This window comes from Nelumbo nucifera, chromosome 7 (genome assembly GCF_055504915.1).
Source record: "Nelumbo nucifera cultivar China Antique chromosome 7, China Antique-T2T, whole genome shotgun sequence".
NCBI lineage: Eukaryota > Viridiplantae > Streptophyta > Magnoliopsida > Proteales > Nelumbonaceae > Nelumbo > Nelumbo nucifera.
Window position 1 is genome coordinate 28,260,269 of NC_142655.1, and position 118,046 is coordinate 28,378,314.

At 39.4% G+C, this 118,046-nt stretch overlaps 3 protein-coding genes, 1 long non-coding RNA gene and 2 pseudogenes across 14 annotated transcripts; 4 read left to right on the plus strand and 2 right to left on the minus strand.

Annotated features, from left to right (window-relative positions):
• Nucleotides 1-8,018: 8,018 nt before the first annotated feature.
• Nucleotides 8,019-9,107, plus strand: LOC104593370 (uncharacterized). Its single transcript, XR_016078657.1, has 2 exons — nt 8,019-8,211; nt 8,489-9,107. It is a non-coding gene; the product is annotated as an uncharacterized LOC104593370 (long non-coding RNA).
• Nucleotides 9,108-12,875: 3,768 nt separating this feature from the next.
• LOC104593368 (HhH-GPD base excision DNA repair family protein) lies at nt 12,876-42,663 on the minus strand. 5 transcript variants are annotated; one of them, XM_088891738.1, is made up of 8 exons: nt 42,016-42,663; nt 41,698-41,865; nt 41,586-41,615; nt 15,276-15,392; nt 15,046-15,143; nt 14,224-14,765; nt 14,028-14,134; nt 12,876-13,204 (listed from the first exon to the last, which is right to left on the minus strand). In XM_088891738.1, exons 1-8 carry the CDS (start codon nt 42,256-42,258, stop codon nt 13,127-13,129), a joined length of 1,383 nt encoding a protein of 460 aa, XP_088747864.1. In that variant the 5' UTR covers nt 42,259-42,663; the 3' UTR covers nt 12,876-13,126. The 5 variants fall into 5 exon arrangements, with proteins under 5 accessions (XP_088747864.1, XP_088747865.1, XP_088747862.1 ...); XM_088891739.1 differs by having other exon boundaries at nt 41,734-41,865; nt 42,016-42,662; XM_088891736.1 differs by lacking the exons at nt 41,586-41,615; nt 41,698-41,865; nt 42,016-42,663 and adding exons at nt 15,615-15,674; nt 15,806-17,309; nt 17,481-20,821.
• Nucleotides 22,806-43,037, plus strand: ATG10 (autophagocytosis-associated family protein). Of its 6 annotated transcripts, none has more exons than XM_019197073.2 (8): nt 22,809-23,151; nt 23,369-23,614; nt 37,335-37,508; nt 37,614-37,664; nt 39,575-39,652; nt 39,867-39,966; nt 40,635-40,732; nt 42,731-43,037. In XM_019197073.2, the coding sequence occupies exons 3-8, from the start codon at nt 37,353-37,355 to the stop codon at nt 42,992-42,994; spliced, it is 747 nt and encodes a 248-aa protein (XP_019052618.1). In that variant the 5' UTR covers nt 22,809-23,151; nt 23,369-23,614; nt 37,335-37,352; the 3' UTR covers nt 42,995-43,037. The 6 variants fall into 6 exon arrangements, with proteins under 6 accessions (XP_019052621.1, XP_019052620.1, XP_019052618.1 ...); XM_019197072.2 differs by having other exon boundaries at nt 22,809-23,143; XM_019197076.2 differs by lacking the exon at nt 23,369-23,614 and having other exon boundaries at nt 22,806-23,143; nt 39,873-39,966.
• Nucleotides 43,038-44,968: 1,931 nt separating this feature from the next.
• Nucleotides 44,969-83,635, minus strand: LOC104593366 (uncharacterized; annotated as a pseudogene). Its single transcript, XR_016078950.1, has 10 exons — nt 83,434-83,635; nt 82,840-82,991; nt 82,577-82,658; nt 64,782-64,857; nt 49,287-49,389; nt 49,002-49,158; nt 48,399-48,527; nt 47,427-47,513; nt 46,267-46,311; nt 44,969-45,654 (listed from the first exon to the last, which is right to left on the minus strand). The product of XR_016078950.1 is annotated as an uncharacterized LOC104593366 (transcript).
• A 6,534-nt stretch (nt 83,636-90,169) lies between these two features.
• LOC109114433 (putative cysteine protease RD19D pseudogene) lies at nt 90,170-90,623 on the plus strand (annotated as a pseudogene).
• A 14,026-nt stretch (nt 90,624-104,649) lies between these two features.
• LOC104593365 (MADS-box protein AGL71-like) lies at nt 104,650-105,246 on the plus strand. Its single transcript, XM_010253131.3, has one exon. It carries the CDS (start codon nt 104,650-104,652, stop codon nt 105,244-105,246), a length of 597 nt encoding a protein of 198 aa, XP_010251433.1.
• The last annotated feature ends 12,800 nt before the right edge of the window (nt 105,247-118,046 follow it).

Genomic DNA, 118,046 nt, shown 5'->3' on the forward strand with positions numbered 1-118,046 from the left:
TGTATTTGTATTCATTCCAAACTAAGCCTTATACTCAAATTTCACTATTTGCTATCAAATATGAGTGTCCAACTGTCCATGTCCAAAATGAACTTAAACAAAATTTAGATAAATGGGGATTCATCACCATACATTAATGTTTGCACAAGAGAGCTCATAAATGAACGGTTTCTTTGGAGTCACGAGTACACCTAAAATTAAGAAAAGGCTAATAATAAGGTTTTTAAAATTGAACCAGACAATGAACCGGTTAGCGGTCCAGTTCTTAGGTTGAATGGTTCGATTGTTTGAATTGAATGGATGGCCCGTTTTAACAAAAAGATTAAAAATAAAAAATGGTCAAAACCGTTGAACGGTTCGACTGTCCGGATCAATGATTTGTTAATCAAATCAACGCTTTTGAGCAAATTAATAGTTTTGGGGTAAAACGAAACCGATCACCTGAACAATTCTTAGTTTTCCAGTCCAACCGTCTGGGTTTGAAAACCATGGCTAATAATATCGTAAGGAGAAATGGTCAAGCCATACACATTTGCACAACATAGCTTGACTAGAACGATGGAATTTTTCTTAGGCAAACTTTGGTGGTGGTTTGCTAGGCAAGGCTGGGCCAAGCATTGCTTATAGCATAGCCAACTCGAGGAGGGGGTCAGAGGAGCTGAAACTTTGGTTGAACTGCTTTGGAGAAGCCACTAAAAGAAGCTTTAAAAGAAACACAACAAACCCTTCGGATAAAAGTCAACAAATTGGGCCCATTTGGAAGGGCTTCAGCTTTGCTTGAGCTGTGCTGATTAAGCCATTTCAAAAACTAAATAGCTTCACCAGAAAGTCAATTCCTGAGCTTATAATCGTGTATTATTGGCTTTCCTAGTTTTTCACCAAACATTGCTTGAAAGGACTGGCTTTCTTTGTGGAGCTTACCATGTAATGTTAGAAACCACTGCAAGAAAGCCCTCCCAAATGGGCACTTGGGCTTTCCAGAATTTTCACTAGACATTGTTGTTGAGAATATGTATTGTGAGTAGGGGCTTTCTTGGGCTTTTAATTCTTTTGCATTTGGGCATAGGGGCACTTATGTAATTTTACGAGATAATGTAAAGTGATTTTTTTTGTGTGAATAGTAATGTAACTCACCAACATAGGGGCTTTCTTTTTTGTGTCAAATGGACCGATTTTTGAAAAAAAAAATGATGATGTTCTTTTTTTTTGCCATTTTTTGAAAAAACGGCTAATCAAAAAATATATATTGATGCATTTTTTGTTACTTTTGCCTCCAAAGTATCAATACTCCCTAATATTAAGACCTAAGAACCTGATGGGTAGCTATTGGCCCAGTATGAAATTTTCACTGCCTAAATTAAGACCTAGGAGCCTGATGGGTAGCTATTGGCCCAGTATGAAGCCAACCTCCAAAGTATCAACACTCCCTAATATGTCAAATCAGGCACCATTTTTTTTTTCAAAAATTGACAAGTTTGTAGGATTCTTTAGATTAAGTGTTTGATCACACTTTTTAGCTTTTTTTTTTCTTTTGGGGGCATTCTTTTTTGAGATTTTGAGAGGGGGAAGTTGGTCAATGCGAAATGGGATTCTGGTTCCCATTAACCAAGAACCCTCATGTTCTTTTTTTTTTCAGATTTATATGGGGACCAAGGAAAGTTTATTTTCCTGGGTACCACCTAGAGGGAAAATTGTCAATACTTGAATGGAATAAAATTACCCCTTTTAATAATGAATTTTAATGGCTAAAATGGTCAATGCATTATTTACTTGGGAAATAAAAGAACATGGGTAAATGCACTTACCCGGGTAAATAACTTACCGAAAAGTGAACGAGGCCTTCGAGTAAATTACAAAGACCCACGTACTATTAGGGTCAGTGACAATTGCCTCCCCCCCTCCCCCTCCTTAAACTTTCATTTGCAACAAAGGCCCCCTAGCCATTAAGTTAGACGATGGAATGCATTTAAATTATCAAAATACCCACCTGAACTTCCTTATTATTTTTTTCCTCACCATTTTCTCTTAAACCTAATTAACCCACCATTTTCTCCAAATGAAACCAATTAAAAAAATAAGATTCATTTCATTGACATGGAAAATAAAGTGTTTTAAATTCTTGTTTCATTTAACTAACATGAGTGTCTCTCTTCATCTTAAAGCTAAAAATTATCCACTCCTTTCTTCAATAAACCAAGAAAAACCAAATGAAACCTTAAATTATAACTATCAAAAGAATCCTCTACCATTTCATCTAAATATTGAATCCAACTAGTTACAAATTCTTGTTTTTATTCTTTGGAGTTATGGGAACTGCTTTCATATTTTTCTAAACCTTAGTTAATTTTTGGGAGAATTTTTTCTCCACATATATTGTCGCCAGTTTTAGTTTTGGCTTCATGTTTGCTTCCAACTATGCTTTGACCTGTGTTAGTGGGTCTACTGAATGCTGGTTGTATATTAGAGTACTATAGGGTTATTGTGTAGCTTGATCAAGACAGATGGGATCATTTAAGGAAGTACAAACTATTTATGTAATTCTCCCAAGTAATGCAAATACTTCTAGTAGTATGATAACCAGTGTAAAATTTGATGGAACCAACTTTCTAAAGTGGTCCTAATTTACCAAACTTACCATTGGAGGAAGAGGTAAGCTTGGATTTATTATAGGCAAGGAAGTGAAGCCGAAACCTAATGATCCTAAGTTTGCCAAGTGGGAACAAAATAATTCTCTAGTTATATCATGGTTGGTTTGTTCAGTGTAGCCACATATTTCCTATAATTATATGTTTCTCCGCACCACCAAGGACAATCGTAGCCTTCTTACTGTTATGTATTCCCAAGCAAGTAATGCCCGGGTCTACCGACTCTAAAAGGAAACTTGCAATATGCGTTAAGGAGAGAGGATAATGGATATGTATTTCTCTTCCTTGCAATCTCTCTAGGAAGAAATGGATCATCTAGTGGCCTTGGAATGGAAGAACTCTAAGGATGGTGAACAATATAGAAAATATATTAAGAAGAACAAAGTTTTTAACTTCTTGGTAAGTTTGAATGCAAAGTATGATTTTACCCAGCAACATATCTTGACTATAGATATTATTTCTCTTGCCACAACATACTCCTTGGTGTAGGGAGAGGAGGGTAGGAGGGTTGCCATGATGCAAACTGTAATTGGTGATCATTCTCCTTACATGTCTACTAAAAGGAATCTTCATTTTGTAGAGAAAGTATGTTCTTAACCTTCTTCATGAGGTAAGCAAGGTGGGGTGCAAGCTAGTTGAAACCCCCATTGATTCTAATCATAAACTGAGTGTTGATGATTTAGACATTTTTTTCCGGCAAAAGTGTTTATCAAAGATTTGTTGGTAGGATTCTATTCTTGTATTTGACTAGGCCCGATATATCCTATATTGTAAGTGTGGTGAGTTAGTATTTGCATAGACACACAACTTCACATATGCAGGTAGTCAACAAAATTCTTGCCTACTTAAAGGGCAAAGGAATGTTATACTCCAACTAGGGGTGAGCATGGGTTGGTTCGGTTTAGTTCCATGGTAGAACCTAGAAGCTACCTTTTAGGGGTTGGTTCTAGGTTTTTGGAACCAAAACCTACCATATGAAGGTCGGTTTCTGGCCTTGGTGGTTCTGGGGGTTGGTTCTAGGACCTACCCATGAAACTTGTTCTTTCTTCACTCCCCCTTCAAAAAAAATAATAAAAAAAATAAAACTTGATTTTCAATAAATATAATATATAATTTAGAACATATATTATCTTTATTGATTAAATTGAGTAACTTAATATGTAGATTACCATCATATGGTTCAAAACTTATAATTTAAGTTTAAATTTTGTAAATATTACCTTTTACATTAATTATTGTACACATTCAAATATTAAAATGAAAAAAAAAGATCAAATAAGTATGTAGATGTTTAAGTAAGACCATGGCCTTTGTAACCATGAGTGCTTGGATTTAAATCTTCACATTCCTAAAAGTATTTTAGGGTTTATTTCAATGCATATTCACCAAGGTCAGTTCATCGGGTTGGTTTGGGTAGGGTAAACCCCTAGGCCCTAGAACCGGCATGGGTGGGTTCATTTCCAAGAATTTGGAACTAGACCCTACCCTGTAGCAAATTGGGTAGGGTCAGTTCAAGGCCAATTCATGGTCGGTTCCATTTGGTTCCAGGTAGGGCCTACCCATTTTCTCACCCCCTAACTCCAACCATGGACATCTTAAGGTTGAGGCTTATACTGATGCAAATTGGGTTGGCTCTGTGAATGATTAGACATCACCTCTAATTATTGTGTGTTAGTGGGAGGCAATGTTATATCATAGAGAAGTAAAAAACAATTAATTGTTACCCGATGTTGCATAGAAACAGAATATAGAGCTATGACTCATGGTGTATCATAGTTACTTTGACTTAAGACTTTGTTATTTGAGGTCCAATGAAACTGTATTGTGATAACCAAACTGCCATAAACATTACCCATAACCCAGTCCAACATGATCAAATAAAGCATATGAAAGTTGACAAACACTCACTTCATTAGAGAAAGAATAGCTAATGGAGAAATATATAGGGTATGTCTTTTGTCAAAGCCAAAATTTGATAGAAACCTTATCAAGATAGACATAATAAATATCTATGCTTAATTTGAGGGGGAGTGCCAAGAATATGTATTTTGAGCATAGGCTCTTTTGGTTTTCTTTTGTATTTCGGTGCTCTCTTAGGGGCACTTATGTAATTTTCTTGAATAGTATAAAGTGATTTTTTTGTGTGAACAATAACCCAATTCTTTCAAAGACACCTTCTTATCTTCTCTTTCTCTTTCTATTTCTCTTCCTCCCTATTACTTGACAACTATTGCTTATATGTTGTTTGAATGGGGCCCAATCAACAAAGCTAAAACGCTGTCATAGGAAAGTCCTTCCAAATATGCACTACGAGCACAAGTCAAGAAACGGCCTAACATGCTTTTTGGGCCATAATTTTTACCCTTCTTACTGCAATAAGTGCTTAATAATATCCTTTCCCAAATAGATGGAGTCTACAAAGTAATAGCCAAAAAGAAAAGTTGGAGGGTGGGTGTTGTTACAGGTCCTTGTGATTTGTGAATGAAATCTTTCATGGAGGTACAAGATTAAAATATGTGAACAATGATATCTTTAAATATTTCTTTGTTTTCTTTGGGAAGTTTTATTTTCCTATTTAAATATGCAAAATTCTAGAGAGAAAATGGAGAGGTGCCAAGTCCTAACCTTTGCAATTTTTTCTGCTTTTTTACAAAATTCTGGAAAGAACAAAACAAAAAATGAATATTACACCACACTTGCTCAATCAAACTTAAATTACTGCTGACAAGCATGGTCAAACTCAATGCATGTGCACACAAAGGTGGTGTTTGGTTTTATTGCATTTTTTAAAAGGCAATGCAATGGTGTGTCATTTTCTTAAAAAGCAGGAATGCATGGCACTGTTTGGTTCTATTATTGTTTTCCGAGCAAATAGTCTCAAAGAATTATTTAACCTAAAAGCGTAAGTTGTTAGGTGAGGTCCTTGAATAGGTTGACATTCTTTAACACACCCCTTACACGGAAGCCCATTAGACTTGAAGTGTGAACAAGCACAGACCCACCCATACCTTGTGTTAAAACTTAATTAATTATAATGGGGGTAATGAGAATGGAACACTAAACCATTTGGTCAAAGTGGCTCTAATACTATCTCAAAGAATCATTCAACCTAAAAGCTTAAACTATTAGGTGAGGTCATTGAATAGGTTGATATTCTCTAATAAATAGTACCACATCAGAGTTAGCCACGTCAACCACCATACCAAAAGACATTTTGATAAAAAAACGCCAAAATGGCATTTTGTCAAATGGACCAATTTTTGAAAAAAAATGATGATGTTCTTTTTTCTTTGCCATTTTTTTTAGAAAACATTTAACCAAAAAGTATATTGATGCATTTTTTTGTTATTTTCTCAAAAATCTGATGTGCCTATTCCATTTTCTAAGAAAATGACAATAAAACCAAACACCAACAAAGTAAGCTATAGATTCACCTTTTTGAAGTTTTTACTATCTAAATCAAGACCTAAGAGCTTAGTGGGTAGTTATTGGCCCAATATGAAGCCAACCTTCAAACATCAATTTTTTTTTTCAAAAATTAACAAGTTTGTAGGATTTTTTAGATCGAGTATTTTGATCACACACTTTTTAGCTTTTTTTTCTTTAGGTAAAGACCCGCTGGCCGTTAAGTTAGATGATGGAATGCATTAAATTATCAAAATACTCATCTGGACTTTCCTTATTATTTTTTCCTCACCCTTTTCTCTTAAACCCTAATTAACCCAAAAATACCTCCATTTGCTCCAAATGAAACCACTTAAGATAACAAGAACCATTTCATTGACATGGAAAAACAAGTTTCTTTAAATTCTTGTTTCATTTTAGTAACATGAAGGTCTCTCTTTATCTTAAAATTAAAAATTATCCACTCCTTTCTTCAATAAACCAAGAAATACCAAATGAAATCTTAAATTCTAACTATCAAAAGAAGCTTCTATCATTTCATCTAAATATTGAATCCAACCAAAAATCTAAAAGGATTTATCGGAGCAACCAAGAGGACTTCACTATTATATTTAGATAACTAATTGAATCATAAATGGTTCAAATAACTAAGAAAATGGTAGTTTGGGAATTTAAAAAAATTAAACAACTGAATGAAAACCATTTTAAAAGTTAACTGCTAGAATTCTAAAAGAGGGGGCATTTGTTGCAAAGTAAAAGTTTAGGGGGGTCTTTTTTGCTAGGCTATACATAGATCGGTTATGTTTGGTTTTATATAATTTTATCAACCGAACCAAAAATATCAGGTTCATTTTTATGTAAACCAAAACCGACCAAGTGGCATTAAAAACCAAGGTTTTAAAAACTGACCCGAAAACGGAACCGTTATGGCCACTGGTTTTTGGTTCAGCAGTTCGACCATCCGAATCAAACGGTTCGAACGGTTTGAGCATTTTACCCATTAGATTGGAATATTAGGGCAAGATGCATTAATGCATACTATATAAGAGGAAATAAGGGTTGAAACTTGAAACTTGAAAGCTGTCGGCTGAACTGAAAGAAGAAGAAGAAGAAGAAGAGGAGGAGGAGGACTTGCAGGCTTGCAGCGGCGATGAGGACGGCGACGGTGATGATAAACTACAGCGGCAATAGTGGCGGCGTTCTCAGTCTCAGATCTCACTCTCTCTCACCTTCTCGCACGAAAAAGACAAATCTGAGATTTCTTAGTTTCCGATATGAAATTTTTAGAATTTTCAAATCTAAGATCTGGACAGTTCTCCGGAGCAGACGATTTACCGATCAAATTATCCAGGTCAACAGTCTGTTGAATAATTCAACAATTTTTAATCAAATGGCAGATTTGAGGTAAAACAGAATCGATCGCCTAAACGATTTCCGATCCAAACAGTGCAACCGTCCAGGTCATTGACGGTTCGAAAACATTGTTAAAAACTCTTGGTTTACATAAATGTTGGTCGGTTTAATCGGTTCTAATTCAACCGACATAAATTTCAAAGCAAAGACACATATACAAAGATCGGTTCTAATTCAACCGACATAAATTTCAAAGCAAAGACACATATATGAAGAAGGTTATTAAACCATGTGGGTCCCATTACGTATCTTTTTATCAGTATTCGGTGGGTTCCGCCCCCCAAAAACGTACCACGCGCTGTGAGTGCGTCGCGTGTCCTCCCACACGCGAATTAGAGGGACTCGTGCGGAGCTAATCGTGTGTCTTCTCATTTCAGAACACTTCAACCCTTTGAGCTTCGCCGGTCGATGCGCTCACTTCAACCTTCCACCTTCTGCTCTCAGAACTGAAATCCGCCGGAGACTGCACCCCTTTGAATTCCGTCGGTCGACGCAGACGAACATTCCGAAAGCGAAGCATTTTTAACAGCGAGAAGCGAAATGAGAAGGATTATATCATCTGAAACAGAGGACGAAAAGTTGGGGATTATATCCTCTGAAACAGAGGAATATTCAACAAAATTGGATGTTGCTGTTAGAATCGTCCAAATGGCTTGCTTTCTCTGTCAGAGGGTGCAGGAGAGCTTGATTTCCAAGGGCAATAATCAGGTTAAATCCAAAGATGATAATTCTCTGGTCACGGTTGCAGGTAACTGCATCGACTGTCTACAAAATGGTTTCTTTTTGGTGATTCTGTATGCTTTGTTGTGTGCTACTTATTTTTCATCCATCACAGTTGCATTAAATGGAACCCTTGCTTTTATCCTTTTATTTATTATATTTTTCTGGCGAGTGTTCTTTCAGTTTTTCCCCCTTTGTTATTATCTTTTTTTTTTTCTTTCTGAAGGAAATGATTCTGCTGCTAAACATGAAAATTTGTTATTTCTCTGAGGGACTTAGGGTATGGGTTCTGTTTCGTTTTGTAGTAGCCACATCTTGAATTTGTTGGTTGGTTTTGGCTTGGTTTACAACTGAAGCCTGGGAGATTTTACCAACATAGGTAAATTTTTGGTTTTGGTCAATGGAAGAGACAGAATTGCAGATGTTGCAGCGGTTCTGACTTGTTGGCGTCGACCGCGGAACTGGAAGGAGGCTCTCACTCCGAAAAAAATGAGAAAAAAAAAACAAAAAACATAAAAAATGAGAAAAACTTACCTCCGGTAAATAAATCTATCGGAGTGGTCGTCGGCAACGATCGGTTTCAATTCTGAGAATAAGAAGATCGAGGGTTGAAGTGATCTAAAATGAGAAGGATGACCTTTTAGGCAAGAGGATACACGGTTCTCTCCGCACGAGTCCTTCAAATCCGCGTGTGGAAGACACACGGCGCAGGGCGCACTCACAGCACGTGAGGCGTTTTTGGGGCAAAGTTGTGGGGGCGGATGCAAACCCGTATTCGGTGCCATGCACCATTAATAATTTCATTTAGTTTTTCTTACTGAATGTTAGAAAAGAGGTGTTCAATTGTATATTGTACCCAAATAAGTTGTATACTTCATAACTTACAATTAAATCATCACCACACATCCTCCCTTGGTTGTCCAAGTATAGCATCGGCCCCTCTGTTTATGGCTTATATGAAGCCTGTCATTACATTTGCATTATCGTTTTTATTTTATTTTTAGCTTTTTACATTTTAGTTATTGACTTTTTATGAGAGGCAGCCTGACCTAACAGCTTGACACAATGAAGGCTAGAGAATAGGAAAGCAGGTTAGGAGCTGATAACTTAACAAAATAACAAATATGAAGGAGGTTAGGGCTTTTGCATACATACATAAGCTCGGGTTGGTCTTATTTCGGGTTACATAGACATATGACGCAACCAAACTGAGCCTTCGGATTCTAAGTTTTCTAAATCAAAGTTGACCAAGTTTCTTTTAGAACCAACCATCTCGGATCAAAGTTGATCCGGTTTGGTCAGTTTGGTTGATTCTATTTGTTGCAAATGAAAGTTTCGGGGGTTAATTGTCACTAACCCCCTTAGTAAGGGGGAGTCTTTGTAATTGTCTAATTGGTCTTCGGGTCAATCTAAGGCCTGTTAAATCACAGATATAGTGTATCACTACCAATGGGTCGGGTCGGGTCCAAGTCAGGGCAAACATGGTCCCGAATTGATATAGATGTGCAGAACCAGTTCCAAGCCAGACCATAGTGACCCAGAACCGACCCAATTACTAATTGGGTCTGACCCAGATTGTGACCTGCTAACCTGTACTTTGATAATAAACCAACTTATTTTTCAAGTTGATATTTTTTTAGGGAAAATTTCACCTTGTACTTTGGGCCTAGTGTCACTTTGGTCCCTGAACTTTAAACTGTGACAATTCAGTACTCAAACTTTCAAAACGTACCAATCTAGTACCTATCATCAACCAATCGTTGAAGTGACATTTAAAAAGACACAAATGCCCTTCAAGTGTCATCTAATTTTCTTTATCAATTATCCAAATGTTGAAAAAAAAATGAATAAGTGACCCCAACTTTCTTGAATAGAAGAGGCAAGGATTTAGGACTGTTAATTTTTTATCAACGTTTGGATGGTTGATAAAAAAAAATTAGATAACACTTTAATAGGCTAGTTAATGACAAGTACTAGATTGACATGTTTTGAAAGTTTGGGCATTGAATTATCGCATTTTAAAGTTAGGGGGCTAAAGTGGCACTAGACCTAAAGTACAAGTACTAATTGAGAATTTTCCCTTTTTTTATTCTACTGATGACAAAAAAAAGGACTACAGACCTACAAGGACGCATATGGAACAGTAAAAGAAATCCTCCCAGAGAAAAGACGGGAGGAAACTTGGAGGATTATCAAAAAGCTGTAATCTATCTTGTTAGTCATACGCACGATTAGCAAGCATATCAACACATCTATAGCAATGAGACAAACCACGTTTTGGAGCTGGTCCAATATGTAGGGAATTTTAGACTGCACTCCACTGTAAGGCACTCTGCCTTCCAACTATCATTTTGACGAACTTCTAGGGCTGATATTGTTGACAAGGAATCAGATTCGATCACAAGGTTGGAAAAACCCCACTGTAAGGCTTGCTTAGTTCCTTGATGATTGCCCATTGACAATCCTATTTTTGAGTACTCTTAAATGAAAAAGAAAGAAAAATAAAAAAGTTATTTAGTTTATTTACAGTATATGGCATCATTTATCAAAGGATGTATAAAAGGAGAATGGGTTGTTTTTTTTTAAGGAAACAAAGTGATGAGAATAAAAATTATCATATTTTTATCTTTAATATTCAGTTATTTACACTTATTTAGTACCTAATTGGACTCACTATTCTTGTATTTCGATTTAGGGCACGAAAGAAGGCGTTGGGTGAAAAATAAGACCAATCGGATAATTTTGCACAGTTTCGGCGCCGTGCAGTAATCTGGCATAACTCTGAGATGATTCAAGATGCATTGCAAAGATAAGGAAAAACTCTACAACTTTCATGTTTTGAGTTTTGATATATTCGGACTGCATTGAGGTCAAAAACAAGCCCAAACTCTAAGCCAATTCGTAGAGAAGCCTTGCAACAGCCCAATTCGTTGAAGAGGCCCAATACGAATGCAAGAATAAGAAACATCAAAGAGTCCTATCAAATTCAATTTTCTATTGTATTTCTAGAATGTTAAAAGAGATTAAGATTACCAGTTAAGAAATAGGAGTAGATTAGATCTAATCTAGGCATTATCTATTAGAGAACTAAACTCCCAATGAAGAAAGAACTCCTTAGAGGAGCAGGAGACAACTCCCTCCTAAGTCTATATAAAGGGGGCGGACTAGCACCCAAGGCACCACTCAACCTTAGAGATAGGAAATCAGCAAGCAAGGGAGAAAGAAGCAAATTGGGAGCAATCGAACCTCTCTTCTCTTCGCCCCTCTTCTTCATTCTCTAATTTTCTTTGGAGTTTTCACCATGACCATGCGTGGCTATACTCTTGTACTTGGTCGAAGGAAGCAGAAGCCTCAGAATCCACCAAACTGTGAGATCTAATTTTGTTTGTATTGTTTAATTCATGCTTTGGATATCGAATGTTCTTCTATATTTATATCTATGATTGTTTCATTTGATTGCTAGGAAGGCCTACTAGTTTATTATTCGTTACAATCTATTGCTAGATTAAATATCAAATCCGTAATTCTTAGATCCCTCTAATCTGCGAAGCAATTAAGGTTTAATGATTTGCTGCGTCAGAAATTGTTAGATCCTAGGAAGAACAGTCGATTAAATTAAATGCAACCGCTTGTGCTTGTATTGTTTAGCTTGATCGATCTCTAATGCTTAATGCTATTGATAGATTAAATCTTTAACGCTTATTTAGGAATTGTTCAGTAGTAAGGGTTAAGATGATCGCTTGCGATTAACTGATAGTAGGAAGATGCAGGAAATTAATTCCTATAATGAATATTCAAAGTCTGAATTGATTTATCTTTGCATCGATGAGCAATAGTGTAACTCTGATGGCGGATGTTATCCTGGACCAAGATTTGTTCCTTGATTAATTTCAGCACTCGAAGTTACCTAAATTCTCCTTTAAATTGCGTTTTTTATTCATTCTAATTTTCGTTACATACACCCCCCTCCATCTTTGATTCACGTAACACATAATTTGGGTTAGATACTCTCTATGGGAACGATCCCTACTCGCACTGTTACATTCCATCTTTACGAGTAGAAGTTTATTTTTTGGTGCCTCACAAAGCAAGACTGGGGCCTTGTCCTTTTTCTGTTCATTCTTCAAGTTGTACTTCTGGAAGGATACAAGTGCTTTAATTTCTTTTTCACTTCTAGTTCTACTTCTGGAATTGGATGTGCTTAAATTAAATATAAATTTCCTTCACCAAATTCACTATTATAGTACTAAAAGACAGATGGCAGTAATTTTGTCTAGTAGAATTTGAGTTTTTTCCTCATGCTTTTGAACATTTTTTTATAAAGGTTTCTGATTTTGTCAATTCAAAAACCCTGTTTGTAATGCAAAAATTGTTCAATATCTATATGTTCAGTATGCTATTTATCTTCATCCATTTGAACCTTAAATTGTTACTGATGTTTCTTTATCTGAGTTTTCCTAGTATCATGTGCAATTTAATTTTCCTGGTATTGACCATTTTATTTACACCATCCATTGAATACCCTAGTTCTGTCAGACTAAATGCATTCCAAGTAAATTTTTCCCCTATCTGGTATGATTGAAGAATCCTTTTACAAGAAACATTACAAGAATAATCAGCAAGTACTTAATGCAATACAAACATATGCACATACCAATAAGAGAATTTTTTAACTGTCCACGACAGGCCATGTAAAAAGATGCCCAGAGTGAACACTCCTGATGATCAATCTCCAATATAACCTCTATGATTAATGGTATCATAAATTATGCAAGTTTCAGACAGATGAAAAGATATACAAGTTCAGCAAAGGCAATGGGAGGAAACAAAACATTCTACAGATTCTGCTTATATATGTGATTAAGCAGAAGTATAGTTGTACATAACACGAACAGCAATTTACACGCCAGCCCATTGATTCCCAGTTCATTAAATCTAGCCTTTCAGATTCTTTTTCCTTTGTGGTTTGTAGGATTCTTGGACAGTCTACTCTTCTTAAATTTCTGAATCATATTGTAGACCTGCATCATAGGAAAATTAATAAAAAAATGTATAGAGATTGGTTCCAAGAGAAACTAATATGTTTTGGTTATGAATACAATTCTGCTCCAAAGAATTATAATCTGAAGAATGAATTCTGAGTGAAAGGCGATTCTTTTTTGAAGCTAAATTTTTTAGATTCAAAGAATACAGTTTTCATAAATTCAAACTTAAAAGCAATTCTTTAGAATCATAAATTAATTCTCTCAAAGCATGCCAAACACCAAGCTTCTTTAAGTAATTAGTTCTATATGTTCAAGTAAAACGTGCAGTTTCTTTGTGCTAGTTTCCAGAAAGGCCAATACAGGACAAAAGCTTATGAAATCATTCAAAATATACATGTATATCTTATATAACCTTTCCTCATAATGGATTTTCCTTTCAGGAAAGACTTTAAGGGAATGGTTTTATAGTCAGGTAACTTCCCAAAACAACGTAGGAATCTTCTGTGCAGCAACTCAGTTTGGAGCAAATGGGGTCTCCATATTCCCCTGCTCACCCCTTATTCAGGGAAAAACTTTTGGCCCGAAAGACCTTACCACATGTTCAAGTTAGACCCTCTTTCATAGACAACCTTTATATTAAAAACGTTAGTATATACAGTTTAGTTGAGTGGACAAGAACTTCCAGGAAAATAAAAGGTCATGATCAAATGGAACAATTTCCTACATTTTATTTCAAATCTTAGTCAAATATTGGCTTCTCATTTCATGTAGTTTCCATCTTAGAAGCAATCATGTAGAGAACTACCTATGGAGCATCAAATCAGATTATTAGGACTTGGGTTGTAATTTATGTCTGTACCTTTCTTACACCAGATGTCAATCCCATGCTTTGAATGGACTTTCCATCTACCAATTTCCATGTCACTGTCTCTTTGTCCATCTTTGGAAAAATGATGTTTTCCCCGCCTAATGGCAAGAAAAAACTTAGAATGGCATATATATACAAAGTGAATCATGAATTATAAGGTCAAGTATACAGGAGTGCACCCACAAACCTTTTAGATGTAAAACCATCAATTCCACGTACATTCTAAGTTGAATGTGGGAGAAAATATGCACATATTCTCCAACAACTTCCCTCAAGGCTATGCTACAGTTTCTTTTGGCATCAAGATTGAAAGATTTCTTCAAGTACTGATCCATTACTTTTCTCCTTGTAATTAAATTTACTTCTCCACCCAGCAGCACAGATGGGAACTCCCAGAGGCCAGCAAGCAATCCTTCTTCCGGCCTCTTGACAAGAAGAAACCCTTTGCTCTTATGATCTCCCTCTTGAATATCTGGGCCTTCAGATATTTCAACAACACAAACAGCTGCAAAATCGCATCTTTTTTCAGCCTTTACAATCTTTGTGGGATAATCTGTAACCTGTATTGATTGACAATTTCTAGAGACTGAAAGTGCATGACATTGCTCTGAGATGGGGCATGTGGAGCAGCTCGGGCTCGATGGATTGCATATGGTTGCTCCAAGTTCCATTAGAGCTTGGTTGAAATCTCCAGGCCTAAGGGGATCAACTAATTGCCCTGCCAGTTTCCTATGCCAAAGGAAAAGACCAAAAGATAAAACCTCATACCGTACCCAAGCTCAGCATAATCATGGCAGTCATACTATATCAAGGTTAATAATAGAAGTGCAGAAGGACCAAAGTAAAATAGACAATACTAGAAAGAAGATGAGTTGAGTGGGAAGCTCCACATACAAAAGGAAGCAGAGCTAGTAGGAAGAACTTTCCTCCCCTCTCCCAAAACCAGAAATTGAATTAAAATATGAAACTCCAAAACCTCTAATAAATCCAGGGATATGCAAAAGCTTACCAGAAACTCTTGATGGTTTTCCCCTCCTTTGGATTGGCAGAAATAGCTTTCAGTCTAGCAATCACCCTAACTACATTTCCGTCAACCACAGGGACTGTCTGAACAACAAAGCTTGAACTGTTAATGGGGTGATAGATTTTTATTTTTCCTTCCTCTTTTCTTAGGAAGGTAGGACTCTAAATTTTGTTAATTGTATAATATGCAACAGAAGAACAGCACAACCTACGCACCTCCTTGAAAGCTATGGAAGCGATTGCTCCAGCGGTGTAATCTCCTATTCCTGGAATCTCCCGAAGAGCAGAGACAGTTTTAGGGAACTCACCTCTTTCAACAATCAGCTTTGCTCCCTAACCAATCAAACCGTATGCAGTTAGAAGGAAATGAAGCCATGTTCAAATGCGAGGAAATGGGGCTCCCCAGCAAGCTGGAGAGTGGTATTTGGTAAACACTTCAGATGACAAATATGAAGTTTAAGCAATAAAGCAAGAAAAGAAAGGGGCACCAGTTGAGTCTATTTCAGCAATTTAATTGGAAATATTTCAAAGCTTCTGCATTCTGGCTGAACTGACCTCCAACAGATAGCGAGCCCGTCTGTAGTATCCCAAACCAGCCCACATTTCATTGACTTCCTGCCCACATCAGGAAGAACGTCAGTCGTGAAAAGGTACATCTCAGTCGTCTTGATTCAGCCAAAATAAAAGCTGGCTTCTGTTACTTCTTGGATTAAAACCCGTCCAGAAACTTGAAATGCAAAGAATACCTCTTGAGAAGCCTGAGCGAGATGATAGACAGTGGGCCATTTCTCCATCCAACGGTTGTAGTAGTCAATCACAGAAGCAACCCTAGTTTGCTGGAGCATCACTTCGGAAACCCAGACGGCATAAGCTCGAGTATCACTTACACCTTGTGCATTATTATCTTCATCGTCTTGATTCTTTCTCCAGGGCAGGACCCTCTGGTTCTCGTAGTACCACTGTAGCAGAGAAGACCTCATCTTTAGGGTTTCCTCTCTGGAGAAATCTTCAATGTCGACCTCTGTGTCGACGTCTCTACCACTTCGTGCTCTCTTCTTGGTGATCTTCTCCTTCTCCCCCAGCGCCATGGAGGATTTGACCGTTGTGTGGTGGAGTGGCGAGACAAAGATCACCGAGAAAGAGTCCCGAAATTCAAATTGTAAGTCTGGCCAACCTTTCGCCGCCAAGTATTGGAGATGTAGCATGGAACGGAGTTTGCACGAGTCCCACGAGTCCCAAATTTATGGAGATTTCTGCCTTCGGCCTTCTGCCTTGGGTTGTAGCATGGAACGGAGTTTGCACGAGTATTGGAGATGTAGCATGGAACGGAGTTTGCACGAGTCCCAAATGGGCTTCTGCCTTCGGCCTAAATTTATGGAGATTTCTTCCCACGAGTCCCAACTGCCAAGCTAGGCTGCATTGGGTTGCGGTTCAAATTTGCACCTGCTTCAGTTTTGCATCCTTTTGCTCGGAACTCTGAGTTGCGCCTTATGTAAAATTTGTAATTTTTGTCTCATTTGCACTCATTAGCAATATAAATTTTACTCCTCAAAACTGATGCAAAAATTTGCACCACTTATCTCCTACCTCAATTCTCTCTCTCATGTAAAGTAGGAAGTGGGAATCACACCATCTTGGTAGAGTTCCCTCTTCTTTAATTTCCCTTTGATTCTCCCAATCTCTCTCACTCTTCCCAATACTGCGGCTTCTGCTTCTCTACTCCTCGCCCCGGCTGTAACAACCATACCGGTGCCCTAATTGCTGGCGGCGAGCTTGCAGTAGGCGTGATAGCCCTTCCCTTTGCATATCGATTAGAGCCTAGCCCAATTGCTGCCGCCCATCACTTCCTCTTCTCGTTTGCCCCAATTTCCCTCTTGACTCGTCTAGGGGGCGGTGTCAAGGGAATGATGGGCTTCAGTCGCAACCGAATTGGGTTACCGTCGTAGCTTGCAACATCGTTTAATTTCGATTGGAAGTTCGCTATCTGTTTGCCATCGTCAACCTCATCGGACGGAGTTGTTTTCTTTGACAATGGGCCTTATACAGTGGTTCCAAGCATCGACCTATCGGAGACACTTCAGTTGGAGAAGAATCTTGTACAGTTGGATGTGGGTGCTTCGAGACTGGGGTTCAATTCTTCACTCTTGACCCGATAAATGACGTACTCTGACTTCAACCTCCATCCGATTCGCAGAGGCTCCTCAATTTTTCTCTCTCTAATTTATTAGGATTTGTATTAACAATCCTGCACTGATTTTTTGGACTAACTACGTGAATTTTAATTTATAGACGTGTGAATGAAATTTTACTTTTTCCATCAAAGGAGATGGATGAGTTCGATAATTCAGAGGCACATTCCCAAATAACAGTATTACACCAAAAAATCTAGGAAACTACGAGAAAGGTAATTGGAAAACTCACTCTGTTCTACTTGCAATAGTTGACATCCGTCTAGCAATCCTCCCCTTTGACGACATCAGCAAGCTAGTACCGACTTGGTATGGTCAATGGTGGCGAAGATCGATGATGTTACCGCCACCCGTTTCACCCCATACTCCTTCATCACTTTCAACACATTAATCGTCCCTTTGACCACCAGATCCAAAAGCTCTCTCAATTAATTAAGTAAAACTAATTTTCATTTGTTTTGCCTCAAAGCCTCCGAGAAGGACCTCAAGGTCTGCGACTTTATCCCCAATGCAGGGGAAGCAAGGTGGATTACGCTGACGGTTCCATTAATCGTGGCCACAAGAGAATCGTAGTCGAGGAGATCGATCTAGAAGTGGTGGAGAGACGGGAACTCTTCTCCTTGTATAATCGATGTGCCATTATCTTCTGAACTCAATAGCAGTCAGCCAGGTAGAACCAAATTGGTCGAGCAGGACAGTGTTCGAGCAATGTCATGAGGAAGAAGATGAACATTGTTCGGGCAGATTATGGAGTTGATGAGACGGTTATTTTAATTCATAAAAGGGTAAAATATGTATTTTGAAAAAAATGATCTATCTTTTTAACGTTTTTCGTCTTGGTCATTGATGAAAGGGAGGTATTTGTTAAAATTTTCAAAAATAGAGGGGGGGTTTTTGCTAAAATAAAACTATAGGAAAGGTTTTTTTATTGTCATAAACTTTAAAGGAGGTTTTTGTATTTTATCCTAAAATTTAAAGTGAATAATTGGAACTTTTACATCATTAAATCGATTGATTATCGATGCAAAAGTCATTCGATGGGGAGGTTTTCGATGTAAACCTTACATGGAAAACAAACATGATAAAATACGGGAGTGGAGTTTTATATTAGTTCGTATTTACATTGAAAACAAAACCGGGTGTCAGCAATCGATTTTTGCTCCATCTTCCATCCGAACCTCCAACTCACATTCGATCAAACCGTTCCAATCTCTTCAAGACTCAAAGGAACTCAAATCCTAGGCCCCGAATCCTCAAAATTCACCATTGGACCCATCAGATACCCTTGAAGTCTGAAGATACCCTTCAAAATAATCCCCAAAATACCCTTCACGCTAAATTATAAAAATACCCTTCAAAACAATCCTCAAATACCTTTCATCCCCCAAATTCCCTCACACAAATTACTAAAATACCCCTCGCTCAATCTGCTAACAAAAATATCCTTCCTGAAAAATTACCAAACTACCCTCACACTGATCATCAAAATATCCCTCGTCACATCAAAGGCCTGAAGCCATAGTTCCCCCATCTTGAATTGTCGAAATTCCCCCCACCTCTAAACCCTGAACAATCCAACGTACTTAAACCCTCCAAAGAATCGCTGATATGATATTTTCCCCGCAAACTCTAAGAGTTCCTAAAAATACCCCCTCTAAAAAACCAATCCTCACACCTGAACCCCTTTTAAATCCTCTCAAAACCCCAAATCAATCTAGACCACCCCTGAATACTGTCTTCAAATCTCACCCCTCAGATGGGCACCTTCATAGATTTTCTTGCTCCCCCTCACCATTATAAAGGGAGGGAGCGTTGTTCCAAAGGCAAGGGCTTTCTCAAATGAAAGAGGGGTTTCTCTCGAACAGAAGAGAGACACTTCGGTAAAGAAAAAAGAGAGACGAGATAGGGTTTTTTCTCTACTTAGACTAATGATTAGGGTAAATCCCTAATCATCTTTTCCACTTCGGTAAAGAAAAAAGAGAGACGAAAAAAGAAAAAAGACACTTCGGTAAATCCCTTACCTCATCTTTTCTACTTCATCTGAAACCCCAATTCTTACTTAGGTTAATGATTAGGGTTTTCTCTTTAGATTTTGTTTGCATCTTACAACTACGTTCTTTGTTTTTTTATCTGTTTATCTGTGCCTGTTTTTTGAGTTCCGGTATTCCCTGGCATCTGGGGGTTGTTACCTTGTTCTTTCAGCTCTTTAGACCAATTGACTAAGTCTGAAGGTGGGGACTGATCCCTTTCCTCTCTCCCTTTCTCTCTCTCGACTTATTCAGACCAGTCTCATCCAGGCTAGAAAAGCATGAAGTCACCAAAATTCAGCTAATTTTGAAAAAATTAAACTCCGTGAGGCCCATCACTCCTCATTACACATTTGACAATGGCGACTCCATCATCTTGTCCATGAAAGTGAACTATCGGTTTTTTCAACATTCGCAGTGGATAAATGCAAACCAATGGTGGCATTTTAGGTCAACTCGCATTTACAGCAAAAACAAATGCAGCCTTAAGTACGGCAATAAGTAGAGTATCCATGAAAATTGCCCTTCCTATTCCTTGACCTGTCCAAGCACCATTGATCCCAAACTTCTTTAATTTTTCCTCCTAATTTCCTTAAGGTCATCCTATTCCAAACTACGGGTACAACTTGGGTGGGCCTAACCCATGCCAAGATTGACCTAGTTTGCAATTTTACACGGTCTAGGCTTGGGATTTGGTCCTCAGGCGAGGCCTCAACCCAAAAGTTCAAGCTTTTTAGTGGGTGTTTGGCACCGAAGCATTTCTTTTGTGCTAATGTGTCATGCACACCACATCATCAATTAAACGGAATTGGCAAGAAAATCGCATTTGCCAATCCTAGTTTTGAAAAAAAAAACGATTTTTGTAATGATTAGTTTTGGAATTCAGGAAAGGAGGGGTTTCTTGAAACATCAAATTGATGTTTCTATAAATATATTATAATATTAAGCTAAATCACTTTAAATGCACAATCAGCCTACAACTTGGTTTTCTCATGTTTTTCAAAAAAAATAAAATAAAAAAAAGATAGGTGAAATGAAACACTATGAATCGGGGCCCACTTGTGAAATGCTCCAATGCCAAACACCACTCGATTATATATATGTATATATGCACTAGTATATGTATAATGTGCTTTGCACGTGAGGAATGTGATGATGATGATAGTATATAACTTCAAAAGTTGACACATTTGACTCGAAATGTTGAATTTATCTACCATCAAACAGAAAAAAAAAATCACTTTTGGGTTAGTTTTGAATTTTGTATTTTATTTATATCAATAATAAGAAGTTAAAAATAATTCCTGTTTATTGTGTCTATTTTTTAATATGATTAATATAAGGTATTAAAGATGTGCCAAAATGTTTTTCTAGAGTTTCTACCTTTTCCATTTTTTTTTGTATTTTTATCTTTTTAAAGTTTTATTATTTAATTATAATGGTTGGCACATATGATCCAAAAGGTTGAACTGTTGATGCACTACCATCAAAATAATTTCATTTTTGGGTTGGTTTTAAATTTTATATTTTATTTTCAATATCAATAAAGTTACTATTATTTCACGCTTATTTTTCTTTAATATGATTAATATATATATATATATATATATATAATGTGTGTGTGTGTGTGAAAGTTCCTACTTGCTCCTTTATAGATAAAAACTATCACCAAGTAGTTCTCTCTCTCTCTCTTAATTCCTGACAGAGTCTAATGAATATATGCCCTTTGGATCTAAGGGCATACATTGTCAGCATTCTAACAGACAATCTCTCATCATTTTAATATAGTCTTGAAATGTTAGACAATGTATGCCCTTAGTTTCAACCAAATTGATGTATACAAATATTTATGAATAATATAAGTACATTATTGTTTCATGGTCATATTTGGTATGTTTTTGTAAATTATTCCTTAAACTAAACATTTATGGGACTCGTATTAGTTTATAATGTTTATAGCCATTGGATAGACTTGGAGAGTTTATCCTGACAAGGCTGACACTAGTGTGATGTCGAATTGGTGGAGCAGCTTGTCTCAGCTATTATGGTTAGATCACAAGCATAACTGGTGGGTGTTTGAAAGAAACATTGAACTCAGATTAATTTGTAGTTATGCCTTGGACCTTGGAGATAGATGGATAAAATTGGAAAGTTGCACTTAACCCCAGACTTGATTATGATACTATAATAGGTTTTGGACTAAAATATCTTTGTTGTGCCAACTAGTAAAATCCATCAAGAGTCAAATAAATGTGGGTGATTATAGTGATAGGATCAGCCCCTTTGTCTAACAAAGTGAATATCAGGGTTTATACTCAATTTAATGAAAATCTAAAATACTACCATTGGATTTCAACTCTATTTGAAATATAATATGCAAAATATATTTATATGTTATATTACTATTTTATGAAAAATGTTTTAATCCTGTGATCCATCCAAGCAAAGAGTGTTACATTGTATTTTACAATCAGGGAAGAAGTCATTCCTTATAAATAGTGTTTTGATGATTATGACCCGAGAAGTAGGTGTAAGAGACTAGGGCCGATTTACTGATGGGATTCATCTTACATAAGCCATGAAGCCCATTGTCCTTGGGTATTCATAAGGTGGCTGAATCCGGGGAACAATTATATGTAAATGTTGAGAGCCCAATTAAGCCCAAACTGATTAGCTAGGGGTCTTAGCCCTTGGGTAGTAAATTTGGCCTAATCTCTTTTAGAAGTGGGCCTGAACCCTTATGGACTTGTGTTGGACTTTTGTAGGTTTCATGCCATACAATGTTCAGGCCTATATGACCTTGCAATGCATTGGAAAGTGAACCATTAAAGAAAATGGGCCTAAGGCCCATTACTAATTTGATTAGTTAGGTAAGCACATGACAACTTGACATGGGGCAAATTTGGGTTATGGATATGGGTATGTACCCATTTCTCTGCATTTCCCTTCCTTTTCTTATTTTTTCCTTCAAACCAAACATAGCCCAACTGATATACATCTCTTCCCTCTTCTGTCTTACTTCTATCTCTACTATCCACATACTAATTAGTGCTTGTAAAATGGATCTACATGCTTTGTCTATACTTTGGACTGTTAATTCATCACGAAAAATGAATTCTAAAATTGGCCTGGGTAGAATAGTCTCGGTCTCTAGGTGATCCCTGAATGAAACCATACTAACACTACATTAACGTGGTGTTTGGCGTGTTGCGGGAAAGTTCAAAAGACCAAAACAACTAGTCTTTTTTCTATTTAGTATCACATGGATCCAAACACAAAAGACTGAAAATCACGAAGTTTTAAATAAAGCTTTTGATTTTTTCACACCGAAAATCAATATTAAATACAAAATATAATTATTAAAATTATTAAATCTTTTTAATTAATTAATAATAAATTTTAATTATTAATTTAATATTAATTAATAGTAAATAAAATTATTAAATCTTTCAGATTTTCCCTTTATGTTATCATATAGATCCCCGCTATATATATATATATATATATATTACTTCTACATCTTCAGAATCAAATTTTCAGTTCGTTGCAGTACTTTTTGCCATATCCAATTCTCCTCACTCTCAGAACACAAGGGTTAGGTTTTTTTTTTTGACGCCTAACACAAGAGTTAGTTAAATAAGTTTTTTGTAAAATTTAGGGGTAGTAGTATTTTACTATTTTACCCTGTTTAAAACATCGCTGTCTTAGTAGGAGGTTAGGACTCCGACCAATCGAGGAATTGTCAGGCGTCCCGAACTCGTTTCTGCCCTTCTGGCTCTTCTGCCGCCCTTTTTCCTGGTTCAGTCGATCTCTGCTTTGTTCAAAATTCTGATAGGCGCCAGTGTTGTCGAGAAGGCGAAGGAGACAAGTAAGTTGGTAACAATCATCTCCCAGTCTTCGGTATTTTCGTAAGCGATATTTCTTGTTCCGTTGATCTAGTTGGTAATAACCATTGCGGATCTCTTATTTATTTATTTATTTATTTTTTGAGTAAGTAATCTTTCTTGTTCCAATTAACTTCTGATTGAATTAGTTAGTAATAATCAGCTCTCAGTCTCTGTTTTGTTTTCACACGCAATATTTCTTTTGCAAGTACATGAAAAGAAAACTACCACCACACCAGACCGATTACAAATCTGACCGAACATCTGCCTGAGATGTCCTCCTCTAAGATGGCCTGCAATGAATCCGGGGGATCTCCGATCCTTATAGCCATGTCTAAATATTGGTGACTAAGGGCTGCCATATGATCTGCTCTGTTAGCATCCCTGAAAACGTGCCTTATTCTAGTATCTTCAAATTGTTAATTGCACTCGCTGAGTTCTTGCCATCAGTCTAGGTATCATCCTCACTTTTTTAATGGTATTTTCAATCCTTTTATTGGTATAGTATAGTATTGTCTCCTTTAATATCTACTCTCGTTGAGCATCGTTGGCAGGCCAAACTTAAACCCAAGAACCTGTTTTCTGAGTCCCTGAATACTATTCTACTCTCTGCATTATCCCCATTCTGTCTTATTGATCCATCAAAATTCATTTGTATCTACTCTGTTTCCGGTCCCTTGTATTTGATCTGTTGTGGCTTCTTGAATTGCTGCTTCACCTGCACATTAAGTTTAGATTGACATCTGGTAGCTAGTTTGAATTCTTCCCCTATTAAACATGCTTTTCCAAGATTCTCTTGTGGATGTGCCATCTCATTGTTAAAAGTCTTCGGTTTCTAGCTTTCCAAAGTTCCCACATCACAAAAAGAATTTAAGTGTTTGGTATAACTCCCTTCAAATACCAAGCTTGAATCTCTTGTAATCTCTGAGATGCTTCCTCACGTTGGTGCCTGTCTCCATGTCCCATTAGTCTCCATACTCCCTGTGTGAAATTGCACTCTAGAAGAAAGTGTTCTCTTGTTTCAAGCTGCCCAAACCAATTACGACCTACTTCAATGTTCATGCCCTGGTTGTTTAAAATATTCTTAACCTGCAGTTTGTTTAAGCAGATTAATTGCAGAAAAATATGCACTTTTGGAGGGCAATCAATTTTCCACACTTGGAATTCCTGATGATTAGAATGATTATCAGCGCATCTAATATCAAACATGAATTCTGATGCTGATTTGATAGAGAATTCTCCATTCTTGCTTGAATATACAATTACAATATTGGTCCTTAAAATTTCTGTGACATATTGCTGGTTTTCTTCTCAACTTAATGTAAATTTATCCTTTCCTTGTCAATAAGACCCTTTTTATAGAAGCATGTTAAGAGGGTCTTAGTTGATTCCAGCCTTTTCAAGTGAAAGCTTATCTCTTTATAGTTTCAGCTAATCACTTTTCATTTGTAGGTCCATTTGGTTAGGAGATAGGTTTTCCCCCTTTCTAAGACAGTTAAGGTCTTTTTTTTTTTTTTGAGAAAAGTTAATCAATATTCATTGGTAAAAAAAGAAACGAGATACATGAGGAGGTGTACAAAGCAGGGGGAGAACCCCTACAATTTACAAAAGGAGGAAGTTTGTCGCTATATAGATGCTCTAAGAGCGCACCACATTTAGCTAAGCCATCTGCTGTATGGTTGTATTCCCTAGGAATCCAAACTAACTTTACATTTAGGCATTCCAAAGAGTCCCTGGCCTCTTCTAAATAGTGACTTAATCTCCATGGTCCCCCTTCCTTTTCTCTTAACCATTTTATTGTATTTGCTGAATCACCTGCAATGGTTATATTTTGAAATCCCAAACTTTTTATTATTCTGATTCCTGTGAGGGCAGCCATAACTTCAGCCTTTGAGGAATCTGCCATGCCTATAGGACCGCTGAAAGTCCAAACGACGTTGCCCCTTTCATCTCTTAATGTTCCTCCAATACCAGCTAATCCAGGATTCCCTAAGGCACTTCCATCAAAGTTTAAGATCATCACACCTTCACTGATGGGTCTAGGAATTCTCAAGGGTGGTTGATGGAGGTGAGGGAGAAATAAGAAAAGGTGAACATCTCTGTTGAGGTCATTGACTGAGACTCCTCTGAAGAGATCAGAATTCACCTCCCAGAGGTTGCACAGATAAGAGATGTCTGAAATTAACTCCTCCAAGGGCCTTGATTTGTTGTCAAAGAGCCTTTTGTTTCTTTCATCCCATACACCCCACAATGCTGCGTGTAACACTGATTGCCAGTAAATTTTACCCCTCTTACTTAAGCCTGTTCCTTGCCACTGATGTAGAAAGTCCTTGACATGCTTTGGTATAACCCAACTGAAACCTGCCATTTTCAAAAAATGGAACCAAATCTTTTGGGTGAATTTGCAGTGAAGGAAAATGTGATCTGTTGATTCTCCCACACTGAGGCATAAGGTTGAAGCAACCAACTTGAGTGGCATCTACTCTGCCTTATCTTTTTTATCTAGATTTCTTTGTAGAATTCTTTATGTAGGTCAGAAGCATTCCTTGTATCACCTCACCCAAGTAGGGATTTTTTTTAGTAGCAGGTCCTTTTTTTGACTTGGAAAACAGTTGGAAATAAAGAGTTTGGGGAGAATCGAGATCGAGTGAATTCACACCTAGAAAATTTTCGTTTAACTTGTAATCTGAAGTGCTATACTCGAAGTAGCAAGGAAGAAAAGAGAATGACAGAAAAGAAGAGAATGTCGAACTGTACTAGCCAGTCGACCAGTTCTTTATTTATAGATGAATATAGTACAAGGTACAAGAAATTACTGGGATGCCCCTGATTAGTGATGGGACACCCAGATGACTTAAACATTAAACAGGATTAGGCCCATTAACACAAGCCCAGTTACAAGATAAGTTAAACATAAGAATGGGCTAATAAGAACTCTTATCAGCCGAACATAACTCTAATATTCTAACACTCCCCCTCAAGCTAAGCATAGATATCAATCATGTTTAGCTTGCCAAGTATGTCCCTGAACTTCGTTGATGCCAGCCCTTTAGTTAATACATCTGCAATCTGCATCTCTGATGGAGTATAAGGCACACAGAGTTCTCCTGAAATAATTCTCTCTCTGACAAAGTGTCGATCAATTTCAATGTGTTTTGTCCTGTCATGCTGCACAGGATTGTTGGCAATGTTGATAGCAGCTTTATTATCACAATACAGCTTGAGAGGACCCTCTGTCTTGATACCAAGCTCATTAAGGAGAGTCCTGAGCCATAAGAGTTCAGCAACCCCGTGTGCCATAGCTCGGTATTCTGCTTTTGCACTTGATCTAGCCACAACATTCTGCTTCTTACTACGCCATGTGACTAGGTTTCCTCCCAAGAATGTACAGTAACCTGAGGTTGATTTTCTGTCTCCAACAGACCCAGCCCAATCAGCATCAGTGTAAGGCTTCAATTTCAAGTCTGCTGTTTTTTCTGAATAAAATTCCTTTCCCTGGGCAAGTCTTCAAGTATCTGAGGATTCTTTCCACTGCTCTCATATGAGGGGTCTTTGGTGAGTGCATGAATTGACTGACAACATGCACTGCATAGGCAATGTCTGGCTGAGTAAGGGATAAGTATATCAGTTTTCCTACCAACTTTTGGTACCTTTCCTTATCACAGTATTCCTCACCCATTGATTCTTGTAATCCATGGCTTGGTTCTATTGGAGTGTCTGCTGGCCTGCACCCCATCATGCCTGTTTCCTCTAGGAGATCTAGCACATACTTTCTTTGACATATGTAGATTCCTTCTCTTGATCTAGCAATTTCAATTCCAAGAAAGTATCTCAGATTTCCCAGGTCTTTGATCTCAAATTCTGAAGCTAAGAACTCCTTCAGCCTCTTCATCTCTCTCACATCATTTCCAGTAATCACCATATCATCCACATACACAATGAGTACTGTAAGTTTGTCGTCCTGTCTCCTTGTAAACAATGTATGATCTGCACTGCTCTGAGTGTACCCTACTTTCTTCATGGCCAAACAAAGTCTCTCAAACCATGCCCGGGGAGATTGCTTCAAACCATATAATGCTTTCCTTAGTTTACATACCTTCTTTCCAACATCATATCCAGGTGGGGGTTCCATGAATATCTCTTCATGAAGATCACCATTTAGGAAGGCATTCTTCACATCCAGCTGATGAAGTTCCCAAGAGAATTTTGCTGCTAGTGACAGTAGAACCCTGATTGTGTTGAGCTTTGCTACCGGGGCAAAGGTTTCTTTGTAGTCAATTCCTTCGTTTTGTGTAAACCCCTTTGCCACGAGTCTGGCCTTGTACCTCTCAACTGACCCATCTTCCCTGTGCTTTACTGTGAATACCCACTTGCACCCAACAGTGCCTTTCCCTTCTGGCAGGTCTACCAATTCCCATGTCCTTGCTTTCATTAGGGCTTTCATCTCCTCATTCATGGCTTCTTTCCACCTTGGATCAGATGTTGCCTCTGAATACCTGGAAGGGACACATACAGAGGAAAGAGCAGACACAAAGGAATGATAGGCAGGGGATAAGTGTGAGTCAAAAACATAATCGGCTATGGGATGCCGAGTGGTACAAGAACGAACAGGCTTACGGAGAGCAATAAGAAGATCCAAATCTGAATTGAGTGAATCAGAATTACCTTGGATTGCAGAGACAGATTGATCTGAGTTCAACTGGTTGCAATCATGAGGTTGAGGGGCCTTCTTCCTTCTACTGTATGTAAGTATCTCTTTCTCTTGTTTACTGGAACCTTCAGAAGTATCAGCCGAATCTGGAGAAGCAACTGGCACAGTGGAAGTCTCACTAGGTTGACCCGGAATGTTATAGCTAGTAGTAGTGGAAGGTGCTGAAATGGGAACAAAAAAGAAGGGAGAATGAGAATCCTCTTCCAACCCACTACTCTCCCCCTGAAGAGGATTCTGAGAAGACTCGAAATAGGGTTGAAACTCAAAAAAGACTACATCCCTGGTGACATATTTTTTCTTGGAGACAGGATCATAACACTTATACCCCTTCTGCGTAGGAGAGTACCCCAAAAATATTCCCTTTGTAGCCTTAGGATCCAGCTTGGTCTTCTTTGGATCTTTCACATGTATGAAGCATGTACAACCAAAAACCCGCGGGGGAAGAGGAAATTCTGGAAGAGTGGGACACAAAACAGAGAAAGGGGTCTTCATACCCAGTACCTTAGATGGCATCCGATTTATCAGGTATGATGCAGTGAGAACAGCTTGAGACCAATATTGCTTGGGCACATTGTGCTGGAAAAGAAGGGCTCGAGCTGTCTCCAATAGATGTCTGTTCTTGCACTCAGCGACCCCATTTTGCTGAGGGGTGTAAGCACACGATGATTGATGTAACATGCCTGCATCTTCCATGAATGAGTTCAGGGATCTTTCAAAGTATTCAACTGCATTGTCTGAACGAAATTGCTTGATCTTTTTATCAAATTGTGTTTCAACCATCTTGCAAAACATCATAGTTATCCGGGGAACTTCTTCACGTCCTTTCAACAGATAAATCCAAGTGCACCGAGAATAATGGTCGGAAGCCATTAATGGAAACAATGGGTGAAGGACCCCAAACATCAGAATGAACCAAGTCAAAAGGGGCTTGAATTTCATTACTAGAAATTGGATACATTGATCTACATTGTTTTGACATTTGACACACATCACAAATTAAACTCTGACTCGAAATGCCCTTACATAATTCGGGAAACAACATTGCTAAGGAAGAAAAGGACAAATGACCTAGCCTAGCATGCCACAAGTGCAGCCTAGCTATTGACTCCACACTCTCCGGACTAGTAGTAGAAGCTTGCATGGCTGAGCTGACATTTTCATCAAAGTAGTAGAGGCCCCCATACTCATGACCACTCCCAATCGTTCTCCTCGTCAATCTGTCCTGGAAGACACAATGAGAATGAAAGAAAGTTATACTGCAGTTCAAGTTTTTTGTAAGCTTTGAAACAGACAACAGATTTGAGGTAAGACTAGGAACATGTAAGACTGATTTAAGAGAGAGATCCTTGCTTAGGTCAACCACCCCCTTTCCAGAGATGGTGGAGAGGGACCCATCAGCTACTCTCATCTTATCCTGGCCAGACAACAAATGATATGTGGAGAATAAGGAGGACATATGTGTCATATGGTTAGTGGCTCCAGAATCAATCACCCAAGAGGTAGAATTAATGGAACTAGATGCACTAAATGCAGAGGCTGTACCTGATTTGGCAAGAGAGGTGGAAGCTAAAGAATTGTTCTTCAGACGGGCTAATGCCCGACTGAGAACCTCTACCTCACTAGCTGTGAAGCCCAAAGTACTTGGTCCAGAGGAGTCGACAGCCTGCCTTGCGGTGGAAGATGACACTATCTGAATACTCTGTGAGTTGTCACTACTGTTGTTGGTGGCAAGATTCCCACTTGCTGTGTGGCCCTTCTGTTGCCTTTTGTCCTTTCTCAGAGCAGCTGGCTTCAGATGAGGGTACAGGACTCAACATTTCTCCTTTGTGTGTTTCTCACCACCACAATGTGTACACTTGAGGGACTTCTTGTCTGAAAATCTATTCCCCTTAGTGGAGACTAAGGCTGAATGTTCTCCAGGTTGTTCTGTTGACTGTGTCTGGGAGTCAACTTGCATCTCCTTTCTCCTTACTTCTTCATTCCTCACCAGGTAGTAGACATGGTGAAGTTCAGGTAATTCATCTCTCCCTAGAATCTGTGACCTTATACCTTCATATACAGGGTCAAGACCCGCCAGAAACTTGAAGGCTCTGCCCTCCTCAATCTGCTTATCATGCCTCCCCTTATCATTAGCATTTTCCCAATCCAAAATCAAATGGTGGTCAAGCTCTTCCCAGAGGCCTTCCAGTGTTGCAAAGTAGGTTGCCACGGACATGTCTCCTTGCCTTAGGGCTGCAATGTCTTGGTTCAGCCTGTAAATTCTAGCATTGTTCTTTTTCTGGCCATATGTCTTAGATACTTTCTCCCAAATTTTAGCAGCTGTGGGGAAGTGATGAACAGTTCTGGCCACCCTAGGAGTCATAGAGGCCAGCAACCAAGACATGACTGTGGCATTTTCCTTATGCCACACGGTGTATTCAGGACTGCCAATTTCTGGTTGTTTCTTGTCTCCATCCAAATAGCCTGTGCGGTCACGAGAGGTAATGAACAGCATTGCTGAGACAGACCACTCTCTGAAGTTATACTCATCTAGCAGCACACTTGTAATCTGCAAGCTGTGCAGATTAGGGTTTTCCAGGTTTGAGGACCTTGTAACAAGTCTGTTATCTCTAGAGGAAACTTCACCAGATAGTGAGGACATCTTGACTTCAGTCCAAGAGTTGTTCACAGTGCTGTAGGTGATTCTGTTTAGGACTGGCTGAAGTGGTCACAGTGTTCACTGTGCTGGTAGAAGTGTTCACAGTTCGGTTACTGTGCAGTGCTGTTTAGGACTGGCCGAAGTAGCAAGTACAGGGCTGTAACTGAACCAGTTCACAGTGCTAGTAACTGAAGTTACTTCAGTTAGGGCTTGTTGTGCAACTTGAAGTAACTGTGCAGTGCAGTAACTGAAGTTCACAAAGTAGGACTGATAACCGACCTGAAGAGAATCTGTAACTGAAGTTACCACAGTTCTGCCCAAGTCTTGCTGGGGCACGAAGCTGCAACTGTAGAGAAGGCTAAGTCTTTACCACTTGTTCTGCGCAAGTCTTGCTGGAGCACGAAGCTGCAACTGTAGAGGAAGCTCTCCCTCTTTCGGCTAGTGCTAGGACTGCTGAAAACAGTCCTCAACTAGGTCTGTCCTATACAGACCTCTCTTAGTAGCCCAATAGCTACTATTTGCTGGAGATAATCTAGTAGGACATCTACTTCTGGGTCTTACTTCTCTTGAGTCCTACAACCAAGAGAAACCCTAGGTTCGAACTTGCTTTACTCTCTTACACTCCTAGGTCTTCACTGCAGTAACCCAGAAAAGGAAAAGAGAAGATGAAAAGACAGCAAGAGAAGAGAGTGCGCCTGCTGAAACCAGGAAGGAGCTAATGCTCTGATACCATGTAATCTGAAGTGCTATACTCGAAGTAGCAAGGAAGAAAAGAGTATGACAGAAAAGAAGAGAATGTCGAACTGTACTAGCCAGTCGACCAGTTCTTTATTTATAGATGAATATAGTACAAGGTACAAGAAATTGCTGGGATGCCCCTGATTAGTGATGGGACACCCAGATGACTTAAACATTAAACAGGATTAGGCCCATTAACACAAGCCCAGTTACAAGATAAGTTAAACATAAGAATGGGCTAATAAGAACTCTTATCAGCTGAACATAACTCTAATATTCTAACATAACTTAATGTTGAAAATTGCATACATGCCCCTAAATGGGTGATAAAATACAAATAAAATGGAAGGACAAATAAATTTGCATACATGCCCCTAAGTGCCCTTTCTCACAATACATAATCTCAACACTCCCCCTCAAAGTTGAGCATAGATATCTATCATGCCTAGCATGCCTGGGTTTCTATCAACCTTCGACTTGTGGAGGCCTTTGGTAAGACAATCAACAAGTTGATCTTTTGACTTAACAAAAGGCACACAAAATTCCTTGAGATGCCCATGGTTGGAGTACAAAATTCCTTTGCCTAGGCACCCCTTTGAGTAGGCAAGAATCTTGTTGGTTTCTTGCATATGTGAAGTTTTGGGATTATACATATACTAGCTCACCACACTTATGACATAGGATAAATCAGGCCTGGTTAAGGACAAGTAGAGTGACCAACTAGTCTCTGGTAGACACCTTTGTCTGGAAGAATGTCTCCATCAACACTTAGTTTATGATTGGGGTCAATGGGAGTTTCAACTAGCTTGCACCCCAACTTGCTAACCTAATGAAGGAGGTCAAGCACATACTTTCTTTGTGAAATGAAGATCCCTTCCTTTAACCTTGCCACTTTAGTTCTGAAAAAGTATTTGAGCTTCTCAAGATATTCTATCTCAAATTTGGAAGCAAGAAATGACTTTACTTGGACTATTCTAGAGCTATCATCTCCAGTGACAACAATGGTAGCAACATACACTATTAGTAGAGTCACTAGGCCATTAACCCTTCTTATGAATAGAGTATGATTTGCATGTGATTGAGTGAACCCAATTTTAAAAACAACCTTTTTGAATATGTTAAACCAAACTCTAGGAAATTGCTTGAGCCCATAAAGGGATTTCTTCAGATAGCAATCCTTCCCTTCATTGTTAGGGAAGGTTAGTCCTAGGGAAAGATCCATGTAGACCTCCTCTTGAAGATCTCAATTGAGGAAGGCATTCCTTTTTTCTTTTTTTTTCAATGAATATTGAGGAAGGCATTCTTCACATCTATCTAGTACAAAGGGCATGATTGGTGTGCAGCAAGAAACATTATCACTTGGATAGAGTTCATTTTGGCTACATGTGCAAAGGTCTCCTGATAGTTAATCCCTATGTTTGGGTGTACCCTTTTGTCACCAGCTTAGTTTTGTATCTTTCAATTGAGCCATCAACCCAGTGTTTAATTATATACACCCATTTGTAACCCATTGGGACTTTACCCTCAGGAAGTGGAACAATCTCCCAAGTTTGGTTCTTTATGAGAGCTTCCATCTCTTGGTTCATAGCATCCTTCCATCAAGGGGACTACACTACATCTATAACATTATGAAGAAGAGGAACATAGGAAATGACAAAAATATAAGCATAGTAGGAAAGTGAAAGGGCATAAGAAACATAGTTAGTGATGGGATAGGTAGTACATTTCCCATTTCTTTTTCGAACTGTAATGGGAAGGTCATCATCAAGATAATAAGGAGTACTTCGAAAAGATCTATGATTCTTCTTTGAAGAAAAAGGAGCAATTCATCAAAGCACATGCTCCCATACTCCACAACAAAATGGTGTAGCAGAGAGAAAAACACAAACATGTGATTGAAGTTGCTCGAGGGTATTCTTCCAGATGCATGTGCCCACTTGTTTTCGGAGAGATGCAATTAAAGCAATGGTGTATCCCATTAACAAGCTTCCTTCACAAACTTTTCACCTTCAATCTCCTCATCAACTTCTTTTCCCTAATGATCCCGTTTTTTTTGTCTTCTTCTCAAATTCTTTGGTTGTAATTGCTTTATTCATGGCTTGAGTCCTTGCCTCAAACTCAATCCCAAGTAGTGTTTTAAAAGGCGTGGGAGGCATATGCTTAGAGGTGCGCCTCCAAGCAAGGCGCCCCCAGAACGCCTTGAGGTGTAGGCTAGAGGCGTTGACACCTTTAAGGCATATGCCTCATACGCTTTTTTTCATGAGGCCTCATGCACACCTCATATAAAAAGACAAGAAAAAAGAAAAAAGAAAGAAAGGAAAGAAAAGGAAAAGGAAAAGAAAAAGAAAGAAAAGAAGAAAAAAAGTAGTAATTTCATGGGCAACAAATAGTAGCCACACCCCATGGGCGTTTAAACATGTGATTAGGGAAGTGGAGAAGATTGCAAAGGAGGTTGAGGCGGAATTTAAATGGGTACCAAGAAGTGCAAATGGGCTAGTTGATGGATTAGCAAAACAAGGGGCATTGAGACAACAATTATTTTGGGCTACACTGTAATGAGGGGTGAATAGAGGGATTAAAGGGGATCAACAGTCCCATCATCAAGTTGTATAAACTGCTTACAATCTGAATTTTAATAAAATACATATTTACTGATAAAAAAAAAGAGAAGAAATAAAAGAGAAAGCTACTTGTGAGGTAGCCTTCCTTTTTGTATCCCATGTTTCAATAAAATTTTGGGGGGATGTTGTTCTTACTGCCACATATCTCATAAACCGTATGCCTTCTCGAGTTTTGGGTTTCAAATCACTAATCAGTCTCCTGTTTCCTAATGAGGATCTTTTGCCTCTTCCTCTTTGGGTCTTTGGGTGTACTTGTTATGTTCACATTTCTAGCCATCAAAAGCAAAAGTTTGAACCTAAGGCCCGTAAATGTATTTTCTTGGGTTATGCCTCCACACAGAAAGGATATTGCTATTATGATCCAAGCAGTGGCAACCACCTTGTCTTTTTGGATGCCACTTTTTGCAAAGTCCATTCCTTTCTACAACCTTCCTTCCAAGGGAGAGCATTCCATTAAGTTGTTTGATCCTCTTATTCTTAATGAGTTTACTATTCCTCTTCCTATCCGTTAAATTTTTTGTTGAGTTTCTTCAGTTGCTCCTTTTGTTCTCCTTCACATATCCCTACTCCCCCTCCTCCTCCTCTTACCACTTTTGTCTCTCATCCCATTGTTTAGAAGTGGTATCAACAACAAAGGCTCAAACACGAGAAAGTTGTTCCCACACATCCAATTAAACCTCTTGCATCTCCCATCATTGAAGAGGTAACATGTCAGACTTCTTTTTCCTCCACTACATTTCCAGACTTGGACTTACCTGTTGCTATTAGAAAAGGTAAACGAAAGTGTATAACTCACTATATATCCAAACACCTTTCTTACAATCTACTTTCCCTTATCTACTACTCTTTCTTAGGCTCTGTTTCTTTGCAAGCCATCCTTAAATCTTTATAAGAAGCCTTGTCTACATTAGAATGGAGGGATGCTTTGAGGATTGAGATAGATGCTTTGTATAAGAACAATACTTATACATTGTGGATTTGCTTGAGGGGAAGGAACCAGTTGGTTGTATGTGGGTATACACTATCAAGTACCACACTAATGGTACTATTGAGAGGTTTAAGGCTCATTTAGTAGACAAAGGGTACACTCAGATGTATGGTATTGACTACTCGTAGATCTTTTCTCGTAGGGCAAAAAAGACCTTAGTTTTGGTTTTTTTGTCCCTAGCAGTTAGTTTTGACTGGGTCCCATATAAATTTGATGTCAAGAATGCTTTCTTGAATGAAGATTTGCATGACAAAGTTTATATGTCTCTGCATCCAGGCTTGTATGGGAAAGAGATGCAAGGGAAGGTGTGTAAATTAAAGAAATCCCTTTATGGACTCTAACAGTCCCCTAGAGCTTGGTTTAAAAGGTTCAGGGCTGCCCTTGTCATGTTTGGAAACATACAGACTCACTTTGACCATACCCTCTTCATCAACAAAAGGGACTCTTTGATGACCTTTCTTATTGTTTATGTTGGTGATATTGTGGTTATTGGTAATGATGTATAGGAAGTTCACAACCTCAAGAAGTTTCTCAACACTAAGTTTGAAATTAAAGATCTGAGGGAGTTAAGGTATTTTCTGGAGATAGAAATTGCTTGGTCTAAAGAAGGTATATTCATTTCTCAATGAAAGTATATCCTTGACCTTCTTATTGAGATTGGAAAATTTGAAGCCAAACTTACCTCTACGCCTATAGATTTAAATCACAAACTCACAACTACTAATGGTGAATTATTGACTGATAGGGGAGTGTTCTAGAGACTACTTTGGGAAGTTATTGTAACTTTGCATGACTTGACTAGATATTTCCTATGTAGTAAGTGTAATTAGTCAGTTCATGAATTCTCCCAGAGATACCCATATGATGGCTTCTGAAAGGGTATTGTATTAGTTGAAGGGAACTCCAAGGAAAGGTATTCTCTTTGCCAAACGTGGACATATGAAGTTGGTGGTGTATACAGATGCAGATTAGGCCGGTTGTGTTGATGACAAGAGATCCACCTCACGTTATTGTGCTATGGTGGCATGAAACATTATTTTATGGAGTGAAAAGCAATATGTGGTGGCTAGTTTTTTTACGGAGGCAGAGTATAGGGCAATGGCCCATGGAGTGTCCGAGTTACTGTGGCTTAGATCCCTTTTGCAAGAATTGGGCATTGATTATGAGAAGTCGATGATGTTATACTGTCATAATCAAGCGGCCATCAACATTGCTCATAACCCTGTTCAGTATGACAAAACTAAGCATATTAAGGTGGATAGACATTTCATACGGGACAGAGTTTCTTCAAGGGAAGTTTGCTTGCCATTTGTTGCTTTTAAGAACAATTACCTGATGTCCTAACCAAGGGAGTTCCAAAAGGAAAGTTACTACATTATATAAGCAAGTTAGGCATGATTGACATCTATCCTCAGCTTGAGAGGGAGTGTAGAGAGATTGGGCCGAATGGACCCTAGTGTCTTTTTATTTCCTATCTTTTTTATTTGTTATGTTTGTGTTAATGGGCCTGTTAATAGTTTATTCATTCTTCTATGTTATGTTATGAGCTGGCCACCCCATTAAGGGCATCTTTGTAATTATTCCCTTGAGATTAGATTAATAAAAGTGATTAGGAGAAAAGGGAACTGATCGAACTTTCTTCTCCTTCTTTTCTCACCATCTTCTTCCTCTTCTGATTTCTTCTATCTTTTTTTTCACTTTTCTTCCACTGTTCAGATTGAAATACCTTTTTTTCTTTTGAGCTGATTTACATCTTACTATTAATTTCTCCTTCTTAGCAGCTACCACCATCAGAGGTGACTGCAGTACTCTAAGAATACTGATATATGATATGCATATGTCTACAGAACTATATCTACATACATATAAACAACTGCTAATTCTGGGGCTCCTTGCAACCACCTTAATGATAGATTTATATTTCTTAGGCTAGGGATCAACAAGTGATATCAAAAGTAAGTTTTATGGGGCTTGTATAGGATACATGATGAGCTCTGACTTAGGTTTTAGGTTTGGAAGTGGTCTGGGGTTTTTATATAGTCTTCTGCCTAAACTTGGGCTGGGTTTTAATATAAACCTGATTTTGGGTTTGTGGCTGATTAAGGGCATTCACTAGACTGTGGAATCATTATCCAATGAATCTCTAAACAATGGCATATTTTGAATCTGTTGTATGATTCTAGACTCTCCGTTTTCTTGTAATAGAGCTCCTGGAATTCACATACATCAGAAGAACTTTTGTATGGATTGTTTTTCTTCTTAATCAATGATGCATTATTAGCCTTATACAAAGAAAGTGGAACTTCTTTGTAGATTCCTTTTCTAATCTTGGACTGTTGTATGATTTTGTCATATAAATCCAACTTAAGTAGCATGGGTAGTCTGAAACTTTCAGAAAATCCACCCACCTATTTCTAATCTTGGAAGTATATTCCTTTTCTTGCTCATAACAAACATATTGCCATGTCCAATGTAACAGTTTCAAATCAAGCAAACAATGGATAGTGCTTCATCATGGGATGGAACTCTCAGATTGAGCGAATTTTATTTTGCTGCAAGGGCTCTATCTCAGAAATGGAAACATATGAACCATGTACTCCCTCCATGGACATGGTTCCCTTGTCCAAGACCATCCTGGGCTGCTTCTCATGAAGTCAGTTGTTGATGCTTTTTTATGACAATATTTTGCACTATTTATTTAAACCAATAGATTGATATTCTCGTTCTTTTACTTCCTTGTCTCCTTTTCCATTTGCAGGTAGAGGGGTACCTTTCCTTGGAAAATGTATGCTATCTGAGATCTAATGGGGTTGGTTCCTAAGGATCCCTATATTTTTTTGGGCAAATTTCTTAAACTACCCCTAAGGTTTAGGAAATTGACTAACTATACCCCTACTGTTTTAGTATTGTCTTAAAGTACCCCTACTGTTTCTGACAATTGACTAGCTCTACCCTTACCGTTATCATCCGTCAAGTTCCGTACACACGTGACAGCCCGTGGCATATATTTTTTTAAAACCCAATTTTACCCTTCACTCTCTTTCTCTTTCTCCTTCTCCTTCCCCTTCGTTTTCTCCCCTGTTTCATCACCACCACTGCAAAGTGGACCCCCCCCCCACCTCTGGCCTCTCTCTCTGCAACTCGTTTCATCACCGCAGCCGCTGCCTGCCTTGATCGTCTCTTCTGAGCATCACCTCGTTCCCGAAAGCTGCTTCCCAGTGGCTTACAAGGATGTAATCGAAGCTGCACTGGGTTAGGAAACACACATCATAGAGATGGAGAGAAGGGGACGGAGAGAGATGAAGAAGCCGGAGTCCATGCCATTGCATTTTCCTGGGCAACGATGGAGGAAGAATAGAGGGTCCCGGATGAGGATGGAGGAGGAATAGAGGGTTTACCTCTGCACCAGAGACCTTACCATTCAGGCGCTAGGCACTAGTTTGGGTTTCAGATGGCATAGTGTTATTGGTGGTGGTCCGTTTTCTTCCGGTCAGTAAGGGTGTGGAAACACCAGAGACCTTACCATTCAGGCACAACCTCCTCTTCTTGTTATTCTATGCAGCCTGCAACACAGAGAAGAAGTCTTCTTTTTCTTCACACAGCCACAGACTACAGAGGCTTTCGTGTACTTGGAGACCTTCATTGGAGTTTAGAAGAAGCTCTCTTTGAAAGACGGGGTGTTTGAATACCCAATAACTGAATCCGTATAATGAAACCTGGTAGGTAGGTTTTGGTTGGTTTCCCATCTTTGACTTCATATTCATGAGCTTCTCCAGTCTATTAGTTGCAATTTCTTTTTGCAGTCTGCAAAACATAACAGGGGACTCTAAAATGGAATTCGGAGGAGATAACAGATGCTCTACTCTTGAAATTCCAGACGTTCTTTGAGTTGCTCAGTAAAGCGGGTTGGAGTTCTGATAGGAGATGTTTAAATTTTGGAAAGAGCTTGCTTCAAATACCCAACTGCTCCCAAGACCCGGTCTCCATTTTGAATGTTGTAGTCACACCCAAGGGATCAGTCAAGTTATGCTACATCTTAGTCGTTGCTATGATACCTTACGCTCTACAATTTGTAAAACAGCGGTGGTTTTTAAGGGTGACCCCAACAAGGACTGAGAAAAAGAGGAATGATGGGCAAAATAGTCTTTTTAATGCTTCCGTTAACGGACACTGACGGTAAAGAAGATTTAGGGCCTGTTCGTTTCCTCTTAATTCTTATCTCTTAAGAGGAATCTTTTAACTTTTAAGAGAAAAATGGTTGTTCGTTTCCTCATATCTCTTATCTCTGAAAGTGCAATCATACAATTTTTTGTTTTCCAATGATACCCCCAAAAAGACAAACAAAAAGTCTAATATATGGGGTCAAAATAGATATTTGATAATTTTCAGAATTCAGAATTCAGAGTTGAGAACAACATTCTTTGCATTCAGAGTTCAGAGGAAAGAAAAGTTCACCAATACCAATATACCTCTTAGTGTAACTATTGCACTTTCAGATGTCAGACTATAGAGCAAACGAACAGGCCCTTAGTGAATTGTCAGAAACAGTAGGGGTACTTTAAGATAATACTGAAACAGTAGGGGTATAGTTAGTCAATTTCCTAAACCTTAAGAGGTAGTTTAAGAGATTTGCCTTTTTTTTTTTTATTTCAGATGAGGTTGGTTTCCCTATATATAACCACAAAATTGATGTTGTCTTCTAACAACTGCACTTTATAGGAAGATCCTGATAGAAGTTGCACTTCAAAAGAAGAACCCAGTTACTACAAGGAGGAATTGACTGATGATGCCACACTGGTACGGTTCATGTTAATTTCTCCCTTCTCCCTGCCCCCCCTCCCTGGGTTGCTCTCTGTTACAGATATAGATAACATTATTGACAAATGTATAACTTTTTTCATCAAAGAAAAAAATAAGATAATGTTATCCTTGATTAAATATAATACTATCATGATTCTTTTCTCTATCTGTTTTCTTGATGAATAATGAAGTTCTTGGTTTTGTCTACAAGGTTCAGAGCTGTGACGAAGAAGTGCATTTCTATGATTTCCACATATTGTACAGTGGTTCCTACAAGGTCCCAGTGCTATATTTTCGTGCATATTACTCTGGTATGTAAACATTTTCAAATTAAATCAAATACAAAATATACTGTCTAAAGATCTCCCATAAAAAATATATACAATACCAATGTTATAGATTTCATGACGTGCAGTTTCTTATTTGGGTAAACGAGTAACCATTCTTTTCACATAAGTAATGGCAAAGGAGTTGTGTATGAAATAGAAAAAGGAGCCCCTATTCTTGAAAGAGTTCAGAGTAGTGTGCAACTAACATATTCTGACCCAGAGAAGTCAGAAAAATTCTTCTACACATAAAACCCTCTGGATTGTATATGGATAGTGTTCCTTCCACATCAGTCCTGTATGTGGTATTCTGCCATGATCAATTATTAGGATTCTCAATCTTGTGGAATTCTTTTGGTTTGCAATCAGATACAAAGTACAAGAAATTCCACTCGTCCAAATTGCTTTATTCCAGCGGGGAAAATTTTATCTTGTCACCTGGCCTGTGCTATAGTGCTGAAACTTGCTAGATTAGTAAATTGTGATGTGCAGACCTGTGGAAATCTTTTGATTTGCCACTTCAACTGCCAAGGAAACCTACTTAATGAAAATACTCCACTAAAATGGCTTTGTAGAAAACAGTTTCCCTCACCTTGAACACACTAATCCATACATACATACTTACACTGTATATAACACAATTGTTTGTGTAGATGGACAACCTTTGGCATTAGACGACATTGAAAAGGATCTCCCACCAAACTCTTTGAAGATATTGAGGGAGTCAAAATGGACATTCATAACTCAAGAGGTACACTTTTCTCAAAAAAAACTGATATTTTCTTCTTTTTTCTCTTTAATTATAGTATCCTTGTGTAGTATTAGATTTCCTGTTTTGAGTTGCCCAGATACATTAAAGAATCAAAATGGAGCTCAAACTGAAATCTTTGAGGATTTAGTATGGTTTATCAGAAAATTACCAAGAAAATGAAAAATTTGGGAAAGTTTTTAAGGTTTCTTATGAAATTTATTAACTTTCTCATAATTTTCCTTCTCACAACAAACACAACCTAATGGTCCGTTTGGTTGCCGAGAAAGGATGGGAAGGGATTTTTTTTTCTCAATCCTGTCACTTGTGTTTGGTTGTTGAGACCAGTTATCCTACCAAACCTGTTTCCCAATGTTTGATTGCTGAGAAAATTTTACAGGATTGTTGGATCCATCCTAGTTTAACAAATCCATGCATTCTCCAAGCCCACATCACAAGACTTGTTTTGGAGACGACGTGGCACAATAGTATTTGATTAATGAAATATGATTTTTTTCTTATCATTCAGATCAGTTATTCACTTTTTTTTTTCATGAGAAGGTGCATGTTGGCAGTTAGAAGTATATATGCTCAAAAGCAAAACTTCAAACATAGCATTCCGATGTTATTCAAAGGATCTCATATAGATGTGTTTCACTCACTATGTAATCAAAAGGCAAATATCAAATCCTATAAAAACTGTTTTGAGTACAATCACATATAGAAAGCATACACAAAAAAAAAAAGAGATTACCAATGGAGCATTAACAGAGTAAGTTGCACAGTTTACCGATGGAGCATTAACAGAGTAAGAATCAAGAAAAAATAAAAATAAAACTGTTGTAACAGAGATTACCTGAGATCCCTTTGGCTTGCCTGAGATTACCTGAAACAAAACAATAATAAAGCCATCACAAATTTCAAGCCAAAGCAATAAAAAAATGGTATAAAAGTGAACGACAGTTCACTTTGAATGGCGGAAGCCAGATCTGGACGAGGCAAACCCCGGATTTGGACGAGGTAAACGTCGGAAGCCAGATCTGGATGAAGCAAATGCTGGAAGCCAAATCTAGATGAGGCAAACACCGAAAGCCAGATCTGGAGCTCCAACGTTCAAATGAACACCTTGAATGGCACTTCAAGTATTTTATGGCAATGGAGGTTGGTTTGGACGAACAGAGAGGTAGAGGATGATCAGATTCGAATGGGAACTCATTCAATGAAATGAGACAAAAATGGTATAAAAGTGAACTGAAATCGTAAGAGGATTGCAAATCTGAACTTACCAGCGAAAGAAGTCGCCGGCCAATGAGAAGACTGGTGAACGGCATGTGAAAGGAAGATGATGCTCGGAATGGTGCTCTTGACAAAATTCTCACTTGCTTCCTTTCTGGTGGGGTCGCACCATTTTGGTGTGACCTCACATAGACTTTTGGGAACTCGCGTCTCAAAACTTTCTCATTCCATCCTAGTTTTTTCTTCAAAACAAACACATCACAAAAAGAATATTCCTTAAAGATGCTTTCCATCCCATCTCTTTCTCAGCAACCAAATGGGCTGTAGGGGAAACAAAATGGCCACTTTCACGGGTACATTTTCCTATAACAAGCAAACCATTTCTGTTTCCTAGTAGTTGTAGAGTGGATGTCATCTTTTACTCCATCCCATGGCAACACAACAGTGTTCTGATGCTTCCTGTGCTATTTTATCTTCTTGTCCATACATGAATTTTATCCACCTATTCTCTACAGAGAGATGAATTTTAAACATGCAAAAAAAAGTAGAAAAAAATGCTACTTTTTCTATTTACCTGAAATTGTAGGTGTCTATATTTACCAAATCTTTTCTGCCTCTTTTTATAGGTAAAAACATTTTCAACTTTATAGATGTTCCATCTTCTTGGCATTTTTGTTTGTCAATGTTAAAATTGTTGATCTGGAGGTACTCGGTGATTAGATTTTTTATATAACAAAATCTGAACATCTTTCTGACTAATTGCAGGAGCATCCATACTTGAACAGGCCATGGTACACATTGCATCCATGTGGAACTAGTGAGTGGGTGAAGTTACTTTTTTCTGGTGACAGTTGTAACAACGAGTATGTCATAGAAAAATACTTAATTTCATGGTTATCGGTAGTTGGTCAGGTTGTTGGTCTAAAAATCCCCCTTGAAATGCTTAAAAAGGCTCAGTTATACCCTGTTTCATCTTCATCTTCTGTTAATGATGGATTATCTCGATGGAACCCTCAAGAGGATTGTTAATAAGGCATATATTTATCGCAATTTTATCACGTTGGATTTCTTATTTGATTCCAAATGGGCTGTATCCAGTTGAGATAATTGTTCAAACTGGAATATCTTCTGTTCTGTCGTTACGATGTAAAATTTAACAAAAAGCCTGGCTCAAATGCCAAATCTTATATACCCTACGCCCCTGTTCCAACTTCCAACCAAGAGAGTGGTGCCCAATGTGAATTGTTATTTTTGTTCCAAGTTCAAAAAACGAAACAAAACTAGTTGGTTTGAGAACAAATTGGTTCTTAAAACCATGGTTTTTAAAATCGGACTGGACTGGACGGTCGGACTGGAAAAATTGGGACCTAGTCAGGTGACTGGTTCTGTTTTCCCCAAAATTGGATTTTCTTCAAAAACCTTGGTCAACAAACCACTGACCCGGGCGGCAACCGTTCAATCAGTGGTCAACAAACCACTCAACTGTCTTACACACTTTGTCAACAAACCAAAGAACGTGAAACTGAATTGGAGTGGAGAACAAATTCATCTTGATTTTGCATTTGCTTTCCTACCAAATGCTGCCTAAATTTTTGGATTAAAGAACATGTTTTCATATAGTAATTTAATATCATGTGTAATAAATCATATGCCTTCCACACCAAAACGTTTTGTTTCTTTTAAAGGCCATTATTTTGATGGTTTCTAAAGTGATCGGATCGCCCCCAGAGCACGCCCCCTGCCCATCCCCTCCGTGCACTGGGAACATCTGTGCTTGTGATGGGGAGATATTCCCAATGCACGGAGGCATCGGCGGAGGGGGGCACTACAGCTGATCCCATCTCCTTTCTAAAGCATTGTTTTGTTTATACAAAATTTGTCGTGTCATTATTTTTCGAAAAAAGTGTTTTTTTTTGGTAATGTTGCAATTTCAAAAAGTAAATAAAAACAAAAACATTTATGTTGTGCTTGTGCATATCACACCCTAAAATTGTTTCCGTAAGGTATTTAAAACTGGACCAAACAAGGAATTATTCTAGAGTCCAGTTCCTAGGTCGAACGGTCTAACCTGCTCTAACAGAAAAATAAAAAATAAAAACAAAACAAAAAATGGCTAAAAACCGTCGTTCAGATCGATGGTTCAACCGCCCGGATCAGCAATTCACTGATCAAATCAATGGTTTTAGCTAAAAACAGTTTTGGGGTGAAATGAAATCAATCGATCCTGGTTTTTCCGATCTGACCATCCGGTCCGATCTGGTTTTAAATGTAATAACATAGGTAATAGCCGCGCTTTAGCTGTGGCATTTTTCATCCAATTCCGAACTTGCTACTAAAGAGTCATCAAAGGAGGAAGCTTTTTCTTTGTGCCCAAGAACTAAAACAAAAGTCACCTTGTATCTTAATGAAAAGATTCAACACCAACTTGTATAGTCAAATAAGATGGAAATCTTGGAAATTGTAAATGTTAGATTTATAACTCTGCCGTTATGTAGTAACGTCCTCTTATAGATCTCCTGCCAATAAAAGACTGGGACCCACCATAAGAGTGAGACCTTGCCATATACAAGATGTGTGGTGCCTGATCATGTTGATAAGCTATTGGAATGTGTTTTGTTGGCAGAAGGTCCGGACTCATTCCCTGCAAAATGCTTTGTCCAAATTTGAACTCGATTTCATCAAAGTGATCCGAATTCAATCCGTTTATAATTGGATCAAATGCCAATCCACCCATCTCCCATCCAATAAAATCCATTCTGTTTTAAAAATATATGCTCGTATATAGTTAAAATTTACATTGTATCCAATTATTCATTAATGAGGTTAGTTTGTAGTGTTTAATACTGCCATAGGTTCGAAGTTCTACAAAATTATTTTCAATTCATTTTGTTCATGAAATACAACATCACAGTTTTTTATAGTTCATTATATAATATTTTAATTTATTTATACTATTGGTCCGTAGTTGATTCAAATCCAATGGATATAAACGAATCAAATACATCTTGCAATTCCAACTTTGGTATAACTGACTTCCGTTGACAATTCCGATTTACATATTCGCCTATTAAAATTCTGACACTTTCAGGTGGCAAAATGAAGAAATGTCATTTTATCAAGGAAGGCTTTATACAATTATTTCTTAAAAAAACTAGGGAAAGGCATTGAACCATATAATTGAATAAAGAAGGCTATCTTCAATTATTTTTGTAAATAAAAATATTCTTCTCACATGAAGAGTATTGGTTATATCATTTGGTTACCCTTTAAAAACTGTTGCTTGTAGTCTTGTACCATCAGAAGGGTTTCAAAAATGAACAGGAATGCACCTCCGGCCTTTTGGCATTTCATTGTATTGTTGGAGGCAGTAGGCATCATCTACTTTTGCATTCAAGATCCAGACGGTAATGCAAGCACGCTTTCATTTCTAGAGAAGCAAGGATTCTCCATGTTCTTTGAAGACAAAAATGATCTTCATCTCTAAGTCAAAATTTTGCAATTTCTAGAAATTGACAAGTTGAAAATTGGAATATTCTCTGTACAAGAAACTAGCATGTGGTTCTCTCAGCTGTTCGATGAAAGCAAACTAGGAACTCTTTATTACCCTCAGCACCCTTTATTGGAGATTCAATCCACCCACTGCTGGAGAATCCAAAGTTTTCAACACCCTTTATGATCCTTTCAAGAACCTAAATAATACAACCAAATCAATGAAATTTCACATTTGCATACCTAAAAAACCAATGAAGTTAACCAACAATTATGCTTCACTGTTTTAGGACAAGTGTAAGAGTGTCTGCGTGTGCAAGTAAATTTGTGGTGGGCACTACCCAGGACAAAAAAGAAAATTGGTGGACAGACCACAGGGTAAGGTACTGAGATGATGTATCTTGATGCAAGAATAAGGAATTTTTATTTTTAAGGTTGAATGGTCCATATAGACGTATGCATACACATATAAACACGTGCTCAAACACAACTACAACCACACCCACACCCACAGGAAAAAGCTCCAATAACTAAAAACAATTCATGATAAAGCCAAAATGGAGTGACATGAAGGCTCATCCTACAACTGTAGTCTCATAGGCTTCATGTTAGCTAATAATTTCAGAATTCAACTGACCAAACAGCTTTACTGGCACCAAGAGCTAAACACAATCTCTGAATTGGTAGTGTGAGCTGAACTTTGTAAGTGGTAAAGTTGCCAAGTAGATTCTATACTTTTAAAAATTGGGTTTCTGAGGCTTCTATATTACAATAAATCAATCAAATAACAAGTTCGGGGGATGTATACATACTTCTTGATGGACTAGGGGATCTCTTACAATTCCACCTCCTCCCACCTGCGAAGGAAACAAAATCCAGAATATAAATGAGTAGATAAATATCTTTTCTTGGCAGCGACTCATTGTAAATTAGGAAATTCATACCCATTAAACAGAAAATGATGAGAACTAGATCACAAGAAAATTTAAGGAAAAAAATAACAAATAGTTTCTAGGTTCTAGCTGAGAAGGAAATTGAAGCTTATAAAACCCATCATCCAGATATGCATACTACATACTCAACTCAACTCAAACCTAATCCCAACTATTTGGGGTTAGCTAGATGAATCATCCCACTATTGTACTCTATCAAGAGCCATGCCAAAATGATTCATGATTCATATTCATATTGGATTGGTTAAATGTTTTTATGCTGGCTGTCAACCAGAAGAAGAACTCCTCTTGAAGAGGCTTATGCTTCCTTGCGCCCAGGAGGCTTACACCTCTTTCATTCTAAACTATGCCTCACACATCCGGGTAGTGGAATGCCTTGTGTCATGCCTCCGTATTTCAAAAATTTGCCCTCGAATATGTCCTGTTCTAGTAACACTTGTCTCAGCATGCACTTCTTGTTAGTGTTACCACCCAAGCATCAAAGAGATTTGCATTTCAACAGTATAATGATATGCAAATGCAATGAACTAAAAAGGAAAATGATGAGGGTGTTTGCATGTGAAAAGGTGATAAAATCTTAGCTAAGTCATTCATCTGTTGAGGTAGGGCACAATAGCATGTAAGCTGGGGATTGGGGAAAATCCCAAGCTCGAACCGCCAAGGGACTGCAGTCAGTGTAGATCATCAAAGATCAGTTAGCGGGTCTCAAGATTTGCAAGTTAAATAAAAGGACATAATCTTAATGAGTACAACTGGATTGTGCCCAGGCTTTACCAAGGTACACCAGAAAATAGTTTTGGTTCAGTTAGCAGTCATTTATGACAGACTAGTTTTGATGTGTATTCTGTGCTTTGGATTAACCTTTCCTCAAATCATCCTAAATCGTTGAAGCTACATTACAAAACCCACTGGAGGACTTAAAAGGGGGGTGGGGGGAGGAGATATAAGGAAAATACATCTATGACCTTGGATAAAATTTTGAAAAGAAAAAGAGAAGCAAGTACAACAGAATTACAAACCTGTGATCTGCGGGCCTCAAACTGAGGTTTAACAAGTGTAACTAATGTTGCCTCGTCCTTCATGACATTGATGACAGCAGGCATTACCTGCATTAAAAAAAATTAAGGTGCATATGAATGGTCTACAAATTAACAGAAAAAACATTTGTTATAGATAAGTCAGAACAGTGGGATGCTGCTGCTGTACAGTAAGCCTAAAACATAACACTGTCTCTACCTTAAAATTTTAAAACAAAGCCTCATTATGGAAAGAAGCTACATCATCTGTGAACTAAGTTCCAGTCTCCAACTAGGAGTCCTAAAACCGAATTCAGATCACTTAAATAAACCTAATAATAAAACACATAAATTTTGTTTCTCAAAAGTTGCCCATACTGCCTTTGACAATCCAAGGGAAGAAAATTATCATAAAAATGGATAGATCTAGCATAATTTATTATGGGGTAGCATCATCAGATCAAGGCATATTGGGAGTTAGATTAGATGATATTTCTTATCAGACCACCAAATGGAGAATCCAGAAAATTGAAGGGCTAGATGATCTCTCAAATTGAACTATCAGGTGTGCAGAGACAAGATAAATGAGCAAATCTCTGGCAAATACCCAAACAATGACTAGGTATTTTTCTATTGGGATTCTTTTCTTTTTGATAGGTATACCCATGAAAAGATTAATTAACCACTAGTATCTCTCTACCATAGAGAAAATGTTCAAAAGATTAATTACATGGCCTATTCCAAGATAATTCCAATGTGTTTTTACTCCCAATGGTTATAATTCCAATTTGTTTTTAATCCCCAATGGTTATAAGTCCCGATTTCTACATCATCACCTTTCAAATAAACACAATCTTAAAGATATTAGAAGCATTTTTTTCAGATAAGAAACCAGAAACAATTAGGGGTCACCTCATGATTTAAAAAATATGAGAATGTACTAAGCTTCCGTATTTCTAATGTGTTGCAGCATACCAGGAGTATAGAGATAAAGGAAAGGTCAAGGGTCACCAAATCAACTTTTTGTGGGAGTTCAGAAAGGTAACTTAAATTTGTCCTTTCTATAACACAGACACGTTCATCTCGACGTATCTTATCAGCCACCTGATGAAGAATTTAAGATCTGTTACAAAGAAATGAAGGAAAAGAAAAAACAAAGGACAACTACAAGTAAAACCCAAGGAGATAGAAACAGCACTAGGAAATCATACTTGTTAAGACACTATAAGTCTGAAACTTCAAGTAGAAAAAAAAAGAAAGAAAAATGAGATGCATGCTTTTATATATGAAGTTTAGGAAGCTTTACAGGTTTTCATTGAAAAAGGTTATCATTAACACATCTACACTGCTTAATAACACAAAAAGAAAGTAACAGGCAAATAGAAGTTGTGGAAAAAATGTGCTGGGATGATGTAGAGTAAGAAGACTATTCACACATATTTTAGAATTTCCAAGCAACATCATTAGCAGTAGAAAGCAAAGATAGAAGAAATGAGTATTGGGGAAAACCAGACCAGATACTTCGTTAGCTTTCTCAAAATAATTCATCCAATTGAATTTTTATGAAGTAAGGCATACCTGTCCATATCCCACATCAACTCCATAAACAAGTGAAGCACCATTCTGACGTAAGCAATCAGTAAATCCCCCAGTGGATAACCCTGAATCAAGAACTACTTTTTCAGCAACATCTACACCTAGCTGTTCAATGGCAGCATCCAACTTGTATCCCGCTCTGGATTAAAACACAATAAGATATAAATAATTTTTTTTATTCGAAGAAAAACTTGAAAAATTTAAATGGCTATATGTGAAAACACAATCCAATTTATTAGGCAGGGGTTGTTTATAGAGAATAATCACCTACATACATATTTTGGAACTACAGCCTTTATCTCTACAATAGCTTTATCAGATACAGGTGTTCCTGCTTTGTTTACCACTTTACCATCCACAAGCACTTTGCCTGAAACAGGGAACTGGATTAAGGAACCAAAAGAACCATATACAAGGAATATTGTTAAGGAACCAAAAAAGATAGTAACACTGAAAATCTTCAAAAAAAAAATCAAAACAAAAAATAAAACTGGCTTGGAGGAACATTTTAACACTATGGGACATATAAATAGATGCAATACATAATACATATTCAATATGAATAAATAAATATTAGGCAAAAAATCTCAAAATAGCAGTCAAGAAGACATACAATTTTACAAATATATCCACATCAAGGTGATAAATGAAAAAATCTATTAAGAAATTGTAGTTTAAGGAAACCATACATTATTTTACTTTTATCAATGACTAGAGTAGATGACTGATAGATGAAGAATGCTGAGACAACATCACATTGTGGATAAAATTGTCTGTCAATTATTCACTTTTGTTTATTTAATTATTTATTTTTAGAGAGATAAAGTATAATCCTTTACTAAAAAGATTAGCAACATAAATAGAAAGGAGGTATTCCTGTTTTCCAAATACAGAGAAAGACTGTGAAAGACTGTAGAATGCAAGATTGTCCAGAAAGAAAAAGAGATAACAGATTAACAGTCTTTCCCAAGAAAGCATCTCTATAAATGTCCTGAAAGGGTATATCCTTGAACAAGTCTTCAAATCACTCCGCCCTCAAAATCTTGGCATTTCTTTCCATCCATATTGACCAAATGATAGCTGCCAAAATGGAGTTCTAGGCAGTTTTATTTTTTTCCTACTCAGACCTTGGATGTACCACCTTTCTAGGACCTCCTTTACTGACTTGGGAAGGCACCAACTCACATTAAGGGATGCAAAAAAAAAAAAGATGTCAAACCTTTGTGCTTCTTGGGAAAGGAATAACAAAGTGATCTTCTGTGTCTCCAGATCAAGATTGCTGAATATATGGCCCAAGTAAGGAACTTCCAGTCAACATCAAAGTGGCATATTGGGTTAAGTCTTTGGAACCTTTTGATGATATCCCAATGGATAACCTTTTTAGAAGCTGGAAGGAAATAGCTGGTTCAGCCCCTGTTAAGGATGTTGTAACTCCTATTTGGTCTCCCCCAAACAGTGGTTTTATCAAGCTGAACTTTGATGGAAGTAGTGTGGGAAAGCCAGGGACTTCAGGAATCGGAAGTGTTTCTAGGAATGGGGACTCACTTTTTTCCAGGACCAATCTGAGTTGTTGGCAGTAATGGGAGAAGTACAGAGAGGAGTATGAGCATTAGAAAGTTGATTATTGAAGGAGACTCCAAGTCGGTGATGGGTTAGCTTTAGGAGGAGAAGAATGGACTACGGATCTCTAGCAATGAAAGGAAGAAGTTGAAGTGGCTAACACAGGACATTGAAGTAAAATTGCATTGGGTTAAAAGAAGTGAAAATTCCTTTGCTGATGTATTAGCAAAACAAGGGGTAGATAGAGAATCTTTGTTTTGAGATCAATTGTAACTGCTTTGAGAATTCACTGGGAGAGCTAAGAGAGCTTATCTCTCCCTTGTCATTGTTCATTGTACTATGTTTTGAATTTCTAATAAAGTGATACAGTTATTGATAAAAAAACGCAAGGAACTTCCAAACCTCTTTTAATCAGTTTGTCTTTGGTAAGGCATTCTTTGGGAACACCAGATTTTGGAATTTGGGTTTTCAGTAACAGATCAGCCGCCTCGCCCATCTTCTGGTCCTGGAGATCTCTATGGAATTAAGGGGCTTAAACCACCTTGTTCTTCACCATTTAATAATACTCAGAAACTAGCCATTCCTTCTTGTCAGCCACTTTGAAAAGATTTAGGAATAGAGATGTCAGGGGGTTGAGGTCCTACCACGTGTCCATCCAAAACCTTACATTTGATCCATCACATACCCTATAAGAGATCCCAATTATGAAAGAATTAAATGACATGTCCATGCCTTTCAAAACCGAGCAGCCATAAGATGAGTATGCAAGGCCAGAATCCCATCCCCAATTCCTTGATCTAAACTTAGCCTCCACTAGTTGCCTCCACCAACTTACAGATTCAATGCCATAGTGCCAATGCCTAATTTCTACAAGTACAAAGCTCACCACTTTTAATCTTCTAATCCTCAACCCTCCTGCGGCCTTCTAGAACAAATCAATACCCAGTCCACAAAGTGAATCTTCTTTTCATCCTTCCATCCTTTCTAAAGGAAGACATTGTGCAATTTCTCAAGTTCATTTGCCATCTTTGCTAGGATGGGGGAACAAGGAAAGAGACAATAAGAAGGAATATTTGCCAAGATACTTTTGATTGAAGTCACTTTGCCACCTTTGGATAAATAACTTTCCAAGGAAAGTCTTCTATCAAATCTCTCAATCACTAGACCCTAGATGGTGCTAGAATTGCACTTGACACCTGAAAGGCCCAAATATTTGGTAGGAAGTTTTGCAACCTTACATCCCATCACCAATTCTAAACCTTCACTTCCACAATCCGTCTGACCAGGATAATGGAACTTTTTCTAAGATTAGTATTAACACTGAAACCACCTCAAACAAACACAGGATCCCCTATCATTGATTAAAAAATAAATTAAGAAAACACTAGCTAAATTTTCTCTTTTGTTCAATAAGTTATGTTGTTTGAACCTTACACCATGAGGTTTAAAATGAGTAAGTTACTCATAGTTCAGAATAGATGCCATCTTACAAAACTAAAATGTGCTTTGCCTTATAATGGCCCTGAAAATTAAGATTTGGTGACGAAATCATCTATAAATTTGAAAGATAGGGAGGGCAAGAAGCTTACGGATGAGCTTTTATCAATCATTGCATGAATGAACTGATTAATTTCGCGATTGAACATGATTAAGGTTTTAACATTCAAATATATCAAGTTTGTTCTTTCACAAATTGCTGTTAAGAAAGGAATCTCTGTGTTAATAGGCAATTTCTTTGGGAAATTAGAGCTCTCATGCAAGAATTGGGCACAAAGGTTGCACGGGTTTAGATCAGCAAACAACCTAGCTGATGGCTTGGAAAAACAAGGGGTTCAAAGAGATCAATTGTATTGGGGTCTGGTACCCTAAAAGGAGATTTGTATCTAAGGAATCTCTAAGGTGGATAGCTGAGGCTAGCTACTTCACTAGTAAGGCAAATCTAGATGATGATAATGATAGTAATAATGTATCCAAAATTTTCTATAAACTTTATGCATTTTTTATTTTATTTTATTTTTTTATTATTAATCAGATGCAAATTGCAAAATCTAAATCTGATTACATAAACAGCTTAGCCAAATATGTGATAATCATATCAACTTTTGAAGTTTTAATATCATTGACAGGCCTACCTGCTTGGCTAGATTCTTCTTTTTGTAATGTTTTATCTTTTTGGTGAATCTTTTTTTGTTCATTTATCAAAATATGTAAGATTTAAATAGAGTGAATTGAATGAGGCTAAAAGTAGTAGTTCAATTTACAGTTTAAGCCTCACAATTAAGTAGGGATTAAGTTCAAAAATGAGTATTTTAGTCAAAAGAAAGTTCCACAGTCTTATTCATATTTTTAATAGTAGTGCAAATATAGAATTATAGATGTGTTCAATTTTTTCTATAATGTTTTTTGTATTTCTGTGTAAAAAATAATTCTGATATGTCACAATTACTTTTTGTTTAAATATGACAAATATATGATACTATACATGTGCTTGAATGTTTTTTTTGCAAAATTTATGTATTTTTTTCATTTTTGTATTTTTATATTTTATTAATTTTACTATTTATTTATGATATTAAAGGTTAACACGTTTGACCCAAAAGTTGAACTATTGATCTGTGCCAAACGGTAAAATAATTTAATTTTTTATCAATTCTAAATTATGTATTTCATTTTCATTATCAATAAAAATAATTCGTGTTTATTACAATTATTTTTTTAATTTGATTGACAAAAATATCATAAATGTGTTTAATTTTTTCTACATTTTTGTAATTTTCTATATTTATTTCTACTTTAAAAATTTTATTACCTAACTATGACTTCATAGGTTGATCAATTTTATTCAAATAGTTGAATTGCTTAACCACCACTTGGATAAATAATGGTTTTGTTTTTGAGTCAGTTTTAAAATATATGGATCTATATTGTTAAAATTAAAAATTAGTAACATTTATTGGTGAAAAATAACTTAAATATAGGATTTAATAAGAAAAAATGGGAGTTAATACCTTAAATATAAGACTTAATGAGTAGGGATTAAATGACGTAGAAAGTAATAATTGAAATTACATTTTCAACCCTTATTATTAAAGATGGACTAAATACACAAATGTGGGCGTTTTAGTAGCCATTAAAGCTGACATTGAAGTTGTAATAAAATGACTTTTATACCCTTTCTCAAACAAAAAAAAATAGAGGGCAATTTTAGTTCAAAAAAACTTTCACTCTGCATCTGCACTTTTATATATAGTATAGATTTGTAATCATAACCCTTTTTTCAAGCAATAAATTTCTAATAGTTACCGATCAAAAAAAATGTGGTCAGGTCATCTCTTCTCCAACTGGCTAACTGATAAAGTGTTTGCTGTACTCCTACATGCCTAGTGCAAGACCATGCCTATATTGACTAGTCAAGCCCTTGGTGGCTTCAATTCATAGACCCAAAGGCTCAGGGTTAGGATCAAATTGATTCTTGATTTCCCCAAGAGATGACAATTCTTCCTCTCAACTACTCCATTCTTTCAAGGAGTTCCAACCCAAGTTTTGTTTGGTGTTCTATTTCATGCTTAGAAAAAAAAATTTGAAGCTTTGAGTACATGTACTCTCCCTCATTGTCAAAACAAAGAAACTTCATAGGTCTTTCAAATTGTGCACCCACCATTGTGTGGAAATTTTGAACAAGTAATTCCTAGATTTCATCAAATAAATCCAAGTACACCAAGTATAATCATCAAGAAAAGTAACAAAACTGTAATCATCCTTAAAGGGGAGGTAGCATCTTGAGCCACTTCTTAGGCTGACTATACTCTTTCTTCCTCATCATTAATGAAAATATCATTCAACTATTAAATAAAAAGAACAAAAGTAACAAAACAATGGTGTCCAACATTGAAATAGTAAAGATAAGACTCCACAAATCAGAGTGAACAATTGCAAATGGAATAAAACTTTCATATTATTCAAAGGATATGAAACTCTACAATGTTTTCTTGAAGTCATAGACTATATAATAATGTTCCAACTTCCAAGAGACAAGAATCAAACACACAAAGGAAGCCCCAGTTTCAGATGAGAAAAAGAATGACTACCAAGTCTCCAATGCCAATGCATTGTTTTGTCTTTAATTACTAGTAGTACTACTATATCCTTTAGACAGGTAAGATGTAGAGGTAGTTGCAGTGTTCCACAATCTATGAGATAAATCATAGAAGCTAACAGTCTCACTACCACTGTTAAATTCTTTCTTTGAACCAAAGCCTTGTATTGTGGTGGTTTGAGTGGGGGAGTGCCATGCTTCCTCACGGACATCAGTTGCTGTTCATTTTGGTGAGGTGTTGGGTGGTGCACCTACATCTTGGTTTCATGACAGATGAGCCATTGTTCCGTAGCTTTTTCTGAGGCACTACTAAGGCAGGGACGACAGTCCGAAATTGGTTGGTGTCGACGGTTGGTCAAGGAATATCACTGAAGTGGCAGTTTTGCATCATGGGTCCTTGGTTGAAGCCGCAATATTGGAATAATAGGAATGTGGGTACACTGGCTGTTGGAGCATGGCGGTCCTGAAGAATACAATAATGAGGAAAAAAGTGAAGCTAGAATTCAATAACTTTCTTAATCCTACTAGGGCAGCCCAGTGCACGAGGCTCCTGCCAATGCGGAATACAGAAGCAGGCAGTTGACTGCCTCTAAGATAAAACAGTCTAAGGGGGGAAACAAGCTTGGCAGTAAAATAGGAAGAGAAAATTTTCCCAAAAATCAATATTGCTCCAAATCAAATCAGTAGAAGATCAAGGCTGCAATCAGTCTTGAACCCTAATAGATTTTAGATTAAGAAAAGTAGAAGAAAAGTGAGAGGAAGGAGAAAAGAGAGGAGAGGAACAGAAGAACACAAAGGTTTGAAAGAAGGGACAGATGCTAACACATCTGCCGCCGCCACTCTCTTTAGTATTTATAGGTTATGTTTAGTACATAGAGAAAATGATAGATCTGCCCTTAGTACTTACATGACAAATAAAGCAAATAAAAACTGAAATAACAGACTGACCACCAACTGACACTACCATGACTGAAACAAATAATTACACATACTGTCCTACGAACATAGTGGGGCCCACATCAGTGTTCTCTACACTCCCCCTCAAGTTGGGAGTAGATATTTATCATTCCCAACTTGGATAGGTCTGCCTCTAATTTCTTCCTTGGTACAACCTTGGTGAGGATATCCGCGAGCTACATGTTAGATGTGATATACGGGAGACACACTTCTTGTGATGAGACCCTCTCTCGCACAAAATGTCGATCAACTTCAATATGTTTAGTTCTGTCATGCTGCACTGGATTGTGGGCTATATTAATAGCTGCCTGATTATCACAATACAGCATCAAGGGTTTCTCATAGTCAATACCCAACTCTTCAAGATCTCAGTCAGAGGATTTCAGCCACTCCGTTAGCCATTGACTTGTATTCCGCTTCAGCACTAGAGCGGGAAACAACACTCTGCTTCTTACTCCTCCAAGAGACAAGGTTACCTCCCACAAGGGCACAATATCCAGAGGTAGACCTCCTGTTATCAGCACTCCCAGTCCAATCGGCATCTGTATAGACCTCCACCTTCATGTGATTATTGTTTTTGAGCAATATACCTCTATTCGGGCATCTCTTCAAGTATGCTAATATTCTCTCTGCCGCAAGGAGATGAGTAGTTCTAGGGGAATGCATGTACTGGCTGACAACACTAACTGCACAACTGATATCTGGCCGAGTGAGGCAGAGATATAGGAGCTTTCCAACCAACCGTTGGAACATAACTTTGTCTTCAAGAGGCTCCCCGCCCTCTGCACTAATCTTGTGATTTTGTACAATGGGTGTATCAGCAGGCTTAACACCTAACTTTCTAGTTTCCGCCAACAGATCTAGAACATATTTTCTTTGAGAGATAAAGATCCCCTATTTAGATCTAGCAACCTCAATACCCAAAAAATACCATAGTGTACCAAGATCTTTCACCTCAAACTCTTGATGAAGGAGCTGTTTGAGGGACTCAATCTCACCACTATCATTTCCTGTCACTACAATATCATCCACATATACAGCAAGCAGGGTCAGAGAGGAATCCACCCTCTTAATGAACAGTGTATGATTTGACTGGGCCTGTACATAACCGAACTTTCCAAGGGCTAATCTGAATTTATCAAACCAGGCTCTAGGTGACTGCTTCAAACCATACAATGCCTTGTTCAGTCGGCAAACCTTCTTACCTGTCTCTGTATCATAGAATCCAGGAGGCAACTGCATGTAGACCTCTTCCTGTAAGTCTCCATTCAAAAAAGCATTTTTAACATCCATCTGGAACAAGGGCCAAGAATGATTTGCTGCAAGGGATAACAGAACTCGGATGGTGGTCATCTTGGCTACTGGGGCAAAGGTCTCCAAGTAGTCTATACCATAAGTCTGGGTGAACCCCTTTGCAACCAGCCGGGCTTTGTACCTTTCAATGGAGCCATCAACATTATGCTTCACAGTGAATACCCATCTACATCCAACCGGTTTCTTTCCTTTGGGTATTATTTTTCAACAGGGCATCCATTTCGACTTGCATTGCATCTTTCCACTCTCTGGAACTGATAAGGCTTCTTGCACGGTTCTTGGAATAGGGACATTGGCAATGGAAGTGAGATAGGACCGGTAAGAGGGAGATAGGCGATCATAGGATAAAAACTATGAAATGCAGTGAGTTGTAGATGTGGTGCAATGTCGTTTCCCTTTGCAGACGACAATAGGGAGATCAAGGTCATGCGCAGGAGGGGAAGTGGCAACAGTGGAAGGTGTCTCAGTGGGCTCTAGAACTGTAATACATGGATCTGGAGCCGCAGAAGGAACTGGAGCTGGCCTGGACTGCCGATGACTAGGATCAACCTGCCTGCATCGCCTGTGATAGACTCTCAACTCCTGATCCCTCTGACCACCCTCACCACTACAGCCTTCATCACCCAGTGGAATAGGTAAAGGAACAACCCCACTCCCACTGTGCTCCCCTTGAGGAAAGTGACTCAAAATCCCACTCTCACTGCGCTCCCCCTGAGGAAAGAGACTCAAAATCCCACTCTCACTGCTCTCCCCTTGAGGAGAAACCCTAGGATAATAGGGTGTCTCCTCAAAGAAGGTGACATCCATGAAGACAAACTTTTTCCCTGAAACAGGATCATAGCAGCAATAACCCTTTTGAGTTTGTGCATAACCGAGGAAAATACATTTGGAGGCCTTAGGTTCAAATTTGGAATGATGGGGCCCGAGAAACTGAACGAAACAGGTACAACCAAAGGTTTTAGGGGGAACGGTGACCAACTCCTCGTCTGGGTATAGAAGGGAAAAAGGGGTTTTCATATCAAGAACCCAGAAAGGAACCCGATTAATGAGATATACTGCCGTGAGGATAGCATCACCCCAGAAGCGAATAGGTACATTGGAGGTAAACATAATGCTTCTAGCCACCTCCAAGATGTGCCTATTCTTCCTTTCGGCAACCCCATTCTGCTGTGGTGTATGAGGGCAAGTGCTCTGGTGAATAACTTTATGGCTAAGGAGGTAGGAGGTCAATGGCTTAGCAAAGTATTCCTTTGCATTATCAGATCTAAGAACTTTGATTTTGGCCCCAAACTGAGTGAGAATCATCTGATGGAAGTTTTGGGTCAAAGCAGGAACCTCATCCCGAGAACGCATAAGATAGACCCAAGAAAACCGGGTATGGTCATCAACAAACAACAAAAAATATCTGTACCCACCCATAGAAGAGATGTGATATGGCCCCCAAACATCAGTATGCACAATATCAAAAGAATAATTACTCCTTTTATTACTCAAAGAATAAGAAGTTCTACAATGTTTGGCAAACTCACAACTCTCACACCTCGACTTTGACAACTCAACAGACTCAAATAAAGTAGGAAACAGACTCTTCAAGGACCGGAAAGACAAATGACCTAATAGATTATGCCAAAGCATAACCGGACTCAAACTGAGAAACAAAAGACTTCTTATCCACAGGCTCTTCCCGACGAGAATTCTCTCCAAGCAGATAGATCCCATTCGTCTCACGGCCATTCCCAATCACCTTCCTCATCTACAAGTCCTGAAAAACACATTGGTCAGGGAAAAAGGTTACTGAACAATCATATGTTTGGTAATAGTACTAATTGAAAGCAGGTTAGTATCAATCTTAGGAACATGCAAGATAGAAGATAAAGAGATAGTATCCGATAACTTGATGTCACCCTTGCCCGAAATGGGAATAAGAGAGCCATCAACAATGGATACTCTATCTCTGCCAAAGGACAAGTGATAAGTAGTGAACAATGATGGCAAGCTAGTCATATGGTTAGATGCACCTGAATCTATTACCCAACAGTGTTCAGTATTACCTAGAGCTGAAGCATGGTAAGCTGAGGCTCGAGTACCTGAATGTGCAAATGCAGATGTGGCAGGGGCTGATGGTGACTGAGATGGCTGAGCTGAACTCCCAACTTCCTTTTCCAACTGTATGAGGGCAGCCCGAACCGCGGCTAAGGTCTCTAGTGATGTGCCTTTTGTGCCTGATGAGGATGCTGAATCAGTGTTCACAGCCACATGAGCATTACCCTTCTTATTTCTTAGTTTTGCTGGGACCAAATGAGGATGTAGCTTCCAACAAGTATCTTTTGTGTGCTTGGGTTTCTTGCAATGTTCACATACCAGGTCCTGTTTATCTTCCTTCTTCCTGTCCCTTTCTAGATCACCCCTTGACTTAGGTTTAACAGCTGTCAGGGCTGGGAAGGGGGCTGAGGTTGCATCATGACTTTCCTCCTGGTCTCTTCACTATGCACTAGGGAGTATGCTTGAGAGAGGGTCACACTATCTCTGGTCAGTATCTGTTGCCTCACAATGTCATATTCTGAATTCAGGCCAGCCAGAAAGTTAAACACCCTATTTGTCTCGACTTGCTTTCTGTGAGTTTGTGCATCTTTGGGACTCTCCCACTCAAGGGTCTCTAGATGGTCAATCTCATGCCACAAGGATTTCAAGGTAGAGAAGTAGACAGAAACTGGCTTCTCTCCTTGTTTAAGATTGTTCACCTCACACTTCAGTTCATAGGCTTTGGCAACATTAAGGGGCTGGGAATAGGTTTCTTTCACAACATCCCATATCTCCTTGGTTGTCTTTGCCCACAAGTAATTTCGGTTGGTATGTGGCTGCATAGAATTACACAGCCATGCCATAACCAAATAATTCTCTTGAACCCATTTGGTGTACATTGGGTCCTCCTTGGAAGGTTCTTTCACTTCTCCCAAGAGATAACCCATTTTTCCCCTTCCCCCAATAGCCATCATGGCTGATTGGGCCCATTCCAAGTAGTTTGACCCGTCAAACCTCACAGTTGTAATCTGAAACCCAGTTTTAGATACACTACTATAACTGTTGTTCCCAAAACTGCCTTCTCCCTGATTTTTAAACTCCATCTTTGGTCAAGAATCAGTAGTTACAAACTGTTAGAGTCACTACACCAGAAAACAGCACTTGGACAGTCGATCACAATCAGAAATCAGTATAGAATCAATGCAGGTCTGATCTGAAACCAATCGGCAATCATAGTATATGCATGAAACCAGTACAAATCTGATCTGAAATCAATCGGCAATCACAGTACCCAGCAGTCCGTACAAGTTTTTTATCCCCTAGAAGAGCTTGAAGTCAAAAAATAGGTTTGAAACCAGCTTAGAGAGCAATCTGAGATGCTGGAGCAGAATTAGGGTTTTAATCGTAGGTCTGAAATAAGTGCTCAACCGCACTTTCCAAGCAGTCCGTACAGTTAGGACTTGTCGTAGGGTCAATATGAAACCCTAAAACTGATCACCTCTGAGAGAACCCTAAAACAATCACTTTCCAAGAAGATAAAGAGGGTTCGGCCCAACAGTCAAACCCTAGATTAGAGAGAAAAACCCTAAAGCAGTTCGGCCTCTCCTTCTAGATAGGTCCAACCTATCTCGACTGATAGTAGTCTATGGAAACTAAATAAAACTTACTCAAGAATGCTGTTCGCTGCCTTCCAGGGTTGCCTGAACCCTAGCCTTCGCTGCTTCTTCCTGATTACCAACACTCAGCAAGCCGTGGCAAGTCCTCAACAGCTGCGAAACTCTCCTGGTAATCTCCAAGATCCAGCCGATGAATACTGCTTCATAAGCTTCCAGCCCTAGATAGTTCTCATGTGGTCGACTGGACTAAACACACATGAAAAGCCCTAGATAGGCTCTGATACCAAGTAGAAGATCAAGACTGCAATCAGTCTTGAACCCTAAAAGATTTTAGATTAAGAAAAGTAGAAGAAAAGTGAGAGGAAGGAGAAAAGAGAGGAGAGGAACAGAACACAGAGGTTTGAAAGAAGGGACAGATGCTAACACATCTGCCGCCGCCACTCTCTTTAGTATTTATAGGTTATGTTCAGTACATAGAGAAAAGGACAGATCTACCCTTAGTACTTACATGACAAATAAAGCAAATAAAAACTGAAATAAATAAAGCCTGAAATAACAGACTGACCACCAACTGACACTACCATGACTGAAACAAATAATTACACATACTGTCCTACGAACACAGTGGGGACCACAGCTGTGGGGCCCACATCAGTGTTCTCTACAAAATCAAATAACGTTCCTTTGATCACAAAATACGTCAGAGATCAAATACCATGCCTCATACACTCATTCAGTCTTAAGAAGAAGCTATGGCCCATCAATGGCAAAACTGATTTCTACAATTTTCATTAAAAATAAACAGAAAAATGTTGGCCTTCATCCAATGAATATGAAACTTGTAAGAAAAAACTCCGTAAGTCGAGGGTTTTCAGCTGATAAATATTCTTTGAACACCAAGGTTGGTGTCTAATATGTCCAATGATGTCATTCACATGGCTAATGACGCCAACAGGTCACACGTGGTGAAGAAACTTCCTCAGGTTTCAAGCATGAAGTTCTAATAACAAGTTGAATAATTGTTGATTATTCTGTGGTGCTTGAGTGTGTTATGACTTATGGAAAGAGAGAGAGAGAGAGAGAGAGAGAGATGAGAATAACCAACTAGTAATATTTTGTTGGGTTAAAAAAAGGAGGCAACAAGACATAAAACCCCTCTCAAATACAGAAAATTACATATGATTTATATGCCTCGTAGGAGTACTTGTGTATTTCCCCCTCATTTACTCAATCCAATTATACCCTTATACCTCAACAATAAAAACAAAGAATTTTTTGTGGTTTTTTAACTTTTTATCTGGCAAAAAGTACCAAGCATCAAATGTGGCACTTTTATGACATGAGAGATGGTGAATCTAAATTTGATCATCCTAAAATCATTATTTTAGGAAACTAAGAAATACACTAGACAGCAAAAAACTTTGATATGTCCATCAAACTTTGTAACGTTAATACACTAGACAGCTAAAGAAGTCATGTGACATTATCAATATCAGAATGGTGGGCAGAGGTACTCCGATGTATGATGTCTGGATATGGATATGGATACTAACATGGATACAGTAAATAGGGATACAACTCCCCATTTCCTAAAATCCATGACATGCATACAGGTAAGGGTACCCAATGTAATTTCCATGTACTTATACAGGTTCATATTATTTTATAGTATAATTTGTTAAAACACAAAATTTTATATATTTTAGAAGTGTTAATGCTATAAAGTACATCTAGAAGTATCCATGCAATATCTGCTATCAAATTCAACAATGGTACACTAGGCAGTAGGCATGCATAGGTATCTGGATATCATAGACTCCTACAAGTATTTGAGAAATAAGATACTACAAAACAATGACATAAACCCTATATTTTATCTTAAATTCACCCAGAATAAACCCCATACAGAAACAAATATACAATATCTAGGGGTGGTCATTTCTAGCACAGATATATATATATATATATATATAGCCAAATACTGAAAGAGGGGGGGGAGTTCAAACATCTGACCCCACATCCCCAGGACCACTAACAATCACATACACCACAAAGATATGGAATACAAAACATTACAACTAGGCTGATGGGAAGGGTCCCTGACGGCCACAATTCAAGAACTCAACATCCCCACTGCAGAATTCATCAACTCCTCAATCTGCAAATAAAACCCCTTCAAAACTCTTTTATTTTTCTCCAACCAAACTCTCCAAATCACACCAGAGCTGCAGGGATTAGGCTCCAAAATAATCTGTCATCTGCACTTAAACCCTGTGGGAACCAACCAGTAAGCACTCTCAGATTTTTTGGACAAACACAGGAAAGGTTTGCAGCTTTTATGAAATGAAGCCAGATCTTATACACCTTTGGGCAGTGGATGAACAGATGATCTATGCACTCATAAAATGATTACACAAAGGGCAGGCAGGGTCTTGAATTCAAACCCCTCTTCTAATCAGACTGTCTTTTGCTAGATCCTTCCAAGAGATACAGCCCAGAGTAGGAAGCAAATCTTTGAGGGAATTGTACTTATCTAGACCTGTCTACTTTTCTAAACTCCACTTCTGCCTCTTCCAATTCCCATTCTTTTCCCACTGCTAGACCCACTCACCATCCCTCCCCCTTCTGATGCTTAAATTGCTGATCACTTGAAGAAACTCCAAAACAATACCTGACACCAATCTTGAGGATTTCTCCTTAGGCTAGGGGACCACACCACCACCTCATTATGCCACTCATATGAATTAGCAACCACGGGCATCTTTGTCAGTTGCAATCTGGTAAATCTGATGGAATAGGGGTTCACTTGGACACCATGCATCATCTTTCCAAATTCAATTTTCCACTATCACCAACTTTGTATGAAGTACTTTGCAGAAAAACATTATAATTTTGCATGATGTCTTTCCACACATAACTACCATAGGAGGAAAGGAGAACATTAGACCTCCAATCACCATTAGATGCCTCAAATTTAGCAACAATTAACCTCCCCCATCACCTCTTTCTCTTTCTCTCTCTACACCAAACCTCCATAACCATTTACAGACTACAGAGAAGAACCACATTGAAGTTTCAAATATTTTTTATGCCAAGATCCCAGCTCACAACATGAATCTTTGTCGCCCTGCCAACCCCTCCAAAGGAAGTCTCTCTGCATCTTTTCAATTCTTTTTGCCACTTTTGCAGGGATGAGGATGAGGAACAAAAAGTAGGTTGGAAGACTAATTAAAGTGCTCTTTATCAAGGTAATTTTCTTCCTTCTGCAGATAGATATAACTTTCCAGGAAGATAGCCTTTTCTCCATCCTTTCAAGCACCTGATTCGAAATGGAAGAGGCAGAACATTTGGCCCCAAAAGGGAGACTGAGATATTTTATGGGAAGAAAGTCCACCCAACAAGCAACAACTTCAGCTAGGCCATCCACATCCTCCACCTGGCCAACAGGGATTAAAGAACTTTTTGCCAGATTCACCTTTAATCTGGTGACCACCTCAAACCACATTAGAACAACCCACAGCAGAAGGATCAGAGTGATCTGACCCCAAAAAGAAAAAGAAATCATCAGCAAAATGAAGAACCTGCACCTTGCCCGCTGAAGGAGCAATAGTAAAACAATCCAAACTGCCCCCACTAGCCACTCTCTTAATAAATTGGGCCAAGACCTCCACACACACAAATAAAAAATAATGGGGAGAGAGGTTATCCCTGCCAAATTCCCTTTGAACTTTTGAAAAAAAAAACTGCTGACTGCCCATTTATTTTTATAGATAATTTAACATTGTCATAAGATTTTTCATATGATAAAAATATTATATATATTAAGTATCATGCATATAGAGACATAGGCCCAAAGCCCGGCTGGGCCCATTATCACCCATAGTGACATCTAAACCAAATTCACCAGGAAAACAAAAGTTTTAAATTGACACTATTTCATCTAAATTTTGAAAGCATTACACAGTCCCAGAGCAGATTGGGTTGTATTTTGTTTCTCATGTTTACTTTCTCAAGCATCCACACCTGATACCTGCACCTGAAATCCTTCTCTCTTAGGCATCTTCATTTTTTCTTGTATTCCATTTTTCATTAACAAGCTTCTTTGGTTCTTGATTAAAAAAATACCATTTAGCTTAGCATGCTCCTCAATATTCACAGGGCAATTAACTTGGCTTCCAACTCAAAAGTGTCACTTACCTTGCAAGATCCATGTATGAAGGTTCGGCTGTATTGCTGAAACCTTTCAAGACAAATCTCATCCAATCTCCTTTTCCTGAAAATTTCAGTAGAAACAGGAAATGTTAAATTTCCTCAAGTAAAGTTTTGTAGTTTGTTTTCATGAATCAATAGTTGAGTTTTATATTTTTTCTGCCGAGTTTATTCACATTTGCTGAGAATGATCATCTATTGGGCCAATAATGCTAGACCAGTATTTGGGTTCAGAAAGAACCAAAGGACATCTTATGGATGAATCTTAACCCCAGGAAGTGAACCTCTAATGTCTGTACTCTGTAGAAAGCCATCAGTTCCATTATTCCTAGTGTTTTAAAAATGCAGGGGCAATTTGTGCCACAGGCGCAAGGCGAGGCACACGCCTTTTTGAAGGAAGATGCAAAAATAAAAAAAAATGTCAAAAAATTCAAAAAATGCCAAAAAAGTTCAAAAAAATGCAAAAAAAAATATAAATATTAAACACAATACTAATAAAAAATAGGGTAAATTACAGATAGGTACCCTGTACATTAGTGACAGATAGGTACCCTGAACTTTCAAAAATAGCACTTGGGTCCATTTGTTAGTACTCCATTAGTTAAAATGTCAAAAAATACCCTTCTTGTGTATTTTTGAGATCATTCTATAGAATGCCATCATCAGAAATTTGGAATATGTTATTTGCTGTCCATGTGAGAACATCATCATGGGGAGACATTCGATTACTTGAGAATGATCTCAGAAATACACGAGGAGGATATTTTTGGCATTATGTAACGTTTAACTAATGGATGGACCTAAGTGTCTACTTTTGAGAGTTCATGGTACTCAAGTATTGCAATTGAAAGTTGAGGGTACCTTACAAGGTACCTATCTGTAATTTACCCTAAAAAATATAAACTTAAATTTTAAAATGAATGTTTTAAAAAACCTATTATCTAAAATTAGAATACATAAACATAACATGTAAAACGTATTCAAATGAAAATTTAAAAATAAAATCAAACATATAAAGCATTTTCAAGCATGTAAAACCCACAATCTCTTTTTTTCCTCAATTGCATTACTTCAAATAGCTAATGTGACGTAAAACATAATGCACTCCTGATTCTACGAGTCGGCTTTGTACCACGCCCCTCAAGGCAAGACCAAATAAGTCCATGTTAGGGTCTTAAATTCTTAATTCACACATAAAAAATAATGATTTTATAGCTTTAATTGCCTTTCAAGAAGATACTTTATTTGGATGAGTGAATGAACATTAGCAAATAGAGGGTTATTGGATAGCTCGTGAAAAGCTTAGCTCATGGGCCGGCTTGAAATAATGATTTTGTCCCTCATCCTCAGCTCATGGCCACCATAGGTAAGGGGGAACCTCCTTGGATTATAGACTCAAGAGCCTCAGAACATATGATCAATATTTCCACCATTTTCTCCTCATACCACCTCTACTCTGATAGAGATAAGAGTTTCCACAACTAATGGATCCCATACTCCGATTGCTAGGAAGGGGTCTGTCGAGGTAACCAACACCATTACCCTGCCTTCTGTATTCCACGTTCCAAGATTGAGCACTAACCTTTTATTTATTAGTAATTTGACACGGAATTTGAATTGTTCAAAAATTCTTTCCCTTGATCATTGTGTTTTGTAGGATCTGGAATCAAAGAGGACGATTGGGTGTTGTTTTGAGGTGAATGGAATCTATTTTCTTGGTGTGCTTCCCAGTCATCAAACTCATCATGTCAATTTGGATAATGAGTCAAAGTCAGTGGGTCAGGTTATGCTTGGGCATAATCAGTAAAGTCACTTGTCTTTTACTTCTTTCTGTTTTTTGTTTCCAAAGTAATTTGAGTCTATTAAGTTCTCCAATTTAGAGTGTGAGGGTTGTCAACTTAGAAAACATTGTAGATATTCTTTTAAAGCAAGCAATAAAAGATCTTCAATTTTTGACATTGTTCATACTAACGTGTGGGGACCATATCATATTCCTTCTAGGGGTGACTACTGTTATTTCCTCCTGTTTGTCAATGATTATTGTTGGTACTCTTGGATATACTTGATGAGATTCCGTGATGAGGTACCTTCTTTGGTACAACAATTCCATGAGATGGTGTTACCACAGTTTGGAGTATGAGTGAAGGTGTTCAGATCAGATAATGCTCGGGAATACTTTGAGAAAAACCTGGCATTGTGAAAGTAGCAAGAAGTATGGTGGTGAGCACTTCAGTTCCAATTTGGTTTCGGGGTGATGCAGTCCTTACAACAATCTTCTTGATTAATTGGGTACCCTCTCATGTTCTTAGGTATGCTACTTTGTTCAACCTTCTTTTTCATGAGGGGGAGATGTTCCATATTCCTTTGAGGGTATTTGGATGTGTACGCTTTGTCCATATTCTTGGTCCTCACTACTCAAAGTTGAACCCTAAGGTGAAGAAGTGTGTTTTCCTTGGGTATGTAGGAAATCAAAAGAGGTACTTTTGTTATGATCCAGTCTCAAGGATTTGGTATGTCATTATGGATGTCACTTTCTTTGGGTTCACACCCATTCTCCTAAGAAGTCTTTCTCAGAGGAAGTGTTTTGCAGAAGGAAGTGAGCAATCTACACCACTTTTCATTCCAGCTCCTTTGTCCACTCTAGTGTCTGACCCACCTGCTCCAGCTCCTATGTTGGTTCCGCTACGTCCTGCTTCTTAGATTTTTACATGACAACGCCTATGATAGCACAAGGAGGTTGATTCCATAGTAGAGGAACCCACACCACTCCCTATTGGCTGATTAGAGATTCCAGTTGACATAGACCTAGGTACGCCTTTTGCTCAATTTGATGTTTTAGTTCCTATTGATACTACCACCCCTGTTCCTAACACCATTGTAGATGACCTAGACCTCCCTATTGCACTTTGGAAGGGGAAGAATAAGTGTACAACCCATTACATTTCACATCGCCTTTCCTACAAGGGATTATCTCCCTCTTATCAAGCCTTCCTTTCCTCCCTTGACTCTGTGTCTATACCCAGGAGTGTTAGTGAGGCCCTCTCAAACTTGAGTTGAAGATAGAGAGGAAATGGAAGCATTGATTAAAAATCATACATGGGAGATTGTGGATTTACCTGATGGCAATGAGGCATTTGGCTGTAGATGGATTTATACAATGAAGTACTGGGCTGATGGAAGTATAGAGAGGTACAAGGCGAGGCTAATTGCATAAGGGTACACTTAGACTTATGAGATGGACTACCTAGAGACCTTTGCACCGGTGGCCAAGATGAGTTCGGCCTAGATCCTCTTAACTCAAACAGGTACCAACTCTTGGCCCCTCTTCTAACTTGCTATGAAGAATGTTTTTCTTAACGGAGGCTTGCAGGAGGAGGTGTACCTGGACCTTCTACCTAGCTTTTATAGTGATGTGGTCAAAGGAAAGGTATGTAGATTAAAAAAAGTCTTTATATGGTTTGAAAAAAAATCACCCAAAGCTTGGTTTGACAGATTTAGGGAGTGCATTGATTGTATTTGGCTAAATCATAAAAAAAAAAATAATTGTATTTGGCTATAGTCAAATCCAATCTGATCATACCCTGTTTGTGAAGAGAAGGGGATCATTGGTGTTAGTGTTGACAATATATGTAGATGACATTGTAGTCATAGGAAATGAGTTGAGTGAGATTGACAACTTGAAGAGGAACCTACACTAGGAGTTTGAGATTAAGGAGCTTAGGGAGTAGAAGTATTTTTTGGGCATTGAGGTGGCAAGGTCCAAGCATGGGATTTTCATTGCTTAGAGGAAGTATGCTTTGGACCTACTACAAGAGACAGGAAAACATAGGATAAGACCAATTGATACACCTATTGATCAAAACCATAGAATTAATGCTTTAGATGGTGAGTTAGTGAATGATGTTGGAAGGTATTAGAAATTGGTGGGTCGGTTGCTACACTTATGCATGACAGGACTAGATATCTCTTATGCTGTTAGTGTGGTAAGTCAGTACATGCATGCCCCACAAGTTCAGCACTAGGAGGCTACTGACAGGATACTTGCCTATTTGAAGGGACACCCAGGTAGAGACATATTGTTTGTTGACCATGAACATTTGAAATTAAAAGTTACACATGTGTTGTTTGGGCAGGGTTCCTAGATGACAGGAGATCTACATTAGGAGTTTGCACTCTTATTGGAGGTAATCTAGTTTCATGGAAGAGTAAGGAACCATCAGTTGTAGCAAGGTCAAGTGCAGAAGCTGAATACAGAGCTATGGCACATGGTGTTTCAAAGCTCCTCTAGGTCCACCCCATGTTATGAGGGATTCAAGTTGAGGCAAAGAACCTATGATGCTATACTGTGATAATCAAGTAGCAATTAACATTGCCCATAACCCAATTCAACATGATAGGATGAAGTATATAGAAGTGGATAGACATTTCATAAGAGAAAGGGTGACATCCGGAGAAGTGTGCCTACCATATATTGCATTTGACTTATAGCTAGCTGATGTTCTCACAAAAGGGGTTGCAAGAAATAAGCTTGAGCAAGATCTATGCAAGTTAGGAATGTGTGACATCTATTCCCAACTTGAGGGGGAGTGTTGAGATTCGGATAATAATACTTGAGTTTTTGTTTATAAAGTCCAATTAGAGTTACTGGGCCCAAAGCCTATTAGTTTATGTTTTATTAAGAGTGTTTTTTATATTGATTAGCAGTAACCAACTTACTAAGGGTATACTTGATTGTAATTAGATTTATTTGTGAGTATATAAGATAACGAAAGGGGCAGCCAGATCTGATTTTTGTCTCTCCCATTCTTTCCAATTTCTCTCTTCTTCTCTTCTCTACAAAACTTCTTTTCTATTTCTTGTCTATCATAGGTTTCAAATCAGATTGCAGTTTTCCACTTTCTACTCAATCTGCACAAGTCACTGTGCAGTGGTCCATGTATTCTCTATACATTTCTATCCTGTGTGCATAGATACAAAAGAGAGCTATACTCAAAAAAAATAATAATAACTGTAAGGTTTACTCCTAAAGTATTTGTGTGTTCCCACCCAAGAATACAATTTACCCCCAAATTCTTTCAGCGGGGTATCTTTTGTTGCCAGTCCTACTCTCCAATACCACCTTACCTTCTTTAGATAAGCCCTTCAGCTGCCAACTCCATAATAGGCCAGAGTTTTTGGGAAACAAATCTGAACTTCAAAAAGACCAGGTAGTTTTACCCATAAACTTCTAGTCAGTCGGCAATGGATAAGAAGATTGTTAGAGCCTGCTGTAGAAGGGTAGTATAGACCTTTTATATTAAGTTATATGTTAATTGTTTAGCTGATGTGGCTCTCACTTGAATGAGAGCATAAGAGTAAATCTTGTTTATTTAGAAAAGTATAAATAAAGGCTAGCCGACTAGAGAAGATGAGTTTTCTCTCTAGTTCAACTGAAATTGTTCTTCTTCTTCTCCTTCTTCTTATCTGAAATCGTACAGACACTATATCCGAATTTTATCATGGTATCAGAGCTAGGTTAATCAGTTCAGATCAGTCTCCTTTTCTCTCTATTCTCCGCATTCTTTCCTAGGGTTTTGCAGAATTCTCACTGATAGCCAGGAGTTTCTCAGAAAGAAAAAAAAGGACTGGTCGTTTTCTCCTTCTAGGGGTTTTCAAGCCTCCAATGAGTGCTGTTGTTGTGGTTTTGTATGGTTGGTAGAAAACCCTCTACTTGACAGTTCGAAGAGGGTTGGTTTCGTGAGGATGGTGACAGTGCAGATTTGGTGAAACAGGTACATGATCTCTGAATCAAATTGTGTTGTGTAGGAAAAAAATATATATTGATATGTCACAAAACTGAATGTCCTATTCGTGAGGTGTATTGTGAGGGTTTATGGAGCTAACAGTGGATGGCAGCAGTGGTGTTGTTGCTAACAGTGGTGAAGAATTGTGAGTGTTGTTGCTAAAACCTATGATAATAGGAACCCTAGTAGTATTCAGTTGTTAGTGTGTAGTGTGGTGACTAATTAGTACAGTAGAGTGACAACCTAGTGGTAGAATTTCTCCCATTTTACTTGTGCAGTCATGGGAGACAGCAGTGAATGCAAATCAAATGTGATGGTCCCTTCTGATTATTTGAATGTGCAGATGACTTCTATAAAACTGAATGGTGAAAATTATGTGCCTTGGGCTAAATCTGTTGAAGTTTTCCGAAAGCCAAGAAGAAAGTGAAGCATGTGAGGGAAGAAAAACCCCCAATTGATTCTTAGGGATATGATGACATGGCTATGGAATCCAAAATCAGTGTGAACTTCATGTTTTTAGATACAGCCAAGGAGGTATGGGATCATGCAAGGAAGCTTTATTCTGGACAAGATAACATTACTAGGATTTACCAACTGTACCAAGAGTATTTCAATTTGCGACAGGGGTATCAGAGTCTTGAGGACTATTATGCAAGTATGAGAAATCTGTGAAATGAGTTGAATGTGTATCACCCTCTTACACCTGATGTCAAAATTCAGTGAGAGCGCAGTTGGATGTGACCAGATTTTTAGTAGGGTTGAAGTCTGAATATTAATCGGTAAGGGCACAAATACTAGGTGGGTCTGCTCTTCCCTTTCTTGAGGAAGTGTGTGCTCGTCTTCGGAGGATCTCAGTTGGAACCACAGAGAATTCCACTATATCAGATAGGTCTGCATTTGCAATTACGAGAGGGGGAGGCCGTGGTGGTAAAGGAGGTCAACTTAGCCGTGGTAGTGGTGGTGGACCCATGTATGGTCGTGGTGGTGGTGGAATGTGTAGTCGTGGCAGTGGTCGTGTTGGAGGTCGAGACTCACGGGGGCATACTATCAACTTTTGCTATGATCTACATGGCCCACCTTCAACCTAGACAAATCATACAGCCGTAAATGGTGGTGGTTCGAGACAAGAATCTCAGCATACTGATCAAATACCTTCTACATCTACAGATGCCTCCAGAAAGGAGATGTTGAGTGTTCCACGGGATGAGTATGAGCGATTCCTTCAAGGTACATCTCAGTAGAACACGGCTACCCTTGCACACTCAGGTACGGCTTGTCTAGCATCCAAACCTTCCCATTGTGTTATAGATTCTGGAGCTTCCAATCATATGACTAGGACTCCAGGTGTATTTTTATCCATTTCTCCGTCCTCCACATCTCAATTTGTTACTCTTGCCAACGTCTCTACATCTGCCATATGTGGTGTTGGTAATGTTGACACAGACTCATTATCCCTATCCTCAGTTTTATATGTTCCCAAGTTTCCCTTTGACCTGATGTCGGTTAGTAAATTGACTAAGTCTCTTAATTGCTCTATAACTTTTTACCCTTCCTCTTGTGTGTTTCAGGATCTCAAGACGGGGATGAAGATTGGTGGAGGACATGAAGCTGGTGGACTGTATTATCTTGATGGAGGTGGTTCGACAACAACCCTTCAGACATCTCTTTCTCCTCATCAGTGGCACTACATACTTGGTCATCCATCTTTCAAAGCTCTTCAGTTACTTGTTCCGTCGTTGAGTCGTTTTTCTACTTTGAATTGTGAGCAATGTCAGTTTGGGAAACATCATCGTGTTCCCTTTCGTCCTAGAGTTGATAGTCGTACATCGAGTCCTTTTTCTTTAGTTCATTTGGACATCTGGGGTCCAAACAGAATAATCTTATAATGGTTACAAGTACTTTGTAATTTTTGTTGATAATTATTCAAGGATGACATGGCTTTACCTTATGAAAGAAATGAGTGAATTGTTTTCTATTTTCCAAAAATTTTATGTAGAGATTCGCAATCAATTTGGTGTACACATTAAAGTTCTCCGTTCTGATAATGGCCGCGAATACTTTTACACACCATTTCAAGAATATTTGGAACAACATGGCATTGTCCATCAAACCTCGTATACCTACACCCCTCAACAAAATGAGGTGGCCGAGAGAAAGAACCGTTGCCTTTTGGAAACTGCTCAGTCCCTCTTACATCATATGAATGTTCCCAAACCCTTCTGGAGCAATGTTGTACTTACATCTTGTTTCCTTATTAACAGCATGCCCATGTCTATCCTTAAAGGTTAGTCCCCATTCTCTGTTTTGTTTCCCACATTGTCTCCTTTTCCCCTTACTCCCCGAGTTTTTGGATGTGTGTGTTTTGTTCATAATCTTGAGCCTAGAATGGACAAGTTAGATGCTAGATCCACTAAGTGTATTTTCCTTGGCTATTCCAGGACTCAAAAAGGGTATAAATGTTATAATCCTAGTTCCTGACGTTCTTTTGTGTATACTGATGTTACATTCTTTGAGTTTGTTCCTTTCTTCTCCAAGTTGGATGTTTCTTCTCTTCTGTTGCTATCACCTCCTCTTCCAATTCTAGTTGAGGACCTCGTTCCCCTTGTTCCAGTTGTGACCAAGTCTTTGCCTCCAGTGCAACTACCTGCAGAACGACCACCTATCCGACAAGTGTATACACATCGTCAAGCACCGTCTCCTCCAGCTTCATCACTGTTGACAGATCCGACAGTTGTTACCACCCCCCATTTCTGACCTTGATCTCCCTATTGCTTTGCGTAAAGTTAAATGCAGTTGCACTTTTCACCCCATTTCCAATTATGTTTTTGTACCTCACCTTTCGGCTTCCCATCGCTAGTTTGTTTCTATGTTATCCTCTGTGTTTGTTCCCAATGATGTCAAGGAAGCCCTCACTTCTCTAGGGTTGCGCCAAGCAATGGAAGAAGAACTCTCGGCCTTGACTCGTACTAATACATGGGACCTCACCACTCTTGTTGCTATGTTCGATTACACAAACACCACTAGGGTTTGTTGCTTAGGGGGAGAGTGACAAGGTAATGTAGACTTAAAAGGCTATTTATGGACTTAAACAATCTCCCCATGCGTGGTTTGGGAGATTTAGTGAAGTGGTGAAGAAGTTTGGAATGAAACAGTGTCAGGTTGACCATTCCATATTCAACTATGAATCCAATGCTAGGAAGATCCTATTGGTGGTATATGTAGATGATATTGTTATCACAGGTAGTGACAGACTAGGGATTGACAGGTTGAAGACTTACTTGCATGATCACTTTGCGACAAAGGATCTTGGCAAATTAAGATACTTCCTAGGGATAGAGGTAGCGAGGTCCAAGAATGGTATTAATCTGTACCGAAGGAAATATGTCCTTGATCTGCTAGAAGAAATAGGGTTGTTAGGTGCTAGACCAGCTAAAACATCCATGGAACCAAATGTTAAGTTGAGTAGTGATGCAGGTGAGGAGTTTGAGGATCCGGGAAGGTACAAAAGGTTGGAGGGTAAGCTAAATTACCTAACTATCACTCGACCTGATATCTCATTTGCAGTCAATGTAGTGAGTCAGTTTATGCAGAATCCTCAAATTCCACATTGGGAGGCGGTCCTAAGGATTGTGCGGTATTTGAAGGGAGCTCTAGGTCGTGGTTTGTTATATAAGACTGTTGGAAGTCTTGAGATAAAGGGATACACGGATGCTGATTGGGACAATTCCATATCCGACAGAAGGTCCACTACAAGGTATTGCACTTTTCGTGGTGGGAACTTAGTGACATGGAAAAGTAAGAAGCAGACAGTGGTAGCAAGAAGCAGTACAAAGGCTGAATATAGAGCCATGGCACACACAACATGTGAACTAGTGTGGTCGAAGCATCTCCTAGAGGAGATGGGAGACTCGATTGATACTCCTATGAAGCTATATTGTGATAATCAAGTTGCAGTTCATATGAACTCCAATCCAATGTTTCATGAAAGGACGAAACATATAGAAGTCGATTGCCACTTTGTACGTGAGAAGGTGCTTAATGGAGTGATAAGTTCAATATATGTGAACAAAGGAAATCAATGGGCAACTCCAATCCAATGTTTCATGAAAGGACGAAACATATAGAAGTTGATTGCCACTTTGTACGTGAGAAGGTGCTTAATGGAGTGATAAGTACAATATATGTGAACGAAGGAAATCAATGGGCAGATCTATTTACCAAAGGGATGAATCGGGAAAGAGTGGACTACATATGTAACAAGCTAGGACTATATGACATATATTCACTAGCTTGAGGGGGAGTGTTAGAGTCGGCTGTAGAAGGGTAGTATAGACCTTTTATATTAAGTTATATGTTAATTATTTAGCTGATGTGGTTCTCACATAGGTGAGGGCATAAGAGTAATTCTTGTTTATTTAGAAAAGTATAAATAAAGGCTGGCCGACTAGAGAATTAATCTGTCAATCCAAATCTTTGGAAGCTCCCTACACATTACACATCTACTAGATTCCACCCTCAAACCTTTTCTTGCTAAGGCATCCGCTGTTAAACACTTCCCTAAAGTTGTATCCCACCTCAAAAAGGTTGTTGAGTAGAAAGAAAAAGAAGAAGGGAAGGAGGAAGAAGAAGAAGAAGAAGAGAAGAGGCTGCAGACTTAAGGCCTCAAAAGAACTGCTTCATGCGAGTGAAGCATTTGTATTTATACTATGCTGGCCGTATAATACAAGAGGTTTACAAAATTACAAAAATACCCCTGCGGGCACTAAACCTATGTACAGTACAAATAATACACCTGTCAACACTCCCCCTCAAGTTGGAGCATAGATATCAATCATGCCCAACTTGTCACAAAGATCTTGGTGTCTGGAATGGTTTAGCCCATTTGTAAAGATGTCTGCTAGTTGGTCTTCAGAGCTGATGTATGGAGTGCATACTTCGCCTGTGATGATTTTCTCTCTGATAAAGTGCTTGTCAACTTCAATGTGCTTTGTTCTATCATATAGTACCGGGTTGGCAGCGATACTTATAGCTGCCTTGTTGTCACAGAGTAGAGTCATGGGTTTGTCTACTGGAAAACCCAACTCTCCCAATAGATTCTTTATCCACATACCTTCGACTACTCCGTGTGCCATTGCACGGTACTCAGCTTCAGCATTGGATCTAGCAACCACGGTTTGCTTCTTACTCCTCCAAGTAACAAGGTTCCCTCCTACAAAGGTGCAGTAACCACTAGTAGACCTTCTATCACTTTGAGATCTAGCCCAATCCACATCTGTGTAAATTTCAACTCTCAAATGTCCATGTTTCTGGAATAATAAGCCAGCACCCAGGAACTTCTTAAGATACCGCAGTATTCTCTCTGCTGCTTCAAGATGAGTGGACCTAGGTGCATGCATGAACTGGCTGAGGACACCAACAGCATATGTTATGTCTGGACGAGTCATAGAGAGGTACAACAATCTCCCTACAAGCCTCTGAAATTGCTTCACATCCTTAAGAGGTTCACCTTGGCTGTCACTTAACTTATGGTTGGGGTCAATGGGAGAGTCGGCTGGTTTAACCCCAATCTTTCCAGTGTCCTTAAGCAAGTCTAGGACATATTTTCTTTGGGAGATGAAGATACCCTTTTTTGATCGGGCAACCTCAATTCCAAGGAAATATTTTGCGGGTCCTAGATCTTTCACTTCGAACTGAGTGGCAAGGAAGCCCTTCAAACTTTGAATTTCATCCTTCCAGTCACCAGTAACAATTATGTCATCCACATATACTATTAGGGCAGCCATTTTACCTTCTACCCTTTTTACAAACAGTGTGTGATCTGACTGACATTGCTTGTATCCCCTCTGCTGAACTGCAGTATGAAATCTGCTGAACCAAGCCCTTGGTGATTGCTTCAGCCCATATAAAGACTTCTTTAATTTGCACACTTTCTGTTCATTTCCTTGAGACAAAAAACCGGGGGGTTGAACCATATAAACTTCCTCTTCAAGGCCACCATTTAAGAAGGCATTCTTGATGTCGAGCTGGTGTAGATCCCAATTTAGATTGGCAGCAAGAGAGAAAAGTACTCTAATAGAGTTCATTTTGGCAACAGGGGCAAAGGTTTCTGCATAATCAACTCCATATACTTGAGTAAGACCCTTTGCCACTAAACGAGCTTTATACCTCTCCACGGTTCCATTAGCCCCATGCTTAACAGTAAACACCCATTTACATCCAACTAGATCCTTTCCCTTAGGGAGTTCAACAAGTTCCCGCGTGCCATTCTTATGAAGAGCATCAATTTCTTCCTTCATGGCATTTGTCCATTCTGGTACTGAGAGAGCTTCTGCCACATTCTTGGGAATAGGGATACTGTCAATGGAGGTAAGGAAGGCACGAAATGAAGGTGAGATGTTCTCATAGGAAACAAAGTTGGAAATGGGGTGTTTAGTGGTGCACGACCTAACACCTTTCCTGTGGGCAATAGGAAGGTCAAGATCATTAGCAACAGGGAGGTCAGGACCATCATTGGGAATCAAGTTACCTGAGTGAGTATGATCTTCCCCCGAGGAATTTGATGGCACTTGAGGTACAGCTTCTGGATTCTCCACAGCTCTTGAACCTGGTTGGCCTTTACGACGACAAGAAAAAACACAGAAAGGTGGAGGATTAGAAGGAGAAGGGGAAGGAGGAGAAGGATTAGGAAGAGGAGGAAGTTGAACCAGTTTCTCCTCGTGTCTACACTCCCCCTGAGGAGAAACAGGAAAGAAGGGCTCATCTTCAAAGAAGGTAACATCCATGGAGACATAGAATCTCTGAGAAACAGGATCAAAGCAACGATACCCTTTCTGAGAGAATGAGTAGTCAAGAAATTTGCACGGGATAGCACAAGAGTCCAATTTCCCTCGGGTGGGAGATAGGTTTTGGACAAAGCACTGACAACCAAAAACACGAGGAGGGATAGAAAGAAGAGGGGCCTTAGGAAAGAGGAGCTGATGTGGGGCTTTGTACTCTAACCAACGAGAGGGCATTTGGCTAATGAGGTATGTAAAACGAAGGACAACCTCAAGCCAAAATCATTTGGGAACATCCATGTGGAGTAGTAGACCCCGTGCCACTTCAAGGAGGTGTCGATTCTTTCGTTCAGTCACACCATTTTGTTGTGGCGTGCGGGCACAAGAACTCTGATGAAGTGAGCCATGTGAAGCAAAGAACTCCGTGAGGTCACTATGAAAAAACTCTTTTGCATTGTCTGACTGAAATATTTGAATCTCGGTCTGAAATTGGGTGAAGACCATCCGCTGAAAAGCTTGGATAATTTTTGGTACTTCCTCACGGGTTCGCATTGGATATACCCAAGTGTATCTGGAATAATCGTCAATGAAGGTAATGAAGTACTTGTAGCCACTCTCAGAAGGTAAAGTAACAGAGTCCCACACATCAGAATGCACAATGTAAAAAGGAAACTCAGATTTACCATTTCTTTGAGAAAATTGAGTTCTACGATGCTTGCTTAACTGACACATTTGACAAGAAAAATTAGAAACAAACACTGACTTACACAGTTCTGGGAAAACAACTTTCAAGGTCTCGAAGGACAAATGACCCAGACGACAATGCCACAAATACATTTTACTTTTTTTGAACTGGCTCATAGACTCTGTAACATGAAGGGCAGTCGTATTCTCCAGCATGTAGAGTCCATCAACCATACGTCCCCTACCAATCGTCCTCCCCGAGGCCAGATCCTGAATCACACAATAGGAAGGGAAAAAAGTCACATAACAGTTTAAGGAATTTGTAACACTACTGACTGAGAACAAATTCATAGGGAATTTTGGAACATGAAGAACATCAGAAAGAGTAAAGCCGAAGGGAAGAGAGAGAGTTCCTTGACCAGCTATGGAAGTGTATGATCCATCAACCAATCTCACTTTATCTTTTCCAGAAAGAGGGTGATAAGTTTGAAAGTAAGAGGACATACCAGTCATGTGTTTTGACGCTCCAGAATCAATGATCCATGGAGGGTCAAGGTATTGAGAAGCAACATGGAAAGCTGTGGCAGGATTACCTGATGTGGATGCAAAAGAGGTGGTGGGAGGAGCATCCACCTGGCGAATTGCTCTACCATAAAGCTCCAAATGGTCACGGAAGGAGTTTACAATATCCTCCCTTGGGTCAGATCCAGAGTAGCTATATTGGCCATGTGGTGTTTGAGTCACAGTAGAAGTGGGGGGCTGATTCTCCCGAGTAACCATGTTGGCCATGTGGTGTTTTTGGGTACCTTGTTGCCCGGGCCTTCTACTTACATCTGAGGCTTGCTTCTTAGGTAGATCCTGAGCCCACTTTGGTTTCCCATAGAGATCCCAACAAGTATCTTCGGTGTGCCGGGGCTTCTGACAATTTGTGCACCATAATTTTTCCTTGTCTTCTGCTTTCTTCTATAGATCCCCTTGTTGAAGTTCAGAATATGTGGATTTTGCCTGTTCCCATATCTCATTTGCAGTTTCAGCCCACATGAATTTCTTCCTTATTTTCGGTTGCATGGAGATCAAAAGCCATGACATAACCATACTATTCTCCTGATCCCATCTATCATGTTCTGCATTTCCAGAAGGTGGTTCTTTGATCATTCCATTTATGTAGCCGGTTTTTTCCCTTGCAGTTATGTATAACTTGATCCCTCTTGACCACTCTAGGTAATTTAACCCATCAAGAGGAACAACAGTCATAGGGAAGGATAGGTCACTGCTCCCACTCATTCCATTCAGAATTGTGGAGATTCTGGATATAGCTGAATCTTCACAATTCATGATTCTAGGTTTAGAAGTACACAAAAAACAAAGGCACACTGCCTAACGGAGCTGCTACAGTCCACAACTAGGCACTTACTGATTTTCGGTTTCACAGAGAACCAAACACAAACACTACAGCTGCAGTACTAGTTTGTATGACCTACACTTTGTACGAGTCCACAGAACAATAATACGAACACTGCACTTGCAGTGTAACTAGGTCTGAATGACCTATAGTTTTACAACTTTCATGAAGCTCTCTCAGTAGGAGCAGCAACACAGGCGTTGGTTCACCACACCTAATCGGCTGATATTCACTTTCCAGGGCAGCCGAACAGTCACTTAGGGTTTAGGGTTCATCAACATTCCCTTAGAGAGCTAATAGAGCAACACACAATTGGAGGGAAAAACAATAGCCGAACAGTCCTTACTCAGATTTTAGGACATGAACAGTCCATCGAAATAGTGCAAGAAGAGAGCCATAAACAGAGAAACTTCAGTTCAGTACCTAGGTCACCCGAACTGTGAATAAGCAGTACACTCATGGATCCAATATTCTCTGCAGGCCAGATTCCTTATTTGAACCTCTGGGATGGTTTTCTACAGTCTTCTTAGCCGAGCAACTCCAGCTGGAGAGTGAAGAAGGGAAAAACTTGTAGCAGAACCCTTTTCTGCGCTAGGAAGTTGAACAGTCAGCTTTCTTGTAGCAGAACCCTACTCAGCAGTGGAGACTAACCGCGGCACTAGAGAATGTTTCCTCTTCCTTGTCTTCGAGCATCAGGACTATGGCATCAACGCAGCAGTGGAGAGAGGCCTCAGCTGGTTGTTTTCAGGCCTGGTCGGTTCCGCTCTGATACCAAGTTGAGCAGAAAGAAGAAGAAGAAGAAAGGAAGGAGGAAGAAGAAGAAGAAGAAGAAGAGAAGAGGCTGCAGATTTAAGGCCTCAAAAGAACTGCTTCATGAAAGTGAAGCATTTGTATTTATACTATGCTGGCCGTACAATACGAGAGGTCTACAAAATTACGAAAATACCCCTGCAGGCACTAAACCTGTGTACGGTACATATAATACACCTGTCAACAAAGGCTACTTTGGAAGGGACTACAGAATGGCCTCTGGAAATCTTTCCAACTCCCCAACACTCTCATTTGAACTGTTGTAAAAAGATCTGACTGAAAATAATCATGACTTTTCCAGTAACCATACCTTTTATCTCTTCTTGTCTGATCAGGTGTGGAATTGCCAACATTTGCATTAGTTCCATCCACTGCCCTATCTCCCAGTCATTTAGATTTCATCAAAAAATCGGACACCACTCACTTGAACTTGTTCCTTGGAAAAAAGCTTCAGCAATCAAGAAGGGCAGCCCAGTACACGCCCACCAATATGGGATCTGGGGAGGAACAGATGTGATCTCAAATAGTGTAGGGAAGAGCTGTTTAAGGGGTTGGTCTCCGTGCCAGGGATCATACCAAAATTTTATCCTCGAGCCATCTCCCACCACATACTTAATTCCCTTTCTGAAATCACTTAGATATTTCTGAACACCCCTCCACAATGCACACCCATAAGGCAAATTAGTCTCAGCTGGCTCCCAACTCAAATTGCTTTCTCCATACTTTGCCTGATTTATTCTCCTCCAAGAGGGCATTGGGTTGTTCATTCCATCTCCAAAACCAACTCTTAGGTATGATTCATGAGATAAGAAAGCCACTCAGAAGATCTCCTCATATCCAATCCACGGACCATGATGATCATTGAGTCACCTTCAACAAAAAAGTTCCTCTATGGTAAATCCTTTTGCAATTTCATCCCTTGAAGAGTGGCTTAAATTTCATCCTTTTTGACTATAAAAAATGTGATTAAACATTTCAATATTACTGTAATAGAATATTTTTATTTGTTAGTGGCATTAGTTTAGTACAAGTTCTTTATGATAAATCCTTTTGTGATTTCATCCCTTGAAGAGTGGCTTAAACTTCATCCTTTTTTGCTATAAAAAAGTGATCAAACAGTTTTGGCCATAAAAAAAGTGATCAAACAGTTCAGTACCACTGTAGTAGAATATTTTTATTTGTTAGTGGCATAAATTTGGTGCAAGTTCTTTTACCGAGACTGTACCATCACAAAAAGTTAAATGCATTCCTTGCTACTAAATTAATGATAATAGACAGTAGTCAGTAAATAATATACAGGGAAATTTTCATTCAGGCAAAGTCCAAATGACAGCTTATGCAATAAATTACAATAGATTTCCACGCTGAAACCCCACTCCTATTGATACCAACAATGGATGATCCTTCAAGGGTTTCGATATCAAACCTTGGAAATACTCGACTTGTATTATGGGAGTTGAGGAAGCAATTCCAGATCCTCCTGCTGCAGTCACAATGCATGAAGGTATAATCAGTGAATCTACCTCCTGATTGCAAAATATACAGCCTGTGAAAGGGACCTCCACACCCCTCTTGATTAGGTTTTCCCTTGTAAGAAATTTGTTCCAACAGGCAGTCCAAACCATGAAAGCAATCCTTGGAGGCACAACTAGGTTACAGAACAACTTTATCTGGAAAGCATCTATTGCTGGATTAGATAGCTTCTTTGAAAGGGATCTGATAGTGAATTCACCTAACTTCTTCCATGTCCCTTAGAGAGGCAAGTTCTTTTCTGTTCAGATGTCTTCTACAAGATCAGCCAACTCAGACAGTTTGCCTAGAGTAAAAGGTGGGAAGATTGGATTTGTATTGGAGATCACAGTGTCCAGAACAGAGTAGACACAGTTTAGCAATTCTTCTTGTATTAATATTCAATATTACTCAAATCCCTTGAATTATGTAGTTTATGATGGTACTTCTCTTATTCTCATCAATAGTAATCATTTTCACATTATTCATCAAAGAAGAAAATGAGAAAGGAATACCCTCATAAGTCGAACCATACTAGTTTAACTCCTTTTTCCTTGGCCAATAAGAACAAGAGTTAATAACATTTGTTGCCAATAGAAAGTTCTTATGTTAACCAACAACAACCAAAAGAACAAAAAGTAAATTTCAGCATATAACAGAAATAAACAATCAATGATGGTCAAAAGAAGAAATTCATAATGACAACTAAGTAACAGTAATGATTTTGGACATAGTTTTAAACAACCCATGAAAAGAAAACAGAATTGAAAGTTGAAACAGTAAGTCAACAAGCAATAAAGTGAGCAATGCAAATCTTACTTCTTAGGTGGTTGTATGCTTCCAGACTTTGAAACAGCATAGGATCTGATTACAGTACGCATATGGGTACAGACCCACGTCACTGTAAAACCTTATAAAATATCAAAATGTCAAAAAACGATAGGAAATTAAACAAAAATTAGTTTCCAAATCAGAATGCAACGGGTTAGTCTAGTGGAGTCAAAAATTAAGAAGGCTATGCACAATTATGTAAAATCTTCACTTGTCCTTACTGATTAAGATGACTTGAGGAGGGCCATTACCCAATGTTGGTCCCTGATAATCGGGGTCTTGGGAGGGGTGGACTGGATATTGACTTAGCCTTTGGCATTTTTCGTGCACTAAAACGTGAAAAGTTCTGGAAGTTTTTCTTTTGTTCAAACTGAATGAGATGAGTTACGAGTCAAATTGTCTCCTAGCAACAAGTTCATTCCATTAGCAACATAAAGAAGGAAAATGGGAGTATGGATATGAAAAATGCCTAAAAAATCAAGCAAAGGGAGTAAAAATTAATCTCAAACCATTTTCTAATTCCCAGAAATACAAAACCAAAGAAGACGACGACACGATTGTTGGTCAGATAATTGCAAATTTCCAGAAAACTACACAAAAGTTTAATCAAATTTCAAACATTGAACCAGATAAGGATAAATTGGACGATTCAATAAAAGGGGTGTCATTTCTCTGAAGGGATAAAAGGGATTCTGCTTACTTAACTATACTAGACTAGAGAAAGATGTACAGAAACGTGCATGCGTTTCTGTGACTCTGAGGAAAGGAAGACAACATAGTGAGAGAAATGAGATGAGTCAGTGTAAAGCAGATAGACAGACAGTAGAGGAAAATGGAAATATTACCGGGAAATAGTCGACTGTGTGATCTGTAGAACAGGAACAAGTTCGGAGAACGTGAGATGGGGGAGTCTTAAGAGCTCCAGAGCCATTTCTTCTCGGTTCTTCAGTCCTCTTTCCTCTCTTTGGTCTGTTTTCGAGCCAGTGAGATGCTGTATACTTGAAAAGCGTCTCGTCCAATACAGGTGCTGACTGCTGACGGATAAAGGAGGAGATCGAATTTGCTCCTGATAAAGCGGGCCTCACACCATCCTCATAGCGCATCGCAGCATCGCAGGCGTGCATTGAGGACATCTTTCGTAGTTGATCAGTTATACGTGACCAAAGTATTGCCACGTGGTAGATAAAAACAATTCATATTTGAGATGTTCCCAATATGATGTGCTGTTGGTCGTTAGTGGGTGCGCCCTGTAGGGCGCAGATGTGAATTCTCATGTTAATGATGTTCTCTGAAAACTAGACCGGATAATCGGATTGGGTCATCAAAGACTGGACTTAACCTAAACATTTAGGTTAGGATTGACCCACAGGTCAGATGGGTTATGGTTCACCTGGTCGGGTCAGTTGATCTTTGACTAAGTCAATAACATTTTACGAGTTGATTTAATCGTCTGATTCTAACAATTCCACCATCCAAATCAATATTGATTTGAAAAGTTAGTAGTGTGAAAAGAGGTAACATGGTGGTGACCTCGTGACCCAACCTGACCCAAATTTTTTTTGGGTCATGCCACCTAATTCGGGTGGCTATATAGGGGACCGGGAACCTAACCCACTTTTCTGGTTGGATCGGGTTCGTGGGTTGGGATGCCTTTATCTAGATGAAGTTAGCGTATGCCACTCCCCAAATTTTGGCAATGGCGGGATTCAAATCCCAGACTTTGAACCATCCCGTTGGCGAATCCAATTATTAAGTTCATTTTATTCCTTTTTCATTAAACTTGTATTTATGGTATTAATCATGTTTTAAAAAAAAACCCAAAAATGAAATCATTTTGGCCATCGATTTTTGGGTCAATGGTTTGATCGTTCGATTCGAATAGATGGTCTATTCTAACAACAAAAATTAAAAATGGTCAAAACCGTTGGACGAATCGACGGATTGATAATTCGACCACTCATCTTAATGGACCGTTGACCAATTCAATGGTTTTTTGCCAAGGACTGGGTTTAAGGTAAAATGGAACCGGTTGCCTAGAAAGTTCCCGGGCCAAATGGTTCAACCGCCCGAATCAATAGCAGTTCAAAAACCATGGTATTAATTCTCATTCTTTCATTGAATTCTCTATTCAAAATTACCTTTCCAGTTAATTAAATCCATAAACAATAATTTCAATTGTACAAAAACTTATATAAAACTTTTTTTTTCAATTGGTAGGTAAGCAATTCAACCAATTGAGTCAATTGGATCAACCCGTTATGCCAAAATAAAATACTAAAACTTTTAAAAACATAAAAATAAAAATATATTTTTTTTAAATTGGCACATCTGTGTTTAATCTATAATAAATAATTGTGCATTGTGGTGATGCTTGGCTCAATGGTTTAAGCTTGTTGGTCGAAAAATATGTTTGGTTCAACCTACTTTTAGTTGAAATAGTGATGCAATGCCTACTTAAATTGTGATGTCAAATAAATGTTTTTGCAAGAGTAAAGTAGCCATGAGAAGCTGATCTAGCACGTGCAAGACAATTGAAAATGCCTTATCAAGTATCAACAATCTTAGGATTCTCACCCCTTTTTTGTGCCAAGGAAGCTCACCATTAGAAGTTTAACAATATTGGTGTGTGCCTAGAGTAGAAGTTTTTACTGAGATTGGCTTCTGTCAGTGCAACTTCCTTTCTAATAGTTTTTACAGCCTTGCATTGGGAATATCTCCATACTTACGTGTTTTATTTCATGGGGATATATTCTCAATGCAAGGTTGCAGTAGGCTGTTCAAAGGGTGTGAGCATGACCTTGCACTGACTGAAGTCGAACTCGTGCACGGGAGATGTTCCCAGTGCACGAAGGGGATGGGCTATGGGGCGCGGCACATTCTGTGGGCAGCTGATCCGATCACGTTCATAGTCAATTAGGTTTGGTTTGGAGAAGATCTCAAGTCAAATCTATAAATTATAGTCTAAAAAATTCTCAGACCAAATCAAATCGTACTTAATTGGTTTCTATATTAAAATGGTTTGGTTTGGTCTGAGAATTTTTCATACTATAATCTATTGATTTGATTTGTTTTTTAATACGATTTGGGTCATTCTATTAGACTTAATGCAATTAGAAAGCCCAAGTAACTATACATGCTTGCATAAATAACAAATATACTTCAAATATCAAATTGAAATGTTAACAAGTGCTACTATTGTCACACGTACGCACACACACACACACACATAACCGTCGTTGACATGGATGGTCAGACCGTTTGGCCTAGAAACCACCAGGCAACTGGTTCCATTTCACCCTAAAATTGTTCCTTTGCAAAAAACTATTGACTTGGTTAGTAACCCGTTGACGCAGGTGGTCAAATCGTCGACCTAGACAACGGTTTTTGGCCATTTTATTTTAATTATTTTTTTTAAATCAGAACGGGCCATTCATTTGAACCAAACGATTGAACTACTGACACAAAAACTAGTGGCCAAAGCGGTTCTAGTTCAAGGTTGGTTTTGAAAACATTATATATATATATATACTAGTAAAAGTGTATGCGCGTTGCACATGACAATATCAAATGATGATGATAATAGTCAGCAACAAATGACCTTACTGGTTGAACCATTATCCTATTTAACTAGGAAAATAGACTAATTAAGACATTATATTTATTAAAACCTCTAGATTGTACCTTTTTTGATGTCTTATACCACCTATATTCCCTTTGGAAATGGCATACGTGTCATCCATCATGATTTTTTTTTCTGTAATGGAAATTTCAAGGTTACAATCTTTTTTTCTTTTTTAGGGAAACCAAGATAAGAATAATAATGGATAAAATTCTATTAATTTCAAGCTAAATAAATAGGTGAGACACTAAACAAATAGGGAGGATATGAAAGAAATAGAAAAAATATCAGAGCAATTTAGACAATAGCCCTTCTTGTTGTTAAAGCCATCCAATTGACCTCCCTTGTTGAAGGAGATTCCAAGAATGTGATTGGATGGACCACCAATTCAGACAATAGCTCTTGGCAACTTGGCCTTCACTCCTTGCTACAGCTATGCAGTTGACCTTCACTCCTTGCTAGGTTCATGCTTCAGATGGATCCTTAGAGAGATTAATCAAAGAGCTGAGTTTTAGCTAAATCAAGTTTGAGATGACTTTTTTGTATAGTGCTGATAAATTTCCTGATTCTTTTGTTATACTATTAATCTTCCTCCAAATTTGTTTTCTGAGGCACATTTTACCAAATTCTCTCACTTTTGGACAAGTACATTGAAATCATAAAGAAACCCTTTCCTTGGAAATTTAGACATACTGGAATAGTCTTAGATATGATGTAATTTGCAATTACCAAAGATATAATGTGGATAAGTAAACTTTGTATCTATTCTATTTTCAGTCCATCGATCCAACAACTTCTCAGGTTGGATAGATTGTTGGGGAGACTTCTCATCATCAAGTCCTAAACCCAAGTAGTCAACCCCAATCCATTCCAAGGATTCTGTCAATGTAGATGAACTGATGGACTTGTCTACACTTAGACTAAGGGATGTTGATAATGGTCATATGGAACCTTCAGTAGGTTACACTAAAATTAATTGGAGCTCCACCAAGGCAATCAGCCTTCCATGCAAACCCACCCGTTAGTCAGCTTTGAGCAATAGCAACAGTAGTGCAATTCATGCAGTTTAGATCATGGAGTATGGAGGTTCTCTATAACATGTTCTTTTTGGTATACTTTTAACTACCCATTTATAACTGTTTATAAACTATCCATTTATAACCATTCAAAAACTGTTCATGGATTATAAATAATTTTGTCTTAAAGATACTGTCACGTGTAAATGCACATACAAGTTTATTAATAATATTATATGTGTCCAAAATTGTTTTATATTTTTTTGTACTATTCTATTTAAAAAAAATATTTTTAATAATACATCATGGGTTAATCTATTTGACCTGAAAGGTTGAACCACTAACCCACCCCCTAGATAGGAAGATGATTTAATTTGTCATTGGTTTTAAGTTGTATATTTGATGTCCATCATTAATAAAATTATGTCTATTTTATCATAATTATTTTTTAATATAACAAATGTATAATAATAGAAATGTGTCCAGATTTTTTCTATATTTTTTGTATTTCTTATATCTCTAAATTTGTATTATTTATTTATGACACTATGAAATTATCCATTTGACCCAAATGGTTGAAGTACTTACCCACGACCTAGATGGAAAATATAATTTCATTTCTAGGTTTATTTTAAAAATATAAAATTTCATTATATTAATAATTATTGTGTATGGATTAGTGGAATTTAATGATGATAAAAAAACTTTAAAAATATTTTTTATATTTCTAAATTTGTATTATTTATTTATGACATCATGAAATTATTCATTTGATCTAAATAGCTGAACTACTTACCCACCACCTAGATGAAAAATATGATTTCATTTCTATGTTTATTTTAAAAATATAAAATCTCATTCTATTAATAATTATTATGTATGAATTTATTAGTGGAATTTAATGATGATAAATAAAAGTATAAATGTTGGATTCAATGAGAGAGAATGTGCTTAAATTTGAGAATTAATGAGAGGTAAGTGAATGTACTTAATGTTACACTATAAAATGTATGGATGTTCTAACAATATTTCTGGAATTTTGGTTGAACAAAGCTTACCCTTTCATTTGACATTTTGTAAAGTGTAAATAAGGATAAAATATGTATTTTTCAACCTATTTAAAGACTACACTATAATTAAATAACTGCAATAATTCAATGTGTATTGAATGGCAATTGAATTACTTGGAGAGAAATTACCTTTTAACGTTGACATTTCCAAAGTCAAAATGAGGACAAAAACATGTATTGTACAACTTGTTTGATAAAACCTTTGTAAAGATTTAAATTAATGATTGTAATTTGGTAATTAAGGCTATGTTTGGTTTGAAGGAAAAGGTAAGGAAAGGAAGGGAAGGGAAACCAATACAAGGTTTGTAAAGGTTTTCCTACCTTTCTTTTCCCTACACTTTCCTTCAAACCAAACATAGCCTAAAAGTCTCTTAAGTATACTTAATACTTCACTCTTCCTCTTTCGTTGTTGGTCAAGTGTTAGATGCATCTTCCTAGCTATTTCATGTACAATTATCCTGAATTATAATTAAGCCCAAGTGTTCTTGTTTGGATGTTTACATTGAACAAATAATAAGTTATCTTATTGAATGGCTAATGCTTAGTATTTAATCAATGTCCATTAATGTCCAATGAGCAATATTTTAAAATTTTAATTAGGGCTTAATTAGTTTACCTCGTTCCCAAAGGACTAAAAGATAAAAGCGATGAGGTCAAGTTGGGAAATGATGTGCATGGTTATAGCATTTTTAACTAATGGATCCAAACTTGGGATTAAGGATATTATTAACCCGTCGAGGTTGATGCAGTTTGGCCCAACCTAAACCTGACCCCAAACCCAATTAAGGATGACCCGATAGGGTTGGGTCAGTTCAGGTTTACCTCTTAACTGACCCACTAACATCTCTAAACCTACTAGACATTCTCTCACTTATCACATTCACACAAATACATAGAATTTTAGAGAGGCTTAGAAGCATAACCACGACCCATCCTCTCTCCTCCCCCATGTCCCTATGGTGTCCCCAAATAAGTTTAGAAGTAAGAAAACCCCCCATGGATAGTGCTAATCTCCAAGGCAAAAGCTAGATGCACTCTTAGAAAAAAATTTGCAACAGAGAACAAGATGATATTCAACAATGGTTCACACTAAAGAAGCATACAGCTAGCTTGGCTTTCATGGTGTTTTTTTATTCAACTGATATCTAAAGAAAACAGACAAAGAGTGGCCTAATCAAGAGAACAAAGTCTTGGGGTAGAGACCCCATTACCACAACTAGCAAAAGTTGATATATCCCCAGAAGTATATAATGTTGAAATGTAAATGAATAAGAAACATAAATAACATAACAATAAAAGTAGGGTAATTGTTCCCAACCCACCATCACTTTTTATGAATTCTGTTAAACTCATCGTGACTTTTCAAAACATCCAAAAAACTCACCATGTCAATAAGATTTTATTTTCTAAAACTCACCATCCCTTAGAATACTGTTAAAGTTCATTGACCCAAATTATCCACGTCAACCTAAATTCAAGTTTCATGACCAAACTGCCTTGAATAATGAATCAGCTTGTTAAATATTTTTTTGACCGAAATGCCCTTTAAGTGCCCAATCCTATTTCATATATAATATTCCCACTCACTATCTCCCTCCTTCGATCAGCGATTTCGTTTGTTTCCCGAAACAGTTCCCATCAAAACCCCTACACTTTCTAACGTCTTTCTCTGTTCTTTTTTATTCAAAGGTTTCTAGGGGAAGCGGGAACACAGGAAGTAGAGAAAGACGCTACTTAGAGCCGTTCACTCACCGGTCATCACCCCTGCTAATATACGCTCCTCTGCACTACTCCCTGTTGCTTCTCTCTCTCTCTCTCTCTCTCACAGTTCCCACTGCTCTGAAACATCAATGGAAAGTTGAAAACGTCGAAATTGATGCAGGGAAATTGTGGATCTTGTTGGGCATTTGGCACCACAGGAGCTGTCAACAGCTGGTGGATTGTGATCACATGGTTCACTGCTTTGATGACTCTAACCATAGCTCCATTTATCAGAATCCAGAAGCAATGTTGCTTCATACTTCATTTTTGAATTGATGATTTGTTCCATGTTTGTTTAGTGCGATGCAATGAACGTGACTTCCTGTGATAGTGGATGTGGTGGAGGCCTAATGACCAATGCCTACAAGTATTTGATGGAGGACGGTGGCTTGGAAGAGGAGGAGACATACCCTTACATTAGAAAACCTGGTGAATGCAAGTTCAACCCAGAAAAAGTGGTTGTGAGACTCGTCAACTTCACAAATATCCTTCTTGATGAGAATCAAATTGCAGCCCATTTAGTCCACCATGGCCCTCTTGCAGGTGAGCATTTTAAGTTTCTGGTTTAGATCTCTAGGGGAAGCGGGAACCCAGGAAACAGAGAAAGACACTGCTTAGAGCCGTTCATTCACCGGTCACCACCTCTGGTAACATACGCTCCTCTCCACTGCTCTCTGTTGCTGCTCTCTCTCTCTCTTCAAGACTCCTTTTGACCGGACAACAGCCATGACACCACCCGTCCGCCACCACTGTAGCCACTGTTACCACCACCCATGGTGACCACTACGACCACACTTCTCTTTCTCTTTGTGGTTTTCTCCACCACCACCCTGTTATTCTGCGTCCAGAGGAGTCCTAAAGCACTAGCTGAGATCCAGGCCTTGGTATCGTTCAAGCTCAATCTGCATGACCCGCTCGCCGTGTTGAACGGCTGGGATGCTTCCACACCATCCGCTCCCTGCGAGTGGTAAGGCATTGCCTGCTATAACGGTCAAGTCAGCGAACTCCACTTGCCTCGTCTTCAACTCGCTAGCCAACTCACTGACCACTTTGGTAAACTCACCGAGCTCTGCAAAGTTAGCCTTCGTTCCAACGCCTTCTTCTCTTTCTAAATGCTCTCGTCTTCGCGCCCTCTTCTTGCAATACAACTTATTCTCCGGTCGTTTTCTGCCGGAGATCTTCAACCTCACTGACCTTCAAGTTCTCAATGTAGCTCAGAATTTTCTCTCCGGTACCGGTATCTGGATTTTGATGCGGATTATTTCACATATAACATTCCCGCTCGGTGAGTGTCTGTCCTGATATTTTAATATTCACACTCAAGCATGATTGAAGAGAATTGTACAATTACCCATAAAAGTAAGTAAAGCAAATAGTAATGTTAGTGTAGTTAATAGATTTAGTAAGGTTAGAGTTCAAACTACACTAGCTTTGTTTCTTGCAAATATAAAAGAAAACAAAGAAAATAAAGTATAGATCTACAAGATCTCAAGGTTTTATGTATTGCAGTGTTTAATAACTTATAAAATAAACTACAAATAAGACACAACAACACAAAAGATACATAAGATTTTTAAAGAGGTTTCGACAATCCTACCTATATCCTCTACCTTATACCACCACTAAGGATTTCTGTTAACTGATTGGACTTCTTGGGCACTAGCCAAACCTTTATAACCAACAAGACTCTACAAGTGCCTACACTACCTAAATCAATTGGACTTACACCAGGTGCATCCAAACCAATAAGACTTTTGGGTGCTTGCAATACCTTGTAGTTAGGTTTAAGAGAGGTGCCAAAAAGATCTTAAATGGTATTTGATGAAGGGAAATTTGGCCCGACCTCGCAATCACTCTATGTGGCAAAATCAAAACAGCTCGGGACAAACAGCGCACCCAAGGCGTGGGTATTCAAGGAACCAGCGGTCCGAGCTCCCTTCTAGGAGACTCGAGCTCCTGACAAAAGAGCTCGAGCCTCACAAGGCAATGACCCGAACTGGCCCACCTCATGGCAGTTCGGGGCACTCCCCACCCCGAACTCAAGACTTCACCACGTCTTGCCACTCCTGCACCTCGCCTCCCAGATGCCAGGCTGACCGAACGTATCACCCCTGACATCGAGGGTGTCCGTATCCAAGGGCGGCGCACCTGATTGACTTGGGATCTGACGCGTGATAGCCGCACTTCAAACGACCTCCTGCCACGCCACCTGCCAACATCGTCACCAGTCGCAGAGACGACCTTGACAAAATGAGCAGTGACGGTTCTGCCCCGTCAGAAGGAATGACATCCGAACTGGCAGGAACTCAGAAATAATCATGCCCGATCTGGCAGAGCTTGGAAGTGAGTGCGCGAGGTGGTTATAAAAGGCTCCCGACCCCCCAAGAGCAAGGTATGCAAACCTTGCGCTATCTGGTTTCATTTTGCCTTTGAAGGATTCTAACTTGAGCTTCAGAGCCTCCACGCCGGGTCTCCCCCGGAGCGTTCTCACCCTTTGGTTTCAGGTTCCCCGTAGCTCCGTTCAGAGGCCAGGTCATCGACAACTAGGACCGGCCGGATCGCGCACCATCAATTGGCGCCGTCTGTGGAAATTCGCTTCTAAAAGCCACCCTTTAAAACTCTCAATCCCTCAACCCCCTCTTCTTCCAAAAACCCCAACACTCATGGCTTCCTCCAGTAACGTCGGACGTGGCACAAAGACAAACACCACCGGGGAACGACCCCAAGCTCCCATAGTATGCATCGGACAGTTCACCATCCCCCTTCCTGTTGATGGAATCCCCAGCTTGGATGCGCCTCAAACAGTGGCGCCCGTGAACCCTCCTACCATGAACATCCCCCCTTCGTTCCCTATCGAAACAACTTTTGCTGAACTAACCGTCGTCCCCCTGGTCCCCCTGGTGACCTGCCCAAACCAGTTGGACGATCTAATGCAATGCATGCGGGCGATGCAGGCCTAAATGCAGCAATTCCAGCAACATCAACTCCAATAGCACCAAGTACTACACACCACCTCTCCCAACATCATTATCAATAGCAATTCCCCCAACTACCCTTGAACCAGTCACTACTTCCACCTAGGCACCCAGCCCTGAAGCAGGTTAAGGCTTCCCCTCAGGGTGGACGCCCTCACCGCGGAGAAACCTCCCAGCCCCAGAACCCCTCTAATAGTCAAACCTCATCTCCAGACCAAAGGGAAAGGAAAATCACCCCCGCCTCGCAGCTCGCAGGCGGAACAGGAACCTCGCCCGCGAGGTCAGCACCTCGGCGCTCCAGGCCCGAGTTCCCGCTCACAGAGAACCAGTTCAGTGCCCTAGCAGTGGACTACCGACTTTCCGGGCCCATCGAGCTCGGCAACACAGAGGCCAGCAGCGCCAGTACCAGGCTCACTTAACGAAGGCGTCGACGAAGTTGCCGAACTGCCACCCGCGTCCTGCCCGAGCTCAGAGGGAAGGAAGAGACGAGCTCGGACGAGGTAAGAGCTGCCCTGATTCTCTCAGTTCCTTCTCCCCTCGCATCAGAACTCCTGGCAGTCCCCATGCCCAGAGACTTTAAGCTCCCACCTTTGGACAAGTATGATGGGTCCTTTGACCCCAACAACCACGTCAATGCTTTCCAGTCCCAAATGCACCTCGCTAGGGCCAATAAATCATGCATGTGCATAGCCTTCACCACCACCTTCAGGGGGGTGGCCCACACCTAGTACAGGAACCTAGCCCTAGGGTCAATAAGAAGTAGGACCCAGTTCGTGCAGGTATTCACAGCACACTTCGTCACCAGCAAGCGATGCCCTAGAACGGAGGAAAGCATCTTCGGGGTAATCCAGAGAGAAGGAGAGTCCATCCGGGGCTACATCAAGCGGTTCAATGAAGCATGCTTGCAGATACCGCGATTGGACCCTGTAGTTTAGCTCGCCGCGGCCATGAGAGGAGTGACGCACAAAGAATTCAAATGGCACATGGTAGCCAACCAGCCCGCGACCGTGGCCGAATTCCTCAAACTCGCAGACAAGTTCATGAGAATAGAGGAAGAAATCAACCAAAGGACCGAAGCCGGGGTCGAGAAAAGGAAAAGAGAAGGTGAGCCCACCAACCCAAGTGATAGGAGAAACCCAGCCTGAGAGGCGAAGCTGAGCCAGCCGTCCCGAGCTCCCTCAGCAGTTCGGACGGATTACACGCCATTAAACACGAGGCAGACTAAGATCTTGATGACGATCAAGAATGCCCCGTACGTGAAGTGGCCACCTCGCCTGAAGGGGAATCCAAACAAGAGGAATAAAAACCTATATTGTAGTTTTCACAAAGATCACGGTCATAGTACCGAACAGTGTAATAATCTTTGGGACGAGATAGAGGGACTCATCCGTCGCGGATACTTGAGAAATTTTGTACAGTATGATAACAATAAGGCAGGTCGACAAGGGGAGCATGGAAAGGATATCCCCGAATCCAGCAGCAAACCAGTCGAAGCACTGCTACGACAACCTCCGGAAGAAAGGCCAGTCCGAGGGACCATCCATGTGATAGTGGGAGGTTCGGTGGTGGCAGGATGTACTTCGGCAGCAGCCCGGACGTCAGTTCGCGAGGTAGCCCGAGAAGAACAGAACCCTCCAAAGAGGCCAAAGACGGAAGAACCGATCTTCTTCACGAAAGACGATGCGCGAGGTGTCCACTACCCTCACGATGACACGCTTGTCATAAAGCTAAGGATCAGCGACTTTGAGGTCAAGCGCGTGCTTGTGGATTCGGGAAGCTCGGCAGACATCCTCTTCAAGTCAGCATTTGAGTAGCTACAATTGCAGAGACGCGAGCTGAAGCCCTCAAATACTCCTCTGGTAGGCTTCAGCGGAGAAGAAGTTAAGCCCCTAGGGAAGATAACAGTACCTGTGGAAGTCGGCACATGGCCCTGTGCGGTCAAACTCAACCACGATTTCCTGGTAGTCGCGACCCCTTCCCCATACAATGCCATAATAGGACGGCCATTTACGCATATTCTGCGGGCGGTGGTCTCCACCTACTATCTGGCAATGAAGTTCCTTACCGACTTCGGTGTGGGGGTAGCGCGGGGCGACCAGCTTGAGTCCCGCAAGTGTTATGTTGCCGCCCTGAAGGGAAAGACCAAGGCGGTCGATGACCTCGAACTGGAGCAGCCTACGGAGCAGGGCGAGGAGCGAGCTTTGCCCACAAAAGCGATTGTCGCAATACCAACCTCGGCAACGGATCCGACTCGAACAATACAAATCGGTGCTTCCGTCGAGGAACCCCTACGAACTGAACTGGTGAGTTTTTTACTTCAAAATTTAGATATTTTTGTCTGCTCCACGACCGACATGCTCGGTATTAGCCCCGGCCTAATAACTCACAAACTTAATACTGACCTTGTAGTTAGACCCGTTAGACAGAAGAAACGCAACTTAGCCCTAGAGCGCTGGAGGGCGGTCGACGAGGAGGTAGAGAAGCTCCTCGCAGCAGGCTTCATAAGGGAAGTCCATTACCCAAGCTGGGTGGCCAACCCAATGCTGGTAAAAAAGGCGAACGACAAGTGGTGCATGTGCGTCGACTACACCAACCTGAACCGAGCTTGCCCGAAAGATTGCTTCCCCCTCCCAGAATTGACCGCCTAGTCGACGCGACCTCGGGACATGAGTTGCTAAGCTTTCTGGACGCTTACTCGGGCTACAATCAAATCCGGATGGACCAGTCCGATGAGGAAAAAACCAGCTTCATAACCAAGTTCGGCCTGTACTGCTACAAGGTCATGCCCTTTGGATTAAAAAATGCCGGGGTGACTTTCCAAAGACTTGTAAATAGGCTGTTTCGGCCCTGATTGGCACGGAGATAGAATGTTATGTAGACGATATGGTCGTCAAGACACAGTTTTCACAGGAATTAATACAAGACTTAGATTCTGTCTTCCAAATCCTGCGTCAATTTAGCATGAAATTGAACCCTAACAAATGTGTCTTTGGTGTCACCTCGGGCAAGTTCCTAGGGTACATTATCAACCGGCGCGGTATTGAGGCCAACCTGGACAAGATAAAGGCCATCCTAGATATGAGACCACCCCAAAAAGTAAAAGAAGTTCAGAGGCTAAACGGCCACATAGCCGCTCTGAGCCGCTTCATGTCCAAATCAGCAGACCGCTACCTGCCTTTCTTCAAAGAAATCAAAGGCAAAGGGTTCGAGCGAATCCAAGACTGCCAGCTCACGTTCAACGAGCTAAAAAGCTACCTCACTAGTGTGCCAACCTTAACCCGGCCCGAGGAGGGCGAGGTCTTAGAATTGTACCTCTCGGCAAGCGACAAGGTGGTCAGTTCGGTACTAATAAAAGAAACAAACCGGGTCCAGCGACCCATCTATTATGTTAGTAAAATTTTGCAAGGAGCAGAGACAAGATACCCGCAGATAGAAAAGCTAGCATACGCACTGGTGATAGCAGCTCGGAAACTCCGCCCGTACTTCCAGGCTCACACCGTCATCGTCCTGACTGACAAACCTCTGAGGCAAGTTTTACTCAAACCCGAGGTTTCCGGTCGACTGACGAAATGGGCCATCGAACTCAGCGAGTACGACCTCCAGTAAAAGCCAAGAACTGCTATTAAGGCCCAAGCCTTGGCAGATTTTATCACCGAGTGCACGTTTAGCCTCGAAGCCCCTGAGTCGGTTGAGCCCGAGATCCCCGGTTCGGGTGAGCTCGGAGCTCCCGAGCCAATAGAGTCTGAACCCCATGAAGTAGCAGCCAGTGTAGCATCTCTCCTGGTTAGGCCAAACGCGAACTGGGATGAGGAGCCCTGGATCCTTCACGTAGATGGCTCCTCGAACCAGCAGGGCAGCGGGGCTGGAATACTGCAACGCGGCCCGAGCGGCACAAAATTGGAATACGCACTACGCTTTGAATTCGCAACATCCAACAACGAGGCAGAGTACGATGCACTGATAGCCGGGCTTAACCTAGCACAAAAGGTCGGAGCAAAGCATGTAGTTATCTGCAGTGATTCCCAGCTCGTGGTCAACCAAGTTACAGGCGAGTACGAAGCACGCGAGCTCACTATGATTGCATACTTGGCAAAAGTAAAGGAGGCTCTGCTTAATTTCCAGTCACACTTCATCAGGCAAATCCCGAGGTTAGAGAACACTGAGGCCGACGCCCTGTCCTAGCTAGCCAGCACGAGTCACAACGCCATGAGAACCGTGTACATAGAGGACTTACCTCGGCCCAACATTCTCGATGGGGTAGAAGAGGTCGCTCCCGTCTTTGAGGCAGAGCCGAGCTGGATCGACCCACTCGCGAGCTTCCTGCTAGATGGAACCCTCCCTGCGAACCGCAATGCAGCTAAGAGGGTGCAGTGCCAGGCATCCAAATACGTCATAATAGACGAACAGTTGTACCGACGATCCTACACGCTCCACTACCTGCGATGCTTGCGACCGACCGAAGCCGAGCTCATACTCCGTGACACTCATGAAGGCTTGTGCGGCGGACACCTGGGAGATAGAGCCCTCGCTCAAAAGGCACTTCGACAAGGATACTACTGTTCAACGATGAAGGCAGAGGCCATCGAGCCCGTTAGAAAATGCGACAAGTGTCAGAAGCATGCCAATATCCACCATCAGCCGGCTGCCGACCTCAAGTACCTCACCAGTCCATGGCCCTTTGCACAATGAGGCATCGACCTTCTGGGGCCATTCCCGCCAGCAACAGGTGGGAGAAAGTTCCTAGTGGTGGCAGTAGATTACTTCACAAAGTGGATAGAAGCTGAACCTCTGGCAACAGTTACAGCCCGAAACATACCGAACTTCTTTTGGAAGAATATAGTATGTCGCTTCGGGCTACCCCGGATACTGATATTCGACAACGGCAAACAGTTCGAGGATATCAAGTTCCAAGAATGGTGCCAAAGTATGGGAATTAGTCAAAACTTCACGTCGGTCGCACACCCGCAGACAAACGGTCAAACAGAAGTAATGAACAAAGCCATCCTCCGCAGACTGAAAGCACGACTAGACCGAGCTAAAGGGTTGTGGGCGGACAAGCTACCAAGTGTTCTATGAGCACCGAACTACGGAAAAAATCGCCACGCGAGAAACCCCCTTCAACCTCACCTACGGCACCGAAGCGGTAATCCCAGCGGAAATCGAAGTACCCACGCTACGACTAGAAGCATACGACGAGTAGACAAACGGAGACGAGTTACACACCAACCTCGACCTACTGGACGAGGCGAGAGACCTCGCGCACATCCGAACTGCGGCCTACCAGCAAAAGGTAGCTCAGTACTATAACACCAGAGTAAAGAAGAGGAGCTTCCGCGTCGGCGACCTGGTTCTCCGTAAGATCATGGTACCCGAACCCGGCATGGGAAAACTCGGGCCAAATTGGGAAGGACCCTACAGAGTAAAGAAAGCACTCGGGGGGGCATACGAGCTCGAAACCTTAGAGGGTAAGCGAGTACCCCGAACATGGAACATCGTCAACTTAAGAAAGTACTACCTATAAACCACCAAGGCAAGCACCCCGAACATACCGAGCTAACAAGACAAAGGCGAAGCAGAGGTAAAAAACGAGCTAGCAGGGAAGACCAGACAAATGATCAGTTCGGCAAAAAATGCTCAGTTTGGAGACAGAACAACGAACACTTAAACAAAAGAAAAGCCATTTCATTTCAAATAATGAAGTGTACATTCAAAAAAAAAAAAGAAGCCATTTCATTTTTATAGGCCCGGGGCTACTTCTTCATTATCAGAAGGCACTTCGACGATACCCGAAGGCCCCGCCTCCCCCTCGGAATCTGGTTCACCATCCGCAGTGTTGACCATCTCCTGAGTGATGCGCGAGGTGGATATAGCGCTGATATCAAGCTCGGGGTACGTATTCTGGATCATCCACCGGCTTTGTTTAAAACCCCTCCTATAGGAATCCACCATCAGATCATCAAAACCTGGCGAAGCAATATAGTCATCAACAGTTTTCTTCTTCGCATCTTCGATGCCTTGAGAGAAGATCTGCGTCCTCTCCCTGATGTCCTCCTGAAGGTACTCGACCTGATGCTGCAGATCCAACCTCAAGTCCACCATATGTTTTACCACCACTCCCATGGCCTCAGCATCTCTCTGAGACCTCGCCTGCCTAAACCGCGCGAAACGAGCAGCCTCCTCGGCAGCACGAGCAGACTCTTCAGCAGCTCACGTAGTCGTCTCAGCAGCGCGAAGAGCCTCTTCGGCAACTCGCGCCTGCCTTGAGCTCCTTTCCACCTAGGCCGCCAAGGCGTGAATAGAAGAGTTCACCTACCAAAAGAAACACAAGTGATCAAAGAAACCAATAGAAAAAAAAAGCCGAAGAGCTCTAAAAAAGGGAGATCACTTACCACCATGGCATGGGTAACGGCACGACAGGCCACTTGGTGCAGAGGGAGATCGGTCCACACCGCGACTTCCTCGGGGAAAATGGCCTCCCTACTCCTTTGAAGAGCATGAGTAGGCGACAACACACTCCTAAAGTCCCCTGAGGCCCCCGAGCCTGACGGCCCAGCTCGTGTGTGGGTAGACCCGGAATAAGCGGGAGCACCGGAGTAGGTGGGAGTCCCCGTGTGAGTAGTCTCGGCATAAGGGGCCCCCGCCGGCTCCTGCATAAGAGGAACCATCTCGGGCTCCCTAGGCTGATCTTCTGTCGGATAATCCGGCGCCTCGGGCTCCGCACCCTGGGGTAGCTCGGCGCGAGTTCGCTTAGCAACCCGCTTCCTCCTCTTCATGCCTTGGAACAAGTGCCCACCACAGGTCCCCCGAGAGTCCATCACACCTGCGAAAAGAAGTTCGGCATCAGTAAAAAAGCAAAGGAGAGCAAGACAGAATCGCTAGGGGAAGAACCTACCCGAACTCAGGCCGGCCGCAATAAGCTTGGCCTCCGTCAGATACTGTTGACACTTTAGCCAAAGACGCGCCCATTGCCGGAGACCCTTCACCGTCTCTTTGTCAAGTGTGACGCCGGAGTCGGGAGCGGCCATCCCCCAGTCGGTCTAAAACAGCCACCCCAGCACACTTCGCACCCCGAAATAGTCCCGCTTCCACGCCGGGACCTTGTTAGGGAGTTCGTGTAAAAGCTTGAAGCCCGGACGAGGAGACATGTAGTATGCCCACCTATGCTCGGGGAGGGGACCCGCTTGCTTTTTAAGCATCAAGATGGAAGAAAAAACCTCCAAGTCTAAAGGAAAGCTCTCTTCGCAGAATAGGGAGATCGTCCCCACTAAATTCCGAATAGAGTTCGGGTGGAGCTGGCCGACCATCACACCGAAGTGGTTTAGAACTTTGACAAGGAGGGGATGGAAAGGCAGTCGCAACCCCACAGCGAACTGCTCCCGGAATATCACGATCTCATCAGGACCGTGTTCCCAAGGAAAGCTACCCGAAGGGATGAAGTAGGCATACTCCCCGGGCAAGTTATAGTAGTTTATGAGGGATTGGAGTCCCTTAGGCGTCATTGTCGAAGGGCCAAACTTGTCTAAAGCCCGACCCCGATGAGAGGTGGACGCCAGACTACTCGAGGCGCCTCGGCCTATGGGTTCAACCTCTTCCTCAAAATCTACATCGGGCTCGCTAGAACTATTGGGGGACGCAACTCAGTTCGTAGAACCTGCGTCAGACCCGCTTGGAGGACTGTCTGAGCTATCCAAGCTAGACATCGGGGAGTAGGAGATGGATTCCAGGAAAGATACTCACCCGGAAAGAAGTTGGAGTAGATCACAGGAGCTCGAACGAGCGGAAAGAACCTGGGACGCGAACTGAAAAGACCTGAGCGCAAACCGAAAAGCCTGGACGCGAGCTGAATCCTGGACGCGAGCTCAAGAGATACAGTAGTAACAGCGACTGGGGTCCCCCCTCGCTATTTATATCCACAGTGACCAAAAAGCAACAACTCAGATCAAAGCCGATCCGATGGCCCACAGTCACGCTGATCACACATCCTCCGAAACCAAGACGTGACCAGCGCACGTCTTCCTGAAACGGACGGCGCCGACGCACGTCTTTTCGAAACTGACGGGGCATCGGCGCACGTCTTTTCGAAACTGACGGGATGTCAGTGCACGTCTCCTCACAATAAAGGCGACAGCAGCACGACTCTCGAAATTTGAGAAAACGCCTACCGTCACGTCTCCCAAGCGGCGCCCTTTTTTGAAAAATTCAAATTAAAGCACTCGCCGTCACATTTATCAGCATTCACTGGAACTCTGACAATACACCTCGCGCCATCAGTCAAGTAAAATTCGAAGTACGGGGCAAATCCACCTGCCACCTTGCAAACTCCCCGTGCCAAGGCAGGACCCTTAGCGCAGGGAGTAGGGGGCAATTGATGAAGGGAAATTTGGCCCGACCTCACAATCACTCCACGTGGAAAAATCAAAACAGCTCGGGACAAACAGCACACCCAAGGCGCGGGTATTCAAGGAACCAGCGGTCCGAGCTTCCTTCTAGGAGACCCGAGCTCCTGACAAAAGAGCTCGAGCCTCACAAGGCAATGACCTGAACTGGCCCACCTCATGGCAGTTCGGGGCACTCCCCACCCCAAACTCAAGACTTCACCTTGTCTCACCGTTCCTGCACCTCGCCTCCCAGATGCCAGGCTGACCGGACGTACCACCCCTGACACCGAGGGTGTCCGTATCCAAGGGCGGCGCACCTGATTGACTTGGGATCTGACGCGTGACAGCCGCACTTCAAATGGCCTCCTGCCACCGCCACCTGCCACCATCGTCACCCGTCGCAGAGACGACCTTGACAAAAGGAGCAGTGACGGTTCTGCCCCGTCAGAAAGAATGACATCTGAACTGGTAGGAACTCAGAAATAATCATGCCCGATCTGACAGAGCTTGGAAGTGAGTGCGCGAGGTGGTTATAAAAGGCTCCCGACCCCCCAAGAGCAAGGTATGCAAACCTTGCGCTATCTGGTTTCATTTTGCCTTTGAAGGATTCTAACTTGAGCTTCAGAGCCTCCACGCTAGGTCTCCCCCGGAGCGTTCTCACCCTTTGGTTTCAAGTTCCCCGTAGCTCCGTTCAGAGGCCAGGTCATTGACAACTAAGACCGGCCGGATCGCATAAACATCTACATGCTCAAAAATCTTCTACCATTACAGCATAGGAGCATGTTTACAATAACAACAACCTTACGCTCTCCTATCTTCTTAGAATCTCGTAAAAATCTCTTAATCTTTGACTAAGAAACGTAAATTGTATTTTTTATATTTGCTACTTTGATGTTTTGATGGTTTTTTAGTACAAAAATGAAAAATGGAATTTCAAATGATTTAGAATCTATTAATCATGAAGTAAGAAATAATAAAGCATAAAAATTACTAATGACTTTACCATTAGGGTTAGGCTCAAGTACCAAGATAAATAGACATGATGGTTGGGTAGCTTAAGATGTCAACCCTAATCCAACTTGAAGTGAAGTTGGAGTCAACTCTAACCCTAACTTGATTGTCAACATGACGAAATCCAACTTGACTTTTTTGTGTTTGGTTCAGATTAACCTAGCTCAAATTGTAGCCCTAATTTGAGAGGGCTTAAGATTAGTTCAACTATTTTTCTTTGAAGAAGTTCTTGCGGTGCATGGCTTGCCTAGGGAAATGTCTAATAGATGATGATGATGATCAAAATTTGATTCTTTAGATTTTTTTTCTTATCAAGCATAACCTCAAAGCATGGTTTTAAAAATCGGACCGGACCAAAAAAACTGGGAATGGGTTAGGTGATCGGTTTCGTTTTTCCCCAAAATTGGATTTTTGCTAAAAACTGTTGACCTGGGCGGTTAACCATTTGATGGTTTTGACCATTTTTTATTTTTTTGTTAGAACAGATCGACCGTTCGAACCGTTTGACCCAGGAACCAAACCCTGTCCGGTTCATTGTCTGGGTCGGTTTTAAAAACCTTGCCTCAAAGTTTCCTAAATAGGCCCTCGTCTTGCAAAGTCAAGAGCTATCGTGTGTGTGTAAATCCTGGGAAATCCTCGTATTGCACCCCAATTTTATTTATAGGGCGAGAATAGTACTAGGATGGGTGACCTCCTGGGAAGTCCTCGTGTTGCACCCCAATTTTATTTATTTATCTTTAGAATTTAGCTTGTATTTACAGGGTGTTACACCGTCTTGTGTAGCCCCTCTCGATTTCTATAAAAAAGGGTAAATTACAAAAACCCCCTATGCTTTGACCCCCACTGTATTATGACCGTGAGACAAAGGCCCCCCTTGATCATTAAATCAGATGACAGAATACATTAAATTACCAAAATACCCCACTAAACTTTTTCTATTTTCTTTTTTTTTTTGCCCTTTTTCTCTTAAAACCTATTCAACCTATTGTTTTCCATGAGAAGGGATTCTCTGCTCATCTCCTCCAAACCCAAGGCTCTCTTCTGCCCACAGAGACGCTTTAACCTCGGAGAGTGAGAGGTAGCATCATCATAGCCTACAAGAAACGGTGAGTTAGGGGGAACCCAGATCAGAAACTACAAATTCAGTGAAGATTGCAGAGACAATCTTGTTTGGGACTGGTTCTTATTAACTTACCAGCTGGGCACTGGGTCTACCCCAACCCAAAACCCATTAAAAAGCAAAAAATAATTGTATTCGTCTATTAGTCAACTGGGTAATATTCTACGGGAAGGGGAAAGATGGGAAGTGGATTGAGTAGTTCAAACATTTTGAACATTGAATATGAAGATCAGCTCCTGGTCCTAGCAGTTGGATTCCATTAGTAAGCTTCCGTAATCCTGATAGCTAACGCCTGACCCAATTTCTCTGAAGAACAGAGCGAGCGGTGGCCCCTCTGAGTAACAACACTCTCGGCTGGGTTCTTATAATATGATCCATTTCCAGTCTAATATTGTCTTGCCGTCGTTCTCTCTAAACAAATTAAGCGTCGGAATTTACTTTAAACCATAAACCAATGGTGGCTAATGATAGCCAATAAGCACTCTCCTCTTGTTTCATCTTCGAGGCGAGGAGGAATGCTCGTACCATTCATGGAATTATGCAAGGGTCTCGGTTCTGATAGCCATCAAGGACAGTCGGAAGTTAACATTCGCTTAGGGTAGAGAGAGTGTGTGTGAGGTTGGGGAAGATGAACAAAATATTTTTTTCGTCTGGGGATTAAAAAAGATTACAACGGCCTTTTTTGGACGGAAGATTAACGGAAGGGGTATTTATCTCACGATCATAATACAGGGGGTCTTTGTCGCAAAACAAAGTACAAGTACATGGGTATTTGTAATTTACCCAAAAAATCCAAGTCAAGAAAAGAGCTTCTGTGTGAATGAATGATTTACGTCGGTTTTCGTCGAAATCGGAGATTCGAATAATACCGTGTAAAGCCGATCTCTTCCAAACTCCGTGCGTGTAGAAATTACGCGCTTTTGCCTCTTAAAAAGCCTCGATGGCGCATTCTCTGGTACTCTTGCTCACTCTGCAACACTCGCCCGCGCACTCTCACTTCTCACTTCTCACTTCTTCCAGTTTTCCATCGACATAATCGACTCACAAATCATTCGTTCACGTTGATATCTTTCACACTAGGGTTTGTGAAGACTGAGCACGTGATCAGAGAATGGTGTCCAAAAGTTTTCTAAACAGATCGAAGGGATTGAAGAAGAAAACCTACGAGTTATCTACGCTATGTGGGGTTGATGCTCTAATGATTGCGTACGAAGGTGAAGGCTCGGAGGAGCCTCATATATGGCCGGAGGATCCGAAAGAAATCGAGCGCATCATAAATCGGTACAAAGGTCTCAACGAAGACGACAGGAGCGGAAAGCGAAGGAAGCTCGATGTCTCTGGCTTTCTTTCGGATGTGAAGATGGCCATAGACGATCAAATGGATGGGTTTTCTAACGCTCAACTACAGGAGGTTTTGGCTGCATTGGAATCCAAGCTAGCACTGGTGCGGTCGATGAAGGAGGAGGTAAATGCTAAGAAGCAAGAGAAAAGCGTTCGTTTGAAGCAAACGGAGTTGGGGACTGAAACATTGAAGCTAGTTTATGAGAGTCATCCTATTCATCATCATCACCATCATCTATTGTCTGATGAGAACCCCGTGAGGACGGCGACCATGACAGATTTGCATCCTTCTGATATCTCCACTCAGGATCCATTGGCAATGATATTGATGCAAGATTTGCAACTGTATCGAGGGTTAGCTTTTTGACCAAATCACAATGTATACAAACTATGACACTGCCAATTTTGAAATTATTTTGTACCATCTTTTATTTATTATCATTGGAGGTCTATGATAGTTGGGAAGCCACAGCTAGTGGTTCAATTTTGCATAGAATCAGTTTCTCTTTGTTTATATATATATATATTAGACATTCTTTTTTTTTTTTTCTGATTCACCTTTGTATAGTAGCAGATATTCCTTCCATCCATTTTGGTGATGGAATTCAGAAGATCTATAACAACAGATGGAATCTTGTATGGTTTGTTTCGTTTCCTTCTAATAAACCAATTAAACAGTAAAAGTTGCAGAAACTCAACAATACTTGTTAGATTGAACAAGGCCTCAAGAAGCAATTAAAACATGTATATTAAGCTGTAGATACAACCATGAAAAAGGAAAAGGAAATAAGAATCCAAGGCTTTGCTTTCATAAGATTTTTTTGCTTTTGAGCTTTGGGCTGTGGAAAACAAATTGACCAAAAAATTGTTTCGATCGAGCATTGGGTAAGAGATGCTTTTAAAAGCACCGCAATGTGAAGTCAAAACACTTTTAGGCTGCAAACCACAAGGCTTTTTCTTTTTTTTTTCTTGATTGGTAAAACACAAGCCTAAAATTGGGGCTTTATGCTTTTGGGATTTAAAAACACAAACCCTGAAGTTTATCCAAAAGCAACCCAAACTTTCAGTTCTTTCCTTCAACAATTGTTGAACAAGAGAAATACATGGACATTAGAATTTTGAGTATTAAGTATGAACCTAGCTCCATTAAAGCTGGCTTTCTGTTTCTATCCTCCTCCTTTGTTTTATGAAGATTCTGTCTAGACTTCTAAATTTGTATTATTGCTTTTAGTATTAGTGTATTACTTTCATTGTCCACACATGTATTCAATGTTGCATATTTTCATATACTCACCCTTTTAGACCACATTGAACATTTTTTTTATCAACTGCTATTTGGATGAGTTAATCTGCTTTGCCAATGAAAGATTGTTTTGTGTCTCAATAACCATTGATGACTTGTTATGCTTTGGGCACTTATGGGTGCAAATTACCTTCATTTTCCAAGTTCCTTAGTATTCGTATTAGAAGTTTAGACTCTAAATCTCTTGCATTACATACCTTTCCTTAATTTTATTACTTCCTATTTTCATTAAGCTCATGAAATGCTTTGAATATTTGAGATGGCAGTTCTGTATTTCAGAAGCATATAAACTTTCTAACGAAATGAATGTGATACTCACTTACATTGAAGAGCTTAAGAACTTTAGAAATTGGTCCAAACATAAGAAAATTAACCAACTGGTACTCTCATTTTGAAGCAGCAAGTCACCTATCACTTCATATATGTCATATTCTTACAGGGTCTTTAAGATGCTACATAAAATTAGATCAATTCTTTATCCTCTGGAATTGCATTTTTTCTCATGTTGTCATCATAGAAAATGGAGCAATCTTGGTTAAGGATCAAAATTAATCCATTTTCATTAACAATCAAGAACATCTCCATTCAGATAATGAACTTGTGCTATTAAATGCAACTGTGGTGGAAATATGGAATCGTATCATTGCAGCTGGTTTCCAATCATGGTTGAAAGTATACATGTTTATTAATCTGTACATAGTATCTTGCTTTATTGTTTTTTTTTCTTTTTAAATTAAATCGGTCAACTAACTTAGCATGAAAATGACAAATTGTTGACAACTCAAAATATAGGTCTTCATATATATAGTGGAAACAAACTTAAGGTTAGGCAATGATGTAATATTATTATTATATATCTTTTGGCCCAAAAAAAAAGCTCATATTAGCCAACCCTATGTAATTGTACAAGACTTAGATGATTATGATGATTTTTCACAATTTTTTGTTGCAAGTTAGTGAACTTCTGGCCATAAATGATAAAATCACTCTCCTTTGCACTGAGTTTTTGACATTTTCTCATGTATATATAGGATTGGAGCCTCCATTAAGAGATATTATGCATTTATGCCTCCATGGATAGGTTATATCAACAACATAACTTGTAGGGTTTTCTTTTGATTGATGAAAACAAAATTAATTTCATAAAACCCAAGAAAAAAGGTTGAAAAAAATGGAAAATAAAAGGTTATATATCAGATTAAAAGATTAAAGATCCTGATCCTCATTGGCTTCTTAATTAACAAAAGGGACAAGATGAAAAGCCCCATTGACCCCTTAAACTCCCCGTTTATGTTTTGTGTGATTATTCAATTTTTTGGACTTTTGTCTCTATTTGGAAGGAGTATAAATACAAATATATAGAGTGCAAAACCTTGTATTTTGTATTATTTTGTATGTATTTGTTCTTTATATATTTGTATTTGTACTCCTTCCAAAGCCTTTAGTACATATATAAGATGCATTTCAAAACAGGTTTCAAACCTGTTTATTTGTTTATGTCTTTGAATGGCAAGGAAATTTTCATGTATTTGATTGTAAAGCAATTTTATTTGCACAAGTACAAATGCATGGGAATGTAAATTAAAAGAGTGCAAGTTTTGGTTTAATTTTGTTTTGGGTTTTACTTTATTCTGTTTCAGGTCTTATTTTACTTCATTTCTACTGCAATAAAACAAAATAAGGTAAAAATTGATATAAAATTAAATCAGAATTTACACCCAAATTAACATCACAAGGTAGCTAGATTATTTACATTAGAATGCAAATACAAAAGGGTCAATACTCACTGGGGGAGGCCTGTCCAATTCAGGCGGATGAGGAAAATTAAACCAAACGAAACCTTGTAATCCAGAATGCAGGCTGATGAGGATGAAAATAGTGCAGACCAAGGTTTAAAGCTAAGGGTCCATTTGGTTTGCAGTGGAATCGGAATTGGAATCAGAATTGAAATCAATTGGAAATTGGAATTGGAATGGTTCATTCCCATAGTCTGTGTGGTTCAGACAGAAATGAGAATGGGAATTAAAATTAGCAGTAGTGAGATTTCATTCCTAAAGAAGGGGCAGGGAATAGCCTTTCCCTCAAATGGGAGAATGCCATTCTAACAAGAATAAAAATGGGATTTCAATTCCATTCAACCAAACAGTTGGAGCTCATTCCGATTCCGATTTCAGACCCTTATTCCCACTAACCAAACGGGGCCTAAATATTTGAAATCAATACCTACAATTCAAGGTTGTCCACTAACCAATATTATTCCAACAATTCTTCTGTTTTATTTTATATATAAAAGTAGAAGAATGAAAAGGACCCACGGAAGATGTAGTTCTCAGCAGTTGAACTAATTAAATGGACTTCAATGCGAGATACCGAAAAGCATGTACGAACTTGAAGAACATGTCAATTTCTTGGATCAGAAATGGTTCAACTGCTTGAAAAGATAATATGCTGAACTTTTCTTCGTTTATTGTTTTTCAGTTATCCAGTTACTGTCATGGCTTGACCTAGGGGAACATCCAGCTATCAAATACATCTAACTGTCCCCCTTTCTATCCTGGTTTTCAAATAAATGTGTAAGGGGTCCTCTCCCATGTGTAGGGATGGTAATGGGGCGGATTCGAGGAGGGTTTTATAAATTCTAAGCTCTATTCTCCTCTCTAAACCTCTCAATTTGTACTTGCCCCGAAACTCGTAGAAGGTAGGATTTTGAGAATCCAAACGGATTAAATCCTTCCTGTATATGAAAATGTAAAACTCTCTCTGACCTTACCCTCCTTGCATTAAAGGGTAGGGGCGGGTGGGTTTATAACCTGCATCTAATATCCTATTATTTCTTTGTCATATATAACCAATAACTATGTAAAATAACATAAATAAACAGTAAAATTTCCAATTATTTGATTAAGACATAAAAACACATAAACTATCAATTATCCTTCCCATAAAATTCAACACCTAAAACATAAAGTTTATATACTTTTCAACAATATACGGGCCGTGAAGGGTCAAGTTTAGTCTAATACCGTATCCTACTCATACCTATATGGGTGGTAGAATCCTCAAACCCGTCCCCACCCCAAAACCCATCCTTCAAGCAAAAGCCACGCCCCATTGGAGAGGGTGGGGGTGGGTAACCATGGGGTAGGGTAGAAATTGTCGTCCCTACATGTGAATTGTTTTTCTTGTTTTGAGTTTCAAAAACAAAGCAAAATCATCTGGTTGAAAATAAATTGGTTGTTGGAATAAAAACAAACAAAGCATGCGCTTAGTTGTATGCCTTTTTCTTTGTTTTTTTTTTTCGTTTTCAAAATTGAAACAAAAAATGCGTTCTTGAATTTTTGGTTTAAAGATCATATTTTCATTTGCTTATTTAATATCATGTTCCATAAACCATATAATATCTGTATTACAAATTTGTTTTTGTTTTAAAAACCATCATTTTCACGGTTTCAATTGAAAACTTTGAAACAAAACCACAGATGAAAACAAAAACATTCATATTATAAAAAATATATATTTCCGGTAAGGTGTAAGGGCCCTCAAATTGGGATGGGCTGCCCTTTAATTCTTCTTCTTGTTTGATGTAGAATGGGTTGCCATGAATTTCCTAGAAATCAGCATAAATGGCAAAAACAGTCTCAAATGTAAGCCTCAATAGAGCGAGCCAGCTAACATATCAACTGACCCACCCTCTAACTACTTATTTGAGAAGCCTAAATTTTTAACTACTTAAAATACTCGGTATAAAAATGCAAGCACAACTTAGTAAATTGTATTTCTCTGTACTTTACACAAAAACCTACAATTACCTCCTCCTTTGTCCCAGTAATGGAGACTTTGGAGTTACAAAATTTACCCTTACAATTTATTAGGGCATCTTTAAATGTGATTGAAAATGTTAGATTTTCCCTTTTAGACTTTTTATAGATTAAAATTGCTTTATTCTTTTAGAATCTCATTAGGGGATTTTTTAATTAAAAGTGAAAAATTCTTTTTGGGTATTTTAGTAAATTATTTTATGAATTGATAAATATAAGGGTAAAATAAATGCTCTTGAAAAGCTAATGCATTAACATTTTGTATCCAAGACAATAATAAAAGAGAGGTAACTGCAGGTTTTTTTCAGTACTATAAGGGAGGTTTTTGTAAAAATAAAACCTCTGGGGAGGTTTTTTATATTTTACCCATATTATTATTACTATTTTTATTATAGGGACCATTTGATAACGTCTGAATTTGGCTGAACTGAACTGCTCATCAGTTCATTTTTCAGTGAATAAGAAATTAAGTAGGGTTAATCTGCCCAGCTCAGAATTCTTAACCCCATCGTACATGGGGTGAATCCTGAATATGGATTGATGCTAAATCCACAGACAAACTCTGTAGTGGGCTGCAGTGTATTTTTCCCTTCTTTAATTGCTAGATGTCATGTCGATATGACTATTTTACCCTAATTATTTAAAGCCTTAATTTTATCGACTAAAAGACAAATCAATAAACAATTAAATCTAGCAACTTCAACAGTTATCTAAATATTTTTTTTTTTATTTTGGTAACTAATTAACTATGATGATATGGTAATGATAATGAAAAATATTACTTGAACGTACAAGAATTTAAACAGAACTATGTCAGTAAGTGTACTATCTTAGCCACTTTTTATAGTTTCTGACCTTGAAATATTGACATTATTTTGGATGGTAACCATCTAACGGCCATATCCTTTTCAATGGTTTATTAGAAAAAAAAGGATATATGTAGCCATCTGGATATATACATGTGGTTTTAATAAAAACCGGATGCAACCCTGTTTCACAAATAAATAACAGAAAGAACAAATGACATACTGGTTTTATGAACTAGGAAGAGTTCATCACTGTAGAATAAGTTTTATTTGTTACTTTTAAGGCTGGAAGTCCAAACCCCAAATTTACCCGAAACAAATTACATGATTCTCTAAGAATAAACTAACCTGAAACAATTTACAATCACTTATTTTTAATTAGTGATCAATGTTAATTAATAATAAGCCATATACAATTAGTTAGCTATGAAAAGCATTCCCAAGTTTGGTTCTTTATGAGAGCTTCCATCTCTTGGTTCATAGCATGCTTCCATCAAGGGGACTACACTGCATCTATAACATTATGAAGAAGATGAACATATGAAATGACAAAAATATAAGCATAGTACGAAGATGAAAGGGCATAAGAAACATAGTTAGTGATGGGATAGGTAGTACATTTCCCTTTTATTTTTCGAATTGTAATGGGAAGGCCATCATCAAGAAAATAAGGAGTACTTTGAAAAGATCTACGACTTTTCTTTGAAGATAAATGAGCAATTCATCAAAGCTCATTTTCCCATACTCCACAACAAAATGGTGTAGCAAAGAGAAAAAACAAACATGTGATTGAAGTTGCTTGAGGGTATTCTTCCAGATGCATGTGCCCATTTGTTTTCGGAGAGATGCAATTAAAGCAATGGTGTATCCCATTAACAAGCTTCCTTCACAAACTCTTCACCTTCAATCTCCTCATCAACTTCTTTTCCCTAATGATCCCATTTTTTTGTCTTCCTCTCAAATTCTTTGGTTGTAATTGCTTTATTCATGGCTTGAGTCCTTGCCTCAAACTCAATCCCAAGTAGTGTTTTAAAAGGCGTGGGAGGCATATGCTTAGAGGTGCACCTCCAAGCAAGGCACCCCCAAAACGCCTTGAAGTGTAGGCTATAGGCATTGACACTTCTAAGGCATATGCCTCATATGCTTTTTTTCATGAGGCCTCATGCACACCTCATATAAAAAGACAAGAAAAAAGAAAAAAGAAAGAAAGGAAAAGAAAAGAAAAAGAAAGAAAATAAGAAAAAAAAGTAGTAATTTCATGGGCAACAAATAGCAGCCACACCCCATGGGCGTTTAAACATGTGATTAGGGAAGTGGAGAAGATTGCAAAGGAGTTTGAGGCGGAATTTAAATGGGTACCAAGAAGTGCAAATGGGCTAGTTGATGGATTAGCAAAACAAGGGGCATTGAGACAACAATTATTTTGGGCTACAATGTAATGAGGGGTGAATAGAGAGATTAAAGGGGATCAACAGTCCCATCATCAAGTTGTATAAACTGCTTACAATCTGAATTTTAATAAAATACATATTTACTGATCAAAAAAAAAAGAAGAAAGAAAAGAGAAAGCTACTTGTGAGGTAGCCTTCCTTTTTGTATCCCATGTTCCAATAAAATTTTGGGGGGATGTTGTTCTTACTGCCACATATCTCATAAACCGTATGCTTTTTCGAGTTTTGGGTTTCAAATCACTAATCAGTCTCCTGTTTCCTAATGAGGATCTTTTGCCTCTTCCTCTCTGGGTCTTTGGGTGTATTTGTTATGTTCACATTTCCAGCCATCAAAAGCAAAAGTTTGAACCTAAGGCTCGTAAATGTATTTTCTTGGGATATGCCTCCACATAGAAAGGATATTGCTATTATGATCAAAGCAGTGGCAACCACCTTGTCTTTTGGGATGTCACTTTTTGCAAAGTCCATTCCTTTCTACAACCTTCCTTCCAAGGGAGAGCATTCCATTAAGTTGTTTGATCCTCTTATTCTTAATGAGTTTACTATTCCTCTTCCTATCCGTTAAATTTTTTGTTGAGTTTCTTCAGTTGCTCCTTTTGTTCTCCTTCACATATCCCTGCTCCCCCTCCTCCTCCTCCTCCTACCATTTTTGTCTCTCATCCCATTGTTTAGAAGTGGTATCAACAACAAAGGCTCAAACACGAGAAAGTTGTTCCCACACATCCAATTAAACCTCTTGCATCTCCCATCATTGAAGAGGTAACATGTCAGACTTCTTTTTCCTCCACTACATTTCCAGACTTGGACTTACTTGTTGCTATTAGAAAGGGTAAACGAAAGTGTATAACTCACTATATATCCAAACACTTTTCTTACAATGTACTTTTCCTTATCTACTACTCTTTCTTAGGCTTTGTTTCTTTGCAAACCATCCTTAAATCTTTATAAGAAGTCTTGTCTACATTAGAATGGAGGGATGCTATGAGGATTGAGATAGATGCTTTGTATAAGAACAATACTTATACATTGTGGATTTGCTTGAGGGGAAGGAACCAGTTGGTTGTATGTGGGTACGCACTATCAAATACCATGCTAATGGTACTATTGAGAGGTTTAAGGCTCATTTAGTAGACAAAGGGTACACTCAGATGTATGGTATTGATTACTCATAAATCTTTTCTCGTAGGGCAAAAAAGACCTTAGTTTTGGTTATTTTGTCCCTAGCTGCTAGTTTTGACTGCGTCCTTTATCAATTTGATGTCAATAATGCTTTATTGAATGAAGATTTGCATGACAAAGTTTATGTCTCTGCATCCAGGCTTGTATGGGAAAGAGATGCACGGGAAGGTGTGTAAATTAGAAAAACCCTTTATGGACTCTAATAGTCCCCTAGAGCTTGGTTTAAAAGGTTGTGGGCTGCCCTTGCCACGTTTGGAAACATACAAACTCACTTTGACCATACCCTCTTCATCAACGAAAAGGACTCTTTGATGACCTTACTTATTGTTTATGCTGGAGATGTTGTGGTTATTGGTAATGATGTATAGGAAGTTCACAACCTCAAGAAGTTTCTCAACACTTAGTTTGAAATTAAAGATTTGAGGGAGTTAAGGTATTTTTCGGAGATAGAAGTTGCTTGGTCTAAAGAAAGTATATTCATTTCTCAATGAAAGTATATATCCTTAACCTTCTTATTGAGACTAGAAAACTTGAAGCCAAGCTTACCTCTACGCCTATAGATTTAAATCACAAACTCTCAACTACTAATGGTGAATTATTGACTGATAGGGGACTGTTCTAGCAACAACTTTGGGAAGTTATTGTAACTTTGTATGACTTGATTAGATATTTCCTATGTAGTAAGTGTAATTAGTCAGTTCATGAATTCTCACAGAGATACCATATGATGGCTTCTGAAAGGGTGTTGTATTAGTTGAAGGGAACTCCAAGGAAAGGTATTCTCTTTGCCAAATATGGACATATGAAGTTGGAGGTGTATATAGATGCGGATTAGGCTGGTTGTGTTGATGACAAGAGATCCACGTCAAGTTATTGTGCTAGGGTGGCAATAAACATTATTTTATGGAGTGAAAAGCAATATGTGGTGGCTAGTTCTTTTACGGAGGCAGAGTATAGGGCAATGGTCCATGGAGTGTCCGAGTTACTGTGGCTTAGATCCCTTTTGCAAGAATTGGGCATTGATTATGAGAAGTTGATGATGTTATATTGTCATAATCAAGTGGCCATCAACATTGCTCATAACCCTGTTCAGTATGACAAAACTAAGCATATTAAGGTGGATAGACATTTCATATGGGAGAGAGTTTCTTCAAGGGAAGTTTGCTTGTCATTTGTTGCTTTTAAGAACAATTAGCTGATGTCCTAACCAAGAGAGTTCCTAAAGGAAAGTTACTACATTATATAAGCAAATTAGGCATGATTGACATCTATCCTCAGCTTGAGAAGGAGTGTAGAGAGACTGGGCCAAATGGACCCTAATGTCTTTTTATTTGTTAAGTTTGTGTTAATGGGCCTTTTAATAGTTTATTCATTCTTTTATCTTATGTTATGAACTGGCCACCCCATTAAGGGCATCTTTGTAATTATTCCCTTGAGATTAGATTAATAAAAGTGATTAGGAGAAAAGGGAACTGATTGAACTTTCTTCTCCCTCTTTTCTCAACATCTTCTTCCTCTTCTGATTTCTTCTATCTTTTTTTCACTTTTCTTCCACTGTTCAGATTGAAATACCTTTTGCTCTTTTGAGCTGATTTGCATCTTACTATTAATTTCTCCTTCTTAGCAGCTACCACAATCTGAGGTGACTGCAGTACTCTAAGAATACTGATATATGATATGCATATGTCTACAGAACTATATCTACATACATATAAACAACTGCTAATTCTGGGGCTCCTTGCAACCACCTTAATGATAGATTTATATTTCTTAGGCTAGGGATCAACAAGTGATATCAAAAGTAAGTTTTATGGGGCTTGTATAGGATACATGATGAGCTCTGACTTAGGTTTTAGGTTTGGAAGTGGTCTGGGGTTTTTATATAGTCTTCTGCCTAAACTTGGGCTGGGTTTTAATATAAACCTGATTTTGGATTTGTGGCTGATTAAGGGCATTCACTAGACTGTGGAATCATTATTATCCAATGAATCTCTAAACAATGTCATATTTTGAATCTGTTGTATGATTCTAGACCCTCCATTTTCTTGTAATAGAGCTCCTGGAATTCACATACATCAGAAGAACTTTTGTATGGATTGTTTTTCTTCTTAATCAATGATGCATTATTAGCCTTATACAAAGAAAGTGGAACTTCTTTGTAGATTCCTTTTCTAATCTTGGACGGTTGTATGATTTTGTCATATAAATCCAACTTAAGTAGCATGGGTAGTCTGAAACTTTCAGAAAATCCACCCACCTATTTCTAATCTTGGAAGTATATTCCTTTTCTTGCTCATAACAAACATATTGCCATGTCCAATGTAACAGTTTCAAATCAAGCAAACAATGGATAGTGCTTCATCATGGGATGGAACTCTCAGATTGAGCGAATTTTATTTTGCTGCAAGGGCTCTATCTCAGAAATGGAAACATATGAACCATGTACTCCCTCCATGGACATGGTTCCCTTGTCCAAGACCATCCTGGGCTGCTTCTCATGAAGTCAGTTGTTGATGCTTTTTTATGACAATATTTTGCACTATTTATTTAAACCAATAGATTGATATTCTCGTTCTTTTACTTCCTTGTCTCCTTTTCCATTTGCAGGTAGAGGGGTACCTTTCCTTGGAAAATGTATGCTATCTGAGATCTAATGGGGTTGGTTCCTAAAAATTCCTATATTTTTTTTGGCAAAGTTTTCAAACTACCCCTAAGGTTTAGGAAATTGACTAACTATACCCCTACTGTTTTTGTATCGTCTTAAAGTCTTCCTACTGTTTCTGATAATTGACTAGTTCTACTTTTACCATTATCATCCGTCAAGTTCCGTACACACGTGACATCACGTGGCATATATTTTTTAAAACCCAATTTTTACCCTTCATTCTCTTTCTCTTCCTCTTTCTCCTTCTTCCCCTTCATTCTCTCTCCTGTTTCATCACCACCACTGCAAAGTGGATCCCTCCACCTCCGGCCTCTCTCTCCGCAACTCGTTTCGTCACCGCAGCAGCTGCCTGCCTTGACCGTCTCTTCTGAGCACCACCTCGCTCCCGAAAGCTGCTTCCCAGTGGCTTACAAGGATGTAAGCGAAGCTGCACTGGGAGAGGAAACACACGTCATAGAGATGGAGAGAAGGGGACGGAGAGAGATGAAGAAGCCGGAGTCCATGCCATTGCATTTTCCTGGGCAATGATGGAGGAGGAATAGAGGGCCCTGGATGAGGATGGAGGAGGAATAGAGGGTTTACCTCTGCACCAGAGACGTTACCATTCAGGCGCTAGGCACTAGTTCGGGTTTCAGATGGCATAGTGTTATTGGTGGTGGTCCGTTTTCTTCCGGTCAGTAAGGGTGTGGAAACACCAGAGACCTTACCATTCAGGCACAACCTCCTCTTATTGTTATTCTATGCAGCCTGCAACACAGAGAAGAAGTCTTCTTCCTTTTCTTCACATAGCCACAGACTACAGAGGCTTTTGTGTACTTGGAGACCTTCATTGGAGTTTAGAAGAAGCTATCTTTGAAAGATGGGGTGTTTGAATACCCAATAACTGAATCCGTGTAAGGAAGCCTTGTAGGTAGGTTTCCCATTTTTGACTTCATATTCATGAGCTTCTCTCTGCAGTCTATTAGTTGCAATTTCTTTCCGCAGTCTGCAAAACATAACAGGGGACTCTAAAATGGAGTTCGGAGGAGATAACAGATGCTCTCTACTCTTGAAATTCCAGACGCTCTACTCTTGAAGGCAGACTGGTTCTTTGAGTTGCTCAGTAAAGCGGGTTGGAGTTCTGATAGGAGATGTTTAAATTTTGGAAAGAGCTTGCTTCAAATGCCCAACTGCTCCCAAGACCCGGTCTCCATTTTGAATGTTTCGGTCACACCCAAGGGATCAATAAAGTTTTGCTACATCTTGGTTGTTGCTAATCTAGCTGAGCTCAAATAATATGAAGCTTAGCTTGTGAGTCTAATCAAGTTTATATTTAATATTTTAAATTTTTACAAAGAATAAAAAATATATTTTTATATGTATAATTTTTAATTTTTCATATAAAGCTTGGCTCACTATCCACTTTGAACCATGCTGAGCTCAAACATATGAGCTTTTGCATCCAGATTTCGAGTCTGAACTCAAGTCTTACACACTTTTTGTCAAGCCAAGCCCCTATGGCACATAACCAAAGAACGTGAAACTGAATTGGAGGGGAGTATAAATTCATCTTGATTTTGCATATGCTTTTCTACCCAATGCTGCCTAAATTTTTGGTTTAAAGAACATGTTTTCGTATAGTAATTTAATATCATGTGTAATAAATCATATACCTTTCATACCGAAACATTTTGTTTCTTTTAAAGGCCATTATTTTGATGGTTTCTTAAGGTGATCGGATCGCCCACAGCGCACGCCCCCTGCCCATCCCCTCCGTGCACTGGGAACATCTGTGCTTGTGATGGGGAGATATTCCCAATGCACGGACGGCATCGGCGGTGGGGGGCACTACAGCTGATCCCTAAAGCATTGTTTTGTTTATACAAAATTTGTCGTTTGGTAATGTTGCAATTTCAAAAAGTAAATAAAAACAATAACATTTATGGTGTGCTTGTGCATATCACAC

Bases quoted from the DNA above. Each gene is read 5' to 3' on its own strand.
- LOC104593368 (XM_088891736.1), bottom strand. From the start codon at position 16,264: ATGCTACATCTCCAATACTTGGCGGCGAAAGGTTGGCCAGACTTACAA. The intron at 15,675-15,805 runs GTATTCTTTGCA...TGATGTGGGCAG, and splicing joins TCGCTCAGGCTTCTCAAGAG to GAAGTCAATGAAATGTGGGC. The intron at 14,766-15,045 runs GTAAGCTTTTGC...CCTTTGGCATAG, and splicing joins AAAACCATCAAGAGTTTCTG to GAAACTGGCAGGGCAATTAG.
- ATG10 (XM_019197075.2), top strand. From the start codon at position 37,353: ATGGATAGTGCTTCATCATGGGATGGAACTCTCAGATTGAGCGAATTT. The intron at 37,509-37,613 runs GTCAGTTGTTGA...TTCCATTTGCAG, and splicing joins CCTGGGCTGCTTCTCATGAA to GTAGAGGGGTACCTTTCCTT. The intron at 39,967-40,634 runs GTATGTAAACAT...TTGTTTGTGTAG, and splicing joins TTTTCGTGCATATTACTCTG to ATGGACAACCTTTGGCATTA.
- LOC104593365 (XM_010253131.3), top strand. From the start codon at position 104,650: ATGGTGTCCAAAAGTTTTCTAAACAGATCGAAGGGATTGAAGAAGAAA.